The sequence below is a fragment of the Phragmites australis genome, chromosome 8 (genome assembly GCF_958298935.1).
Source record: "Phragmites australis chromosome 8, lpPhrAust1.1, whole genome shotgun sequence".
Lineage (NCBI taxonomy): Eukaryota > Viridiplantae > Streptophyta > Magnoliopsida > Poales > Poaceae > Phragmites > Phragmites australis.
This window is the reverse complement of record NC_084928.1, coordinates 36,599,105-36,738,244: the sequence shown is the minus strand read 5'-3', so window position 1 is coordinate 36,738,244 and position 139,140 is coordinate 36,599,105. Positions and strand designations below refer to the sequence as shown.

General features: G+C 44.1%; 15 protein-coding genes and 1 long non-coding RNA gene across 26 annotated transcripts; 4 read left to right on the top strand and 12 right to left on the bottom strand.

Moving 5' to 3' along the window:
• Positions 1-1,438: 1,438 nt before the first annotated feature.
• Positions 1,439-3,704, bottom strand: LOC133926032 (protein SHORT INTERNODES 1-like). 2 transcript variants are annotated; one of them, XM_062371767.1, is made up of 3 exons: positions 3,233-3,704; positions 2,193-2,924; positions 1,439-2,096 (listed from the first exon to the last, which is right to left on the bottom strand). In XM_062371767.1, the coding sequence occupies exons 2-3, from the start codon at positions 2,833-2,835 to the stop codon at positions 1,723-1,725; spliced, it is 1,017 nt and encodes a 338-aa protein (XP_062227751.1). In that variant the 5' UTR covers positions 2,836-2,924; positions 3,233-3,704; the 3' UTR covers positions 1,439-1,722. The 2 variants fall into 2 exon arrangements, with proteins under 2 accessions (XP_062227751.1, XP_062227750.1); XM_062371766.1 differs by having other exon boundaries at positions 3,282-3,704.
• Positions 3,705-24,087: 20,383 nt separating this feature from the next.
• LOC133926031 (uncharacterized) lies at positions 24,088-28,519 on the bottom strand. Of its 2 annotated transcripts, none has more exons than XR_009911049.1 (5): positions 27,986-28,519; positions 26,835-27,120; positions 25,684-25,731; positions 25,198-25,348; positions 24,088-25,006 (listed from the first exon to the last, which is right to left on the bottom strand). It is a non-coding gene; the product is annotated as an uncharacterized LOC133926031 (long non-coding RNA). The 2 variants fall into 2 exon arrangements; XR_009911048.1 differs by having other exon boundaries at positions 24,088-24,977.
• Positions 28,520-29,121: 602 nt separating this feature from the next.
• LOC133926030 (protein MIZU-KUSSEI 1-like) lies at positions 29,122-29,626 on the bottom strand. Its single transcript, XM_062371764.1, has one exon. It carries the CDS (start codon positions 29,420-29,422, stop codon positions 29,180-29,182), a length of 243 nt encoding a protein of 80 aa, XP_062227748.1. The 5' UTR covers positions 29,423-29,626; the 3' UTR covers positions 29,122-29,179.
• A 10,449-nt stretch (positions 29,627-40,075) lies between these two features.
• Positions 40,076-45,459, top strand: LOC133927378 (uncharacterized). The gene is made up of 12 exons (XM_062373825.1): positions 40,076-40,414; positions 40,511-40,629; positions 40,713-40,819; positions 40,913-41,000; positions 41,503-42,526; positions 42,643-42,697; positions 42,771-42,852; positions 42,935-43,015; positions 43,114-43,218; positions 43,301-43,350; positions 44,072-44,234; positions 45,162-45,459. The coding sequence occupies exons 1-12, from the start codon at positions 40,216-40,218 to the stop codon at positions 45,222-45,224; spliced, it is 2,136 nt and encodes a 711-aa protein (XP_062229809.1). The 5' UTR covers positions 40,076-40,215; the 3' UTR covers positions 45,225-45,459.
• Positions 45,460-45,811: 352 nt separating this feature from the next.
• Positions 45,812-50,878, bottom strand: LOC133927379 (lysophospholipid acyltransferase LPEAT2-like). Of its 2 annotated transcripts, XM_062373828.1 has the most exons (14): positions 50,287-50,426; positions 49,897-50,171; positions 49,095-49,275; positions 48,961-49,020; positions 48,416-48,579; positions 48,251-48,314; positions 48,063-48,131; positions 47,880-47,975; positions 47,659-47,703; positions 47,245-47,315; positions 46,773-46,839; positions 46,648-46,698; positions 46,354-46,512; positions 45,812-46,281 (listed from the first exon to the last, which is right to left on the bottom strand). In XM_062373828.1, the coding sequence occupies exons 2-14, from the start codon at positions 50,169-50,171 to the stop codon at positions 46,135-46,137; spliced, it is 1,449 nt and encodes a 482-aa protein (XP_062229812.1). In that variant the 5' UTR covers positions 50,287-50,426; the 3' UTR covers positions 45,812-46,134. The 2 variants fall into 2 exon arrangements, with proteins under 2 accessions (XP_062229812.1, XP_062229810.1); XM_062373826.1 differs by lacking the exon at positions 49,897-50,171 and having other exon boundaries at positions 50,287-50,878.
• Positions 50,879-54,830: 3,952 nt separating this feature from the next.
• On the bottom strand, positions 54,831-55,952 carry LOC133927377 (uncharacterized). Its single transcript, XM_062373824.1, has one exon. The coding sequence runs from the start codon at positions 55,912-55,914 to the stop codon at positions 55,156-55,158; it is 759 nt and encodes a 252-aa protein (XP_062229808.1). The 5' UTR covers positions 55,915-55,952; the 3' UTR covers positions 54,831-55,155.
• Positions 55,953-57,972: 2,020 nt separating this feature from the next.
• On the bottom strand, positions 57,973-59,616 carry LOC133926029 (non-specific lipid transfer protein GPI-anchored 9-like). 4 transcript variants are annotated; one of them, XM_062371760.1, is made up of 3 exons: positions 59,106-59,616; positions 58,596-58,661; positions 57,973-58,349 (listed from the first exon to the last, which is right to left on the bottom strand). In XM_062371760.1, the coding sequence occupies exons 1-3, from the start codon at positions 59,482-59,484 to the stop codon at positions 58,243-58,245; spliced, it is 552 nt and encodes a 183-aa protein (XP_062227744.1). In that variant the 5' UTR covers positions 59,485-59,616; the 3' UTR covers positions 57,973-58,242. The 4 variants fall into 4 exon arrangements, with proteins under 4 accessions (XP_062227744.1, XP_062227746.1, XP_062227745.1 ...); XM_062371762.1 differs by having other exon boundaries at positions 57,973-58,334; XM_062371761.1 differs by having other exon boundaries at positions 58,596-58,658.
• Positions 59,617-65,043: 5,427 nt separating this feature from the next.
• LOC133926028 (21 kDa protein-like) lies at positions 65,044-65,951 on the top strand. Its single transcript, XM_062371759.1, has one exon. It carries the CDS (start codon positions 65,149-65,151, stop codon positions 65,731-65,733), a length of 585 nt encoding a protein of 194 aa, XP_062227743.1. The 5' UTR covers positions 65,044-65,148; the 3' UTR covers positions 65,734-65,951.
• A 5,436-nt stretch (positions 65,952-71,387) lies between these two features.
• On the top strand, positions 71,388-84,333 carry LOC133927376 (protein KTI12 homolog). Of its 2 annotated transcripts, none has more exons than XM_062373822.1 (10): positions 71,388-71,615; positions 76,275-76,443; positions 76,560-76,663; positions 77,278-77,334; positions 78,077-78,162; positions 78,408-78,493; positions 83,201-83,316; positions 83,554-83,604; positions 83,699-83,787; positions 84,072-84,333. In XM_062373822.1, the coding sequence occupies exons 2-10, from the start codon at positions 76,290-76,292 to the stop codon at positions 84,232-84,234; spliced, it is 906 nt and encodes a 301-aa protein (XP_062229806.1). In that variant the 5' UTR covers positions 71,388-71,615; positions 76,275-76,289; the 3' UTR covers positions 84,235-84,333. The 2 variants fall into 2 exon arrangements, with proteins under 2 accessions (XP_062229806.1, XP_062229807.1); XM_062373823.1 differs by having other exon boundaries at positions 71,389-71,615; positions 76,317-76,443.
• Positions 84,334-85,763: 1,430 nt separating this feature from the next.
• LOC133926027 (cyclin-A2-1-like) lies at positions 85,764-90,392 on the top strand. Its single transcript, XM_062371758.1, has 12 exons — positions 85,764-86,103; positions 87,102-87,413; positions 87,526-87,826; positions 88,150-88,256; positions 88,450-88,542; positions 88,686-88,819; positions 88,993-89,068; positions 89,162-89,238; positions 89,337-89,370; positions 89,461-89,610; positions 89,698-89,832; positions 89,991-90,392. The coding sequence occupies exons 2-12, from the start codon at positions 87,108-87,110 to the stop codon at positions 90,045-90,047; spliced, it is 1,470 nt and encodes a 489-aa protein (XP_062227742.1). The 5' UTR covers positions 85,764-86,103; positions 87,102-87,107; the 3' UTR covers positions 90,048-90,392.
• Positions 90,393-91,361: 969 nt separating this feature from the next.
• LOC133926026 (F-box/kelch-repeat protein SKIP25-like) lies at positions 91,362-92,890 on the bottom strand. The gene has a single exon (XM_062371756.1). The coding sequence runs from the start codon at positions 92,826-92,828 to the stop codon at positions 91,605-91,607; it is 1,224 nt and encodes a 407-aa protein (XP_062227740.1). The 5' UTR covers positions 92,829-92,890; the 3' UTR covers positions 91,362-91,604.
• Positions 92,891-99,952: 7,062 nt separating this feature from the next.
• LOC133927804 (uncharacterized) lies at positions 99,953-101,921 on the bottom strand. Its single transcript, XM_062374194.1, has 3 exons — positions 100,660-101,921; positions 100,080-100,517; positions 99,953-99,983 (listed from the first exon to the last, which is right to left on the bottom strand). The coding sequence occupies exons 1-3, from the start codon at positions 101,919-101,921 to the stop codon at positions 99,953-99,955; spliced, it is 1,731 nt and encodes a 576-aa protein (XP_062230178.1).
• A 709-nt stretch (positions 101,922-102,630) lies between these two features.
• Positions 102,631-103,434, bottom strand: LOC133927803 (uncharacterized). The gene has a single exon (XM_062374193.1). The coding sequence runs from the start codon at positions 103,432-103,434 to the stop codon at positions 102,631-102,633; it is 804 nt and encodes a 267-aa protein (XP_062230177.1).
• Positions 103,435-103,737: 303 nt separating this feature from the next.
• Positions 103,738-108,251, bottom strand: LOC133927375 (uncharacterized). 3 transcript variants are annotated; one of them, XM_062373820.1, is made up of 9 exons: positions 108,058-108,251; positions 107,187-107,256; positions 106,838-107,113; positions 106,608-106,748; positions 106,461-106,541; positions 104,850-105,542; positions 104,692-104,763; positions 104,546-104,614; positions 103,738-104,469 (listed from the first exon to the last, which is right to left on the bottom strand). In XM_062373820.1, exons 2-9 carry the CDS (start codon positions 107,251-107,253, stop codon positions 103,739-103,741), a joined length of 2,130 nt encoding a protein of 709 aa, XP_062229804.1. In that variant the 5' UTR covers positions 107,254-107,256; positions 108,058-108,251; the 3' UTR covers position 103,738. The 3 variants fall into 3 exon arrangements, with proteins under 3 accessions (XP_062229804.1, XP_062229803.1, XP_062229805.1); XM_062373819.1 differs by having other exon boundaries at positions 107,187-107,253; XM_062373821.1 differs by lacking the exon at positions 106,461-106,541 and having other exon boundaries at positions 107,187-107,253.
• An 11,234-nt stretch (positions 108,252-119,485) lies between these two features.
• On the bottom strand, positions 119,486-122,048 carry LOC133927374 (uncharacterized). The gene is made up of 5 exons (XM_062373817.1): positions 121,658-122,048; positions 121,288-121,460; positions 120,950-121,190; positions 120,071-120,207; positions 119,486-119,953 (listed from the first exon to the last, which is right to left on the bottom strand). Exons 1-5 carry the CDS (start codon positions 121,914-121,916, stop codon positions 119,726-119,728), a joined length of 1,038 nt encoding a protein of 345 aa, XP_062229801.1. The 5' UTR covers positions 121,917-122,048; the 3' UTR covers positions 119,486-119,725.
• A 1,579-nt stretch (positions 122,049-123,627) lies between these two features.
• Positions 123,628-127,029, bottom strand: LOC133927373 (uncharacterized). 2 transcript variants are annotated; one of them, XM_062373815.1, is made up of 7 exons: positions 126,829-127,029; positions 126,477-126,798; positions 126,191-126,379; positions 125,909-126,061; positions 125,480-125,626; positions 125,227-125,360; positions 123,628-123,993 (listed from the first exon to the last, which is right to left on the bottom strand). In XM_062373815.1, the coding sequence occupies exons 2-6, from the start codon at positions 126,730-126,732 to the stop codon at positions 125,236-125,238; spliced, it is 870 nt and encodes a 289-aa protein (XP_062229799.1). In that variant the 5' UTR covers positions 126,733-126,798; positions 126,829-127,029; the 3' UTR covers positions 123,628-123,993; positions 125,227-125,235. The 2 variants fall into 2 exon arrangements, with proteins under 2 accessions (XP_062229799.1, XP_062229800.1); XM_062373816.1 differs by having other exon boundaries at positions 125,480-125,617.
• Between the last annotated feature and the right edge of the window lie 12,111 nt (positions 127,030-139,140).

Sequence of the window (139,140 nt, the reverse complement as noted above, 5' to 3'; positions counted from 1 at the left end):
ACATAACTGCATTGCGAATTTGCAGTCCTGGTCTGCAAGCTACATCCCATATATATGTATAAGCTCAATGGTTTTCTTGAAAATAGAAGAAAATAGGTGTAGCGTGGAGAGGAAAAGAAACAAAGTAGAGATGAGGCGCTACAGCTAGCAGATGTACACAGTACACACTGTACCACTCTACGTGTAGGTCGGCCGATCGAGCTATCAAATTTACAGAGTAGTGAAGCTAAGACAAGGGATCGATCATACCAACTGTACATACACTTCTTTTTCTCAAAATTATGGATGGACACATATGTATGAACAATAATGCACAACTAATCCATATTGATTAGTAACTGAAACGGAGAAATGATCAGGTGAAGAAAAGATAGCTAGCATTAACCAGCAATGTTGGCTTTGAACTCAGAGAGTAATTCTTAGGCTTAATTAGATAAACCCTACAGTTGTTAAGAAAAAATCGCGTACATTGTTTTTATATGACAAATCATGTACATTGTTGGCATTCTTCCATCATTCCATGTGACTGGTATTGGTTGGTATATGGTGGATTTCTCCTTTTCTTGTTAAAGAATTGCAACATTCATCTACGTCACTTCACCATAAGAATATTGAAAATAGTACCCCTAGGAAAAGAGGAACAGTTGTGTGACAAGGTCACTATATGTACTCTAGACTCTAGAGAGAGAGAAAGGGAGGAGAGAGAGAAGAGAAGGCGAGAGAGGGCCAAGATGGCACAAGGCAGCATTGTCGAGATGAACTAATCCAAAAGCTACATCAATCCCTGCAAAATGCATAGAAATATGGCTGTACTTTCCCTTGTTCTAGATAAAGCAAGCGCAAACTGATTGCTCGTCCATCCCAAGGCACAACAGCTAGCTGCTTAAAAAGAACCAGACTAGAAGAACAAAACATTCATGCATCAATAGAGCCCAAAACATGCAACAATCATATAAAATGCACCAAGAAACGCCCAACTTTACACAGGCCAAAGCACAGAAGCTTCCCCATGCATGGATACAAAAGAAAATTTATGCAAGCAAGGCACATTGCGATCTGAGTAGTACATAGTACGAGCTACTTATATAATATATTAGTCCATCCAGTATAAAATAATTATTGTTCTAGGTTAGGTGTAGTAAATTGTTTTCAACTTTGTTTATAAATTATTTTTTATATATTAAATTTAGATATTTAAAAATGACACTAGTAGGTTTATCTTAAAAATATTTTTACAATAGTATATTTGTATTGTGTTTTATTAATATTATAAAATAGGAGTTAAAATTATAATTTAGAAATTATGTCGATGTTTAAAATAATACTTATTTTAGACTGAAGAGAGTAATCAACTTAGATAGAACTTCTAGCACTAACTAATCACATGATGCGTGTCAAATGGAGTAAACAATTGAGAAAATTCGACTCCCGTCATTTGCGGAAGCTACACTTAAATTCTTCTCTTTGCATTGCATTAAGGTGGCTAATTAATCAACAAGTAGGTAACAATGCAACATTATGCTCGATCGATCGCGCATTAGTGTTCATCGATCGATCAATGGCTCGAATGAGTAGTAATAATTTAAATCTCTTCTCTTCTTCTTGTCTTGATTTTGTTTGCTGATCATGACGACGACTTAGCTCATGCTCATCATCTTTGGAAGTAAATGAAACCATGAAGGAATTAAGCTAGGATAGGAATTGAAGCAGCTAGCTAGCTAGCTAAGTTCTAGGGTTATGAGGGAAGAACTGGGTGCCTGCGGCGAAGGCGCCGATCGGCGTCGGGTAGGGGTCCATCAGCACCGCCGCGGACGTCGCCGCCGTGGCCGCCGCCTCGCTGCTCCCGGCCGGCGACGACCCTTCCCTCCCCTGCGTCAGCTGGTGGTACTCTGTCGAGGACGGCGGCAGTTGGCCCACCGCCGCGTCGTCTGCCGGGCCGTGGTCACGCAGGATCCCCTTGAACGTGTGCCCGCCGATGCTCACCGCCGTCTGGTACGCGAGCTCCGCGTCCTGCTCGTCCACCGCCCCGATCCGCACGCACCGGAACACAGCCTCCACGCTCAGCTCCGGTGGAAACCTCCCGCCGCTGCCGTCCCCTACAACCTCATCATCGTCATTTGGTAAGATAATTAACGCGTCATGCCATGCCAGTAGTGTAACGGGGTGCGTAGAACAAGTAAGGAGTGACGTACCTGAGGAAGTTGTGGTGGCGACCATGGCGGAGGTGGCCGACGGCAAGCGACCGAGGGAGCGGGCGAGCTCGCGCGGCCGCTTGCTGGCGGCCGCAACCGCAGCGGTGGCGCTGGCGCTGTTGTTGGCCGCGCCGCGGAAGAGCGCGGCGAGCTGCTGCTGGCGGTCGCGACGCTTGGCGGCGGGCACCCAGGTGCTCTTGATGTGGGTGGGGCAGTTGAACCCGCGGCTGCGGCAGCAGGTGCGGCACCGCATGTGTGAGCAGTCCTTCTTGGCGTTGTTGCCGCAGTCCTGGCAGCTCGTCCCCGCCCTGCCGCCCCCGGCACCGCCGCCGCCCGCGCCGCCTATCCCGCCACCTCCGTCATGCGGCGAGAACCCCAGCACGACGCCCGTGGCCACGCCGGAGGTGAAGAACTGCGACGTGTGCGGCGCGGCCGCTGCAGCCTGCTGGTGCGGGTGCCACAGCTGGAACCCTATCCCCCCGCCCCCGCCGCCGCTGCCCGCCGTGTCGGCAGCGGCGGCGGCGGCGGCGGCCCCGCGCGCGTACAGGAACAGGCTGTCGGCGCCGATCGGGTGATCACCGCCGCGGTCGCCGCCTCTCCCCCCTCCTCCTCCTCCGCCGCCTCTCAGAGAGAACCCAGCCATGCGAGGCAGCAACCACCACCCATCAAGATGAGCGAGTGCAACTACACAAAGAAGCCTTCTCAGCTCCCCTTCCTCTCTCCTAGCACCTACTGCAAAAAACAAGAAGAGATCTTGGGAGTAAGAAAAAGCTACAGAAACAGAAGCTGCAGAGGCAATAGCAACAGAACAAGGAAGAAAGCATGGGGTTGTGTGACATGTAGGTTAGATGAGCTGCATACATAGATTCACATAGCTCGCTAGTGGATGGATAGATCATAGATCTGTAGTGAGAAGCACATATAGAGAGAGAGAGAGAGAGAGAGATTTGTGTAAGCGTACATAGGCAGAGAGGATAGGCATATGCATGTTCTAGCCTTCTAGGAGGAGATAGTGAGAGAAACCTGTGTGCCTAACTTACCACTAGCTCCTCATCACTCATCAGAACTACCACTACCAGTACTGCTCACCTTGCCTTTGCTGAAAATAGGAAGTTCGCCTCTAATCCTCCTCTTCTTGGTTAATTCCTTTCCTCTCCTGGCCTCTCGGGTCTAAGGCTCTCTTTCTCTCACTAGAAGTAGTATCTGGAGGAGGAGGTTAGCTGAGTAGTGGTAGAGAACACAAGCAAGCAAGCAAGCGGCTGCTTTTTGAGGTGGCGAGGTGAAGTGTGAGGCTATATAAAGAAGAGGGAGAAGAAGAGAAGGGAGAAGAGAGATGTGAGAGAGGAGTGGGTGCAGGAGAGGAATTCGAGGACGCCTGCAAACGCCGCCATGGAGGCAGTTCGGACCTCGATTTGTATTTATTGCTCACACACCTCACCTCTCTCTCTCCCTTATCTCTGTCTCTTCGCTTCCTCGCGTGCTCCTTCTCTCTCCACCCAACCAGACGAAAGAGGACGGAATGCAAGGGAGGAGAGAACTGGAGAGAGAGAGGGAGAGAGAATATTTTCTTTTCTTTTCTTTTGGAGAATTTGTTTTGCTTTGCTTTTGCTGCCCTTTTGCATTTTGTACCATGCCTTGTTGCATTATTACCGGAGCTGTCCCTGCTTTGTCAATAACAGCATGACTACGGGGACAAATTCTATAGGTCCTTTAGATCAAAGATCTTAGGAGATTCTGATTTAGTTACATATTCTTTGATCTAATAGTTAGATTAAAGAAGAGAGAGGACATGTATCATCACAGGAAAGAAGATCTTTCGTAGAATCCGATCTTATAGAATTTGTTTTCGCATAACTACATAGCGACAGAGGATAGGGAGGAATTTTTACCGACAGGAGAAAGAATACCTTTGCAGTGTGGTCGTCGTCTTCCCCCAACTCTCATGCACTACACTTGGTAGTTGGTAGAATAATTTGTGAGTGTATTATTCTATTATTTGATGTCGATATTCAATAGATAAATATATACTGGCATGCATGCATGGTAATTGTTCTAGAAATTATTAGAATATTTTGATTAATTAAATGAAGATAAAATGGTCATTCTATGATTGTGAATTTCAGAGCATGTATATACTTTTTTCTTTGGAAAAATATAATTGTAAATCATATGGTATTTGCTATCCGAAGTACAAGGACAACACTATATATTATGGGTAGCTCCACCTAGCTACGTATGGTCAAAAGTAACGTGTACTATACATGCATGGAGCCTGCTAGCTGAACAATCGGTGCATAAACTTAAAGATTGCTTAATAGAAGAGCATTAAGTATATTGAATGTGTTAGTCAGAAACAATAGTTTTACTAAGTGCATAATGCAGGCACCAGAGAAACTAATGTAGATGCAAAAAAGTGTTAAGAAAATATTGTTCCTATTTTTTCTGAGAGAGTTTTATCTTTTCAGTATATACTAATACTGACATGAATTGTTAATTTTGGAGGTGCAAAAACTGTAGCTTTCATAATGATAGTTATGAGTACCATCAAATTTTATGATATTCAGCATATTCCTTAATATCTGCTAGCTGTGTGCACAAAATCTTTTGGGACAAACATTGCATGCATGCTATAGTAGGAGTACATTGCAGACAAGAAGTGTTACACGCACTCTCAAAAACTGTTGGGAATTTTCTTAGTACGTCAACATTTCGGCCTGTGCCATCACAAAAAAAAAATTAAAGCTGATTTTGCAGGTGAGCAGTGAAAAAAAGAAAGGTAAAAAAATCGGAACGGGGCGGCCAGGAGCAGCTACTCGCGCTAGTGCCCGTAGCCGAGCGAGTTTAAAACCCCGAGGGGAGCGCGTAGCGTGGGACCATCCCGACCGTCTAGGCGCCAGCGGACGGCGCATGCGTCGCCACGTGGCGGGAATCTAGGACTTGTGTCGGGGTTCCCTTTTCCGGCCGTGAAAGACGCTGCTGCCCGATGGGGCCCGCCATCCCTCTTCAACCACGTCCTCGAACGCCATGGGGGGGAGGGAGGGAGTGCCCGTATTAAAATTTCGCCGAAATATTTCGCGGATTTTGGGAAATTCGGAGATGAATAAAATATTGAATTTTAGAATTTATATCACCAATATGTGGGATCTACGAAGTAGAAGACGAAAAATGATCAAAATTTCAAGTAAAATTTCACAATTTTCAGTTTTTTCGTTGATAAACGAAAAAATTGTAAAATAAAATTAAAATCTGTGGTGAGCGCATGCTACAGTAGGATGAGGAGGAAGCAACGGTTCAGTAGCAGCCGCAGAGTGTGAATAGTTAAACTAGTGACCAGTGAGAGAAGAAGCTTCATGGATCGCTTGTGGCCATGGCGTTTTAAATTGGTGTCTTGTTGTCACCATATGCTCCTGGCTTTCTGCAGCTCTGCTGCTCCATGCCATTGACAGCACTCGGTCTAGAACCTGTCAGTGCCTCATGATCTCTCTTGCCTTAAAAAGGTTGCTGATCATCATGTAAAGCACACTCAAGGGACCTGGAATGCAGGGATCCTCTGCACCAGGAAGAGGAAGAACAACTCTATGGTTACTTGGGACGTTCCTGTAAGTTTTGTTTGGTCTAAAACGTAGCACTTTCCAGTTTGCTAGTATATATTTTGGACAAAGGGATGATAAAAAAAAAACACAAGAGAGCCGAAGCAATTGTGTTAACACAACAGATGTAAGGGATTATTTGAGTGCCTAGTAAGTGTTGCCTTGGTTTAAAGACTAAATCAGGCATTCCTTTTTGCCTTGAGACGAACACGTATGAGAGAGTTGTGTATCATTTTAAAATACGGATCTGCCATAGTTAGATGATCAAAATATGAGAGGCATGTACAATATGAGGCCCCAAATTAAATTGATAGAAAGAAACAGAGATAAAGAAAAAGAGCCAGCTCTGTAATTGAAATGAACAAACTAAAGTACGAACCTTGAACTACACATTCTACCGTTGTTTAGCATGGAAGTAGTAGTAGTCATTGAGGCTGACAGCTGAGGCTACTATATATACTTTCTTGAAACTTGAAATTGAGGTTGACAACTATATTATTTCTTAATGTGCTCATAATATATTTACATGATGTGACAAGACAATAAACTATATAATGCAAAATTGGCGAGCTCGATTTTGACTAAGATTTTCTCATAAAAATATATTATTTATAGTTCCAAAATCTATGTAGTGTGAAATTATTTTAAATTATAAATCTAGCTATATTTTTTATATATTAGATATTTTTATAATTTAATTAAATATTAGTTAAAGTATATAAAAATTTACCTTTTCCAAACAAAGTATGTTTACTATTTTTAAATGGAAATACATAGCAAAAGTAGCTAGGAGAAACATGCATGGCTCCACTCCGGTTGTTCCAGCTGCTGCATGCACTTCTCCTACCACTCTGATCCTACATGTATATATCCATGCACGACCATTCAATTCGTAGCCACTTTTGTTGGTTAACCTAGCTTAAGTCTTTGGTCTCTACCTAGTGGGTCCCTATCATCTGTTGCTCCATGTACGTAGACAGTGTGTGTCTCATGATGCACCATGGATAGTGATAACCAACTCAAATCGGTTCCTTTCAATAGAGCTAGCTCTTGTACGTACTAAACTGGAGGCCAACAGCCAGAGGACAACTGAGTGTGTGTAATTGTGTATGAAGATTGCTGGTTTGATCGATCGAATCAAGTGTCCATCTCAACTGATCGATATTTGGATTGTCACAATTCTAGTGTGTCCTTTCGATCTGATGCCAATAAGAGGTAGACCAACCAATCGGTTGTAGGTTATATGGATGATCTATGTTTTGATCAAAATAAATAAAGAAAGAACGTTCGCGTATAGAGGGTGCTAGTGGCGACAAGGTATCCCATGGATGGGAGTTGATTCAAACAGTAGCAAAGTAAAAAAAAAATCTAAATAACATAGCAGCATGTACCAAAAGATCGATCCCACCACTACTATAAAATCATACTTATATACCGACTCATTACTATCGATTTCTAATATACCAGTAGTGATATAACATCACTGCCGGTTCGTAAGCCGTGTAGAAAAAAACAATCATCGTGACTTATGAACCAGCAATGATAAGAGGCACGATCGATGGATTGAGCCGGCAGTGATATCCTGCTCTCTTATCACTATCAGCTTAATCCACCAACCGGTAGTGATAGCATAGCATCACTGTCGGTTGGTTAAATGAGTCAGCAGTGATGCCCCCCATCTCCACCTTCTCCAAGCTCGAACTAACAGTCAGTTCGATCAGAACTTTCTCTTCTCTTTACAAACTCTCACATGACAACGCTCACTTCATTCCTTCTCCCCTTTTGATTCTCCCACCACACAAGCTCATTTTTTATCAAGAAGAAGGTCTAGATGAGCTCTCTCTAGCTACCCAAACAAAATCTCTTCTTTCCTCTCCATTTGCTCATTTGTCTTTTCTTTATTTTTTGGGTAAGTGAATCCTGAATTTTTTCCCAAACAGCAAGCAAGCTTCAATGAGCCTCTTGAGCTCAAGTAAGTTGAAATCCTCAAGTTAAATCCTATATGTAGCATTTTAACTCAAAATGTTACCTTACAAACCAAAGTTGATCTTATCCCTTATTTTGATTTTTAATGAATTAGAAAATTTTGCCATGGTATTTAGGTATGTAGCAAGATCCAATTGTATTTTTAATATTTTATTTCATTAGCAAGCTTCAATATAGAAACTTTATGTATGAGTCTATTTATTTTTCATATTCCCTTAATGAGTCATAGATAAGAGGTTGAATAATAAAGAAAAATTTTAGGGATGGTACCAACAAATACTTATCAGAAGCGAATGCGAAAGTATGCAAAAGACAGCTCCTCCAACCCAAGCCAATTGACGGTAGGAGATGACGATGTAATTTATTTATTGGTAATCGTAAAATCTTCTAAATGTTATGAATTTGAATTTACAAGCCATTTTATTAGGTGCAACTCAATAAATTTTAATTAAAAATTACCTGAAATGAATGGATGAGATTAGTGAATTCCAATTACTCCACAAAGGACTAAATAAAACAACAGCCAGCCTCCATTCTCTCCAGGTCCCATTTGCTCTCGTATTCAACACTGCAGCGGTTTATCTGAACCAGGCCAGAACGGAATACCAATGCATGGATTCTCTTCCGGCCATTGAGTGAATTAATCATCACCCCATTTGTCTCCTTCAGCCGGGCTCAAAAGAAATGAATCATATCATTGCGCTGCAGGTACATATGGGCCCAATTAGCTTGACATGAAATTATTTGGGTGAATTATATCCACATGTATAACAAGTAATTGTGGTGTGGTATATTTCTTTAGTGGAGTTATCCCTTATTATACATAACCTCACTGAAATAATACTTCCAATCGCAACTACTTCACGTTTTGCACAAGATCTGTTCAAACTTTTGAAACATTGATTATCAATTACGTGGGCGAAAGTCGATTACGTAGATATTTATTTAAAGTGGGGATATATGTTCATCAACTATACGTATCAAAGAGCAGACACTAGATTTATACAAGTTTGAACCTCCCTTCGGATAATAGCCCATATCATGTACTGTTTTTATTAATCTCAGGATAAGACAATTACAATATGGGTGTATCTAAATCTACTCCTATAAATCTTAGCGAGTTATCTCGTGTTGTAGATCATAAAGCTCTTGCAAAATAAATCTGATCTTGACTTGAATCTGTTGTGAATCTCAATGGGTTGTTTCTATTTTCTATCTTACCTCTACTTCCTTCCTTTCTCTCGTACCCCCTCCCTTCCTTATATAGTCAGGTCGAGGAGGTGTAACATACCCAGAGTCTAGAGAGTAACCTTCCTGAATTGTGCTATCTAAAGGATTCTTTCCTAATATGGGAATATTTTATATATGGAACACGATGAATTGCCTAGAATCTGCACATGCCTTATTTTACCTCATGGTAGTTATTAAACCTACCATACAAGGTAATGGATACGTGTACGATAATACTCTATCTTTATGATATACCATATTTCTAGCAACAATAAAGGGGACTAAGTGATAAGAACATGCTTCCAAGCAATGTGGTAAGGCTTTATGCTCTTTAAGATTGGTATCATTTATTATTTGTCACTTATTTTGATTATGTTATCATCAATCACGAAAAAGGGAGAGATTGTAGCGAAAATAGCCCTATTAGTCCATGATTGTGATTTTGGTGATTAATGACAATATAATCATTGGGACTAACATATTTGTCAATAATATATGTTAGTATGTCTCATGTATGCAATACATCAAGAAGTCACCGCAGCCGGGATAAAGTTTGGTTGAATTGGAGATGCTTCAAAAAGATTTGCCTCATCGGATAGTCCGATACAGAGAAGTTTCTACTCACCGGAGCATTATGTTCAGAGGATGTTAGCCTCATCGGATAGTCTGGTGCTTAGCAAGGTGTAACACCGGAGCTTTATTTATAGAGAAGAGCAGAACTGAAGAAGCTACCGGATAGTTCGGTGTTGATGAAGACAGTGCTCAGGATAGAAGAAATTGAATTCACCGGAAAGTCCGGTGATCAGTGGAAGATATACACCAGAGAAATTCTTGCAGAGAGGGTTACAAGTGTTGAATATCGGAGAACAACGTATCGGAAGGTCCGGTGATGGATAGTGAGTGCATCAGAAGCTTCACTAAAGCATTTCTTGCAGAGGCAATTCCAAGTGTCGAAGAAAAAAAATGACCTCACCGGATGGTACGGTGATAGATGTTGTGTACATCGGAGGTTTACACTGGAACAATTTACATAGAGAGGCTGCAGAGACTCGGATAGCTCAAATGTATTCACCGTATAGATCAGTGATAGAGATGATGTATACATCGAAGTGTCCGGTGTTTAGGATGACTTTGAGTGGAATCGAACGGCTAGTTTCTGAAGATGTACTCACTGGATGATCCGGTGTTATTACTATTATTCTCACCGGATCATCCGATGTTAACGACTTTTCTGAGCCATTGGGTTAACAACTAGTGCGCGAGTTTGAGGCTATAAATACCCCTTCACTCAGTCATTTGATGGTGTGGCATGCTGCTAGAGTCCAAAGAAGACTATACACACTTGAGAAGATATTCAAGCCACTAAAGTGCTTAAAGTGATCATCCAAGGCAATTAAGCACAAGATTAGTGAGTAATTAGTACTTATAGGCCTATAGTGAGTTGTAGTTAGGTGATGTAGCTTGAAGAAGGGATCAATGAGTGATCTTAGCTTGTACCAAGTGGTACATCGGCGTCTTGGAGTCTTTGTGACTCACTGGCAACTTGAGCCAGAGTTGCTCAAGCTTGTTGACCATTCGACTTGGTGTGGAGCAGTGACAAGACACGTGTAAAGGGACGCAAAGACCTTTTCCTTGGTGGTTCAAGCTCCGAAGTGATCACGATGGCAAGTCACCAGAAGAGAGACTTGTGGTGAGGTCTTGCCTTGGTGGCTTAGTGGCTCATCCGGCTTGAGGCTTTAGTAGCTCAAGAGTCTTGATCGGGTGCCGTCCAGGAACATATCTTTGGTGGAGCTCCAATATGGACCGGGTGCCGTCCAGTAATAGAATCCATTCCGATCTTCTCCCACTTCCAGGAGCGAATAGGCAAAGGTTGGAGTGTACCGACTAGCATGAAATGTTCGACTTTCACCCTTCAGCAGATATCACACTCAGTAACATATCGAGTGATTTCTCACTTCATGCGAGTCCACCGAAATCTAGGCTTGAGGTCTTGGTACATCTTATTACTTCCCGGATGAATGGATAGCAAAGAGTCATGAGCTTCATCCAGAATTTTTTTCCTCAATGCGTCGACTCTCGGAACCACTAGCTGGTTCCCAAACCACAAGACACCTTGATTGCCCTCAGAGAAACAGACAGCCTTGCCTTCTTTCATTTTATCTTGGATTCAGGCAATGCCCTTATCACCTTTCTGAGCTGCCTTTATTTCATCCAAGAGGGTGGACTTGAGCTCCAAATTTGCAGGAAATCCCTCCGGAACCATCTTGAGTCCAAGCCGTCAGAAATCATCACAAAGTGTGGTGACCCTGGGCTGGAGCTAAAGGCAATTGCATCTAGCCTTTCGACTCAAAGCATCGGCAACCACATTTTCCTTGCCGGGATGATACTGTACTTCCAGCTCATAATCCTTGATCAACTCGAGTCATCTTTGCTGTCTCATGTTCAGATCGGCTTGAGTGAAGATGTATTTGGACTTTTGTGATACGTATAGATACGGCACAAATTGCCCAACAAATAATGGCGTTAAATCTTTAAAGCGTGCACCACTGTCGTAAGTTCTAAGTCATGAGTTGGGTAGTTCTCTTGATGGCTCTTCAACTAACGTGAGGCATAAGCCACAACTCTGCCCTCTTGCATAAGGACACATCTGAGGCCTATGCTGGAGGCATCATAATAAAAGTCGAATCATTTGTTCACTTTAGGCTGAGAGAGAACAGGAGCGATCGTGAGCCATTTCTTCAAGGTTTGGAAAGCTGACTCACGAGCACTTAACCACTCAAACACACTCCCTTGCTTCAACAGCTCAGTCATGGACTTGGCAATCTTGGAGAAGTTCTCAATGAACCGGCGGTAATAGCCTACAAGTCCGAGAAAACTCTGGATGTCGGTGACATTCTTGGGCTGCACCAAACTGAGCACATCCTACAGTTTGCTTAGGTCAACGGTGACACCGTTCTCTAACAAGACATGACCCAGAAAAGCGACCTCCTTGAGTCAGAACTCACACTTGCTTAACTTGGCATAGAGTTGTGATCTCAAAGTCGGCCAAGTACAACACAGAGGTGCTCTGCATGTTCTTCCTTAGTCTTGGAGTATATAGGAATGTCGTCGATTAAAACCACGATAAACTTATAAAGTTCCTCCATAAACATAGTGTTAATCAAATACATGAAGAATGTCAGCGCATTCGTCAAGCCAAAGGACATGACAGTGAACTCATAAAGCCCGTAAAGAGTAGAGAAAGCTGTCCTTGCAATATCCTTTGGTCGGACCTTGATTTGATGATAGCCTAGTCTCAAGTCAACCTTCGAGAGAACCCAGGCACCGATCAACTGATCAAGCAGAATATCAATCTTGGGAAGCGGATACTTATTCTTGATCATGGCCTCATTCAGCGGAAGGTAATCAACACACATCCACAGAGTACCATCCCTTTTCTTCACAAAGAGTGCCGGGCATCCCCAAGGTGAGGAGCTCGGACGAATGAAACCCTTTGAAAGCAACTCTTGAATTTGTTTCTTCAACTCGGCTAACTCATTTTGCGGCATCTTATAAGACTTCTTCAAAATTAGGGTCGTTCCAGGAAAAAGATCAATTGCGAATTCTACCGGTCGGTTGAGCGGCATTCCTGGCAACTCTCCTAGGAAGACATCAGAAAATTCACACACCACTAGGACATTCATGAGGTCTGTGGTGATGGTGACCTTCAGAGCATAAAGGCATGGATTGACACCCTTAAGCTTTAAATGAATTCGGGTGCCGGACGGATCATTAAGGGTGATGGTCCACTGAGCATAATTCATGATTGTCTTATTCTTGGTGAGCTAATTCATTCCTAAAATAACATCCATCCCCTTAGAGTGCATTACCAACAAATTTGCACTAAAGAGTATCTCGTTGATAATAACCGACGCCTTGGTCACACACTGATTAATAAGAATCTTGGCTCCATATGCATCTATGAGATAGGGTCTAGGGGTGGCACTAACTTTTAGCCCATGTCGCTGAGTATAACTCGTAGCTATGAATGAGTGAGAAGCCCCAAAATCAAATAGAACCACTGCAGTAATGACGACGGAATTAAAACTCATAAGTAACATACCCATCAATACATTGTCACCCTCGTTAGTCTCCTTGGCGGTGGTGTGGCGCACTCGACAACGCTTGGGGACGTGTGTAGCCTAGGAAGCTTGTGGAGTAGACTGAGCAGGCGGTGTCCTTTGAGCGGTCACCACAGCTCCTAGCTTCGGGTATGGGCCATCTGGAGCATAATGCCCAACATGAACGCAGTTGTAACATGGGCCGTCGAGACCACCTGTCACACTCCCCTGCGAACTGGTAGGTCGTGGAGGCTATCCTTGTGGGGTAGAGAAGGACGGGCGCTGCACTATCCACATCGACCGAGAAGCAGTCGAGGCCAACACGCGAGATGGTGGATGATGACTCTCTGTGCAGGCGCGTTGAGAGCTCCTGCCCTTGGACGGCGATGGAACCCTTTTGCGCTTCTTCTCCTCCTTGTGGCTCTTTAGCTTGAACACCACCATGAGAGAGGTGCTCACAAGTTTGTTGAAGTCGGTGAATTCATGCACCGATAGTCGATCCTACATCTTGGAGTTGAGACCATTGACAAAGTGGTATTGCTTTCGTTGATCGGTGTTGACCTCATTCGAAGCATACTATGCAAGGTGGTTGAACACCTGCACATACTCCATCACCGATCTGCCTCCTTGCTTGAGGTCCATAAACTCTCGCCTCTTGATCTCCATAAGACCCTTAGAAATATGAAAGTCACGGAATGCCTAGCAGAACTCCACCCAAGACACCCAGTGATTGGCAGGGTGCGTGGCCAGAAAGTTGGACCACCACACGCCCGCCGCACCTTGGAGTTGATGGGCGGTGAAGAGCGTCTTCTCGTGGTCTTCGCATCTAAGGAGAGCGAGTTTCTGCTCAATGGTCCGGAGCCAATGGTCGGCATCCAGAGTGTTTCACGGGTTTGAAACACGACGCTTTGTATTTCAAATTGATCTATATGTTGCGGGCGTGCCAGTATACTCAAAGTATACGAAAAGAAATAAAGACAATTGTAATAGAAACATGTAACTTTATTCAATCATCATTTGAAATCATAAAGTACAGTTCCATATGATTACAATGTCACACACAAGTACAAACACACGTGCTACTGACTATCTTCTGGCGACTATGTCTTCTGGTTCCCGGGGCCTCATGAGGCCGCCGCTTAATTTCGTCTGGCTTCCAGCCGGACTACCTCCGATTAAGCTACTTTGCTGCTGATCGTCGTCAAGTCATCTCCGAGTCTGCAAGGCTGTAGTCACATACATCACAGACTAAGCAAAGTAAGCGTCAGAAATCATAACAGTAAAAGAAACGGGACAAACAGTCTAGCATGAGCTTTATGGACTATCTATATATCCCGGATCATCATCGGCCATAGAGGCCTCAGAGCCTCATCATCAGCCGCAACCTCAGATACTAAAAAGAGAATAGAGGGAGAGAGAATCCAGAAGCCTAGTAGTCCACTAGCTTCAACCGAACGGGAGATAGGCGAACTGCACAGCGTCTAAATTCCTATCTACAACCCCTACCCTTAATCCCACAGTGACAGAGCCACACAAACAAATACCACAAGTGCGAAGGGTGATAACAAGCCACATAGCCCCACAGGTAACAGCCACACAAGGTAGCAGTGACAGCCACAAGGGCAAAATCAGCCACACAGGGCAAAAAAGGACCATGAAGGCAACAAAGAGGATCTCATAGCATGCCACCAAGGCAAAAGAACACCAGATCACCAAGGTATTATATGCATCGAGCAACTGATCAGAAACTGATCAACAAGAGGGCTCATAGCAACAGAGCCACAGTAGTATCATATAAGCCACTAATCGTAGATGAGAGGCCACAATAGAAAGACTGATAATAGACTATTGTTGCAAACAACTCCTGCTCAATTACTCAACGAATAACATAACCTGAGATAGGCAAGCCATGAAGTATTCATCCAGTAAAAGGATGATGCCATTACACCATCAGAGGAGAATCAACATGTATGTGCTAAGAAAACAGATCTTTTAGCTAATTTAATCCTCCCCAGCACCATGACCATTTCTAACACCTAGTACTGAGCAACAGAGGACTGAGCATAAACTGATCAACACATAGGCCACTGTCTCACCATCAAACCATAACAGCAAACAGACACCAAAAGAAATGGCCCTACTCAGGGGAGCGGCTGGGCCTGAATACAAGCCGCAGTGGTAGGAACACCTTAACGACAACACATAGATGACCGATATAGCGGATAGATCAACAATGCAAAGGCACATGTGCACAACGGCACTTGAACACCCGGCTGGCGACCATTGCTAACTGGCAGCACTTCGACACCAAACCGGCTATCACATGAGCAGCAACCAGAAAAAGAGGCAAAAAAAATACATATGACCTATCAAACTTATGACAGCATGCCGGCCATGGTGCAAAGCGCCGGCCGGACTCCATCAAACCAAGCAACACAGCTAGCCATAACATCTCCATAGCCATGGCATCAAAAGATGGGCTCCTCACAAAACAAGCACACAGCCCAGCCTCACCTCCATCTCCACCAAGCTTAACATGACGCCCAACATCACCACAGAATAAGCAAAATAGCCACGTATACGGCAACAAGCCAGTCGGGCAAAAATCACAAGAATAAGCACTTGGGCCTCTCATCCATGGACGCGGCGACATGGCCGACCAAGCAAACCACAAAACAGCACCATTAGCCACGGATGCGGCGCAAAGCCGGCCAGGCTCAACCAGTACGACACAGAGGGCAGTGAACACCTTGACGGCATCACTGATCCATAACGGCAAAACCTGGCCGGGGATTAGTACCCACGCGGCCACAGCACACGGCCAAAACGAAATCAACATGCTCGCGCGGCACGGAGGTATGCACGGCTGCAAAACCATCACATAACAAAAGAAGATCTGGCCAGAATAAACCACGGCACGGCACACCACCCTACGGCCATGGCACACGACCGACAACCACCTGTATAGCACGAGCGCGTCTTGAAAGCTGATCGGCGCGCACGACAAGAAGTCGGTGACCACTTGCTCGGCACAGACGCAAGCACGAAGCCCAGTCGGCCAACCTGTATGTGCTCGGCACGATCCGAGGGGATGATCGGCGTTCACCTGCTCAACACAGATGCGAGCACGAAGCCCAGTCGACCACCAACACACGCACGACACGGCCCGAGGGCACGGCGGGTGACCACCTGTATGCACGCATGGAGGGGAAGGGGGAAGATATCACTGTCAAGACCCACCAGCACGGGCAACGAGAGCCATGGCGCTCAGGTGAACAGGATGGTGATGGCAAAGCAGTGGCTAGAAGCGGTGATCTCCCTCTCTCTCTCTCTCTCTCTCTCTCTCTCTCTCTCTCTCTCTCTCTCTCTCTCTCTCTCTCTCTCTCTAGCCCTCCTTCTCACAGATCCCCCTCACCCTCCTTCTCCACGGGCACCCCGGCCGGCTATATAGTGGCGGCTAAGGGGCTCCCCACGCGAAGAATCCGGATCGGGAAGTTGGGGGGAGGATAAGGTTGGGAGAGGATAAACACGAGGAGGAGTGGCCCGGGCGCGGCGGAGCCGAGGCGTGTGCGCTCTGGTGTGAGGGCCCGGGGACAGAGAGAGAGGAGAGGGGAGAGGAGAGAGAAGAGGGAAGATGCGAGGGAGGCGACGGGGAAGGAGAATAGAGGCGCCCGGGGCCCCCATGACGCGGCCGAAGAGATAAGGCACCGAGGTTGGGTCGGATCGGCTGGTTGGGCTGCGTGGACGGAGAGGGGAGAAGGGAACGGGCCGGCTGAGCTCCCCTTTTCTCTTTTTGTTCTTCTTTCTTTTCTTCTTTTTATCATATATGTTACGCACGAGAGACACGACAAGCGTCGTCTGAGCCTGACAGTTCTGCTCAATTTGCATGAGCACATCTGTCATACTTAGCGGTGGAGGCGTCAGAGGGTTATTCTCATTGGAACCCTCGGGAAGGTCACCTAAGTTTTGGCGGGTTCTCATCTGTTTCAACGATAAGACAGAGAGGGAAAATTCAAATTCTGACATAGCATAAAAGCATTCGCCGGATAACATGTGCTTAGACCTGTAATACCGTGTATATGGAAATATGCAAGCACATGAGCAACAGGAAAAATAAATGCATGCTTGACTCCTGTCTACCGTTTCTTTTCGGGGGCATCTCGCCATAACAAACATCACCCTTCGTGCGAGAAAGAATAAGAGGCGCGAACGGTATGGGTTGCACAAGCAACAATTCATATGTTGTTGCCAATGTATTCATTTCCATATCATCGCCTTATGGGACACCTCATGTAAACGCCACATGAGTAGACGACCATATCTACCATCGTATGGTGGATGTTCATACATTATTGCTAACGTATTCACTTTTTGTACCATCATCGTACGGCACACACTGGGCCCCTGCCTCGCACCGGTTGAGCCCCCGATATTAACCGCCATTGGGAGATGTTCCTTACCTCCTCTGTCGATGCAACATAAATCATAAATGCATCAAAATGTGGAAACAACACTTAAGCACCGCTCATATCAACGTATTACACTTAGGGGCATAATATAGCATTTTCATACATATTGGCAAGAAGAGGCACATGTAAACTTTAGTGAGTTGCTTAGTGAAGTTAACACACTTACTAAACAATATCTCCTTCGTTAAGGTCTTCCTCGCCATGTTTGTTCCAACATGTATAATTCTCTTTAAATTCACGCATGACCAAATGTGCATGGACATTATCTAGTTTTGGCAACTTCTTATCATTACTGCAATCGCGATATGGACACTACATTGCTATTTTACCATGATCTTTCATATCCCCAACGCAGCACTCATGAAATGCTTCACCCAACTCAGGTACTCCAGACAAATCCGAGTCTCAAGGTACATCCAACTTCTATCTGCCATCTACATCATTAAAACATTCATTCTTCATTAATAATTACCTTAATTGTGTGATTAAGCATACGATTAAAAATTCCAAATAACTACACTAGATATGTGGTATCTCATGGTAGATCGAGCAAACCGAGTATCAAATCTAACATCAATACAAATCACTTGTACTAAGATTTTGGATAAAGATGCAAAATGGTCGATTACAACTCAAAGCACAAAAAATCTACCAAATAGGGGTTAGAGGATGAGGAAAGGGGGAGATGCAAACCTTCAAAGACCTAGCAACAATTCAAATTTCAAATCAACAAGATATTGGAGAGTCTCTAGTGGAGCCAAAGATAATCGCCAGAAGTTGGTGCCAAAGGTCACGCTCTGTAACTGCTGGACTCGCAGTAGCTGGCCAGCTCTAATAACAGAGTTGAGTCATCAGTGACAGGTGATGTTACGACTCGTCACTTATGACTTATCATCAGTGACGTGTGATGTTACGATCCATCACTTATGACTTGTCATCAATGACAGGTCGTAACATCACCCGTCACTTATGACTGGCTGAGGGAGACTCGTCACTAATTATGACCCGTCAGTGATGTCTGGCCTAGGGAGACCCATCACTAATGTGTTATATATTAGTGACGAGTCGTAACTACAACTCATCACTAATGTCATAAGTAACGGGTAACTTTATAACTCGTCATTGATAACGTATCATCAGTGACGAGTCATGGTCTGGTCTCAACCCGATGCTACATAAGTAACGGGTCATAGAAGAACATGTCACTAAATCATATCTTCTTTGTCTGTTTTTCACGTAGTGACGGACGCCTCGATGTCGACATGTATGTTGTCTACTATTGAAAGAAAATCCTGCCTTGATGAGACACACAAAGAGCAAATCTGGTGTTTGATCCCTAGTGGGTAGAGGGTACAACCACCTCCACTAACCATCCAAGCCAAGGCTTGGTTCTCAAAAGAACCATATTTCTTAATTAACTACTCAAAATACATATGATTAACCATGATTTAATCTCTATTTAGATTAACTATACCATGTCATTTTTCGTACAAAGTATAATTTTTTTGTTTGCAGACGCGAGAACCATATATGATCACGCAGTAGAATTATACTTATATTTTGTGCATCAGAAAACCATGAAATTTGCAATTAAGTGAACCCCTATAGTTAATCATTCAATAGTAAAACCATGAAATTACAAAGATCCGTGCCATTGACCCTTGTAATTTGGATCATCACATAATGTTTTTTTAGTTAACTTCATAAAAAGATATATTCAGTCAAATTCGTAAATCTTACCTTTTTGGGTTATTCATTCAATCTAGTAACGGCGTGTGATTTTCTAAATCCATGCATTTGACCGTTAAGTATAGCTGCACTTGAAGTACCTTTAATTTTTAGATTCTCTTTGTATTGGGTCTAAGAATAATTCAGTTTTCCACAAGAGCGCCAATTAAAGGCCCCTGTGATAAGAAACATGCCTAACTTTTTCCTTTAGTGCACATATGAACAGTGTGCTCTACATGCAACAAACAGGCACCGTGGGTCATTCAGCCAAGGCTAAAGGAGACGAGAATATTTGTGTCCACTTATATACGTGTTCACTTCATGCGATTGTAATTGCAAATGTAGTGTATATTTTCCTCCTGATTATCTGATGAGATATTTCACGTGTGATATTGAACTTTTACCCACGCATGCAGCTAGTTGGCCACTTCAGTTTGGCATACCTGTCTAATTCCCTCTTCTTCTCAAAAGTAGTATATATTGTTCTCCATTCAAGCGTGCATATTCAAATATACTAATTTCATGCTCTTTTGGGTACATTTTTTTAAGGAAATTAAAACACATAAATTGCCCCGTAACGCGAGCAACTTCAGTATATATATTGTTGCTCCGAAAGAAGAGGAACAACTCCAATACGTGCCGATCGAGAGCGGTATGAAAGCAGCTCCACACAAGAGTGGGGGGGAAACTTGCACATATAGAAGATCCCTACCTCTGAAGAAAGAAAGTATTGATGAGCCGAATTCTCTCTCTCTTTTATTTTGTTTATTCGTTTGGCGCTGTTGGGTACAGAAGGGATTAAAAGGGCCCCTAGCAAAAAATTGACATTGACAGTGATGTGGGTGAGGCCCCAATAATCGAGTAGCCTGGTTGCTGCCTTGCTGGCCTTTGCTCTCGAGCCCTGTGCAATACACGAGTTGACTCTTCTTTTACTGCCTTTCACTCGCTTCAGTCCCTTTCTGTCCCCATCCACAACACCTCATGAATGTGCGTCGTATACATATGTATGTATGTATGTATATCAGTGTATGTGCAAAGACATGGCAATGCATTGCATACATGCACCCCAGGGAGGAGAGAGAGAGAAAGGAAAAGAGGAAAGCCAGCAGAGATAGAGAGAGAGAGAGAGAATGCCATAATGCCCAAATCCCTATGCTTAACTAACTCATTCCCTTCGGAGTTTGGGGTTCGTCGCTTGAGGAGCAGCCTGCAGAGGTGTTGCATGCCTAGAGAGGTGTGCCATTAGGTTTTTGGATGACACGCTCCGGCCGGCCGGCCGGCCTCCTGTGGCCGGATTGGATGCTGCAGGTTCCAAAAATCGACGGCAATTCCTGTTCTTGACCAAATAAATATACTAGGGACAATATACTAGTAGGTGTGAAGTGTTACAACCAAATACACCAAAATGTATAGTTAAAAAAGTACACCAAAATGGAAGTAGCTACTCCTTCTGATTGCAAATATAGGTCGTTTTAAATTTGTGCACAAGGATTAAGAAAGTAGATCAAATGACCTTGTTGCTTTTCATTTATTCTGCATTAGAAAAGATAACTCATTTATTTGTGAGAGTAGTAGCATTTATTAAACAAGGATAAGACGGAAAAAAGAGAAGAAAAAAAGTGCATAGAAGTTCGAGAATGACTTATATTTAAAGAATAGTTGAGTAGGCTAAAACGACCTACATTTGCAAACAGAGGGAGTAGAAGTTAAGCTGCTCACTGATCTGTGGTGTGTAAAAATTAAGCTTCTAATTTTCGCTAATTGTAACTAACTCGAAAAGGTGCTCTCTCTGAAGCCTGAGCTCAAAGGATGGGCACGACATGATGATTTGTATTACGACCTACTAACATATCCCATCACGTGCGATTGTGCGAATGAAGCTGACAACACTTGTGCCAGTGAATCTCTACATCTGCGAAAGAGAATAATACTACTGACAAATTATTGTAAGATGATCAGAGAAGAAGGAAACAAAACAAAACAAAATATCCATTGTTTGTATGATATTTTGACATGCTTAATCCACCATCATGCAGGCTGGAAATCTAAACAAAATCCCAAGTCAGGTGATGGCCCCAACCCGTGTGTTCTAGCAGCTTCTTGAGGGTTTGCACGAAGATTTTAACTAGTTATAGAAGTTTATCAACTCCTGGTAATTGGTAAGATAATTTTTAATGTTTCGCACTAAGACAAAAAGTTTAATTTCCCAGCTGCGACGTATTAGCCTCTTTTAATTTATTAGAGTTTTCTAGCAGAGATTTGAACTTTTTTTAAAAATTTCACAAATGTTCTAGTAGGACTAATTTCAAATTTAACATGATTCAAATTATCAACAAAAGTGCCTACATGTGTGTTCACTACATATTTCCATTCAAATTATATTAACTCATGGCCACCCCGAGGACCATAAATTTATATCTATACTTCTATATAATTCACTGGTTGTGTTTGATTTGGGTGATCTTCACCGTTCACCCGAGTTGATCAAACGATCACCGTGTAAAATTGTATCTCTTTTCTCCTTCTAAATATACATTTAGTCTCTCATGATTTGTCTTTCATACCTAGACTTCCAATATTTTTCTTCCATATATTCTAAAAATATATTCAATCTTCTATTATTCATCTTTCATATTTTTTCAGATTAGTATATATTACATTGATTCTACATGTCTAATGCATGTGCAGTTACGTAGTGAGAAAGAAAGAGATGTGAAAAGAAGAGAGAGAAGGAAAGGAAAGGGCCGTGGCTTTTGTTGGAGCGCTCGGTCGGTCGCGTGTCCAAGTGAGCGTAGTATGTTGGCATGTTGCCTCGTACTGGTTGCACTATAGCCTAACAGTATCCTCTTTTTTCTTGTTTTCCCAGGCCGGCCAGCTGCTGCAGCATGCAGCGGCGAGAGGCCGACGGAGCCGATACAGTAGCAGGTAGCAGCTGAGCTGGACGCAAACTCCCCGGCCGTTCGTTCCCACGAGCGAGCAAATGGATACATGCAATGGGGATGCCCCTTGTCGTCGCAGCAGCTTTGACAAGAAAGCTCAATAGAAGGCCGAGTTGATGGCCGCTGGGCCAACCGTCACATGCTTGCATTGCGTTGCATTCATGTTGCTGCCCCGCTCCCTCCATCTCCAGTCTCTCGGCGATCACCTCTGCCCTCTCCCTTCACCTCTCAGCTCACACACGTACTGCATCTGCATGAGCACCTCCCTAGCTAGTTCCCTCGCCTACTTTTACCTGTATTTTCATTTTATTTTTCTCTGGCTACGAGCGCATACGCCAAATATAATGCTCAAACAGAATGGAAGAAAACAAATTTCGTCGTCGTAGTTAAGTGCTCTTCCGGCAAGGAATTATCGATCGCAGAATATGTACTACCTAGAAAATAGATTTTGTTTTGTACGAGATCGATCGAAGGTGTGTCTGGTACACCAAACCCTCTAATAAGAGTAGGTTTTTCTCATGTACTTGCGAGCTGCATGTACCATCAACATCGTCCAATGTGCCTCAAGATTGCTGCAAACTTCCCAAATTCAAACAAAACAACCTGGGCATGGCCATTTAATTGTTCATTGTAATGTACTTCTTCGATTCTAAAAGTAAGTATTTCATAAGAGTAGGATAAAACATGTGCACCTATTGTATGTACATATGATAACCCATTTAGTTCGATTTGCATCTAAGTATAAACTAGTGGTGAGTGGAGACAGTGTTTCCAAACAGGGGCGGGAAAAAAGAAATAAAGGAAAAAAAACCTTCTTTGTCCAGTTGGGTATCGGCTCCATTGATTCCATTTGTAGCAAGCTTGCCTCCACTGGGCGTCTGGGCCAGCAGAAGAACAGGGTAGCCTCCAGAGCTTCTTGTGATCACTGAAAGATATGCTGCAAAAACTTATAAAGTATTTGGTGGCCGTAGGTTGCAGTGCAGCAGCATCCGCCCCCCTACTAATCTACTACTCCTATTCTACAAAGCAATATATATATATATATATATATATATATAAAAGAAATTGTGGGTGTGTCGTCACCCTTTAATGAAGCATTAGCAGCAGCAGCACATGTCTCAAGATCACTAGCTAGGCAGAATCTTAATAAGCCCCAGGCTATCATCTCCTCTGAGTAGTAGTACAGGCCACTAGAGACACAAACACCTGCTGTGCTGGAGTAAAAAGGGTCATTAGGGTCCCTTTCCAAATGGTGGTCATGTGACGTTTAGTAGTGCTTAGAATATGCCCTAATTGCATGCCTCCCTCTCCTTGATGCTCCAGAGGAAAGCATCACCTTAATTGTCATCATTTTGTCCCTCCTTTTTCTTTCTTTCTTGCTTCTGAGTATAAGTACTCGTACCTGCGATTTCAATTTTTTTTTACATTTTTTTTTGTTTACCTGTAAAAAGACTGAAATTTGTGAAATTCCGGTCATTTTTTGTCCTATACTCTATGTTCCATTAGATATTTCATTTCCCTTCAAAATTTGCAAAATTTTACCAAATTTTGGTAAAATTTTAATCCCTAACTCTTACTAATCACCAATGTAGATGGATGAACTCCATGTATACATTTATATAAAAAAAACTCGACCACAGGAAGATGTCCTCTAGCTTTGCTTTGTAAAGAGGAGTACCAAACACTTTAAGAATATATTAAACCCTTTAGAGAAGTACTCACACGACCTACGAGAGTCTTAGATAGGCGGCCTCTAAACTGGAAACTCTACCAACCGAGCAATGGATTAGTTCTCCATGTATATGTATTCGATAGGAGAGATTTCTTCATTTGTTTATGTGGTGAATATCATAAGCTTCAGTATATAGTACATGAAGATGTTTATGCCCTGTGTGAGACATGTAGCTGCAGCACAAGCATATCCACACAGCTGGAGTCCTCTTCAGTCTCTAACCAAAGATACTGTTGCGAGTCATTTAGGCCAAATCATCAGTACTGGCAGAAGCGGAATGACACTACTGTTGCACCAAGCTAACCAACTCTGCATCAGAACTGGACAGCAGGTACGCAGCATAATCAGGGTGATCCAGGATCCAGCAAAAGCTAAGCGAGTACTGCATTGCTGCAGCGGCAGCAGTTGAGAGAGAGAGGCTTGGAAGCGTCGTCCTCTCTGGCGGAGTACACAGCTCCTGATGAACAGCGCGACGCATCCCATGCAAGCATGTGCCGTGTTCGCCCCCGGCTGCACCGATCGGGCCATCCATGTCTCAACTCCGCAAGCACCGAGTCAATCAACAGCTGTGCACGCATGAATCAATGCGTGATGTAACTCCAGGGGGGCAAGTTCATGCACACGTGCACACGGCGAGGGACGCCCCCTGTCGCCGTGCGTGTCCTTCCTCCATTCGCCACACTGGAATCCTCTGACTTCGCTCCACCATGAGCCTTTGGATCTTATATAGATAGATATGATTCGATGTTACAGCATTTTTTGAACAGCATAACTGTTACAGTATTTGACTCTATAGTAACTTTGCTACCGTGCTCAGTACCATTCTACTGCCCATCGTCTCAGGAATTAGAGTTCACCTCTTACTTCACCGAGGTGAAATAAGAGGATTTGGATCCCCATTCCCCTGGTTTGAACTTCGAATCATACAGTTACAGCTCCTGAATTATTTCATGGAGGCAGTCCCTCCGTTCCCAATTATTTGCACTGTATCGGAGACTGAGTCGTTTTCATCTGCAAGTGAGATGCATCCAGTGAGAAAACTGCAGATAATGAGATGTATTAGCAGCAGAAAGGTTTGGGGGGTAGAAACAGAACATGGGTATGGCTACATCCATCTGAGTTAACCATGAGGGAACTTGGTGATCAGCTCATATGTACCAGCTCACTTACTGTTTTTTCTTATTGGAAACAAGGGTCACTTACTGTATTTTTTTTCGAAAGAACACTTAACTGTGTCCATCTTGTCAAACAACTCTGACGTACAGAGTTCGAACCGCAGAATGTAGCCGTTAAATCTATCCAAACTATCCCGTTGTATACTTGTATGATGTTCGGTTCTTTCTAAGAAAGGAAACCAGGGTAGCCATCCCTTCTCTCTGAAACTACAACCAGCGAGCATGAGCGAGAGTACTGTGAAACGGGACAAAATTCATAAGGAAATGGCCAGCTAAAGGTTGATAAAGGATAAGATTCTCAAAACATTATGCAAACTGAAAGTAGTACCACGTAGTAACACACGGAGAATAGCGTCTAGCAAGTCCGGGTTGTTTGGATCTTATTGCAAAATGCACATAGCAATAAGAGACAAGATTTATGGTGCAACACAACACACTGCAACATATTTGCAACAAGGATGATGGCTTATGACACAATCGATGATTAATATTTACCATATGCTTTATTGGGCTCTTAAGGTGGAACACGACACACGGCATACCTGATGGAAATACTGCAGCACAAGAACAGACTGGTTTTGCATTAGTTCCTGGAAGTAAAAATAGGGTGTTGATCAGTTAAAATCAATATATGAGTAGTTCATGAAGGAAATTTACTGACAGTGTAAAACAGACCGTGGAATACTGTTTGTGCCTCTAACCAACCAGTGTAGAATGTTCTAAACAATTGTTTTTATGAAGGTCAATGGAAGTGCCAAATCACAAAATACACACGGCATTTATTAGTCTCACTGTCTCAGATTGAGCAATGAGACATGCTCAAACATTACGATAGCGCACTCAAGTGCAACTTGAAAAGAACATGAACAGATTCATGGCTTCATGCAACTAGGTTTATGTTTTTCTCCGTGGAATAAATCCAAGAACATGTTCCCAGCCCATCAGAAACCTACTTCCAAAAGATTGACAATATTAGCCTCTAGTAAAGTTATAGCTTTTCCCAGGGAATCCACCAAATATACCAGCACACCAAATACTGACAAAGAGATGGTAAGAAAGCTAGACAAACTCCTGAAAGAGGTTGCGATTAGACATATCAGTGACAATAAAACCAAGAGATAGCGCTTTCACTTTCTTGGCAGTTTCGGATGTTGATTTGCCCATTGATTACAAGTTGAACTGCTATAACGTTTGAGGGCAAGGTAAACCAAACTTTTGGGGTTCATAACAGTACCTAGATTTGCCCTACCAAACTTTAGGTGCATCTTCACCAAATCATGGATCCAGCCATTTCTCTTTTTTTAGAATACAGATCCAGCCACTTATCATTGAGGCCTGCCATATATTATCTCAAACTTTCAGTTTTGATTACGTTGATGCATCTTATCCATATTCTTCAGGCAAATTCTTTTCAAGACATGATCCATAATTTGAACCTTCATTTTCTGGGGAAGTTGTGGTCGACACAGTTTACCTAGCTTGTTAAATTGAGAAGATTAAACTAGGAAAACAAACAAAAAGGGGAATGGTTTGTGTGGTACACCGACACTGGGTACACTTATGCAACACGTACTTCCAACAGATATGCTATCAAGTATTAGTGACAAATGTATAAGACGTTGACAGGAAAACAATCAATGATTAACAACCTAGGATGCGAATAAATTAGTATCATCTAAAGAGGTCACCAAACCTAATAGTTCTGGCTGAAAATCTTGAATATCTGATCAATCTGCAGATTATTTGGGCCTATCTTGATCTCAAAGCACACCTTTCATTTACAAGTGAGCATACTTCTGACCAGGAGTTAGTTTGTAGTGCTCGAAGCTGAACATGAATATCTTACAAGTTGGCGCATATACTTCTCCTTGGTGGTTACCATATGAAAAATCTCTATACGGTTAGAGAATCATATGGACAGATGCAATCCTTGATGGTAATACATAATCTTTCGTATCTCCATGTATTTCAACAAAAGTCTGCAAGAGAAAAGCTGAATATCAGACAACGTAAATATCATGGCTACTTGAAATCCCAAACTGAAGCATAAACCCCTTTTGGGGGGAAATAAACAGAAATATAACCTAAGTGATTCAAATTTGCTACAGTTCATGGCTGCATGCATAACATGGCAACCGTATCATCAATATTTCCCACACGAAAGAGCACAAATTAATTAAAACTGAAGATAGACTTATCATAACAGGAACATTGGCATATTCAACTAGCAGCTAGTTACTAGAAACCAAGATTCCCAACAAGAAAATGGCACATTAACTAATAATCATTGTAATTATAATGTATCAATCATTGCAAATGTTCAAATAGACTCCTCACTCAGTCCTCACCATGGGCTAATCTATCATCTGATCACTTGTCAGACATCAGTTAAAAGCAAAATTTAGTAATTTCTGAACTACAACACGATTGAACAAAGACATGACATCGTTGCTCTATTCTCTACCATTGATTCACAGCATAGCGCACGACAACACAAGGCATTGCAGAAGCCTACTCAGACCAGTACCTCCAATATTACCACGCGGTGTGGCACCACATCAACATGCATACTTGAAATATCAAACAGATTTTTTTTTCGAAAGGACGGCACGAAAGATGCCGATGTTATTATAGAAGAAGAGAGTTGCCCGAATATGAGGAAAACTGGGCCCAAAAACCTTAACAATTATCCAGTTGAAACGGAGCCAACCGGTATGAACGCCAACAAAAAGCAAACAACACTACACTTTGGAAAACACAACACACGCGGAGTCCGCCAACGGGTCATCGTTGCCAAACTTGTCGCACGTTGCGACCAAACAGCTCTGACTTCTTAAAACATACCTCAGCCACTGTCTTGATGCCTTGTGTCCCCGTCCACGGCCACCACGTGTCATCATTACCAAGCTCGTCGGACGCCCCAACGCAGGAGCTCCGACTCCACCATAGCCCATCCGTGGACAAACCAACGTAGCACCAAAAGGGCAGAGGCCTCACCGACAACTTACCCCTTGTAGAGACCCGGAGTGTTCACAATTGTTGCCGAAGAAAGGTCCCGCCACGACTAAGACATCAGCCACCAGAACTCAGTGTGGGATCTTCCAAAACGACGCCTCTAGGGAGTAAACGACGCCACAAGCGTCGTTGTCGCCCGTCCAGGCACGACCAAGTTCACCTGAAAAATCCCACGGCGAAGAAGGGAGGGAGCACCTTCGACAAACGCCTTCAAGGAGGAAGCGATGCCCGAGGGTGTCGCCATTGTCGGCCTAGGCCCAATGCCGAGCAAGGCTTTCGTCCGAGGCACCCAATGCCACAGCCAGCACGAGCACGCGTCACCCCAAAGCCGCCCACGCCATGAGACTCCCCTATTGGAGAGAATGAAGAAATCCGACGAGGGGAGGAGCCGCCATGACATGAGGGGACCGAGGGCAACCGCGACGCGCTCGCCGCACCACACCACACAGCCACCACCACCGAGGCCGCCCCAACGCATCACGCACGTGTCGTCCTCACGGCCACCACCCGCCACCAGACTCCCCACGGGCCAGCTCCAGCGGGAAGAGACAGATCATAACAAAGGGAGGAGCTCGAGCGGCTTCGGGAGGCCGTGACGGGGCAAGCGCCATGAGGCCGGGGAAAAACCCCGCGACGAGCACCAGCGCCACGGCCAACGCACGGGCCCTGCAAAGCCACAGGGACGCCATGCCACGCCGGCGCAACCCCGCAACCCAACCTGACACGACGTCGCACAGATGCGACGATGAAGCCCGACCCGGCTAAGACCACGGCCAACACCAGCTGAAGACGAGCACCGCAGCAGCAGGCGCGTCGGCCAGGCCACAGGACACGCGCGGCCTCTTGCCACGCCACACCCCCCACGACCGTCACGGCGAACACACGACGCAACCACCCCGCGCCACACCGCACCGCCATGCGGTAGCAGCGCCGCAAGCCCACCACACCGCACCGCACCACGCCACGCCTCGCCTCGCGCACGTACGTGAGCTCACCGTCGAGCCCCGCTGGCACGCCGTCCTCCTACATGGGCGCCGCCGGCAACACGTCGGGGCCCATGGACACGCCGCACAGTAGACACAGCACGTGGCGCTCGTTGTTGGATGCCTCCTTCCAGCGGATGGCATAGCCGGCCTTGCAGCCATTGCAGTAGATGGCCCAGACGTACTCCTCCACGAGCCGACGGCGCGCGCTGCGGGTGTCGCTCTCGAGCGCCAGCTTGACGACCCCGAACGAGATCACCCTGTGCAGCGCGCTCGCCAGCATGGGAAGCTCGATGAGGAACAACGGCGGCGCCGGCCATGGTCAGGCCGCAATGAGCGCAATGCCGAGGTGTCGAAGAGAGGAGAGGCGGCGCGCCGCAGCCGACGCGACGGCGACGACCTCGACGCGCCACAGCGCCGAACCGCAGCACCCGGCCGGAGACCTCCTTGATCTACTTCGGTGACGTACTCCACGCGTGGATCTACTGGCCAGATCAACAGCCGCTCCGTCGAGAAAAAGAAAGTGGGGGGGGGGGGGGGAGGAGGGGGAGAAGGGGGGAGGGGGAGAAGGGGGAGGTTAAGGGAGGGAGGGGAGGCCGCCGCCACCGCCGTCAGCGGCGGCGGCCGGCGAGGATCTTTTCTGGCGGAGTGGTTTGGCAGCGGTGTTTCGCCCCTCGCGTCACCCAGCAAGGAGGCGCCGAGGGGGTTCAAATTTTTTCCCAAATATCAAACAGAATTATAAAATGACTTACTGAAATTATATACAGATACGAAATGATATTCAAAATCTGCGTATTTACTCATCAACAAACTCGAGAATCAGGGACAGGTTCATGGCTGCATACATAACATTAATAGTGACAACTATAACATCTTTACTTATTTGCAATATGAGCATACCGTCCATATTGTCCATAGAAGCAAGCGCAAGTTAAGAACTTAACATTGAGGCTAGAATTATCCTATCAGCAAAATTTCCATATTCATCTAGCCAACAAGTTGCATATGCCCATAGACTAATAGTACAATATTAATCACAATGTGCCCTTCCTTAATTCATTTGGCTAACATAATGTGAGTGTCGAGTAGACTCATCATCATCACCATGGACTAATCCATCATCTGATCACTTGTCAGACTTCACTGAATGACAAAATTCGCTAATTTCTGCAACGGGACACGGCTGAACAAACACAAGGTATTGCTGCTCTATTCTCTAATCATCAGTTCACAGCACAGCCCACATCGATACAACACGTCGCGAGAGCATATCCAGACCAATGCCACCAATATAACTACGCGATACCGCATTAGCAAGCAGGGCGAGGCAGGAGCTGGCTGCCTGAGAGCACGTACCTCGGCTGCTGCTGCGGCGGCGGCGGCGGCGGCCGGGACGCCTTCCCCTCCTCGACGGAGACCCATTGGGGCTCCCGGGTGAATCCGGAATGCAAGGCGCGCGCCGCCGCCGGTCGGGAGCCCGTGCGGCCGCGCCGGTGTGGAGATGGGGACGAGGTTGGCAAATTGCAGTAAGGCAATCCCAATCGCCGTGTATTGGAGTTGCGGGCGGGTGGGAGTGAGGATGACGGCGAGGTGCAAACCAACTGGAGCGGTACCCAAAAAATGGCTTTTTTTCGGCACGTAGTGCTCCTCGACTAGGAAGTCATTGTGGACCCTATCTTCGATTTCCTATAAGGAATTCTAAACTCTGACGCTAAATTCTAAACCTTTCTTGATTATGATATCACTTATATCAATAAAATATGGAACCATTCAAATCAATGATAGTGAGAAATAGTGGTAAATAAGTGAAACCACTTCTTAGACGGTGGGAAAAAAATCAATCACCACAGGTAGAGATATAGTAAAAAAAAGTAACTCCATAATAGGATGTGTACATAAAGATTATCACGTTCGTTCATTTCTTTTATCTAATATAATTCATACGTTAATTCTCTTGTATATCTTATAACTTTTTTAATAATTCTTTCAATACAAATCTCAATATAAATAAAATTCTTGTAATCTATATATACTCAAGAACTAGTAAAAAAATTTCCCTCCGGACACAGCCAGACAACCTGCAACACACTGCGCTCCTGATGCACAAAGTTCAACGCCCACACCGCGCACATACTTTTCAAAATTTGAATTCTTGTGCCTTTTTCTCTCTCTCGACTGCATATGTACTTAAAAAAGTCATCAAATCATATCATCACACATAATTTTGATTTGCTTGATTTTGTTCAAATGACACATGTACCATTTAGGTACTCTTCCTGTACACCTCTGTAATTAAAAAGGGTGTGTTTTAAAGGACAGTAAGAGTATTGCTAACTTTTTCTAGAAAAAGATAATTAATCTATTTTATAAGAGAAATCGGATCTAAAAACTACACAACCGTAAGATTAATTAAAGGGACAACTAATAGAAAACCCTTGTATGACAGATAAATTCCGTCAGAGTAACAGCTCATAAGGGCACACTATGTCACTTAGATACTACAATTGACCAATTACGCTATAAAATAACGTTGTCAAATATGATTGCAGCTACGACTTCCTACAACGATCCATAATAACGGCCTCAACTATCAACTCCACCGCGAGGAGGCAGGGGTAGCTATGTACTATATCATCGTTGCCGAGCTTCGTCCCTCTTCCCCCCGTGATGCAACAGCTTCGACTTCGCAATAGCACAGCTAGCCCCAAGCACCAAAGTGTTGACCAAAAGCAACACAAAATGAGACAAACATACACGACCAAAGGAAAAAATTAAGAGCTCTAAAAAGTCTGGAGAGGTCGAAGCCCCCTCTAAAGATCCAGGACCACTCACAATCCACCATCAGCAATAACTCAGGGGTATCTCCTCTGCGATGCCTCCAAGAAGGATATGACATCCACGCCACCGCAGTTTAGACAACCAAAACTAGTTTTTCATATAAAAAAACCCAACAAAAGAGGTGAAGGCATCGTAACAACGCCTCTAACAAAGTTAAGGGCACTAATGATATCACAGTTATCAATGTCGGCAGGAAACCGAGCACAAATATCATTCTAAAATGTATCAATACAAATCAACATCTCAACATTAAAAAATATATTTAAACTTAGTGTATATGTAATTTGGATCGTTATTCATAAAAAATCATGGTGTACGCAACCAGCCATCGAACATTCTCGTGAAAAGTGTTCGTACTAGAGGAGTACTCTGTTTCCGAGATGGGCTGGGCCGTAGTCGCGATTATTCTGGGATGGGCTATAATATTTGGGATCAGTTTTAAAAATGGGCTAAGCCGTGATCACCGGATCGCAAAGATAAGCATGCATCTCTCTCTCTCTCTCTCTCAGAAAGAAGAAAAAAGATTCATACATATCTCTCTCTGAAAGCTTAAACTTACTCTGAAAAAAAGAAAGTTTAAACCTGTAACTTAGCTTTCTGTAATGGTAGTGTGAGCCGATTATGTTTGGCAAGTTGTTGAGACGTTGATTACTCCTTCAATTCAAAATAAGTGCCATTTTAAATTACGTATAGTCAATCATTTAAACTTTGACTATAAATTATTTTTTATATATTGAATTTAGATATTGAAAATGATACATGTAGATTTATCTTTAAAAGTATTTTTATAATAATATATATTTTACTATATTTTATCAATTTGTTATAAAAAAATATTAGTTAAAATTGTATTTTAGAAATCGTATCATCGTCTAAATGATACTTATTTTAAATTGGAGGAAGTATTAGTTAAAACTGTACTCCTATTTCAGAAACCGTGTCGTCGTCAAAAAGTATTAGTTGAAGCAGGCTATTTGCGTCGGTCGGTCGCGTGGTTAGGTGTGCATGATGCTCGCATCAACATAGCAGGCACGTGCTTGCCAAACTGGCAGTGGTGGTCAACACCCCTTTGCATTCTCCGGTGGTGGTCAACTCTTGCAACGCGGCGTCCGTTCAGAAAAAAAACTTGCAACGCGGCCATTCGTTATCCGTTCCAAAGAAGAGGCTCAGATCGCTAATAATTTTCAACTATTGGAAAACATGGAAGAAGCCTCACACCAGAATCTTCAACTCCACGAGCATACGTCACTCTGCATTACTAGCAGCGCCAAGAATGAAGCTTCTCTTATCATCATTTTCGGAGCGTGGCACTTAGATGTCTTTATTTATTTATTTATATATATATATATATATATATATATATCATTCGGTGAAAATATATTTTTATTTTCTTGCTTTTTATGAGATTTTTTTATTTTGTTCTTTGTTAGATTAATTTTTTCTTTTTAACATAACAGATAATTTTTCTATGGATGTAGTTCATTGGGAAGATGGACAAACATAAAACGTTAGACGACCCAAGATGAACGGAAACGTACGTGCTTGCCAAACTACATAAAGTCTCCGACGACTTCTCCAGTTCACAACTGTGAAAGAAGGAAGAGGTTCATCCCCTGTTAAGATCATTTTTAATCATATTTTTTTATTATGTTTACTTTCTAATTTTCTTTTCTGTTCTTATTTTCTTTATTTTTAATAATTTATCTTTAAGAGAATCGTGAAGAGAAAGAAGAGAATCTCATTCTGAAGAGAATAATCTTATGAATCTTTTTATAATAAAAATTATAAAAAAACTGTTAAACATTAAAGAAAAAAAATCTTCATGACGAAATTTTCGCGCCCCCCAACAGTGAATCCCTTACATAGTCTAAGAGTCGAGCGTGTGTCAAACAAGAAAACGATGTGACATGCGTGTTGTAGTTCGATCGCTACGAAGAAGCCGAGCACGCATGCATGCTCCCATATGGCAAGTCACTGTCATTTCAACACTTCTTTTCAGATGATCTTTTCGATCGGCTATTCCTACGCATGTTTGGCCTGCTTCTTTTTTTCACCAACGTTTTACAGTATCTTTTCTGACATCTATCGATACTGTAGTGCACTTCGGTTTATATGACCACTTGCATGCTGCAGCGACTTCTTTGTCAAAGAGCTTTTGTAACTCACAGGGGTTGAACTAATGATGCTTAGTCCGGTTTATTGGGTTGACTAAAAAAATAAATTAGAGATTCACCTTACCTAATTAAGTTAATAAAAAATAAATTAATTAGTGATCTAGAACTACCTATTAGACACCCACATCGCTAATTGTACGTCATCGTTAGTGCAAATATTAACTAGACGCTAGATGAATTTATCGTAAATATATCACGTGACCTTTGGCTGTTGAGCTTTGAAAGGACGATACCCATGGTAACCAAATGCAACTTTGAGCCAAAAAAAACACGCAAGCAATATCGTAGTGTTAGGTTTTGTTTCGTTTAATTCATCTCTATAAGAAAACGTAGGCAAGTAAACCTTGCTATGACTCCAACCATCAACCAACAATATAGCTATATCATTTTCTTAAAAAAACACTTCCTAAATATCAAGTGTATAAAAATAAGAACATTGTCTCGGACGACGATGAACGGCGGCGGCCGGCAAGGGTTAGGGAAGAGGTTTGATTTTTTTAAGGGGGGAGGGGGCTTCCTTTGTCATCAGGCTTAGAAGAGCTTCTAGAAGAGGGAAGCCGACTCGGAGAGGTAGGCATGCACGGGGCGGAGCGGCGAGGTGGTAGATGGACGGCGGGCCGATGTCGGGATGGAGGAACTCCAAAATGGAGAGGTTAGTGTGGTAGGGTGGAGAGCGTGGATCTAGCATGTGGGGACGTCGCTCGAGACAACTAGAGGCGAGCGGGAGGCGAGGGAGTGAGGTAAGGCTTTGGCTCTGTGAGGAAACTGTCGCGCGAGAGAGAATGTGAGCTGGGAGATGGAAGACGGTGCGGTTGATATTGGATTCTCATATGATGGTCTACGACAGTCAACTGAGGTGAAATTTCAATCGCATGTAATATAGCAACTACAATATACCTGAAGTAGTTAAGTGTTAGTTGTCTGAAAAGGAAAAGGAAATTATACTTGAAGTAGTTAAGTTTGTTGGTTGCAAATTGCAGCCACGTTCTAAGTAAACTAGATGGATCGGCGTGCTACGTTGCGTCAACTTATGGTCTGCATAAAAAAATAATTGTTGAAGCTAAGGTAGAAGTGCATATTGAAATGTAATATTTCTAAAATTGTGCTACTTTAGTATTTGATCATAACAAGAGAGATACATGCAACATAGTCTTCTATTTAGATGTAACTGGTGTCAATAATTACCTTCAATGCGCATACAGTAATGCATATATAAACTTGACAGAGTACAATATAGAATACAGAAATGAGAGACAGTATAGAGAATAGTTAGAAACATCATACTACGTTCGGCCTTCTGTAATTGATGTTCAGACAAAGTAACTGAACCGCATCTATGTTTAATTAGGTTATCTGATCGTCAAGCTTTCAAAACCGGAGGGAGTACATATTTTGCAAAGCAAAATTTTCTACGTTGCGCTCATTTAAACATCAGCGTCACATTTATTTTTCCTTTCAACAAAAAATTGCAGGTCATTGCAAAACAACGTCAATAGCAAAATATGGATTTGTTATGCTCTAAGCAAAGATGGATTTGTACCTTGAGCCTATTAAAGCACATTTGCTTGATGGATTTATACCAAAATCATGAAGTATATGGCATCGGCAAGACTTTTCCTGATGTGAGGTAAAAAGATTATTTTACCGACTCTGACTAATTTGAATAGAATTATGAAGGAATCTGGAAACAAAAAGAGAGGATTAGAGAAGGATTTCCATTTCGCAATAGGGCATTATGACAATAGATCTAAAATTATGTAGTTAATCAAATTCTTGTCCCGTACAAAATGTGTTCCAATATATTAATGCATGAATTTACGAAACCCACTTTGCGCAAACAAAGGTGTATGTCGGTGACACAGGAACCAGGGGTCCCCGAGTCCCGAGACCAGAACAGCAGAGTGCCACGTGGCGCCTCCCACGGGGGTTATCTCCCCGAGGTACGAGAAGACCAAGTCCCGGGAGAGAGTGTTCTCGGCCATAAACAGTGATCCCCGAGTACTCGAGTTCCCCGATAACCCAAGAAGACCAAGTACCGGGAAAAGAGTGCTCGGGGCTGCGAGCAGTGGCCCCCGAGTACCCTGAGGACCCAAGGGGAGTCAGTTCCGGGAGAGAGTGCTTGGGGCTATGAACAGTGACCCCCGAGCACTCGGTTCCCCGAGGACCCGAACAGTTAGTTCCGGGAGGGAGTACTCGGGGCTATGAACAGTGGCCCCCGAGCACTCGGTTCCCCGAGGACCCGAATAGTCAGTTCCGGGAGAGAGTGCTCGGGGCCGTGAACAGTAGCCCCCCGAGCACTCAGTTCCCCGAGGACCAAGAAAGGGTATATCCGGGAGAGAGTGCTCGGGGCTGTGAACAGTGGCCTCCGAGCACTCGGTTCCCCAAGGGCCTGAGAAGTCCTTCGCCGGTGGCCTCCACAGAGGCCCAGCAGTGAGGTGTCAGCTGGTGAGAGGCCCGATGCTGCATTTAAAAGGGCGCGTGGCCTGTCATTTCCAACTGCCCCCCACGCTTGCTGCCAGTCCCTGCCACGGCCTGGCAGGGATGCGTGGGGACATTTAATGCACGGGTCCCATCGCATGTCATCTGGCACGCCTCGGGATAGCGTCGTAGAGCTCGAGGCGCCCCGCCTGCCACCCTGCTGTGTCAGACTTGCTCTGACCCGGCGGGCACGCCGGGCTGCGCCGGGCTGCTCGGTGGCTGCCCGGTGGACCCTCCCCGCGGCGCCCGTTGAAAAATGGCATGATGACGAACAAGACCGGACAGGGGCACATTTTTAACCCTCCCCGTCACCTCGCGCAGCAGCCCATGATGGTTGCTTTCCATTTATTGCGCCTTGGAACTCGCACCATCCTTTCTGGGCATGTTATCGCCCCGGCTGGTATTTAAGCTGGGCGGGCTCCCCGGAGAAAGACAAGCAAGACGGAGTCAGGTTCAGACAACGAAGGTTCAGTTCGGTTCAAGTCTCGAAGCTGGACGAACACCGAAGAACAAGGAGTACGAAGCTCTAGACTTAGACAAATATTCTTGTACATAACAGATCCTCAGGGAAATATTCTCAGAGCATTTATAGCATACACACAGGAGTGGGGTGTTACGCTCAGTGCGGCCCGAACCTGTCTAAAAATCCCCTGAGCATTTACTACTTACTGCATCCGATCATTTCATTCCACCTGCATCCTATTTACTCCCATTTATTTCACCTGCAAAGTGGATTCAAAATCATCCCCCGACCGAATCTCAAAAGAGGTCCCTCCGGATCCCCGCTTGAGAAGTTCACCCTCCGACAGTGTAGCTTAGGAAAATGATGCTGGAGAAAATGGCATTGTCTGAATGTCAAAAAGCATTCAAGGTGATGTAACGGTGTGAAGTTGTTAGTATAAATAGCAAATGTGTCTGGTAAAATACATATAAGTAATTAATACCTATCATTATGACCATGAGACTTTAATGTTTGATCAGAGCAAATGAGATAATGTCTAGGCAATATGTATACGGTAATATTGTATGAAATTAAGTAGATGAGTTATTTTCCATCTTTGTTATAGAGTGAAGTAAAAGTGAGTAAGTACGTGTAGAAGTAGTATGTGTATTTTATAGAGATAACCGGTATAGGTTATAGTGCAATTTGAGAGCAGGACACGGTAAAAAAAATTAGGGACTAAGTATATTATATAGAGACAACGATGTCAATATGTAATTAATAATATTATTCAATAAGCAAATATTGATAGCAAGCTGTACATATAGTTAAAGCTAAGAGATTAAATTCTAGAAAAACATTAGGCATATCAAAAGTTAAGGATACATGAGCTCTCATATATGGTTCACTTTAATATTTTCTTACATATATTGTTCTTTGTTATTGTCCTAGCTGTTCTATCGTCATTTTCAATGAAAATCTTTATTCCACTCGGTGATGTCACTCTTGAAATGGCCACATATAACTGTCCATGTAAGAAAACATGCCCTTTTAGATTAGATATGTTAAGCATACCTTAAATAAAGCTATAGTCTGCTTAAAAAAATCTTAAGGAAAAAATATGGCATTGAAACTTTAGCATCTCATACAAAATAGATCAAAGAATTGCTGGACATACATCTAACCAACTCCATTTTTGGTACAAATATAATTAAAGCGAAGACAAAAGCCACTATATATTTAACATTTGTAATTTTTTAGACCGCAATTGATTTGATGCACCTAAATTTTTGCATCATCCCATAAGCTAACATAGGTATCTTTAGTGCTCGTCACCACCATGAAAAATATCACACAGTGATAGTGACCCAAATACAAGCTTGATGCTTAATGGTTCTCTCCAAATTATGTTAGGTTTTCCTACAATTTCAGGGAAAGAGAGCAGCATACCAAAGCTAGGTTGTGCTATGCTGTGCCTGTCGTCGTGGTTGTTGCTGGCGGTGATATCCTCCTGGGAGCAACGAGCAAGGTAAGCGCCTATATGAGATGACTCCAAAATAGTAGAATTCTTTTCTCGGATAAATCACTTGAACTATCAAAGCTACACAATACAGACATAATTGGGCATGTTCGACACAACCATTAACCAAGCTGATCCACTCATATTGCATCACAACTATTTCAATCCTCACTAATTCATTTGCTTTTCATAACCATAACCAACCATGTTCTTCATATATATACATATATGCTTTTCCTTAGAATATCTTTTGATATGTAGTTAGCACAATGTAATCACAGTGAAATCAACAAATGAGGGGTCAAATCACATAGATCGTAAGAACAACTAATTAATCGTCATTGATTTGTTTATTCTTGTGCTCGTAAAGAGAGCTATTAGAAAGGAGAAAAAGAAAAATCACCTTTTTTGTGCGCTGGCCAGTAGATCCCCGGTAGGTGCACAAAGATTGAAGCAGGGAAGTTCGGCGGTGGCGACGCGATGGAAGCGATCGCAGAGGTGGTGTCGGAGTGAAGGTGGGCAAGGTGCTGCTTGGCAGAGGCAGAGGCGTCGGGAGCGGTGGCGTCTAAGGGGGTGGTGGTGGCGTTGGGCTGCGGGAGGAAGAGGAGGGAGGAGAGGGGGAGGGCCCGAGGACGGAACGATGGCTCCAGCGGTGGGGAAGGCCCGTTTGGCGGGGTGGGCAGGGGAGAACAGGGAGGTGAACACTCGCCTCGAGCTACAGTGCGTCGATGTCCCCAGTGGTCTGTAGATTCTTCTTTGTGCGCGGGCCAATAAATCTTTGGCAGCGGCACGGAGATCGAGGCAGGGTAGGTCGGCGGCGATGATGAGATGGAAGCGGACGCTGAGTTGGGGGTCGGAGGTAGTGTCAGAGTGGAGGTGGGCGAGCTGTGGCTTGGCAGAGGCGAAGGCGTCAGGGGTGGTGGCGTCGAGGGGGGTAGCGGTGGCGTTAAGGTGAGGATTAAAGCTTGCGGTGGCCGGGCGGTAGCAGCATCGTGTGAGGTGAGCTGGGGAGGGTACGAACAAAAAGATCGAAGTTGGGCAGTAGGGCTGTAGGGGGGCAACACGGGCTGGTACACGGTGAAGGGCGAGTCGGATGTCACGAGAGGAGTCTGGAAGGGCGATATGTGCAGTGGAAAGTGACCCACTTATCAGCGATTATGAATAGTAGCTACATAAATTTGATGTACTTAGAGCTCCGCAATTCTTAGCGCGTTAATATATGTTATAGACTATGGAAGAACACCACTGCTCAAAATTTCTGTTACCGGTGGTCATGCCAAACTAGAGCCACTAATAGGAAAACTCCAAGACACCATACCGCCTCGAGCCCCCTCGACTATATACACTAAAGAGTAGAGCCCCAATTAATTACATCAAAGCTAAGGTACCAAATTGACAAAAAATAACCATACTAATGGAGTAATGGATGACTAATCTGCAATCTACTATAGTTTACTTTTTACTAATACACCCTCACGTCACCTTCTCCCTCCCACTCCGCCCCCACTCCACCCACTGCCTCGTATTCTATTCTGCTCCTCCCGCGACGGCGACTCCCCCGGCGGGGCCCTAGGGTTAGGGTGCAGGCGAGTCGCCCCCTCCGCCGGCGATCGTGGGCGAGATCCATGTCGTCCGACCCGTTGCCCCAGCTCCCGTCACCGGTGGCGCCGCCCGGCGCGGCGGGGGTGGATCCCCAACCCCGGTCCGTGCCGAACGCCGAGCCGCCCGAGGTGATGCACCGGACGAGGGCCGTCGATTTCCTCGGCCGCCGCACGCCTATCGTCTACCAGAACGACAACGGCCCCTGCCCGCTCCTCGCCATCTGTGAGCTCCCGTTCGATCCGAACCCTCGCGAGTTCACCCGGGCGTCTGCGTTGTGGTTGCCTGCAATTTTCATTTCACCCGGGTGCGTCTGTGCAGGTAACGTGCTGCTGCTGAAGAATGTGATCAGCCTGAACCCGGACGCCAGCGAGGTGTCGCAGCAGAAGCTGCTCTCGCTAGTCGCCGAGCGCCTCATCGATTCCAACAGCACCGTGCAGGTTCGATTCTAACTCTCACGAAATTAAGGTGTTGGTTGTGGCATCGATCAATGCGTGAATGGTTTTGGTGATGCAATTCATAGGGCAAGGACGAGGAGTACGCTCGTAACCGAGAGCAGAACGTCGCTGATGCGATCGACCTTCTGCCGCTCCTCACGACGGGCATCGACGTGAATGTGATGTTCAGGAAGTGCGTCAGGGTTTTCAGTTTGTTGAACTGGTTTGTGCTTGGGTCTGTGGTATTTTGTTTGTTCTGATGTTGACTGGTGTGTGGACGTCGCAGGATAGATGACTTTGAGTTCACCCGAGAACGTGCCATATTTGATCTTCTGGATATCCCACTGTACCATGGATGGATAGTGGATCCTCAGGTGTGCTATCTTACCACTTGCAAAATACTAGAACTCTGCTCTCTTGTGATATTGCTAATTTGCACCGGATTTGCGTATGCCATTTTATTCCTAACTTTGCACTCACTACAGCACTCTAGTCTATGGTCTAAACCATCTGGTGTAGTTATGAGCTGTTTCTGTTGAGATTAAATTTTCAACTGACATGATTGATTATGTGACATACGCAGAAGTCTATATTTACATGCTTAATATATTTCATAGGCTTGGTAGATCTACAGTTTATGTGTTGATCAAAACGTGTTAATCTAGGATTTATTGTCTTATGCAAAGCGATTTGTTAATCTAGGATGTGTACCCAACAATCTCTGACTGCCTATGTCTATGTAGTGTTGATGCACTTCTTGTTCAACATTAATATTCGTTTAAACATGTAAAATATATTGAATAGATGCTAAAATACTCTATTAGTTGCGATTGCAAGCCATTTACTTGCCTATGCTGGTTCATATTGTTGTTTTAGGATACTGAAACTGCTACTGCTATTGGATCAAAGTCCTACAACGCTCTTGCTTCTGGGCTTGCTGAATTTAAGTCGGGTAAACCGACAGAAGAGAGTGGACATGTGGAGGAAGAAACTGTTGATTTTGCTGCTGCAACAACTGCAGCATTAGGGGTTCCTTCACCCATTGTTTCTCAGGGGAGATCATTTGATGAACATACACTCTACCCAGTTGAACAGCAAACAAGGCGAGGCGACCTTGAGGAAGAAGATGAACTAATGAGGGTCCTCAATCTGTCCAAAGCTGAAACTGTAGATGCTATTGATGGATCTGTTTCCTTTGACGCTTTGAATAGTCATTCATCCTCCAACATGGAGGAAACACCACATAGTGAGAGCTTCCGATCAGAGGCACCTGAGATGGTGGAAGCAACAAATAAAGAGGACATCGGTAACCATGCTATGAGCGATGATGGTTCTATGTTACAGGACACAAATGGTGTTGCTAATGGCAGTGAAGCTGCGCTCGAAGAATCTCAAAAGGTTTTGATGTCTAAAGAACCACAGGACAATAGAAAAAAGAATATGTTACCAGAGGATGTTAATATACCTGTTCAATCTTCAGAACCTACTCCTGCTTGTTCGCCTCATGAATCTTTTGCTCCCAGTGACCAACCTGCTGCTCCTACTCTCGGTGAAGCTAATAAAGAAACATGCAATGAACTTGTTGATGTGCAAATTTATGGCCAGTCTACCGATACTGAGGTCACTTGTGACTCATCAGTTGCAGTTTCTGAAGCTGCTCCAAGTCATGCTACAACCGAGCTGGACGGGAAAAGTGATCCTGTAGATAGTTCTGAGCCTCTCTCTTCAAGCATCCAGGAAAGTGAACCAATATACCAAGGAGAAGAGCACATACTTGGCACCATAAATATGGCATATGAAAATCAAGAGCCAGTTTATGAGGGTGAGGTGGTTCTTGCTGAGCAGGCTGAGACTGGGAAAAGTAGTCATTGCTTGGAAGGCAGGGTTGCAGAACATCAATGTGAGAATTTCATATTTATAGTTATTGACTATGCAAACATGTGTAAATCTCTTTGTGATCATGAATGCTTTTATTCACTAGATTTGGCTTCACACTCTAAATTGATTTATTTGCAGGGGAGCTGATTGATAATTTTCTGCAGAACACTGCTAACCAGCTAACTGTCTATGGGTATATCTCTATTCTATAGGTTTATGAATACATATTTTTCTGATTATCACATGGTCAAATTTCAATACCGCAGTCTCTTCTGTTTACAAGAGGGACTTAACGAGAGAGAGCTTTGTGTCTTCTTCCGTAATAACCACTTCAACACTATGTTCAAGGTATGCTAGTTTTATTAAGTAATATATCTGACTACTTAAATGAGCTCACTTTTTTTTTATTTCTTGTGTATATTTACTGCAGTATAATGGAAGTCTATATCTCCTAGCAACTGATCAGGGTTTTATAAGCCAAACTGATTTGGTATGGCAAAAGTTGGATGAGGTGCGTTTAACTCTTTCTATCATTGTTTTATTCTTGCTTGAAGTGAAAGTCCTTACTGTTTTCTTCTTCTTTTGGTATTCTCAATTGGCAACTATTAGGTGAATGGTGATGGGGTATTTCTGACTAGCAACTTTACGCCATTCAAGGCTGAAACTCCGAGAAATGATTCATGGAATGAACATCAGGCTATGACAAGTACTGCTGTATGTATAACATCGATGAACTGCTGTATGTGTTCATTGGGTTCAATAATGCTAACTAGTTTAACTTGTAATCTGTCCACAGGACTATCTTGCTCAATTAGATAACTCCACTTTACCACATTCATCCAAAAAGTACGTCCTTCCTACCTGTCTTTTCTTACAGTGGTTTTTAGTTTCGATCTATGCAGCCATGTGAAAATACTTAGTCTGCATCTGTTGAGCTATAGTGCGATGCCAGTTTAAGCCATAGTCTCTTTTTTTGCTCTATTGTTCTTTGCTGTCTTTTTCTAGTCCTTTGGCTCGTTTCTACTTGTTTTAACTCTAGATTAGGGTTTACTGCACATTATTCAGCTGTAAACCAAGTGTCCTGACTTTCTTCAATCATTAGTTCCGCCTAGTTGATGAATTCACTTGGAATCTTGGGATTTATGTTGAAATATTAGTTGAACATACACTTGAATGACCAATATCTAGTATGGTTTATAGAGATCGTGGATCTGCTCAATGTGTTGTATCATCATAAGATGCAGACTGGACATGTTCATTACTTACTATCTCTGAGCATCAGTTTAATTAACTACTTTCGTATGTTTTTGGCTGATGCATAATCAGTATGATATGAAATGTGTTAAAGGGAAGCCCATTTAACAAGTTTGCATGCCATTAGTTTGTTTGACGAAATGTGCATGACACAAGAAGAGGATTGCTCAATGCACAGCTGCACAAGTTGAATACTGAAATAAATATACACACCAGCTATTCTTGTTTATGTTATATTACTGTTTCACTTATATTTGCACATGTATTACCCAAGTTCTAACCCGTCCATTTGGGTTTCCACCTATGCTGGCAGCTCTGACCTAGAGCTAGCTATAGCACTTCAACAGCAGGAGTTTGAGCGGCAACCTCAGAGATATCAGTCTCCACCACCACAGCAGCAGCAGCAGCAACAGCAACCTCAGACGCAGCAACCACCGCATCAATCCGGCCGAGCAGGAGTTGATGTTGGTCCAAGGGTATGTTTCCTTTATTTTGGAAGCATCTTGCAATTATAATAGCAAATGTTTACTTATGCCGCCATCAAATACCTCATTTCTCATTATCACGTAACACTTTGTCAATTTTGCATTTGGGATGGTCCTTTTAGTTTGGATCCAAATACGACTGCAACCTGTTGTCTTGAAATCACTATGTTTGCTCTGCTTCTGAATCCTAAACTAGCTACTGTATTAAAGTCAGTACTTCATTTCGGGGAGGTCTTTTTAAGGTTCACTTGTGAACCAGACTAATGCCACAAAATCACATGTTCTCCCCCGGTGCACTGCACACACATGAACGAAACAATTATTTTGTAAGCTTGTCTGTGGGCCCTAAACAAGTAAATGGTGATGATGTGATGTGGCGAGAGCATACAAAGAGGATAATTGCATGGTTAGCTAGTTACTCCCTCATTTCTCTTTTAGATGTCGACACAGAATAATGTAGCAGTTAATTCTTCCACCCATGACACGTTTCCCCTTTTAATTGCTCCCATATTCAACTAATGGCACCCAATCCACCAATTCACCACACTCATTCAATCCAAATTCCACTTTCCAATAACCTTTAATATGGGCTCTTATGGAAGACACCACCTAGAGAACCTAAAACAACACCTAATTGCGAACAATATCAAGTTTCTAAAATGTCATCTATTTGAGAATGGAGGGAATATAATATACAAGCGAAATTTGTGGCATGTTCCAAGCATCTTGTTAAACTGAAGGTGCCTGTTTCCGTGATGTGATTACTTCTTGATCATGTTTTTTGAACTCGGTTCCACTGCCGCATATGATTTCTCTTGTTCCTTTCGATGTACCTTTCGCCGCTTATTTTATGACGACTGCTGCATTCTATGTTGCTACTTGTCTGATGGCTCTGAACATTGGTGTAATCCTGTGCAGAGGTCCAACGCCCCACCTCCTCCAAGAAGTGAATCGAAGAAAGATAAGTGCATTGTGATGTAAAAAATACCTGCAACGCAAGGAGAAAAAAGAAAAAGGGATAAGACACATATACTGTAAAGAATTGGTTTCTTTTGCCGAGGCAGTGTCTGTTTTTAGCCACCTTGAGCCGTTCCCTATTTGAGCTCTTTCGTTTTCTTTGTTTTTCTCTGGTGCGTGTAAATAACCTCAATGAATAAAGCGTAGAACAGATGCTGTCAAAATGATAGCCCGGTGCAATGTGATTCGATTCATCGCCTATCGTACCCTGTTTAGTGATCATGCATCATCCAACAGTTATCTATTTGTTAGAGCTCTTAGAGTAGTTTTTCGGTTGAAATTATGTTAAACAGCCGTTTTTTATTTTTAGTTTTCTAAATGAAATTCGAGAAAGAGATTCTCTACCATAAACTATAAGCTGTGAAAAAAAAAACAGTTTCCTCCTATTTATTTATCACATAAAATCACTTTTTTATATATTTTATTTTAAAAAAACATTTTTAATCATTGAATCTCTTCCTTAAAAAATCACTCATCATAAAAGAATTTGAATCAGAAAAAACTCTAACAAATAGGCCTTAACTCATCCCTCCATCTGAAAAAGAGAAGAATCAACTCAAGGTTACACAATGCCATTTCTGTCCAAAAATGTTCGTTACAGGAGAACAGGTTACAAATGCTTTCTATGTGCACTCAATTCGATCGACGTTGTACTACCATACGCAGATTCCAGCGCGTATCTCACAGCAGCTTTCCGTAATAATAATTTCAACGAAGAAACGGAACAAAAATGTCGCAGTATACTGGTTAGCAACTCGCTGCAACCCATAAGCTGGCTTCAAAATGGACGGTGGAGTGGTGGGGGTCCCCAGGGATAAACGGAGGGATCCCCTGCATGCAGCTCCAGCCTTTTACACGGCACTGCATCAGGCACTCATACTATTTCGATGTATACTTCCCCGTTGATGCGGCCGGCGAAGAGCGCTATCATGAACGGGAACCTCGCCAGGCACGCGATGAAGTCGTCCCTGCTGATCTTATCGTCATCATCGACGTCGAACGTCTTGAACAGCTTCAGCATCTGCAAGAAGACGCAGGGTCAGAGAGCTTTGACACCGGGTGGCAATAGCGTTACGGAGCAGCGGCAGCTTACCCCGTCATCAGAAGGGAGCAGCATGCTTAACCGCAGGACATCTGCTAGCTGCGCCCTGGAGATGTCGGATGTTTCGGGATCCCTGCACTTCTCAAAGGCACTCTCGCAGGCGCCCTGGAACAAAGGCTGCTTTCTCAGGTGCGCACACCCAACCAAGAACTGCGCACATGATCCCCGCCGAGAACAGTTAGCGCAAATGAAATATATAATACCGGTGCATTACAAAGTTACCGGTGCCATATGTAATGACTGCAAGGCAGCAGAAAATGGGATTGATCGCGTTCAAGTCAATACCTGACGGAACGTAATGGATTCCTTGTTGTCAAAATCGAAGTAGTGAAATATCTGAAAGAGGAGAAGAAAAATTCAGCGAAGTTCAGTAGAACTTGGAAGCAATTACAGGTGAACATTGTCAATACCTTTTTGCACAGAGGACTGCAATCTAGACCAAAATGAACCCAAAAATCTTGTGCGTTCACACGTCCACTGCCAGGGTCCAACTAGTGTTATTTATCATGAATTTATCGATTCATAAAACTATGCAGACATGTTTGTTTGTAATTAAAAAAAAGTTGAAAAAATGCTGCATTCTTTTGGACATTCTTGAACCCAATTGTGTAAACAGCCACAGATAAGGGCCTATTTGGCAGAGCTCTAGCTCGAGGAAGAGCTGGTTATCTCTAGCTTCAGAAATTCTTGGAGCTAGAGCTGCGGGCAGATTGAGAAATTTTTTGTTTAACCGTCTTATTCTTATTTTAGACTAAAAACAAATATTTAAATCACTTTATTTTATCCTATAAACTCCAGATCTTGCATGGATCTCGGAGCTAGAGCTCTGCCAAACAGGGTCTAAAACATGATGGTTCTGCATTGAAGGATGAGGAGACTTACTTGCTATCTGGATTCATAGCCAGAAAGTATTCCAAGAGTTCCATTGTTTCTGCTGTGCTTACACCATAAATCTGAAAGCCGTAATGAAATCAGATATAACATTGCTGGAAGAAGTATGCATCATGCTTTTACACAAGGGCCAAAGCACAAGGCAATGCTGCATGGAATGCAGAATGCTTCATTTCATGATTATTTAATACAAAAGGCATTGCATACCACATACACATACATTTATACTGAATTAGTGAATCATGTTGGAAATAATTATGCATTAATCTATTTAGTACCATACATTTTCCACTAATAATTAAATATGCTAGTTTTCATTTTTTATTGTTTTGAAAGATTTTACATCAACTACTGCATTGACATACCGCATACACAAGTGAGCAGTACAATTTAGGAAAAACTTACATCTTTTACCCAAGCCATTTCTACCATGTAATTTGAGCAATTCACCTGCAAATAGAAAGTCGGCTTATTAGAGATGATTCCTACTCGATGGATGACATATCCATTTCCAGTTAACTGCAAGTATATGGAATTTTGAAGGCTTCCAGTTGGCAGATGATCTAGCAAACAAAGGTCAGAAGCTCAGAACAAGTGTGCAGGAATTCAGAGTGTAGCCTTTTTACCTTTCCAGCTTCCGCTGCTCGTGCAATAATCATTGAATCGCCATATGAATAAGAAGTCGGCAAAACATTAAGGGCGCGTGCCATAGCATAGCTGGTCTGCAACATTTAGTAATATTACTACCGCACTGCTAGAGAATACACAGGATGTTGAATGGGCAAATTATTTGAGTTGAACATATTTACATTCTCTGCAAAATGAAGAGCATTCTCTTGCTTGATCTCAGGAGGGTAGACAACAGGGAGGTACTCTACCTGTACATTACATTATTCATACAATGAGCTAATTGTGTAAGGGGTAAGTGCCAAAAAGATATAACAGGTGAGAGTTCAGACATTTGCTTGGCAAAACTCAGCAAGCCATGCTTGCATACCTCCATGAAATTGTGAAACTGGGTGAACATCTTGAACATGAGCTTTCCTAATGATATATTTCCCCTGAAACACAAAACAAGCATATAACAAAACAATGTTGGGGGCCGAGGCAACAAAAACATGTGTTTCGAAAAGAAGGATGCATTTCTGCAGAGAAAGCTCACCATGACTGGTCACAATGCACATGTGGATAACGGACAACAACAGGTTGAACAGGGTAGCCAGGTATGAATGCGCCATGTTGGAATGAAATCAGGAATCTCCCATTTGTTGTGGTGCCTTCAGGAAATAACAGGAGCCGTGGGAAGCTATTGCAAGCTGCCTTTCTCTGAAAACACATCCTAGAGAGTATGTACCATATGAACAAATAACTAATAGACAATCATGTTATTTCTATTATATTTTAGGATGGTATTAACTTTTAGAATCAATTATGTTATCCACCAGAATGACATTACAGTTACACGAATCAGTAAACAGGCAACTGCAAGCACTACTAACATGTTCTTGTTCTTTTCTCCTTTTTATTGTTTCGATATCATAAGTAAGTTAATGTAAACTAATGATGATTCAACATTTTACAAGTTATAGAAAAGGAACGGGATAACTTACATGTGACAACATACAACATATCTAACACCAATCAAGAAATTTAAACATGTCAATTAAAAGCACGAGAAACTATGGGGATGAGACGAACAGTTCTTACCTTTATTTCATTTACAGCAGCCTTCCTTGAAGCTGGTGAGAATCTATCGACATATATAACCTGGAAAAAGGTACATGTCTTACAAGAAATTTGCAAATTGAGATGCTATTAGAGGAAAATGAAAATACGCTTACCTGCATCGATCGAATAATTGTTCCAACAAATGGTATGGCATCATGAGACTCTGACGAAACAATGGTTGGGAACAACTCGTAGAAGAAAAATATGGGGTCTATGTACGATATGTGATTGGAAACAACTATAGGTGCGAGTTCTCTGGCAGCAGGCCTTCCTTTCCTTTTGATCCAATGGTATCTGACACAAAAAAAACAAGTGGCCCACAACGATTAGACAGTATACCCAAGCATTGCAAGAAGAGAAACTATGATAAACAGTTCGCATTCAAAGTCAAATACCGCTCAGATCAGATCATCAGCATAAGCAAGCGGCCAAAAGAGTTGTTCCAAAGAACTTCTAGTGCCCGGAAGAAAATTATGGTTAAAAATAAATACATGTAACAAAAGAAGATAGTGAGTATTGTTCCTAACTCTTAAACAAATGCTTGCTATTCTTGTGAAGTTTTATTTTGTAAGCCAATACCCAAACCGCAGCATGTGACAGTTGGATTTTCATTCTATTGTGAGCCAGACTCTTCTGATAATGATGGTACTTATGTGATTTAAGACCAGTCATCACCTATCCTTGGTGATTCTCCCCCTTCTTAAATCATTGCAAAGGACCACTAGACCAATTCCCATTTGCCAGTGTAATATGGTACACCCCACAATCCGATTCAGGAGTAGGTCAGTTTCCGAACTTCCAGCGTGCACATGCACAGCATATCAGTTTGAACAATCTATCGCATTTATTCATCTGCAGTCCCAGAGGTAAGCCAACAGAATGCATCGTACAAGCAGTCAACCGGCGGTTTCTAACCCATTGGTGCTACCCTCACTCATCCCTTCCTGTCGGTCTCCTCCCAGACGCAATTGGTGCAGCACGCAATAAACGGCATCTCGCCCACGGACCTTCACCTTCCATACAGGCACAGCGTCGTCCCACCAACCAAACCATTGCCACGCCCAACAGGACCACCAGCACGTGTTGCAAATCAGCAGCCCCCCAAATCCAGCGAACCAGCCCGCACCTCGCAATCGCGTTATCCACCCACAGATTTCGAGTGGGTCATCTCGCCACCCACATCTAATCATCTAGATTTAAAATCAGGCAACCAGAAATTAATCGATCGGGGGCTCAGATCAGATCAGATCAGTAGCCGAAATCGAGTATGTAATTGCGTTCGCTGATCTAGCACGAGTCGCTCACCCGAAGGAGAAGAGGATGCAGCGGGCGGAGATCCGCGTGATCCACATGAGCCGGCGCCGCCACTCCGGCATGGGCCCATTGCCCTCCCGCGGCCGCTCATGCACGTCGGCCCACCCGCGCAGCGCCACCCACGTGGCCGCGTACCCGACCGCGATGGCCAGCCCGAACAGCACCAGCCGCACCGCCGCGACAGGCGCGCACAGCAGCAGTTTCGCCCACCCGTACGCGCTGCCGCCCCACGCCGGAGTCCCGTTCCGGAACGGGTCGGCGGGGGACGGTCCCCGAACCCGCGGGGACTGATCCTCCGAGAGGAACGCGAACGGGTCGCCGTCGCACACGGAGACGGCGTCGTGGTCGTGGTGGTGACTGGCGTGCCCGTTGACGGCGCGGGTGGGCGCGATGGAGTCCGAGAGGAGGGGCGTGGAGAGGGAGGCGGGGCTAGGGCTAGGGTTTCGAGAGGCCATGGATGTCGTCGGGGTGGCCGGAGACGGCGGCGGAAGCGGAAGGCGGAGCAGCGAAGCGAGCAATGGTGGAGAGGGGAGTTATGGCTTTTATCAAAGCGAAGCCAATAGCCAATAACGGGGAAGGAAGGAGACGCTCTCTTTTTTTTGTGGTCGTAGTTTCGCTTTTGCGTACTACCCCTCATAATTCAAAGATATTTTATTACAACTTTTAAACTTTTTATTCAACTCCAAACTCTGCTATGAAATATCGCCAGTCCAAAACCTCCTCCAAATAGGCCTTTCACATTCATGCTACCTGATATACTTTCGGTCTGTTGCTTAGTTATCAACTACTCAAATGAATTGCCAGCAATATCCATACAGAACAGCTTTGAGTCCAAGGTCTAATTATCTTAGTTTGTGTATATAGTTAGTGAAATAAAGCATTTTTAAGTTGAACTACATTTGGTATTTAAGAAAAATTAGCACCGAAATATACTAAATTACTGTAGCATATTACTCCATCCTCATAAATATTTATCATTTTGTATAAGACACAACCTCCAATACAAAGCTTTGATCACTGTTTTTATTAAAATATATTTATAAAATAAATTAAATTTATAATATTATAAAAGTAAATTTTTTAAAATAAATCTACACATGTGATTTTTAATATTTTTAAACTAAATATTTTAAAAACTATTATTAATTAAAATTTAAAAATTTGACTAAATATTTTTTAAAATAATATGTATTTATAACCTGAGCGAATAGGTTATTTCTTAACGCCAAAGCAGCAAGGCCAGCCTACTCACATTCTGTAATTCACCGAAATTCCAAGGGGGCAGACAGGCAAAGCGCGAAAGGTGCCAGCCAACACAACACATCGCCGGTCCAGGCGGAGTGCTGTATGAACGCGGGGCTCCCTCCACCGACCGACCGCGCGGCGGGCCCCACCCACTCACTGACAAGGATCCCCACTCCTCGCAACCCCACCTGGCTCCAACGGGTAAGGAGAGGGCAGGCGTAAGAAATTATTAAGAAAAGGACCGCGCGGGCTCTCGCGGCCGCTCGTTGCGGCGGGGGCGGCAGGTGGTGGGGGTGGGTGCGCGCGCCCGTCACCGGAGAAGACTCTCTTTCCTAGCACCATACGTCTTCCTCTCCTATTCTCTTCAACATCCCATCGGAAACAAGTGGCCTGGTCGTGCCCAACGAGCTCTTCAGGGCTTCAGCTTTTTTTAGCTTGTCGGCTGAATCAATCGAAATAATAATCTGCTAATTATATATCATTAGTGTATGAACTTAAGATTAGCGTATGACATTTTAATCTGTGCGTGTCACTATGTAAAGAAGTTTTGGGCAGCAGACGTGGAATTTCTGCTATATATATATAGTACGGAGCATGTCAATAAACGTTACAGAAAGTACATGCAGACCAAACGTTACTTTCGTTTGATTATCACCTCTCACCTTATCACGTCGGTTACTCCTTCTTCCTCGCACATTTGATTAGACATGAGACCTATTTGGTATAGCTTTACTATAAAGAATTATTAAAGCAAAGTATATGTGATTTAACAATTCTTAGAGTTAGAGTCGTGGTTATATTGAGATGTTTGAGTGCTTTATCTTATTTGTGTTTTGGATTAAAAATATAAAGGTTTAAACAATTTTATTTAAATATATAAACTCTAGATCATGCAATAATACATGTGAAGTTGGCCACATATGTTTAAGTGATTCGTGATTTGGGATTTGAATAAAGAAAGGTTATAATAAATTGTATCTGCTTTTAGATCCCATCACAGTCCCATTTGCCATGTGAATGGGCAGATCTCGCGTCGTCGCCCACTTGAACTCCATCTGATAAAAAGTGCTTAGTTTCCGATAATAATTTTAAATTTTGCATGTGGGGGGAGTCGATCTACAACGCACATAACATGAACGCCGGCATGGGATATTTTAGTCGATCGGTATCCTGTATCCTGTTAGATGGCAGATGTCATCCTTCAGAAAAGAAAAGAAAATGGCTCAATCAGTGTGCAACTGGCTTGCCCCTAGGCCCTAGCTATTAAAATTTTTATAAGAAAATGTCTAAACGTGTTATACAACTGTTCCAATCTTCAGTCGTTTGGATCCAGAGGCTACCTTGTATATATGTAGGCATTCCAGTCCGCCCTGCCTAGTCAGAGCGCGTTGTGTGGTTGTGACAGCCGCGCGTACAGCATGTGCTCCTGCGTCTACCATCCACGTGACGCATCGGCTGCGCCCGTGCCTCTGCTCCTGCACCTGCCAAGTGTCGCCCTTTTCCCACGCGCCAGGACCTTGATTCTCCACCGGCTGCATCAGCTACCTAAAGATACTGATAATTGTTGAACAAATTATTAAAACTACTGATAATTACTGATAACTACTAATACCACTGATACAAATTACTGACTAATTTTACAATTACTTAAAACTATTGAATGATGAACTAACGACGACTGTTGCTACTACTGAATAACACTATTGAACAATAACTACTGATAACTACTAACATCACTAGCACAAACTACTGAGCAATTTTACTATAACTAAAAACTATTAACAACTATTAGCACTACTAAACAAAAATTACTGACACTACTGAACAAACTACTTATAAATACTACACTACTGAATAAACTACTTGTAAATACTGACAACTACTAGTATTATTGACACGAACTACTGAACAAATATACTATGATATAAAATTATTGACATAAACTACTAATAAGTTTACTATAGCTTGAAACTACTAAATACTAAACCTACTAATGACTATTAACACTTCTGAATAATTTTTTTATAACTTAAAACAACTAGATAACTACTAATATAACACCTGAACAAAGTTATTAACAACTACTAAAACATCCAAATCAGAGTAAATTATAAATTTTCACACTTGTGCTTGAAAGCATCTAATGCATAACAAAATTACTACTAAAACATCCAAATCAGAGTAAATTATAAATTTTCACACTTGTGCTTGAAAGCATCTAATGCATAACAAAATTACTGAAAAACCTAAATTATAATAAATTATCACAGTGGTTAACTATCGAAAAACTACTCAGATGTAGTACCCGTACGAGGTGGGTTTTTCCAATGCTATAGTACCATTAAGGTGTGCGTTGGGCTTGTGCTACAGTACCATCAAGGAGTGGATTGTTTTATGCTACATCAACGATGTGTGTGGGTTAGGCCAGATGCTACAGTATCATAGGGAGAGTGGGCTAGATTGTTTTACTGGTTGGTTAGGTTAGATCAGGTTAGATGTTAGATTTATGGTGTAGAATACTATTATAGATCATAGATGTAGTATAACGTGTGTGTATATATATACATGGCAAGTCTATTCTGTATCTAGACGTAGAATAGACTTATGTTGCACCACTATGATCGATCGGGCCAGCTGAGCCTTCCGTAAGTAAAAGAAAGAAAGAGCAAATCCGTTGATGTCACGTACGCATCAAACTCCACCCAATAGAGCATATAATGGAGATTCTTTTTGTTGATTTAAATCGTTAAAATGCAATATCTCTATAATCATATAGCCGATTTTCGATCTGTTTAAAATATATTGTTGACAAAAATACGCTTAACAAGACCCACCAAGACTATATTTTGATGAAGTTTTAGGATCGTTATATAGTTATAATATGACACCATTTTTTTAACTGACATATATTGTGAATCGCATATATACTGCTTTTAAATTGTAACTGGGGATAGACGTAAAGGCGAACAAATTACGATTATATGATAAAAATCACATAATTACGACTATAAAAGATACCAAATTACAAACATATATATTTGTAGTAACTAAATTATTTTATAAATCATAACTATACTGCTTTTAAGATCTTAGTCAGAGGATGATATAATAGTAAACTACAATACATCTAATCACATAGTAGAGATACAGTGTATATACATATGTGTGCGTATGTCAGGGATATGCAACGGATAACAGTATTGATATGCAACGAATAACAGAATTTGCGTCAGCGGCGAGCGGCGCCGGTTTCGGACGTTGCAGGACAACACAGCGCTAGGCCGGCAGGCACAGCTCAAGAGTCGAGACCAAAGCTCGATCAAGAAAGGTCATGCAACCGCGGAAGGGGAACGAACAACACGATTAAACTGTAAGGAACCCCCCGATTGCTTCAGACCAGGACGTTCGAATTATTCCACAAGCAGGACCCAGATCGATGTTTTGAGAGACATTGGGATTCCACAATTCATATCGGTGCAGAGAAGCACACGTCAAACAATCTGAAGCAGAGGAACTTGCAGACAAAATGACCATGAAATGAGCCCCAATTTGTTCGCCCATGCACTTCCTAGTTCGTACCGCCGATTCCGGCAGGGAATGCTAGTATCCTCCCTCCTAGCGCGCGGGAGCGCCGGCAGCGGCCGCGACCTCCTTGTGCTCACTGTCGCCGTCGTCCTTCACCCATTCCCAGTAGTGCCGCTTCACGGTGATGGCCCCGCCGCACCCCTCGTCCTCGCCGGTCTCTTCCGTCTCGAACTCCCCGTCCTCGGGCACGCCGTCCACCACCTCGGCGTCCACCGCGTGCAGCACGTACCTGGCGGGGAGCCCCGGGTAGGACGCGGACTCCCGCTCCTCCACGCGCGCCTCCGCGGCCCCCAGGATCCGGACGCGGGCACTCTCGCCGAGCTCCTCATCCACAGCGCGCGCCGCGGCGGCCTCGGGGGACTCGCCGGGCCGCATCTTCTCCGAGAGCGGCCGCGGGCCGCGGGACCGGATCCTGCCGTCGGAGAGGAGTTGGCGGGTCTCCACGAGGCGCGCGCCGCAGCGGTTGCGGATGCGGACGGTGGCGACGTGGACGTCGCGGACGACCCGCGGCGGCGGGGTGGCGGGGAGGTGGAGCGCGCAGTCGCCGTGGGAGAGCTCGAGGAAGAGGTTGAGGAGGGTCTTGGTCCCCGGCGCGGCGCCCCAGGAGGCGAGCGCCTGGGGAGGCAGGCGCGGGCGGAGGAACGCCGCGAGGGAGTCCAGCGTCGGGAACGCGAGCGGCGGACGCGGCGGCGACGGCGGCCGCATCGGCGCGGGGCCTGGGTGGGGGAGGGGATCGGTGGGTTGCGTCGCCTGCGCTGCTGCTGGTGGCGGGGATTCTTTCTCCATCATGCTGCTGGAACTGGGGTGGAATTCGCTGGGGATGGGGCCACACTAACCCGGACTAGTATGTGGTAAACGTGTTACGGGCCGGCCCAATAAGCAGACACCGAAGCCCAATGCGAGTCCAACGGAGCTTTCTTATTTTTATAAATTAATTTAAAAAATTGCAAAATTATATATCTACTTTGAAAAAAAAATGCAAATCTATACCCCTGTTGCAAAATTATTTTATTTCTCCCTTCAAACATTATATGTTATTTCCTTGGCGAAACATTAAGATTCAACGACTGACCAAATCAGCAAACAGTTAGATGACGATGAAACCACTAGATGTATCGAAATGTATAATCTTTCTCGCATATTATGTTTACCTGTCAATACTCAGAGCATGGTATGCATAAAAAATAATCAGAGCATGGACTGGAAATGCTCTCCTAATGAGAAATGTGCTTAGCCTATGCATTATCTCTGCCGTATATATGTGCCTTATATCTGCTCAAAGGTTGACTGAAGATGCAATTTTGCTGCTACATTGTTAGGGTCAAGCGGGGCCGAGGAGCCGTTGGTTCTAGGATAGATGAGCCTAGTTCATACCTTGCTGCTCGGTCATATGCGCTAGACGATCCAGCAAGTCCAATTGTACGAGCGAAAGAAGAACTGGGACGCCGAGTGCAGAGTCCATAGAAGCCACCATTTCAGAGATCTAAATCCTCAGATGAGGAGCCATCCACCCCTTATCATGGCCAGAGAGAAGAAAAAGAAGAAGAAAAAGACAGAAATAGAGATAGAAAGAAGAAGGAGAAGCATAGATCAAAGCGTCACCACCACCATCATAAAAGCCAAACTAGGCACTGATGACTGCTTAATGAACAAAAGAATGTTTACAGAAATGATTCTCCCTTTCGGTTAACCAATGCTCTGTTCCTCAGATTGACCGGAACATGTGGTATACCAAATAACCAAAAGAATGTATAGAGAGATGGAGGAAAATGACTTGGTTTCTTTTCTGTTCAACACGCAAGTCGCTTTCAAAATCAAGGAAGACATCGACCAATGAAGCAGAGCTTTCGGTGAACCTTTTGGCGAAGTTCAACATGAAGGCCAAGATCTCACCACATAAGAAGCTGGTTGTGGTTTCTTTTCTGTTCATCTTGTTGGCAGGCTCTTGTTTATTTTGTTGCTGCTCCTTGACGGCAATAGTCGGACTACAGTGGCATGGCCACTATTGTCATGTGACGTTGTAGTCCCATCAACTTTTGCTTTCCTCCTCCTAATATAAAACTAGCAAATCTCCTACCAATTTTTTAAAAAAGAATGACTTAATACAACACTAAGCTTCTTTGTTTAGAAAGCAAAAGGCACCTATTGACGCACAACACACTTACGCCGCGAGGTTGCAAGTACACATGTGTACACCTACAACACATGGCAAAGAAACTTCACGGAGTGCAGGATGCGCTTTCTTAATTGGGGCTTAGATCATCTTCAGTAGATATTCTAAAAAATTATTCTTTATAAGATTATTATGATATTTTCTAACACTATTATAGTACTCGTTATTTTTTCATCTCATCAACTACTCTACTCCTTACCTTCCATTACTTTATATCTCTCTTCGAACCTACGATCATCTTTTGTAAACAGTGATATGGACATAAGATAATCCTCAAATATGAAGTACTCTTTTCTATCTCCACAATACTGTAGCAATCGAAAAAGACTCGGTTGGAGCTCTTTTCTCTCTATGCAACACTGTTGCAGTCGAAACAAACTCCACTGGGGTCGGATACCGACTCCGCTGGAGTTGGCCTTATGCAGAGCCTCCAACTAATATATATTTAGATTATTGAATACTCTCTCTTATTATAAATATTTATCGTTTTGACTAAGATTTGATCATACTTTGACCGTCAATAGCTCTTAAAATATTTTGTTTGGAATATAAAAATAACACTTATAGATTTGTCATGAAAAATAATTTTATAACATTACATTTTTATTAGATATTATAATATTTTTTAATAAAAAAATAATGATCAAAATTACTCGTCGAAGATCGTGAAAAATAAAAAAAAGTATTTATGACCAGAGGGAGTTTTTTTTCTCTCTCAAGCATGTTTTCATTGAGTCACCCCTGCTAAACATGTTTGTTATTTTGCATAGAACAACATTGGTATCACAGGATATGCAGTACGAAATAATAACTATGTGATAGGTACATTATTTGGATAGCACAAAATTGCAACTCTGAATCAACCAAAGAATCCTGCCGATACCATGCTAGATACTCATCATATAATAAGCCGAGGCAAATGCGAAGCAGTTCGGTACGCCCAACTACGCCATGATCGTCCACCAGATGAAACTGAAACCTACCAAGGCCGATGCCACGGTCAAGCTCAGGCGGTGCGCCGCGCCTCCTTCGCTAGCTGTTGGTTTGGTCACTACAGCAGCAGCACAAAATGCTCAATTACAAGTAAGGAATCACCAAAATTCAGTCATGTTTGGAGTATCCTTCTATTTTTTTCTGAAAGAGAGTTTTGGAGTAACAATTCGTACAGTGGAGAACTGAGATTTACTGGTAATGCTATTTGAATCGTGCGATGAATCTCTCTCAGTTAATCTATAGCCGATCACGAGTGGTGATAAGAGAAGCACGCAGAGCAGTGAAGTGACAGGGACAGCAATACCTGTAGAAGCAGAGCTGCCAGTGGAAGCTGAAGATGCAGCAGTACTACCGGCAGTGGCTGCACCTGCTACAAGAAATGAAATCGCCGTCGTTCAGCACACCATTATGTAAACTCAGTTGAGCCTGATCAGAAGATCAGTGGCAGAGATCTAGCGAATTCACACGGTAAATTATGATTTTCCTACCAAAAGACCAACAAGATCCAAAGCAATTCTTGCACTGAAATCTCTGCATATTGAGTTATTGCATAACTAGACAAGATTCTGCGTGATTTATGTTTTCTGCAGCGCATTGCCTGTTAGAGAGATCCAAAACAGGGCAATTAAAGAGCTAGCTTATAGGTTCACTACGACAAAGTTTCGAGTAAGGAATAGTTGATCTGATGCTGATCCAGCCACTGTTAGTGTTAAACAAAGCACTAATTTCGTTGGACGTACGTGTGTGCTGCACTAGAAACGGACAAGCACAGCAATCAATGTGGTCGATCGGCAGATGAGATGAGCGAGCTTACCTGCACCGGTGCCGGTGCCGGTGCCGGTGGCGGCGTACTTAGCGCAGGCGGACGCGTCGGTGGTGACGCCGCATCGCTTGGCGAGGCGCATCCCTTGCTCGGGCGCCACGCCGAACGCCTGCAGCGCGGCCTTGTTGTCGAGGATGGCGCACATGCACGCCGTCTCGTTGGCCGCCGCCTCTTTGAGCGGCCCGCAGCAGGACGCCGGGGGAGTGGACGTGGAGTTGAGGTAGCCCCCGCACGGCACCAGCTTCGCCGCACACGACGGCACCGCCGTGCCGTCGGTCCCCTGAGCGGCGGAGGAAGGCGCGGCCACGGAGGCGACGGCGACGGCGACGGCCAGCGCCGTGGCGGCCACCTGCAGCAGAAGGCTCCGCATCGTGCGAGTTGGCTCAGTGTGAGCGAGTGATCGATGCTGCGGGTGCGCGCGATGCGTAGTTATGGAGGTGACGCCGTGACACGGTGGGGCGGTGTGTCCTCGGCCGTGGTTGGTGGCGTGCCAGCCGGGATGTCCGGTGGTTGGCGGCACGTACGAAAGGGCTGAATCTTGGCGCTGTGCAGCTGCATGGCTGACGCGCGCGGTCGATCGGCAATTTTTAAATTAGACGTAGATAGCTAAAATAATTGTTCAATAAACAAATTTGTATAGCATTCAGTAGACAATAGTCGGTACTGCGTAGACAGTTACAAATCAGCATACTTATCAATCAAATCAAATTTGTTCAGTAAACTAACAACAGCACCAATTAGGTAGTTACGAAAGAAATTAAGATGGTATAATCGTGTGAACCATGCTAATTTTGTGAATCTGCAGTAGTTTCAATTTGTGAACCATGCAACATTATGCACTACTTTAATTTACACACTATGCGCCTCTAAGTCTAAGTACTAAGCCTATGCTAAAACAGTCTATTAGAAAGAAATTTAATATTCTATCGTTGTATTTTATTGTCTCTATAGAATAAAGGCCAAAGCTCTCAAAGCTTTGACCTTGTTATATAGAGTCCGATGTGCATCGCCCCGCTTGCATCACGCTCACACTGGTGCCACCTAGCCCCTCTGGCATCGTGAAGGTCCTCACGTCGCCACCGCCATGCTCGAACTCCATCTCAGCTTTGGGCTCTCACGACTCGGACTTAGGTCATAGGAGACAACGTTTAGGCCAAGCCACAAGTTAGGACTCACGATACGTGTTTAGGCCAAGTCAGGAGACGCGTGCGGATTTGCACTGGGCCGTTGGGCGTTAGGCTTGGAGCTTATACGGTTGGCCGATTGGGAGTTAGGCTATTGGGAGTTGAGATTTGCTACCGGAGAAAATGACATATGGTTAATTTTTTACATAAAAATTTGGGTGTACATATGTACACCCATGACCCTTAGTGGGCCCACCCATGTTGGCAAGTAATAACTTGGCAAGGCTTCACCTTGGTGCACGTTATGACATGATGATACTCAGATCTTCGCCTCCTCTATCGATGGCTCGTCCAACATACCATCATGTGAGATGGGGTTCGGCCCGATATTCTCAACGTAGGATCATTGAAGGTACATGGCCAATTATAGTTGTTCATCTGTTGCTATTGTAGGGACTTGCGTCTCTTTAATCTGTCGAAGATATAATATAAAACTCGCCAAATTCATAGACATTCACCCACTGCCATTGTAGGGACTTGCGCCACTATAAATCAGTTGAATCACACACTTGAAGATAACTATCAAACCCTCAATTTCTAGCGAAAAAGTAAGCACAATCTTAATTGGAATGTCCTAGTCCCCTCTATATTAGTTGCACTTAATCATAGAAAGAACAAACATAAGACCCTTATCGTGACAATAATTTATAGCTAAAATATGTTCATAATGTCCGGTATCTAGCTTATATAGACTCATAAGACATCTAAAATAGGAAACAAACTCATTACACAAATCGTACTCGAAGAACAAAGACTAAACTTTCTGCTGTTGGTGTGTCTTTGATAATTCGGTGTGAACAGAAGGAAATAGAAGCATGGACCATGTCTATCACATGGGTCTTCAAGTTAGCTTTCCAACGAGGACTCGTATATCAAAAATGGACTTCTTATATGGAAGATATGGACTTCTTAATCCGGGTTTGTCTAGCTGCGACAAGTGAATCCGAATTAACTTCTTCAATCTCCATGTCCGGGAGGACTTAGAATCCATGAAGAACTTAAGAAAGAAAATCTTTTAAACCTATAGCAAGTCGTGGTATAGTTGGAAATAATCTAGAAGTGCCTCGCAAAATACAGAGACTCTCTATGATCGGTCATGTTATCGAGTCACCTTTATAACCCGTGCATCTTCTATTGCAAATTCATATCTCTTATTAGGAAACTCTAAATCTCGTTTGTTTGATCTGTTGGAAAAAATATTTAATATCCTTCCTAAATATCAATATTGTTTGCCTTGAAATCCTGTGTACAAGTGCGCATAATTTCACGAACTTGATGGGCAGAAATATAGTAACTGCTGATTGAAAACAATGTTAGCTCCTCACTTGGGCTGATCGATCTGACCCGATCGGGAAGCTTGTTGGATGCGGTGGACCGCGCGTTGATCTCCAGCGGGAAGCTTGTTGGCCTGTTGGGTACGCATGGCGACAGCAAAGCCGTGACCTCATGCTAGACCGAACTATCGAATTAAGCACACTGCGATGCTGTAATTTGCTCTTCGCTTTCCCTCAATCTGATATAGTATTACCGGGTTTTTTTAGAGGATTTACCAGTTTCAAATTGACTTGCTATTCTACTTTTGGGTATCAGATCGGGCTTCATTGGGCCTTGGGTTAGGATCAGACTGTCAAATGCCCGATTGTCAAATGTATGGAGTCGGACCCGGTCCTGTTGTGGGACCCACGTGCAGTTGTGCTTTTCGGAAGAAAAACTCCCAATGTATAGAACCCGGCGGGCTTTGGAGGTGGGACCCATGTATTAATTAGAAAAATCAAAAAAGATCTGTGAGATCCCCATCTATACTATATACTTTAGATCTAACGGCTCGCACGTGTGTATACGTGATAGAAGACACGTGTCACACAAAGGCAAGGGTTTATTTGTGAGACCCAATCTTACATAATTTGCTTTCCAGTCTAAACGCTTAGGATCAGGTTTAGAGCACATTAGAGATGCCTCTAGGATCCTTGTCCCGGGTTCTCACATCGATGCAGTCCTGGCAGGGCTGGAGCCCTCGGATCTAGAATAGTAGAGAAACACAACTTCATAATGTTTTGTGCACGAATAACATATTTTAATTGACATTCTCTCCTATCTAATACTTATCATCTATTGATTCTTTTACCTATCTAATTATTTTATATACACTTTCATCCCAAATCTCAACATAAATAAATGATCCTAATCAATCATGCATCTGCCTGTGCTTGTGTAAATTTCCCATCCATCTAGAATGGCACCATCTATAGTGCGTGATCACCTCAGTGTCCAGCAAAAGGTCAAATCTGTCCCTTCCACATAGGAATCCAATGAAGCATCAGTGCATGATCACCTCGGAGCCTACATTTCGTCTGGACAGTTTCTGGCGTTGCATTCGTCCGTATGTCGCATGCGCTGAATTCTGATCATCGACGTCTCATCTCCATACCAGGACCATTCATGGTTGATGCATGGCTTGAGCAGCGCGCATCAGCATATGCTATTGCAGATACATATCGTTGCCGCACATCAGCGTGGCATAGATCCATCCACAGGCATCTGTTGATACACTCTAGTTCAATTTAATCAACTAATTAGATAATCAACTCCTTAATTTGTCTAGTTAGACAATCAACTGCTGAACTGGAGTGAATCAATGGATCATCCATGTTTCTAGAAAAATTATCTAATTATTTGACTAAGTTAAACTAAAATGGACCAATAGATCATACACAGGGGTGAAGCCAGCTGAGAACAACGCCAGGATCTTTACCATTATAGGCCGAGATCTTTATCGTAACAGCACAGTGCAGAACAATAATTTCTCATTAATTCTGTAAAAAAATCGTCCGGATCAGCTGACCCGACAAAATAGTATGGTTCTGCCCTGATCATGCATGCCCATCCCTAAGAAACCAAACCCAGTGTCGTTATCTACTTTCTCAGACTGCTGCTACGCATGCTTATCCATTCGGTTGTTTTCAGTTAATGCACGCACTAGCTAGCCTATCTTCGAAAGCGCGCGGTTTGCTGCTTGGATGCCTGTTTTTTTTTTCTTTTTCTTTCAGCAATCGACAGTTCGTGAGTGTAGGATTGCCGAATCACTCAGCTCTTAAATCTGACACGTCGTGAGTTGGGTGTCCTGCTACTCAAATTCAGTTCTCCAGCCATAGATTGGTCGATCGTTAAGATCGGTCTGATGCTTGTGGGTACCCAAATTTGGCAATAAGAAGCACTTGAGTATGTTTTATTTAGGCAGCAATACATGTAATGCAGCTGCTGAACTGAAGCCAACCGGTAGCTAGTACCGTGTAGTGGAGTGATACCATAACATGTCTGCGATCTGCTAGCGACGGCACAAGTTTCTGCAGGCAACGAAAGCATCCGATGGAAGTGAAGTGATTGGCTGCCTCCGATATCCGGCAAACTCTGAAACTCTCAAATACTTGGCTGCTTGCATTGCTGGCTGCTGTGCTAGCCAAGAGGGAGCGGGCATGGCGATGGACTCCTCATTGTTGGCGGCCATTCAGTGTTGCTGCATAAGTCTTCTCCTGCAGACTGTGATCCTCCTTCGACTTTGTTGCCGTTTTTTCTCTCGACAGGTCAAGAAATTAAATTCATCAGAGTTTCTAACACTGTATGAAGTATTTGACTAATGCATACACAATTGATATACTAACCAGTTCGCCCTAAAAGGGAAGAATTCGAGATAAAAGAGCGTTGAAATTCATCATTTGGGTCATAAGGTGTGGCCGGCCAAACTCAGAATGGTAGGGCTAGGGTGTATTGTATGTGGACCGAACATTAGGCCATATCCAACAATCGATGCAAGATTCAAGGTACTGTTCAAATCCACATGAACTGCAATTGTTTGCAAAGATTTTCCAAAGTTTCCTTTTCCTTGACATAGTACTAGTACCTAGTACTGCATTTTATGCCACTCCTTTTTCTTCCAGCCAGCCTACCTTTTCAGTTTTCACACCATCTTCATGAAAGAACTAACCACTAACCACTTGACTATTTTCCATCCACTGATCCAACACTAGAAGTTTACAACACACAAGTCCTAAAATTTTTTTTTTTTACTGCAGCATGAAGAGACCAGAGATGATGATTGGGCTAATTTTACCCTGCACAAGAGATGAGCTTTGCAAAGCAGGGGTGCAGGCCGACAGGTAAACACTGATCCCCTCATGGCCCATCACGTGACCACACATTCACACCTATCTTTATGGAGAATATATATTTTCCGCACCTCCAAGATAATACTTTCATTTTTATTTGTCTTTTTAAGATCGGGGCGATCAAACTTTATAATATTTGACCACTAATATGCTTAAAGTTGTCAAGATTGAGTATGTGAAAATTATATCATTAGATTTATCTTTACAAATGCTTTGGTAAAAATATAAATTTATTATTGTATATTGATATGAAGGTATAAAAGTTTATAGCCAAAGTTACATTTGGAAGACTGTGAAAAATCAATAAAAACAAATAAAAAAAGAAGGGGGGGGGGGTAGTTTTTGTGAGCAAATGTTCCAGGGCAAACCTTAGCGGTTGGCATATTTAATTCTCACCAAAGAACAGGACCATTCTAGAAATATCTCCACTCATGCCAAGTTGCCAATGTCTTTGTCCATGCAAGGTCCAAGCTCAAAAGAAAAGATAAGGGAGGGAAGAATATAATATCTCCAAAATTCAGTTAAAAAACAATATCTCCAAAATTTACAGAATTTTTCTCATCTCCCTATATAAAGACACACAGCTTGGTGACTAGAAAAGCCAATCATTCAAGTGACCAGCCAAGAGCCAACACACACCACTGTGAGCCTCTGCTCTGCTCTGCACTCCACACAAGCTCAGCAATAATGCCTCGCCCCTGTGCTCCTCGCCTCCTCCTCGCCGCCGTGCTCCTGGCCCTCGCGGCCACTGCCGCCGCGTCGCCGGCGAACAGCGCCGCCGCGGCCACCGACTTCATCCGTAAGTCGTGCCGCGCGACGCAGTACCCGTCGGTGTGCGTGCAGAGCCTGTCCTCGTACGGCGGGTCGCCGCCGCCGCGGAGCCCGCGGGAGCTGGCGCGCGCGGCGCTGGCCGTGAGCGCGGACCGCGCGCGCGCGGCGTCGGCGTACGTGGGGCGGCTGTCCGGCGCGCGCGCGGGCCCCGTGCGCGACTGCCTGGAGAACATGGCGGACAGCGTGGGCCACCTCCGCGACGCGGCGGAGGAGATGGGGGGCAGCATGGGCCGCGCGGGTTCGCCGGGGTTCAAGTGGCACCTGAGCAACGTGCAGACCTGGTGCAGCGCGGCGCTCACCGACGAGAACACCTGCCTCGACGGGCTCTCCCGCGGCGTCGACCCCGCCACGCGCGCCGCCATCCGCGGCAAGGTCGTCCAGGTCGCCCAGGTCACCAGCAACGCGCTCGCGCTCGTCAATCGGGTCGGGCCAGGGTACTAGCCGACGAATCAAGCCCAAGCCCAAGCCCAGTGATTCCCTAGGAACGTACATATTGTAATGGTGTTACATGTCTGTTCTCTTCACCTGTTTTTTTTTTCTTTCTTTATCTAACTCTTCACCTGTTGATGTGCTGTTCGATGTGTTCTTGCTATATATGCTTGTAAGATGCAGTTTTTTTGGCTTTTAAAACTGATAATGTTGAGTATTTGCCGATCCAAGGTCAGGTGGCGAGAAGTAGAGCAATCTCTCCGGTCATAAATAAGTGTGTGTCATATTTAACATTGAGGCGGTCTTGAAAACGAAGCTTCCGTTGCTTAATTTCAATTCATTGAAAAATGACATTTATTTGTTACTACTAGAGTAAGTAATCTGATTGATTGAACTTGAACAGTGAACAGCTAGTGTTCTTGCTTAATTTCTATGTTGCAAACAGTCTGTAGCTACCTTAGCATGGTTGCAACACGTTTACCGCGAGAGCCTGTGCGCTACGCAAGTGATTAGGAAGAATAGGCAACGCAAATGCATGGTGATGAACACCGACGTGTTCCATGCCCTATGTATGATCATGGGGTGTGGACGCATAGCAGTGGCCAAAGCTAGTGGAGGAGCTCTACATGGAAATCTGAGTGGTGAAGCACGTGGTGGTCACCATCATTCCAAAAATGACAACGTTGCTAATTAAGCTAAAGATTAGTTCACATCAGCCTTAAAACAAAACAGAAAATCATCTATTATAAAAACAGAAAAACTGAAGATTATAATATTTCTATTACAAAATAGAAAAATATTTATATTGATATATATATATATATATACACACACTATTGTGCACCTATGATGTATAGGATATTCTTTATCTAGGACCTAACATCCAACCCAATCTAGCTCACTTCCCTCCTGTCATTTACTATAGTATATGGACCAACCCACTTGTCACCGGGTTACTATAGTAAGTAGTCAACCCACTCCTCACTGTTTACTGTAGCAGCTAAGCCAGTCGAGCCAATCGCGCGCTTGAGCCCACCCAACCGTGCCCCGCCATGTGGCCGCACACCAAGCGAGCCCTCGCATGCCACATGGTCGCACACCAGCCAAGCCCACATGCACCACGTGGTCACCTAGCTTGCTCGCCCCACGCACACGCGCCCGCCACGTGCAACTCGTTTTGTGTCGCCCTACTCAATACTTGTCTAGCAGCTATTATACAATAATTCTTTAGTAGCTATCCAATAATTGATATCCGGTAATTCTTTAGTAATTTTTCTATGGATTGGATGCTTTCAAGTATTAGTGCGAAAATTTACTATGAGTCGGATGCTTTAGTAGTGTCAGTAGTGTGAGAATTTACTATGACTTTGATTCTTTAATAATTTTGCTATGTGTTAGATGCTTTGGATGTTTTCAAGTACACCTTGGATGCTTTAGTAGTAATTATTAGTGTAAAAATTTACTATGATTTGGATTCTTTAATAGAAATTTACTATGATTTGAATGCTTCAGTAGTTTTATTCAGTAGCTATTTAGTAGTTTTAAGTTATAAAAAAATTATTTATAAGTCATAGTATTTAGTAGTTGTCAGTAGTTTTATTCACTAGTGTCAATAGTTGTTTAATAGTTTCAAGTCACTGTAAAATTGTTTAGGAGTTTGTGTTAGTAGTTGTTAGTTGGTCATGAGCGTTTTGTTATGCAGCTGATTACAATTAAAATCGAGGGGAGCATTTGGACAGAGACGTCGTGCACTTATTGAAGGGCCCGAGTTGCCAACTGAATTGTACACGACCGATCTGTCACTCTTAGGTGGCCATGTGGTTTTGGACTCACTTGGGCAGTGTCAATGAAATGCTAGTGGCTGGTTAATAACTTTACTGCACTGCAATGGACAACTCGATCAGTACAAATCTGTTCCTTCGGCCGACATGGCCTCTTGGCTCTCTCCCTCTCATTTTCTTTTTTATCTTACCAAAGGACTTGTATGACTCCTAGCATAAAGTTTCCGATGAAGGTGGATGGGTTGGGTTAGACACTGCTAATTAGTTCGCGCGCAAGGAACGGTCTGCGCGAACCACCTTTACAACCCCTACATTTCTTTTTTCGGAAAATTTTCCTTCCCCCGTTTTATTTTTTTGAAAGGTTTCTAAAAAACATTTCTGTTAAAACAAATAGCTCAAAACTTCTTGAGAAAAAAGATTATGAGGAAAAGTTTTTAGAAAAAAATAGTAAAAAAAGTTTGTATTGAGTTACTAGTGAGCTCTGTATGCCGCCTCGCTCGGTTGCACAAACCTGTTTCCTTCTGCCGACATAGCCTCTTGGCTCTCTCCCTCTCATTTTCTTTTTATCTTACCAAAGGATTTGTGTGACTCCTAACATGAAGTTTCGGATGGAGGTGGACGCTATGAGAAGGGACGTGGGTAGCGGTTGTTAGCCTATTTTGGATACGTTAGAGATTAACGGGATAGATTAGAGATCTATTGGTCGTAAGTTATTAATTACGATCGGGTCAATCGAATTAAGGGTTGGATATTTTTTTTTGAGATTTTTTAGAATATTTTTGTTTTTTTACCTCCAAAGCTGTGTCTTCATAATCTAGGAGTCAGGTTATTCGATGTCTCATAACACTAGATCTTTGGTAAAACTGAGTTTAATGCCTGTTTGTTTCATGTTGCTTCTGCCTTCTGCTTTTATCAGAAGTCCATAAGCCAGAAGCATAAATAAATAGGTTTGCTGAAAAGTGGTTTCTGGAGAAGTCAGAAGTCTGCTTCTAAAGAAATGAATTAGAAGCTGAGAAACTAACTGATATTAGTTTTTCTGAGAAGTAGTGTGCTGAGAAGCTAAAAATTATTGTAAAATCCAACAGCTAAAATCGAAAAGCAGATTTTTAAAAAAATCAAAAGCACATATAATCATAGAAAAAAAAAACAGAAACCCAAACAAACAAACGCTAAATTCACAGCTAGAGAGATGTCTCTAATATTAGCCCCTTGTCCCTGAGTGCTTGGTTGGGACACTCGTGGGGCAAAAGTTATGTAAAACAGTGGAATGTACAGGAGGAATTTTTCAGACTTACGAAATGCCTAAAATTACGGGCTCGAGAGGAATTAGTGTCCAAGCCGTAGAAAAATAAAAACATGTAGTTCTGGGGATAACGAGCGCAGCCATGGTCGACCCAAAACGCCAAGAAGTCAAGTTAATACGAACTGGCTCGGGAGGAGTTCGTCCTTTGGTTGCCCCACAACGAATAGGAACCATTTTTCAGTTAGCAAACATGCGATTCCTAGTCTCAAGTAGAAAGTTCATTGGTCATTTCAACCATTAAATTGATTCCCCGCCTACGAAATTGATTTATGTGCCACGAAATTGAGCAGCCCATGCATGATCGGTAGAGACGTGGATTGAGGACTCGACGGTTAGGTTCTGGCTTCTTACAAAACGGTTCGGTTCTAATTTCTTTCTGAGAGTACTTCTCTATTGAATTAGAATTATTTTGTGCAGTTGTTTAGCTAGTTATATATATTTTGGTTTCTGAGAGAATGACATTTGTAAATGAGAAAAATGTGATTTAGAAACAAGGGAAATCATCTTTTTACTAAAATACCATTTGATAGAAATTCCATTCATTTTGGTTAGAATTCAAAACATTTCTCACTGATAAACGCAACCTAAGGCCAACTCTAGCAGGAGCATTAGTGACTGCTACAGTAGTTGATGCATGATTTGCATACCCTCGAACGAGCTCCTAGACCGTTTCCCACTGCTACAGTAGCCATACAGCGATGAGGAAAGAGGGGTTGGATAGTTCAAATTTAGGGTACTGTAGCATTGCTAATTGGTTCTGTAATATTTATAGAGGATGATTGTGAGTTTAAAGAAAGGAGGAGAGTAATTAAAAGTAGAAAATATGGTAGTTGCTGAAGATAAAAAAATAAAAAGTACTATAATAATATTAAGAGATGCTATAATAATATTATAAAGGATAAAATTTTAAAATATATGCTAATGATAGCCTTAAGCCAGGAAACCACAAGCATCCCGTTTGGAGATCCACTTGCTAGTTCTGAAGTTACTCGGCCCAGCCATGGGCCTTAGAAGATACTCCAGCGACCCAACAAGGCAGTCCAGCGGCCTAATTTGCCGTCCTTATTGTCTTGGCCCAAACAGCTTTGGGTCTTATCGTCCGATTACTCGTTTATCTATGTAATAAAGTTGGATACATTCTATACTAATTGAATTCCGATGCGTTACAACGGAGCTGAAAATTTACATATAATAATATTATTAATTTAAGATCGTTAACATCGTTAACCAAAAAATTGGCTCAATGAGACTTGTAAGTTGATCCTACTTTCCAGTGTAACATTGGTCATAACCAAAACGGAAAACAAAAGGAAAAAAAAAACTTTTAATCCACGAATCAGGTCCTGCTGCGTTGGTTCCGTGCTCTTGCTTTTTAGGTCCTCCAAACCATGATCAGATTCTTAAACAAAATGGAGACAGCACCGTTCGACGAGTTATTCAGAAACTTTGACAAGAACTATCTTGGTCATACTAACTTCACAGCAACATTGACGTTGGGTTCTCTATAGACCCCTTGAACGCTTTCAGAAATTCCGCACCAATTGCACCCGCACAGGGTTCAATGAAAAGAAAAGTTAATTTCTCGTCCACTCCAAAGTTCAAAGAAGAAGTTAATTTCTCGTCCACTCCAAAGTACAAGGAGACATCGCAGAGGGTGATTCAAACTTACAAAGTAGTGCACAAACAAAACAAATACCATCTAAATTTCTATGTTCTAACTTATAAGCCCTATTTACAGGACTGAATGTTACTCATCAGCTAGCAGTGCCATATTCAAGATTATGTATGATTTCTGTGTTCAAATGCTAGCCCCCGTACCAAAATGGGGTACCAGGTTCGCACAAATAAAAAAAATGCTTTTCAGAACAACAGAAAAGTGCTATAAATGCATAATGCTACTGTTACTTTTCTGAACAACATGAGCAAGAGAGCAGCATATATGCGAAATTGTGATGCAAACCTTTGAGAACTCATTACCAGGACCAATGATCAGTATTGCTGACTGAGAAAGATTTATGATGGCACATAAATGTTTAATTCCCAAGGGACCTCCCAAGTTTGATACGGTGAAGGTGCCGCGCCCTCGTATATCCTAGCACTTTTCTGTTGTTCTGAAATGCGTATTTTTTATTTATTTATGCGAACCTGGTACCCCATTTTGGTACGAAGACTAGTATTTTTAAATTATTTTTTAAATAGTAGAGATAGAGATTCAAAACCTTTTTAATAGAGTTTTTTATAATTTAAATTCTCTGCGGAGAGTGATTATCTGTGTGAAGTGATTCTATAATTGAAAGTAATTCTCTATAATAAAAAGGAAGTGATTCTGTGCGGAAAGTGAATCAGAGAAAATTATTTTTTTTCAGCTGCTCAGCTTCTAATTCATTTTAGAGAATCACTCTCACAAATTTCACTCAATAAACTAAAAACTAAAAATTACTGTTTTTAACCGAGATTCTCTAATTTTAACCGGGAAGATATTCTTGGAACTCGGACAAACAGATCCTTACAACTACGGACAAGACTTACCTCTGACATGTGGTCCAGTTCGGCAGTCAAGAAAGACTCCCAATCCCTAATTTGTCTCCACACCGCCACCCCCAGGCCCCCACCCGCCTAGCGCCCACCTCAGGTCCTCCGTACTCAGCTCAGATCGCCGCCGCCTGGGCGCCGCACCAGCACCTCCTCCGCCTGCCACCTGCTAGCCTCCGCCGGTTAGCCTTAAATCCGCACCGCCGGGCGCCACGCCAACAGCCTAGCACCTCTGTTTTTCTGTTGGGATTTTTTCCCCTCGGGCTCCGATCGAGGAGGTAATCTCTCCGTTCTTCTCGTTGGTGCCTCCTCTTTCCTGGTGCGTCGATTTGGGGCAGATTTGGTTGGGACAGTGCGGGGAGCAGTAGAATCTGGTGGCGCCAGGTCGCAGTTTAAGTTCAAGGTTTGAGAGGGGAAAGGACGGTTCGAGGTTCCGGTCGTTTGGTTCGATTCCTTCGCGTGCATGGTTGATTTTTGTTTGTTTTACGGTTTGATCTGAAGGAACTGACCCGATTGACTGACAATTTTGTGGGTTGCTGGGGTTTTATTGTGCGGATTTGGGTTTTAGGAAACTTTTTGCCCCCTTTCATGGTGGTCTCTGATGTTTATATTTGTTAACCGCCAACTGGGAGGTAGTTGTGTAGTACTGTGGTTAGAACGCTTTGTGCAGATTTGATCTGTATGGTTCAAATGGCTTGAGAGTGTGGTGTTTGCAGAGTTGACGTTGATGTGGAGAAGAAAAGGGAGGTTAAGAGAATGGGTCACACTTATCCCGTCTTCATACTAGCAGGCGGCCTCCAACCCTAGCGCCGCCGCCACTCCCCCACCGCTCCTCCCGCCTCGCCGCCGCCCGAGTGCGCCGCCAGAAGCCTGCGCGGCCACAAGGACGGCGGCAGCGGGGCTTTCCCTTCTGGGCCATCGGGTGTCAACGCGGGGCCGGCTGGGTGGTGGCAATGGTGGGGTCGACGGCCCCGGCGTGGGGTCAACGGGGCGGATTTGGGCTGAGGTGGCTGTCTCGGTCGGTGGCCTCCACGTGGGTGGCGTTGGAGGTCGGTGCAGCGATCCTTGGCGGCAGCGTTCAGGTCCACGCGCGAAGGGGTGGGTGGCGACGGCGATTTGGCGTGGTGGCTAGTGGAGATGGCGTCGGGGGTGGCCTTTGGTGTGCCGGGGGAGCTGGGGAGGAGCAGATCCGGCGGGTTCGGGCGTCGGCGGCGTGTATCCGTGGTTGGGGCGCGGCGGCTCCGTCGGTGGCTGCTCGGGGTGCGGCCTCGATGGCTGCTTGGTGCCTGCTGGGTGGCTACCCGGGATACTGTGGTGGCCTTGCTGTGGGGTCGTGGCCATGCAGGGGCGGTGTGGCGGAAGCAGCCATGTGCGAGTGATGGCCTTCGCGCAGCGGCTGTGAACATCATGAGAGTAGTGGTGCTCCTGGAGGCCACGGACGGTAGTCGGCGTTTAGTCCAGCACTATGGCGGCTAACTTGGCGGCATAGGCCGTGGTCGCCCAGGTTAGCGCGGACACCATGGCTAGCGTGCAAGATGGCGCACGACGTCATGTGGCGGCGTGTTTGGTGCAAGATAGCTCGAGGTGATGGCAGCGTGGCGGCGGTGGAGTTTGTGGTTGGAGTTCGCCAGGGAGTTGGGTTGCTGTTGCTGGTGGCATCCAGGCGGCTATGCGTGTTGTGCGACCATGAGTTTTTGGGGGCGGCACGACGGAAGGTGGATGTGCACGGGTGCAGGGCGGTGTCGCGCATCCCCGATGGCGAAGCAAACCGGATCCGCGGCGTGGTGTCCGGCGGCGGGTGTGGGGTGGCGCCCATGCGCTGTGTTCGAGGTGACGAGGGTTTGAGACGGTCTCGGAGGTGACCAGATCTGGTGCAGTGCTTCGGTTGGTGAGTCCACGGTGTTGCAGCGGCACTACGGCGATGGGTCCCGCACATCGGTGACTTTCTCGGTGCGGTGTGGTGTGGTCTGCTTCATGTTGGCTTCTGACGACTCTTGGTCGTGACCAGGGTTTCGACGACTGTGTGTGCTAGTTAAGGGTTGTTGGTGCAGATGGCAGCATGGTGGCGCGGCGGCGGCTAGCCCTGCATGGTGGCAGCTAGTTCGGTGCTCGCCAGTCTGGTGGCGTGGTGGGTGGGTGTTGTCGCGGTGGTTCGTCTCTGTTGGCGGCGCGTGTTGTGGTCCTATGTCCAACTGGCTGAGTAGGTAGTTGCTACAATTGATTGTTGCTTGGTTGTTGCGTTTGCTGTTTTTTCTTTTCCTGATTATAGCATTCCGAGGCTGTCGGAGGGTGAACTCCTGTCGCAGGGATCCCGAGAGACCCTTTTTTAGAGATTCGGTCGGGGGATGATCCTGGATAATCTTGTCTGGGAAATAAGTGAGAACGGAAATAAATGCAGTGGCTGGTGGAAGATGATCGCCCTAATGCGAGAAAGATGGGTGCCCCGGGGTTTAGACAGGTTCGGGCCGCGCGGAGGCGTAACACTCTACTCCTGTGTGAGTGCTATATCTATCCTTGAAGGGAATTCTTCAAGGATGTATCTGGTTACAAGAGAGAGCCACTTATAGAGAGCTTGAGGCTCTCGTGTTCTAGCTTGGCTTGAGCTGGTTCGAGCGTCTGCGTCCTCTTTCTTTTTTCCCTTTCTTTTACGTGTTCTCCATCCTTTCCTTTTATAGGCGCGCCGACCTCGACATATCCTGAATGGGAAAGAGGGGATGCGAGTGCCAAGGTGCCACGGAGAAGGGCGTCATCATTCCGTTTTGGCGAAGTGACAGGGGCGGTGGAAAAATGCGGCGCGCATCCGACCACCCGCCACTGTGGATGCCCTGCGGCGCCATTAAGGGGGCCCACCGGGCAGCCTCAGAGGTGCCCGGTGCGCCCACCCTGTCTTGTTCTTCTGCCAGGGCAGGGTGGCAGGCGGAGCGCTTCGATCCTGGCAACGTTATCCCGAGGCATCCAAATGAAACGGGACGGGACCCGTGCATTTAATGGACCCACGCCCCCCTGCCCGTGCATGACAGGGTCTGACACTGGGGCGTGGGCAGCTGAGAATGTCAGGATGTCAGGCCGCGCGTGCCTATTAAATGCGGCATTGGGCCCTTGACTGGCTGACACCCCGACGATGGGACCCTTCGAGTCGTCGGACGATCTTGCGTGAACCTTCGGGGAACCGAGTCCTCGGGGGCTGCCACGTGCAGCCCCGAGCACTTTCTCCCGAGTACTTGGGTGAGATCTTCGGGGAATGGAGTCCTCGGGGGCTGCCACGTGCAGCCCCGAGCACTCTCTCCCGAGCACTTGGCTGAGACCTTCGGGGAACCGAGTCCTCGGGGGCTGCCACGTGCAGCCCCGAGCACTCTCTCCCGAGCACTTGGCTGAGACCTTCGGGGAATCGAGTCCTCGGGGGCTGCCACGTGCAGCCCCGAGCACTCTCTCCCGAGCACTTGGATGAGCACTTCCTTCCCGGTATTTGGACTCTGCGGATCATCGGGGAACCGGGGTGCTCGGGAACCTAGAGGCTACGGCCCCGGGCACCTTCCCCCGGGACTTAGTTTCTTCTTCTCCTACAGGGTGGACCCCGCGGGATGGTGACATGTGGCGGACGGTCGGTCCGGTCTTGGGACTCAGGGACCCCTGGTTCCTAATACACCGACAGAGGCTATACTCTTGTATTTTTCCTACTTTATCAATAGAAACGAGCACTGTCCGGTTCCGTAAGTTAAAAAAAAGGAGGTTTGTAGTGTTGGTGGGTACATGTGTATGCCCAGGGGCGAAGGGTATGTTCTTGGTTCTTCACCTGTCGTTGTTAACGGGCGAGAAAAATCTGGCAAGTATGGGCATGGGGGAGTTCTACCCGTGCTCACCGCGCCCAATTGCCATCCATAGTCGCAACGCTGTCGGATTCTGGACTCGCCACGGACCAGTCCGGCGAGATGGCAAGCTTGAACCTGTCCGCGAACCCGGCCCGCAAGTGGGATGTGGCACGGGGTCACCTGTGCTGGGGTAGGCGCGTCGTGGGGCTCGAGGGTCTCAGTTGTTCCACGCTAGCCAGAGCAGCAAGTGGAGATCGGCTAATAGCAAGAACAGATGAGCAGCTCCCCTGTCTCATCCCATGGCAGCTCTATGATGGGTCGATGAGCAGGAAGCTCCCTGGGAGCTCGTCCAGCGCTTCCAGTACTAGCGCCAGGAGAATGCAAGTACTCCCCTGCAGCACTTGCATTCTCCTGGCTGTGAGAGAGCAGCACCTAGCAGCGCCCAGGGTCCTGCTGCTCTTTCCTCCTGGGCGTTAGAAACATCTCGAGGGGGAGTACAACGCCCGGGGCCCTGCTGCAGGGGAGTGCCCTGGGAAGTTGATGTAGCCAAGCACAGAGGCTGGAGAGCACCTAGTGTACCTGTATTGTTTTATTCTTGGCACTGTTCAGTTGCATTACTTGTGTAGAAAGGTAAACTGAGTGCCCGGAGCTTTGCAGTATGGAGCACCCAGTGATGTGGAGTGTCCAGTGATGCGGTGAGGAGGCCCATTCTACTTTTTCCTGCGACCTTCTGAACGAGGAGAGACTAGGAGGGGTGCCCAGAGCGTTTGGCTTTAGATATTCTGGGCACTCAGGTAGCTAGGGGGATGCCTTAGTTGTTTTTTCCCCTTAAAATGAGAGCTCAATCTAGTACCTAATAGCAGTATTAAATAAATGCAACCTTTGTTTTCTATTTTCATTCACTGTGTCTTTGCTTCCACCCCAAGTTAAAATAGTAGTATCAGATCAAAATTGAGTACCCTGAAAAAATCCTAGTTTATGAAGTGTCTAGTCAACCTCCAGAACTGACCTTTTTGAGGTAGACAGCCTTCACAGAAAACATTTCCAAAAGATTCGGATGCATTGCCATGTGGAGGGAATGAAGGGTTGGAACCATTTAATCAATGTGTTTCTTCTCCATCTCCTAAGGTTTCTGTATCTTCCATGGCACTTGTCGTGATGTGTGGACAGCCATGCAGTGGCAAGTCAGCGGCTGCTGCTTGCCTCACCGCTGCACTCCGCTCCTCCTCAGGCGATCTTACCGTCCGCATCATCGACGAGTCTTCGCTCCATCTCGGGCGCAATGATAGCTACAAAGGTATTGTGGTTACCTGTCTTAATTATGCACTTTTCTCTATGTTACTGTTCATTTTAATTTAGAACATGTGATGAGATTGTTTCTTTCTACTCATACTCTGTTTGTTCCCTTCTTAGATATGGTTGTGGAGAAAAACTTAAGAGGAGTTCTTAGATCAGAAGTTGATAGGTCTGTGTCACGAGACAGCATAATTATCGTCGATTCTTTGAACAATATTAAGGTGAGGGAAGTACAGTGTCTATAATTCTATTTCTGCAAACTTGCAACAATTAATTCATTCTCAATTAATAATAGAAGTGTTCATCATCTTTATCTATGTTATAGTTTTACTTGGTATCAGAATGTGATCATTATCACAATTTTGTTCCATAAATAGTACAGCTTCCTACACGATATCAAGATGTGTTAGCAGAAACTAGATATTTGTCTACTATCATTGTAGTATATCTCAATCCAACGTAACCATGTAAGAATGTGATGAACCCCCTTTTCTGGTGGGTGCTATGGCTTCAATCTCAAGCGTTAGCAAACAGGTCTTGAGAACTCTCATGAATATACATCCATTCAGCTATGAGTGTCGTGTGAATCAGTGATGTGACAATCTAGTTGTAAATGTGTTCTGCTCTCTAGACTCACTTCTGTTGCTGTTGCTACATCCGGAATATGCTGCATAGATTCTCATGCAAATTGTAATATGAAATAGATTCTGCAATTTGTGTTGCACTACTTTTACATGTGAATTGCCTTTAAATGCAGTCGGGTATTGCAATATTGCTATAGACTGGGTGCCTTATCTAAGGTATAGTGAATTGACTTTTACCTGATTATATGCAGGGGTACCGGTATGAATTGTGGTGTCTTGCACGTGCATCCGGGATAAGATATTGTGTGGTAACCACTTGCTATCTTGTTTGTTTATTGTTTCTCTACTTCATTATTGAATAACGGTTTTACTAAGATTAGCATACCGTAATACAAACAAGCTTGATGTGCATATGACATTATGTCTTCTAAAATTATGCATTTGGTTAATAACACAAGTCAGATATGATGCCTATATTGAAATAATCATATAACATAAATGGCACATCTAATGGGTGCTAAAATTTGTAGAGCGCCGGAGGTAATGCATGACAATGTTGGTTTGGTCAAGACTCAGGACTGATCAATTAGATTATCTGTTGAGAAATGAAGTATGCAACATAGAATATTTAGGAAATAGGACAGGCATGTGGATGCGTCACTGACGTTGGTCAAAGAGGCCACGTGGATTGGCCTGCTCTTCTTTGGCTAATGGGACAAAGGGAATTGGATATGTGTTGAATAATGAATACCTCTTTCTGATGAAGGCTAGAATCATCAGGGTAGATATTTCAGTTTTGCCCACGTCTCCTCTTCCCCTGTGTTAGCATATATTTGTTGTTCCTTTTCAGACTGGCCTTGAAATTTAGCAGAGCTCTTAATGTTAGACAAATATGACATTGGAACTCACGACTATGTTCCCTACATGACCTTTTTGGAAAAGAACACTTTTAAAAAAGAATGGGAATTTTAGTATGCTTTCACATTATTTAGTATAGCGAATCATACACTAGAAATTGATTTCCTTCATACTTCCTCTTTTATGTTTCAGCTCTTTTGTGATACAGAAGTGGACCATTGTAGGGATTGGAACAGCAAGCGCCAGGAGAAAGGAGAACCCTCATACGATTACAATATGTAAGTCAACTTTATACGTTGACCTTTTTGCCCAAAAAAAAAATTTGTTTGAGTTGAAACTGCTAATATGCTATATTGTTGGCATTCTTGTTTCGAATCGCAAAGTATTTCGTTAGGTTGAAATTTTATGTTCTTGTACTTGGTTCCTGAGGAGAATAACACAACTAAGGATCCCGGTCTATCATCTGCTATGTGTACAGTCTGGTACAATTGTCTTCTCATAGACTTTTCCTCTATCGTGGCAGATTTGAAGATCTGGTAAGGAGGTTTGAGAAGCCGGATAGGCGTAATCGCTGGGATTCCCCTCTTTTTGAATTGTTTCCATCTACAGGTACATGAACAACTTTGATTTTGTTTCCCTAATTATTTAACTTTCATTATATATATTAGAGATGGCTAAATGGGTCTGTTGGGTTGGCCTGGCATGGGCCCATCTAGGCCTGGCCCGATCGACCCGTCTACTGTAATGGGTCATGTCGTGCCGGCCCGTGTGCCACCCCTCGGCCCACGGCACGGCCCGTCAGCCACCGTATCGGGCCGGCCCGAGCACGATTGCGGCATGGCGGGGCTCGGCGGGCACGGTGGAGGCACGACGCATAGGCATCCCAGCCGCCCGTGCGGGCTGACGGGCACGGTGGAGGCACGATGCATGGGCAGCCCATCAGCATGGCTGGCCACGGTTGGCCCGGCAGCACTTTGAAATAGAAAAAAAATAAAAAAAATAATAGCTACAAAATTCCAAAAAATAAAAAATATAGAAAATAAATAAAAATGAGTTTTATTGATTGGTTGCCTTGTTAAAAACCTTTCTACTAGAAGGAAAAAAGAGTACAACCTATGGCCATACTTCGAAAATTACATGGTTTCATTAGAATTTTGCTTGCAATATTTAATAGGCGTGTCGAGCGGGTCGTGCCTTGTCGTGGCGTGCCCGAGCGGGCGAGCTGGGCCGCTTTCGTGCCTAGCCTGGCTGAGGCATGCTGGGTTGGGCCGTGCTCGTGTCGGTCCGCTGTGCCACGCTCTTGGCCCAGACACGGCCCGTGGCCTCATGCCATGCTGTGCCTGGGCCGTGCCTACAGTCCTGGGTCTCGGGTCGACCCTGCAGGCACGACCAATTTGGACTTCTTTAATATATATGATGCCAAATCTATTATACATGCGCAAGCAATCCCTTGCTATCTACAATTGATCTCTATAGAACTGTCCTTTAGCTTTACCACATCATCTCAAATTTACATTTGCTTGATCGCCTCGCTTTTACATATTAGCCAAGGAATTGTTTGCTTCCTTGATTACTATTCTTTTGTTCATTATTGCCCTATTTTCATCATGCCATTTGACTAAAGTTGTTTTTTGGCATCATAAGTCCAACAGCAACACGAGGGATACCAACTATTAGTACTTTAGTGTTTATCATAGATATTTTGTGTCTAGAAATGTCGTACTAAATGATTTGCTTTTTTAATAATTTTGAAATCAACTGGTTAAACCTCAGTATCTATTATTGGCTATCGTTGAGGTGCGTAAAATAGATGTTCATGCACTCAAGCGCAGAGGTCGCCTTGGCTGATCTCGAGATAGCGGCCAAGGTTGTTATGTGCCCCATCACAGACGCTCTCTCTCCCCATGGCCTTTCGCCTTCAGAGCGACACCCCAGGAGCGGATTCCCGAAGATGTCCTGAAAGCTTGTAGAACTACGAAGCCTCGAAACTTACTAAAAGAAACATTCGGGGAATCAGAATCTATCCAGAACTTAAAGAATACTAACTGGAACACAAGGAAGAAGGGTGGTGATAAAAACGGGTATCCATCGACCATCATATATAAAGAAGATCAAACCTCCTAAAAGCCCTAAGCTATCAACAAATGTATTCATGGTTGGTGATATCGAGATGCCACCCTATAAAATAGGTAATGACGAAGGTTTTCAATCCTTTGCTCTACTAATTGAGCTATCCTGACCTCACAATCTGTCTCGCTCGATGCATCATTTTATGATGTGTAGCAGAGATGCGTATGTTGCGTCATATGATGGATTTGTGGCTATACAAGTAAGGATCATATCCGAAATAATGATATACGTGATGGGTAGGGGTAGCGCCAATTGAAGAAAAGCTTGTCCAACATTGGTCGAGGTGATATTGACATATCCAATGGAGGCCTACAGAGTCATATGTGTATAGCGGGATACTGAGGCATGTTGATAATGTGAAGAGGAGCAGGGGTCGACCAAACCTACATGGGAGGAGTCTATAAAGATAGACTTGAAGGAATAGAATATCCCCAAAGAACTATCCATGAATAGAAGCGCGTGGAAGTTAGCAATCCATGTGCCAGAACCTTAACTTATACATCAGTCTCCTTGTACTGTTATTACTTTTATTTTTTACTGTTACTAGTATTTTTATTATCATTATTGTTTTCTCATTATCTTTTAGTTGGATCTTGTGACTTTAATCTCTAGCCTACCCCAACTTGCTTGGGACAAAGGCTTTGTTGTTGTGTTGTTAAAAGAACTCAACTAAAAGCCCAACCGTCAAAAGGCTGCTACAATGTTCAAAATTCTCAACTTAACACGGCCCTCTGACTTCCAGCTATGTGTTGTGTGCGGCTCCCTCAAAGTGAATGAAGGGAAGCTCTTTGAGCTTTCTCTGCCAGCGGCTTATGTAGTGGCCGCCATTCTTACATGATCCGAATGATCCCCATGTGCGGTAGTTCAGTCTCCAACAAGTGAGGCCCAATATCCCCTGGTGTCCTTTTCCTTCTAAACTAGCTGCTCTCACTTGACTCTTGTAGTGAGCAAGCAAACTGGTTGAGGAATTGATGATGTTTCCAATACCGACAGGAAGGTGCACTAGCTTCTTGAGTGATTGGTTTGTTCGATTGGTGTTTGCTTCCATTTCATATTTTTTATTGATTCAGTTGGACGAATGATTAATCTATAGGAGTAGGATGGAGAGTGATCTGCCTGCTAGTATTCAATTTTGATATGGGATCTATGGGTGAAGACAGTAGACGCAATAAAAAGGTTAATGGGAACCAAATTCACCTGAGAAGCATTTCACTGTGACGTTCTTTTTCATGGAAGGCGTACTTTTGTATGTGCTGCCATTTTATTAAATTATTTGTGACAGAATATTTTGGACTAAAGGAAATCCAATCTCAACATACCCAATTAAGGCAATTGTATCAAAATCTCATATCCCAAGCCCACCTTGTATCCCATCTCTAGAAATCCCAATCGAAGCCATTATCCGAATGCCACCTCATGAATCAACACCACCCAGGCACCCAGCAGATTGGAATTTTATGTGTTGTGGCTTTCAAAACTCTTTGGCTTCATTTGATATTGAGGTGGATTATGATAATTTCGTTCAGCAGAACCTTTTTAGAATTTTTGGTGTTTGGTTAACAATTTTCTCTGAACTATGTTACAAAATGAGATAGTGTTGCATCTAGAGCAACAGAATATATGATACTACTACTTCCGTTCTCAAATAGATGTCGTTTTAGGAATTTGATTTTGTTCTCAAATAGATGTCGATTTAGGAACTTGATTTTGTTCTCAAATAGATGTCGTTTTAGAGGTGTTTGATGTATGAGCTGGAAATATTTTGTTACGGTATAGATTACATGTTAGGCTATATTTGTAATGAATTTAGAGGTGTTTGATGTTAGGCTATATTTGTAATGAATTTAGAGGTGTTTTTAAGGTGGTGTTTTACTAGAGTGTCCATATTTTGGGCTATTGTAAAGTGGATTTTCAATTCAATGAGGTGGCGTTTGGATGGAGTTTAGGAAAGGGAAAAGAAAATAAGTTGGGATAAAAATAGCTAGGTCTGGGATAGGTACATAGCATCTAAACATAATCCCTTGTTTGGTATGCGATGGGTTTAGAATAGAAAAGTTTAGTTGGTATGACCAAAATACCCCTCGAAGATAAAGAGGTAGCTAATAAGAAGCAGCATAACAAAGGGTATATTGGTAATTTCAGTACTCTCCATCTAGATTCCCAGCCATAACCCACCCTTTGTCCTAGGTATGAAAAGGTGGGAAAAGAAGCCCCTAAATCCCAAACCCAAACCACTGTTCTTTCCCTAACCCTATATCCAAACAATGGAAAACTCTCATCCTATCTCCTATCTCCTATTTCCCATTCCCACCTCCCATTTCCAATAATCCAAACACCACATGAGTGCAGTGGATTGGTGGTTTGGCTTATGTGCCATCGATTGAATGTGGGAGAAATTGAGAGGGGTAAACATGTTATGTATGAAATAATTTATTGCAACTTTGTTCTGTATGGCTAAAACGATATTTAAAAGAGAACGGAGGTAGTACTATCTAATTTTTTTTTATCCTTGTGAGAAAACAGGGAAGTATCAAGAATGAAAAAGATTGAAATTTTAATCTGGTTTGCCAAACAGAACATTAGGCTTTTCATAAGTGATTTTTTACATCAGCTTTAAAATAAACGAAGCATAGGAAAATACAAAACTGCAAACTGGCCTACATCTTCCAAGTTTCATAATCATCATTGTAAATACTCACGTGGCGTTTGGATATGGGCATATCGAGGTTGGGAATGGGAAATGAGTGATGGGATAGATATAATCCAATGTTTGGATTTGTGGATTGGGAAATGAACTTGGTTCAGGAATGGGTTTTGGGTAGCCTATTTCCCACCGTTTCAAACCCAAGGCAGGAGGTGGGTTATGGTCAGGAAAGGTAGGAAAAGATGGTGAAATCACAAAACTGCCCCTGTTCGTCCATATGATCTTTCCATAACTTAGCTTTGGTAGGGATATTTTTGTCATTTAATTGTATATATCCCAAACCTAAATTCAGTGCATGACAAACAACGGATTGGGTTGAAATCTCCAATCCCTATCCTTTACCCAGCTCTTCTTATCCGACCTCATTTCCTTTTCCCTAACCCAATCTCTATCCAAACGCCACCTCACACTCTACTTTCCTTACGTTGTAGTTAGCTCATCATTCTATTTGGTTAATCCATTTTCTCTACTGTTTTTAATAGATGAAATAGTGGAATCCTCTTCTGTTATAGCTGAGGCTGTGTCATATTTGACAAAGAAAGTGGATTCAAAAACAAGAGATGTAAAAGTTCTACAACCTACAATAGCCACTCAGACTGTAAGTATAAGCTATTGTTGAAACAATGAAGTTGAAATACATCACGGATTTACTCTTACTGTATTAACTTCTAAATTCACCCAATAGTGATTACTTTCCCATATTACCTTCGTTCTGTATGAGAAGGCAGTTTTAAATGGATGTATACTGTTTATTTTATTCCTTGATTTTACCAGTGCAGTACCGTTCCATTTATGGTAGTTCCTCTAGTATTCTAGTTCTGACTTGATATTTCAGGTAAGAACAACAGAGGCTAATTCCCTCTATGAGATGGACAAAGCAACACAGGTATGAGATGGCAGTGGTTTTGGTTGGATATATGTTCTTCGGATATATGGGGTCCTTTTAACCAACAAGCCTTGATACGACTTGCACATTGCAGGAGGTGGTCAATGCAATTGTTGAAGCGCAATCTTGCGGTCTTGGGCTTGCCATGAATAAGATTTCTCTTGGGCCTAACATGCCAACTATATCCTTTGCTGATTGAAACAATATTGTTGGTACATTTATTTCGAGAACCTAAATAAATATGATCTTAGCAAGTTGTGCATCTATAGATTCTTTTATATAACTTTGCTTTCCAGTACCCACATAATGTTAATCTAAAGTTGGCTTTACATATTATGTCACGAAGTATCCATATGTATGTAAACATGAAGGGTTGGCCTCTTCTGCCTTTTTTACATGATCATAAACTGAAAGAAAATTCAGCCATGGTAGCATCGTAATGTGACAACCTTAACTGATTGTTACATTAATCTTGAAAGATCGGTTGGCCTGCCTGAGCTCCGAAGCCTGCGACGCACTTTCATCAAGCTGGCAGGGCAGTACAGCTTGAGTGGACCGCCGCCGCCAACAGACGCTGATAGCGCAAAAAGGATGTTTGTCGACTATTTAAACCGTGAAGTCGGTACATGATAGTTCTCATCTCTGTGATGTGTAAACCTTGTGTGTCATGTACTTAACATGGAGACAAATATTTAAGAAGGCAGCGTAGCATGTGTTGTGACCTGTAAATCTTGTTCCTTGTTTTACTCTGCATTAGGGTAAATGCGCACTGTCCGATCAAAAACGAAGAAACCCCGATCAAAAACGAAGAAACCGTCGCTACATCAGACCGTATCACTGTTGATACAGTACTTGCTACAGCAATCATGATTAATTAATGCAGGCAACTGTAGCTGTTGATTTATTACACTGTTTATATAGTGATTCTCTGCATTAATCGCAATTAAGGCAGAGGATCCGGGTGCCATGCTGAGGCGCTGAAGCTAGCTCCAGCAGCATCGCTATTCAATCGGTAAAATACTGTGCTGACAGAAATTGCCGATCGGGAGCCCACATTGTCACTCCAGTAGCGGCCGTATTTGATGCTACAGTGATGAGGGCGAGTCACTGTAGCACTAGGAGAACAGTAAAATAGCCGATGGAAATAGAGATCCGTATGCCTGTGGATCCGGAGAGAGGAGGAGAGTAATATAAGGTAGGAAATAAAGTAGCTGTTAGAGATGAAAAAAATAGAGGATACTGTAATAGTGTTAGGTGATGTAGTAATAGTATTTTAGGAGATGAATTTTTAGAGTATCTCCTGGAGATGGTTTGAGTCGGATGTCTGCATCGACAGTTGGTCCTTGCGTTGGAAAGCAAAGCATGGGATGCAAACACCAGGAACCCTTCAACAAACAAGCCATTCGTTTTTTTTTGTCATCGGTGACCTCCGAGTAGCATCCTATTTGCCACTATATTCTACATGTATAGACTCAGTGTGGCTGGTATATTAATTGCCACTTTCTGAGGATGGCAACTGAGTAATTATCCCTTAACAAACAGTTGACATTGGTGATGGTTGTGAGCGTCTAGTTTAAGATCTCGCGTCGTGTGTGTTCTCTTGGCATTACAATGAGCCCATCGGGTCCGCGCGGGTGTTTGCATGTGGTTCACTTGCAGTGGGCGAGTGGCTAGATTGGGAGAATAATTTCGTTCCGCAGATCTCTTTAGCGACGTGATCTTCTAGCTATGTGTAGTTGCAGATCTAGATATGTGTGAGTGCAAGTAGGTATGTGTGTTAGATAAGAGGTTTGTGCACGTATAAACAGATACTAATAGAGGAACCCCAAGAACCTAACAGAGAAGAGACGTAAAAAAAAACATCAAGAACCCTTTCAACACAAAGAAAATTTTATAAAACTCGATCTTTTGAAATACCTGTTCTTCTCACGTGACACGTATCCCTTGCTCTCTCTTTTACACACGTTTGGCACCGTTGTATCGAAGAAAGGTACGACATGAATCAAGATCTCACATATATCTTTCACGCGAAGTCTTATAAAATTCCTTCCCTCCAACAAACCGTTGACGTTGGCGATCGTACCGGCCTTACAATCAGCCCATCGGCCCGATCTGCCCGGCTATTGGGCCACGAGGGCGCCACTTGTCATCAACAACTGGGTAGGAGTAGGTCAGAAGAACAGGAGGCAGTTCGAAATTTGAAACCCAATCCGTCATCCGTTTTCCCTCTCCTCTCCGCTCTCTCTCATCCAAAAAGGGCAAAGAAAAGGACGCTCCTCGCCTCCTCCCTACTCTACTCACACACACTCCACAGTCCCCACTCCCCACCCCCACCCTCTAAGGAGAAGAGCGAAGCACGCGGCGCCGGGAGGAGGGAAGGAGCCCTCGCCGCCGCCGCCGCCGCCGACCCCCGCAGCGCGCAGATCGCGGCCGGATCTACGGCGCCGGGGGTCCCCGGATCGACGGCTCCGCCGCGGCCTCCCGCGCTGCACGCGAGCGGTGAGCCTGCTCTCGCCGCTCCCCCGTTCCGGATTCTTGGGGTTCTTGGTGTCGATGGTGCGGGGGGTTTTCCCCTCGTTTGGCTCCAAGAACCTCGGGAGTTAGGGTTTCTTGGAGGGGGATTCGTGGGACTTGTGACGGGACCAAGAAACCACCTTGCCTGCCCCCTAGAATCGACGAGAATCTGTTCTTTCTGCGATTAGAGGTTGTTTTAGATGGGACTGTTTGATTTTGGACGAGTTGTGCTTGTGATGGAACCAAGATATCGTTTGGCGTGCGAAACGAATTGCCGACGCATTCCCGTTGCTGCGTTAGAGATTAGAGGAGGTTTTATTGCGCCATTCTTTGGTCTGACCATGCTGCATTCTCGATCTAGAAATTATAATGTATTGCAAAGTTATTGTTGCTCCCGTTTGTACATATATCATAATGCAAATGCAGCATGAATCGATATGTTCCTTCAAAGATCCACATAGTAAAAAAGAAATGTGAGGGCGGTTAGGCAGAATGTGAAGTTAAAAGAGCACCGTAATTTCTTCTCCCTATGCCACCTGCATTTAGGAAAAAAAAATCTCTTTGACATAAGAGGGAAAATAACAGACCTGTTCCTGGTTATGATTATAATACAAATTATCTGCAAGCACTTACTTTTATGACTACAAGGATTTGTGGGATTTTCTCGTTCTTGTATGTAAAATGTTGTAACATGAACCAGTAATTTCCTGTGACAGTTTGCCCTGTGATAGTTTGCTCCGCTGGCTTAACACATTGGATAATTTAACAATACCTCTGTTGAGTATAAATGTATAACTATTTTTTCATGAGCTTGTCGTAGAATATTGTTTTATATATTACCTTGCTCCTTCACTTGTTTATTTTCAAAATTTCACGTGATGCCTAAATGCGTAGTACTTGTCACTTGTTCAGTTCGTCTCTGTTTCTTTCTTGATTGCTCAGTATATGAAGACACAGAGTAATTTTCATTTTAACATATTCAGGTTTGGATGGCTGCACGAAACCAAAACCCTGTGCTTATTGCTTGCGAAGCACCCACTGGTCGAATCACGCGAGCTCAAGCTGCAGCGAATCGTCGAAGGTTTGGGGTAGTTCATTCTGTACCGCTGCCAGCAAAAACTGAACAAAAACAGGCTGCAAGAGGGAAGACTAAAAGGGTAACTTCAGATGAAAACACTAGTGCAAGTGCTGCAATTTCAGGTCCCCAGCCTAAAAGGCGCACGGTACTCAAGGATGTGACCAATATAAGCCGTGCTAGCACCAACAAAAAAGGCACCGCGGCAACTAAATTGCAGGTACTGAGATGTTTCACACTTTACTGCATTATACTATGATGAGGTCTTGATGCCAACTTTTCCCCAATTGTTGTCAATGTAGTAGAATTACAAGTTAATTCCTTTTTTCCAGGGGAGGCCCCCACAAAGGGTTGGACGAATCGTAAGCAAAAACAAGCAGTATGCAAAGAAGGTTCCTAAGATACTCCCACCAGCAGTTAATGGTACTTCATGTGTCAATGATTCTAACGTTGCTGAAGAAACACAGTATGCAAACCTTTTGGCACCAAGAGAGGAGCCCAATGTTTTGCTTGAAAATGGGGGATCTCTGTCATTACGGAATATTGAACGAAACAGGGACAGTGCTTGTCACGAGGCATTCTTTGAGGAAAGAAACGTGAGGGATAGACCTGAACCTTGTCTGTCAAAGACTGGTTAGTTTCATATGTTTTCAGCATTGTAAATGGGACCTTAAAGATATGTTAGCATTCATAACCACAGTTGAGTCGGCAAAATGCCCAGGGCTTTTCTTAGTTTGCCATGTTACACGATGCAGTTGGTACTTGGTACATTTGCTTTCATTTTAGTATAGTCTTGATGATCTTTCTGCAGCTAGAACTCTGAAACAACAAAACCATGGACGCAAATGTTTTTCATACTTTAGTGATTTGACTTCTGAGATACTTGTAGATAGTCTAACTCTTTGCATGTTCTGGTTAGTGGGCTTAGTTGCTAAAGATTCTGTATTTTGTTCCAGGGGACTCTCCTGCTTTGAACATTGTGGATATTGACAAATGTAATGACAATCCTCAAATGTGCACGTCCTATGTTGCAGAGATATACTCAAATCTAATGGCTTCAGAGGTAGGCTAATGCATTTTGGTGAAGAGAAATGCTTCTTAGTTCTACCGTTTTGGCTGCCTTCTATTTCTTCTATATTTCACACAACTTATTAAACTTGGAAGAATACAGTTTTGGATCTCTGTGCTATGTTGTTGGCACATTGTGCTTGTTTGAAAGTGTACATGCTCCATCTTACACTTATGTCATTCCACAGCTTATGAGAAGACCCAGTGCAAATTACATGGAGACTTTGCAACGGGACATCACAAAGGGCATGCGGGCGATACTCATCGATTGGATTGTTGAGGTTGTTATATAGATTGCTCTTGATGCTTACACATGGATTGTTCAACTATGTTTTTAAGTCTCAGATCATTCACCTTTAGCATCTCACGACACATACTTCAAACATCTCAGCTTGTCATGTTCTATATATTGTCTTTATTGCAGGTTTCTGAGGAATACAAGCTTGTGCCGGACACACTGTACCTCACTGTATATCTTATCGACCGATTTCTTTCTCGGAATTACATTGAAAGACAGAGACTTCAGCTTCTGGGAATAACTAGCATGCTTGTTGCCTCGTAAGTTTTAGGCTGTAGTCATTTTATTCTTTAATGTTGAAAAGCTTAAAAATAGATGGGAAAATGTACCATAGTAAGGTCTGCCTAGCAGCAGCTGAAGCAGTTTGCCCTGTGGCTAACGTATCAAATTAATGCAAATGAATAGCTCTGTGCCTTAAGTCTTATTTTTGCAGGAAATATGAGGAGATATGTGCTCCTCGTGTTGATGAGTTCTGTTTCATAACGGACAACACATATACAAAGTCTGAGGTACTTGCTTCGTGTGAAGCCAAGAGAATTTTTAATAACATATGCAGAAAGAATCATTAGTTTTCTTGAGCTGATAACCTCCTGATCCAGTAGGTGCTGAAAATGGAGTGCCAAGTGCTTAATGACCTGGGATTTCGTCTTTCTGTTCCAACAACAAAAACATTTCTGAGGTTACCTTTGGCCAAATGCGCATAGTATTTCTTTTCAAATAGGAAATCACTGTGCCATAGCTAACTTGTCTTTCCTGTTTTTCTGTAATTTTTTCCAGGAGATTCCTTAGAGCGGCGCAGGCTTCTCGAAAAGTAAGATTGGCATCCAATCTAACGAGCATTAATTCTCGTTCTACTTGTATATTTTTTAACTTGGCACTAAGTTGTGAAGTATACTTGCAGGCTCCTTCTTTAACTTTGGGATTTCTGGCTAACTATCTCGCGGAGTTGACTTTGATCGATTATGGTTTCTTGAAATTTCTTCCTTCAGTTGTGGCAGCATCAGCGGTCTTTCTTGCAAGATGGACACTTGACCCATCTGACCTCCCCTGGGTTCGTATGAAAAACAGTTGGTACATACAGCAGTACATACCTAAAAAACCTTTGTGTTATCTCTAATCTATGGTTATCCTTATGCAGAATTATACCCTTGAGCACTATACCTCTTACAAAAGCTCCGATATTCAGACATGTGTCTGCGCTTTACGGGAACTGCAGCATAACACCAGTAATTGCCCTCTTAATGCTATCCGTGAAAAGTACAGGCAAGAAAAGGTATGCAATCGCAGCTTGCTGCTTGAATTCCTACTACACTGCTCAAGTGAAGTCTTCAGTTTCACTCGGTAGTGGCAAGTAACGAGCAAGTAAAAACTGAAGTTTCACTTAGATATCGTAGATTTCCTTTCTGACCGTATGCTGGTGTTACGTTGCAGTTTGAGTGCGTAGGAAACCTGACTTCACCGGAGCTGCTCCAGTCGCTCTTCAGTTGACATGCCAATAACATCAGTTACCTGCTGATCAGCAACCGTTAGCAGCAGTCGTAGCTGAGACTGCGTTAACATTATGTAGCATCCTGTCTTCCCCTTCCCCTTCCCCTTCCCCTTGTTTGATTGAATGTTGACTCGAGCTGTTGTTGTTTCCCGACCTTTTTCAAGTCGTGCAGTAAGAGGGATGGCTCGCATATTCTTTGACATAAAGTTTACCCGATTGTAAACACACTGTGTAGGCTTGCCTTGAGTTGATAACCCTAAGACCTCCAACCTGTATAACAAACAACTGAATGCTGTTGGTCGTGACAAAAATTCAATTATTATTGGCTTTGAAATGGAAAGTAGTTTACTGCTTGTGACTGCTATTTTCAACGTGGAATGCTCTTTGGACAAGGCACTTGATTCTCCGAGGATGTCTGTTTAATGTTGCATATGTAACCGGCTACGTGCACATAGCATTATTCTTGTTGCACTATTTTTTATAACTTTTTTTTTGTAAAGGTGGTGTGTAAATCCTACTGGTTCTGCTTGTCATACAGGTTTGTGCCTTCCGTTGAGTGCCTTGGATGCTGGTAGTGTAGATTGATCTGGAATTGGCGTGTGCCTTGGATTCGTCCTTGGCCGGTTGCATTGGCCCGCGCGGTGCAGTCGACAGGCGCATGCTTTTGGAGCTCAGCACTATCTATGGCAGCGACGAGACCAAGCAGCGGGGAGACGATGATGTGGTGAAGTGAAAGGAGAGGAGGCGCGGACGATCGGTGTCCGTGAGGAGGATGGCGCCCACCGCAACCACACGGGCTTTTTCGCCGTGCCTGCCGTATCGGCCTGTCCGCACATGGAACGGAGACACCTCGCCAAGAACCGATTCCATTCAACTCACGCATACACCTTTCGCCGGTGCAGCCCAGTCTAGAGTCCAGACTTCCATGAGTCGGTACGGTGGACCTGGTGTCGTCGGTCACGGAGGAGAAGATGACCGGCCTGGCCTGAGGCTGCCATGGCTAACCGGGGAAGGAGGGATCGAGGAGGGGGAACCTTCAAGACAGCGCGGTGTGTGGCCGGCCCATGGGCGCCGCCGATGTCCGGTGCGCAGCGTGGATGAGACGCGAACCAAATCTATGGCCGAGACGCGATCCATCTGTACACGACACGATCCCGCATGAAATCTGATCGTGCGTCGACCTACGCCGAGCTCACCGGCCGTCGACAAAAGAACCGGCCGTGACGTCACAATCAAGCATCATTCCTGCTGGCCGCTGTGGGATCTACTTTCGCATGCATTTGGTTTGGTTTCCCACGACAAGTAACCACCCCGGCCCAGAAAGGTCCGCAACTTTGGCGTTTTGATTGAAACTTGCTCAAATCTCTTCATTATTTGTGCTAATTAAGTATCTCACAGAAATTTAAACACGCGAGAATCAAACTCGGCGAGAACGAAAAAAAAATCTCAGAAAAGAGTCGGATTACGAAGGCAAACTAACAGCTTTAATTTGCACGTGTACCGAATCCATATGCATGCTTCGAGACGAGACGTGGCGGGAATCTGCTTGGCTGCTGCTACTCCGTGTGTGCCATCCTAGGCAGCACTTGCAGGGCCACCACCCGCTTCCCGACCGGCGCCGCCACCTCCCACATGCGCGGCGCCGCCGATCCTCTCCGCGGTTTCGTTGTCACGTCTACGACGATCACCTTCTCGCCGCCCTCGGCTACTACGCACACCCTGCCGCCGCCGGCTGCCATCTCGGCCGCGCCCTTGAGCCGCTCTGAATCCGCAACCGTTCTCCACCGGTCGCTGGCCCAGTCGTACGCGATCAGCGCTCCGCGCTCCTCGTCCACCACGAAGATCGTTTCGCCGCTGCTGTCGGAGGAGGACGCCGCCGCGGGGCCCTTCCACCCGGCGAGCATGCCGGGCGGCATGTCCTCCCACCGGCGGGCGCGCAGGTCGAACACGGCGCCTTCCTTGGCGCCGCGGCTGCGGAGGCTGACCATGCACACCTTCCCGCCGGAGCAGACGGCCTCCGAGGCGTCTCGGCTGAACCGCCCGTCCCGCAGCGGCGGGAGCGGCTCCCACGTCGCGGACGGCGCCGAGGGGTCCCACACCGCGCCGGAGCGAGCGTCGACCGCGTCGTACCCGGCGCCCACGCCTCCCGCGAGGAACACGCGCCCGCGCACCGCCCCCGCCGCGCACCACCTGCGCGGCGCGAAAGGGAAACGAGGGCCGAGCTGCCACCGCGGCGTGGGCGCGGCCGGGTCGAACACGACGGGGCGGGACAGCGCCGGGCTGAGCGACTGCGTGGAGCCCGCGACGACGACGAGGCGCCCCGCGGCGGCCACGGACTGGAGCGGCAGCCGGCGGGAGAGGAACGATGGGTGCCAGAGCTTGGGCGGCGGCGACGGCATCGGCGGCGGGGGCAGCTCGTCCCAGCGCCCTGCCACGGTGTCGTAGGCCGAGAAGGAGACGCCATCGCCGTCGGCATCATCGAGGACCGCGTAGAGCGAGGGGAACGGTGGGAAGGACGGCGAGTAGAGGAGGCGGCGCCAGGGGCGGCAGACGGCGTGCATGAGCCGCGGCGGGAGCGGCGACAGGCAGAGCTGGGCCAGGTGGTCCGGCAACCCAGGGAGCAGGGGCTGCTGCTGGGACTGAGCCGCGGCAGCGACGTCGACGTCGTCGTCCATGGGCGCCGCCACCGCCGCCGCCGTGCGGTGGCGCTTGTTGGGCGCTGCTGCCACGGCGGCGGCGGGATGCCAGTAGGGGCGGTTGGCCGCGGCGGGTGCAGCCATGGGGTGCAGAGGGTAAGCGGTACTAGTAGGCAAGAAGACGGGTGCCTTGCTCCCGCTAGCACGTCGAGTGTTCCACTATATTATATGGCGGGCAGGCGTATGCATGTGGTGGGCGATGTGATACAATTAATCTGGAAAGGTGCAGCAGTGCAGGGGAGGACGACGGAGGAGGAGCTTCTCCTCTGCTTCTCCGCAGTCCAATGCCAGCAATGCAGGAGTGAGACTTTGACGTGCCATTTCATAGCCATGGGTGAACATTTTCTAAAAATAGCCTTGGGTGAAGTCCACACGGTCGCTACCATGCACATTGCACAGGCCCATGCTGTCGATCATGCTGCCAACCTGGGCACGAATACCACAGTACAAGGCAGTACAGTGCATACATAATGCATCAGGATTATTAGTTGTACATGTCAACACTGAAGTTTTTCCCCCCATTTTGAAATGAGTTTATCTGGGGTTAAAGTTGCGGACACAACACAAGTTTTCAGAACAAACGGTTAGTGAAGCATGCTTATGTTCACTATCCACCTACGCCGGCCCCATTAGTACATTTGTGAGGTGACCCCATACAAGGAGTCACTAATGAGACATTGAGGACATACTCATTCCAGATATGAAGATCTCCCGTATCATAGTCACTAATCATGTTCAATACAAAATGAGTATAGATGGAGAGGACGTATCCTGAGATTTCATTAAGAGAATGTCACCTCTCAAATTCGGATCGGCTCAATGAGATTATACTCGATTGACCGTTAGTACCGTGAGAGACTTGGCCGATCATGTTCAATACAAGCTTCATTTGCTTGTAAAGAACGGCTTTGATCAATGATCATGAGGGCGATAACATATAAATAATTTCAAGCGTCGCTTTGAAAATAGTTGCATAGTATGAGAAAGGATTGGAACTTTACCTGGTCAGTAAAGCTCAATGAGTGCTGGACATCTGACAAAGTCTGATACTCTTGTGGCCCATAGAATCGATTAAGCGATATTCACTTAAGGTAAACCTTAAATGAACTGGCATCATACATCTTAGGTTCATGATCCTTAACCCCAAATAGATCGTGCAAGGTGCTTTAGACCGCTTCCCTAAGCTTGAGGGAATTTTTTAACTTGAGTTGGGAAAAAATACAATAAATATTATTTTTCCTATTTTCTAAATATTTATTATGTTTAGAAATTATTTCTACAATTTTAATTAGCTTTAAAGAATTTTTCTCAAATTAAAGAAATTATCGATGTATTTTAAAAGTGTTAAATTTCAAAACAGGAAAATAAAAACTAAGAAAAGAAAAAAGAAAAAGACTAGAGTATTTTTAAAAGGAGTAGGTTTGGATTTCGACCTGATAGTTTGGTCCATAGCCCAATACGACAAAGGCCCAACAGTTGGTCTGTCGGGACCAACCCGAGTTGGTTTATAGGGCCCAACTCGGAGAGTTTTTTATCAATATATTTTTTATTCTTAAAATTTGTAAATATGTATGTTTGTTTTGAAAATATGCAGATCTATATGCATGTCGCGTTTTGGATGGGCGTCCAACTAGCAACAAGGACACGTGGCATGAGGTGAGCCTGGTTGGACAACTTTTTAAAGGGAGACCGATAGTAATGATTGGATACCATATGTACATGTCACCCGTTAGATGGGCAACAAATGTATAGATCTGTAAATTTTTAGAACAGACGCAAATATTGCTATTTCAAAAAATAAAAAATATATAAATAAAAATTCCCAACTCGGTTGGCACTCGGGATTGAGCTAGCATGTTAAAGGCCTGGCCAACCCGGCCTTTTACCCTATCGCCATTAAGTAGCTTTGATCCGATCTGACCTAGTCGGTCATCTCCGCCTCATCTCTCTCTTGCGTGACTCAATCCCCTTCCCCTCTTTGTCTTTGTCCACCTCGACAGTGTCGGTTACACCACTCTAGCCTTCTCGCTGACTTCGTTGTCATCTGGTTCTCACCGTCGTGCCCTTTGGTGATCCTCCACCGAGTGTGTACTTAGAGTGCCCCTTCCTCTGTCTTTGGCCAACCCACGGCTAGCTAGGGTTAAACGACGGTGGTGCTCTGGATGAGCTCCACCACCGTTTGCTCTACCTTCTCTACATTTATGGCTTTTCCCTCTATACTATATTTTATGGTTCCATTTCTAGAGAGTCGAGCTCATCACTATTGATAGTGCGAAGAAAAAAACACAGATAAAATAGGATATTACCGGCATCACATGAACATAACGGTTAGCACATAATAGATAGCTATCCATAAAAAAAATACTGCTAAAAGTGTATCTATACAATTTGCATGATTTGATTAAAAAAGGGCGGTAAAGCTTTATTGCAGTTAGCTTTAGATATCCACTATGCAAACTTGCACCCAAAAATGCTGTAGTACCACTCCCTTTTATTTGATGGTACATGGATAGCATGTGTGCCATCGTGAAGGATAAAACGGGTTCACTTTATGATATAGAGTAACATATATAAACAGCACATCGGTTAAGTTGGTCACCATCCACTAAAAAAGGTGCACGCAAATGTTGCAAAACGAAGCTAGCTAGTAGAAAGCTCCACCTTATAAAGACAAGCTGAAATAATACCTTTTTTCGGAACTGAAGAGGCTGTACAGTCGGATCCGATTGCATCCACTTTATGATGCAAGTAGGCGTTATCCTCTAGCCGAAATTCAACGCTCAACAAAATCTTCATGAGAGATTCACAATCTTGCTTTCGAAAAACGTAGCAACGCAAGGTATCGATGATAGCACTGGATATGTTGTGGTCTCTGGTAAAAAGTGGTAAATCGTGAATGGTAATTTTGACTACAACCAAGCCCCAGCTGATCATCACTACATAAGCTCTAATGGATTGGACACATTCACACAAGTTGGGCTTTGCCTATTCTTCAGTACTATAATATTTTGGAATTCGGATATACACACGCTTCCTTTTTCTACATCAGCTCTATAATTTTTTTAGGACTACATCAGCTTTATATTAGCATTTCCTTACTACGTACAGCTTTACACAAAGGCAGAAAGCGAAGGCACGCATACCAGAACAACAAGAAGAACAGTGACCTTTTCACCCGTCGAGTCGAGAGAGCGGATGATTGTTGTAATGCCTATATTGCTAGAGCGGTTAGCATCTTTCCCTCTCGGTCTCTCACGATCAACATAACAGATGCAAATGTAAGGATATGCTCTTTTTCTTATTATTTATATATAATAGATTTGTATATCTCTCCACTCCTTCGTATATATTCTCTTTTATATAAAATACTTTTTATACTTTGATGGTCTTATATATTCGAATACTATATGTACATACTATTTATCATATAAAATACTTTTTATATATTATAAGATACATATGTAGAATTACATATTTCTGAGAGTAACAAATATGTTATATATATATATATATATATATATATATATATATATATATATAATAAGTCGGTATAAAGCCACCTAACTCGACTTGCAAGTGAAGTCGAGCCGAACCTTCTAGAATCGGCTTTACAACAATGACGAGGTATGCGAAGCGAAAAGTAGTGGTCCAACGCACGCACCAACGGGCGGAGTCATCAAAGTGTAAAGGCGCCATGCACTTGCATCACATATCCGTGCTAGCAGGTGAGGCAACAGCTTGCTGAACCCAACACACCCATTTATGGAACAAGAGGATCATATATCTATCAACCTTTTCGCTGCTGGTAGCCTGATTTTTTTTTTTTTTTTACAGCAAGATCTTTGTTTACCCATCATGGTACAGGCACTAGGAGCCCTAGGCTTGTTTAATTTGTTTGCTTATTGTCATTTATTTTGTGTCCTCTTGCAACTTTTTTTTTGTAGGCCGGTTTTTTAAACTTCGTGCCGAGGTAGCGTTTGTTTTCAGTCGTTTGTACGTAGTTTTGGAACAAGTTGAACACATCACTTTTATCTGAACCTGAAACTTGCTTGCTACTCGTCGTATATAGGCCGGAAGAGGAGGAGGAGCGCCGCCGGGACAGGACATGAATGCACTGAATGGCAGGCACGAGATATGGAAACCCAGATCGGCTCGGCTGGAGTGATCAAGTGCATCAGCATGGGCAGGACAAGGGCTCCACTCCTCTTGACCATCCCAACGGATTTTCTTCATGGACGAAAATAGTTTTGCGAAGGAATTTTTATTTCTTCAGTACTACAACAATTTCTTTTTATGATTTCCGTCACAAAAAGATTTCTAATGTTATTCCCTACATGATGTGATTATCCCTCCTTTTTTTTCACGATTTCCTTCGATGAGAAGCTGTTGTAGATGAGATAAAATAAAGAGAACTAGAAAAAGAATGAAATGAAGAAAATATAGATATAGATATTCTTACCGCTTTGTAATCAATAGAATTCACTTAGTAGCCCCACTATAGATGAGAGAGAAATAAGAAAAGAAGAAAGAGGAACTAGAAGTGTGTGTGAGAGGTGGATGAATCTTTCTATCTGCCTCATCTGCATCTGCCACTGTCAGCATAGGCAGGGCAAGGGCGACCTTTTTCCCCCTACTCCAGCAAGCTAGCCTTCGGTGCATTGTTGTCTTACCCGCACATGCAGCCGAGCCGGAAAAAAAGGTGTCGTTCGGCCACAGCCACAACCTTCCGTCGATCAATTATTTATTGCCGTAGAAAATTTGAAGCGTTCCCGTCGATCCATTACTCAGCCACTCGTCACTCTGCGCTCCGGATACTCTCTCTCTCTCTCTCTCTCTCTCTCTCTCTCTCTCTCTTTGGGAAGATCGATCCATCTCAAGGTACTAGCTAGTTGGCATGCCATAATCTAAATCCGTTTCCACAGGACGGAAACGAAATCGTGGTCGAGCCTGGCTCGTGCAGGGATTTTGCATGGCTCGAGCCTGGCCATCCGTTTCCACTAGCGAGCCTAGCCCGACGAAAACGAAATCGAAATCCGTTTCTACACGACCTGGCTCGTGCAGGGATTTTGCATGGCTCGAGCCTGGCTCGCACGTGCGCCCACGCAACCAAACAACCTTTGGCTGCACCTGTAGAGCCAGGCAAGCCCGTGCCTAGCCAACCAAACAGGCTAATTAATTAAGGAAGTGGCCGATTCATCCACCAAAAAGGTCGCTTTTGGCCTTTACGAGCCGTGACCGGACCAGCCTCGAGATAATAATAGTCCAGCCATCTTTTTCGGATAGGGATGAGCATAGATATCCGTAGATTCACTCTAGTTCAATCTAAATAATTAATTAGATGATGTTTTCAACTTATATTTTCTAGTTTGTTGATTATATTAGATTATAGTGGATCAATAGTTCAGGACATGTTGGCCACCACTCCACCGTCCCCATCCGCCCTCTGCATTGAAGAAAAGAACCCTTACTATCCATCGCAGAGCGTGATGCCATAGCTGTTAATTGGTGCTGTACTTTTCTATACTAGTAGCATGTATGCATGGTGCTCCTTCAAGAAATATATTGTACAAATGCATCAGACAACAAGATTGTATTGACCCTTTTCTAAGAGGAAGAGGAAGAATCCATTAAGGTTTGGGCCGGGGGACCATAACGAATCTTATCAGAACGAATCGGGGTGAAGCTAAACACAGGGAGTTCCATCCCCAGTACATGCCCAAAATACAGATGCTCCACGTCAACAACTAAGGATCTGTTTATTTTTTATTATGATTCTAATAATTCTGATTTTGATTCTCACAATTTAGAATCTAAACAGTATAATTTAAAATAAACAACACCAAATTATTAAAATCTTTCCTATCTCTTCCCTCCCTTATAGACTCACTCTCCACACTCTTCTCACAAGCGCCCCAAGCATATCCACCATCTCCTCCGCACCCCACCCTCCTCTCATCATCTACTCGCGAGGGACTGGCACAGGGGATGGCACCGGTGGTGGGACCGACGCAGAGAGCTGGTGCTAGAGTTGCGCGCCCCGGCTCGACGACGAAGGTGAGGAGGAGGAAGTCTGCGATGTTGGTGGTAGTGAACGTGACGTCAGAGTCGAAGGCGTGGAACACCAGGTTGCTAGCTAGGTAGGACATCGTCGGCACGTAATGGCGGGCGTACATTAGGACGAGAGGCGGAGGCGACGACCATCCTACCCGTCGACCAGACGATGACGGCGGGGACTTCTTGCGCAGTGAAGTGGAGGAGGTAGAGGCCGGCGGGGGAGCAATAGTCCGGAAAGCCGTTTCCTGAGGGGGAGCATAGGAGGCCGTGTGAGATAAAGAAACAATCTGTTATTTTGTAATGATACTAGTTGAATGCCCGTGCGTTGCAACGGGTGTCAAAAATTTAGATATGACAACATGAGCATGAAGGTAGAACTATAGTACAAGATCCATAATCAGAAAGGATGTGGCAATAATGTTCTAAAGAGATGGTTCCAATAGGTGCATGATATAGGAATAAACCTTCAAATCATAACATTGTATGTGATGCTGCATGATAGAAAGTACAACAAACGATAAAAACTATATTAGCACTCAAACTATATTAGCACTCAATCATGGGTACATAAATTACGATCGAATTAATTTTTTTTTCATCTTATGCTTGGGAGGATGCCCTTTTGCAAAGACCATGCAGCTACATTAATTAAATACCCTGACCAAGAACAAGGTGATTTTTTTTTCTTTGCAGTTACGACATGTAATTAAAGCATCGTGGTTCCTAATTTTAGACTGCCAGTGGAATCCTATCTAGGTGGAGACGGCAATATAGCAGTAGTGTGTGGTATTGGAATTATAATTCTGTCAACAGATCTCTATTGCCATTGCCAGACAAAATCTGTAGAGATGCAACTTGTTTATGCGATCTCTCAAATCATAGATGTTATCAATGTCAAATTGTTGTTGCAATCTCTCAAATCACGCTCAAAGTCAAGCCTCTAATCAAGATTGATCTAATCGGACGCGCAACCATCGAAGATCTTATTGCAATAGCTGAACAGTGATCACTAAATATCAAGCATTTCAGCAAGCAATGAATTTAGCTATCAGTGTCGGATCGGAAAAATTATTCTATTGAATACTAACAGCATCAAAGCAGGATTAAAAAAAAAACATTTGTATAACAATCTTCAGATAGCTAAACAAACCCTATTATGTGTGATAAACATGCAAGGGAGGAGACCTGCACAAATGAAAATAAGTAAAATTAGATGGATAGAATTCAAAAAAAGCAAATCATGATTATGTAGAGTATAAATGACAAATATGCCACAAATACCTCGTATATGCCGTAAGGACCTCTCTGTAAACGATGTTCATCGTGTACGTACCACTTTGCTTTGAGCACTTCTTTTTTTTGTCATTAGACGGGACGGCGAGGACCCTGATGTTCGCTCTGGCGGTGGCTCTAGATAGCGCGACGTATAACTGACCGTGAGAGAACACCGACTCGGGCAGGTAAATGCCGACATTGGGGATGGTCTGCCCCTGTGCCTTGTTGACTGTCATGGCGAAGCTGAGCCTGATAGGAAACTGCTTCCTCTTGAACTGGAATGGGAACATCTCATCATCAGAGGGACATAGGGGGATCCGAGGCAGAAAAACCCTCTTTCCAGCATGTTGCCCCAGCACAATCTCTGCATCGATGGCATTTCTCTGGAACCCCCGGACCACCAACCTCGTCCCATTGCAAAGTCCGTTCGCGGGGTCAATGTTCCTAAGTAATATGATAGGGCAGTTCATCTTTAGCTTCAGAACATGTGGAGGCAGCCCGTTAGGTGTCAGCGAGTTAAGAAACTCAGGGGGGGGGGGGATAGTAGTTATGGGGATCGTCTTCTGCACGATCAAAGCTATGGTACACAACCTCGTCACCTCGGAAGCGACCGATCATCTTCATATTAATATTATCCACACAATCGTTCCGTGTGGACAAGATAGCTCTCGAGGTGATGTAGTTTGGATCCGACATATTATCATCCAGCATTGAAAAAACGTTATCTATAAGTTTATCCAGGTCAGTGTCCTCCCCTGTATACGACACGCATATCTCATCAGGAAGACGCACGTCTCCATCACCATTGGCCTCCTCGGTGCCACCACCGATGCGCAGTAGGTATTCCGCAAACCACGGGTCGCTCTGTGCCCTCATGTTGCGTACCAGCTTTAGCTGACGCATGCAATCCCAAAGGTACGACCTACGCAGCGACGCATCGATTATCTGATCCATTGACCCCTTTCGGACAACAGGGAGGACCTGCCTGAAATCTCCACCGAACACAACCGTCTTCCCACCGAACGGCAGTTCTGGTCGGCTCATTATATCACGCATGCTGTTGTCCAAAGCCTCCACCGCCTGTCTCTTTGTCATGGAAGCCTCGTCCCAAATAATGAGACAAGCCGTCCGCAGAAGCTTGGCAATCCCACTATGTTTTGTGAAGCTAGCACCATCGTCAATACTCAGCGATATCTTGAAGCGCGAGTGCGCAGTTCTTCCTCCAGGCATTATGGAAGCTACAACACCGGACGTAGCTGTTGCCACAGCAATCTTATTCTGCCCACGTATTGTTGCGAGCAACGCCTTACACAGAAAAGTCTTCCCGGTGCCTCCAGATCCATCCACAAAGAACACGCCGCCCTCGTCGCTATCAACAGCAGATAGAATCTCATCGTAGGCGGCCCTCTGCTCGGTGTTGAGGGAGTCTGACAGAGTTGCGTCCTCACCGTTGAGCTCGATGGTGGACTCCTCGAAGATCTCCCTGGGCACACCGTTGGTCGTGTCATGTGACTCATCGATCTCGGGAAGAGGGAATGACCTTATGTCCTTCCCCATTGATTGTAGCATATTCCTGATATCTATCAAAACCATCTGTTCTACAGCGACTGTGCATGAGTTATTGCAGCAATAGTCCTCCGACATTGGCTCCAGGTGCTTGTGCCAGAGTCCTCGCATGTCGCTGGGCTCACAGAATACCAGTATTGTTGCAAAGAGCCTTCGGAGTGATGGTGGCATCTGGAACAACTCGGCTTCCGTAAGGCACTCGTCCAGTGTGTTGTCTGCTTCGATCAGGCCCCTTCTCTCTGCAGCTTCACGAAAGGTCGGTAGGATCTCGCCGTCAACCATCCTTAGGTCATCGTAGGAGGTGGCACCAGACACGTGGTTTAGGAGAACCCGGAGATAGTAGCGTTCCCCCTCCGTTGGATGAGCTGACACGATTCTACCAACCTGTCCACCAGTTTCTCGAACCCTTCTTTGCTAGAATTTTTTTTCTTGCCTTTCTGCCAAGTATACCACTCGGAGAAATCCCGGTACAAGATACCCCGAGCATGCTCATGTAATCTGTTCGCCTCAAAGTACTCTGTCAGCATTGACTTCTCAGCACCTTCACGGTTTACCACTTGCCGGATATCTTGGCCCTCTTGAAACGAAACCATGTGCATGTTTGGGAGATGAAGTTGCAGCTGCATCACAGGTGGCGAGTTCTTGCTCAATTCAAAACCGTATATCCTCCACAAGGCTTCCGGAGGGGTCACCCACCTCGCGTCTCTATACTGCCTGATCTCATCGATGTTGTCGTTGATGTCTGCCTTGTCAGCCTCGGTCACAGTCACAGAGGCCCGATCGTGGCCCTTGTATATGTACTTGAATAAGTATTTAACGGCCTTTATGCTCGAGCACGCCTCAACATTAATGTGGCAGTTGAACAGCCGTAGAAGGTAAGGGTTGTAAGGGACGACCCACCTGTTATCCAGCAGGTGTTTTCGAACCATCGCACAGCGGCCATCTTCACGTCTCCGATACACCGGGTAGGAGTCCTTGCCTTGTAAGGTAGTCACGTTGAAAGGACGCGGATAATGATTCTTGCATGATGGATGGTCCTTTGTGCACGGCAATCGCGGTTTAGCACACCGCAAGGGCCATGCATCATATGCTTTACAACCATCTTGTACAGCTCTGGATACTTATGCTTCTCCGGGAGCTCGGCTGAGATGAGACAATCATACTGCTCGGGACATGTGAGCTTGTACCGCCCCAGCATGATGAGCAGGAAGTGGGCGTGCGGTAGGCCCCTCTTCTGGAACTCCACCACATAGACATATGCCTTCACCTTGCCAAGAATGTCCTTTTCAAGCAACTGTTTTTTTAGTTCCTCTAGCTTCGCCCTGAAAACACGCACAACGAGATCCGGACGATCCTGGGGTATCTGGCCAGGATAGAGTTCACGCGTGATCTCATCCCAGTTTGGGTTGCATGTCATTGTGAGGAAGACGTTCGGCTTCCCGTACTTCCGCACTAAAGCCATAGCATCCATGTACCGACGCCTCTTGTCTCGAGGTCCTCCAATAAATGACGTAGCCAGCATAGTCCGATTTCCAATAGCGTCTGCTCTTCTCTCACCGGCATGCAAGCTGTCCACCAAGCCTTGGTACAGGTCCGCCCTTAACTCCTTCTGATGAGCCCATATGTAGTCCAGTCGTGAACTCTCGATCTTGATGTATGTGTTGACCGTGAATTGCTGAAAAAGACGCTTGCCAAACAACATTGAGTTGAATATCCCTGGCCGAATCTGGAATTTGTAGCAGTAGTAATCACGCACGGACACGCATAGCCTGCCACCAGAATCTGAACAGAGCATATGATGTTAGAAGCTAGTGTTGTACATAAGAGAGTACAGTGCCAAGAATTGACCGTGCAAACACCATCTGTTGAGAACACTAACCTGGGTCTTCATCATTATTACCACGAGCTTTACGAGCCGCTCGAGCCGCGTTCACCTCATCGATGGACACACCAACCTTTGGGATGTCGGTATGCTAGCCGAGTTCGCCTCTAGGGAAGAAGAGAGGGTATGACAGTGCATCGTAGCATCCATGATACGACCTAATGCCATATACTTCCCTGTTCTTCCCTTGCAGGATAACGCTATTCTCAAACTGCCTTCAGCGTTCGCTCCCCTCGACCCAAACAATGGCCACCTCTGAAGTGGCCGGCACGTTATAAGTTCTCTGGTCCAACCTATGGTCAAGGTTCAGTGTCACACGATAGTCATCAAGGTCCTGAACCTGTCCCATACTCCGGAGTTGTTCAGAGTACGAGTTGCCACGCAGTATGCCAACCAGCTTTCTGATGACATCCTTGTCTTGCTGGTACTGCTCTTCGCGGCAGCGGCGATACCGAAGCTCTAGACTGGGATCATCATCGTAGAAGTAAAGCTCCAGGTGCTTGGGTTCCGAACCATCTCTACCGAACGACCGTATGTTATGGTACATTTGGCCGTGGGCACGAAACGTGTAGATACCATGTTTTCTCATATCAGTGGTCTCACTGTCAAGATGACAGTAAAGTGACGTGAATGAGAAATGACCATTGAAAAACCTAATGTTGTCACGAAAGTGCCTAGCGTCAGCATCTGCACTCGACCAAAGCCTCATGAGCTCGGGTGGTGTATCTGTGGTGGATAATTTAATTTTTCCATTACGGCAGCAGAACCCCTTTGTCTCATGCTCAAACTTCTTTGCATTGCAATATTGGCAGTTTTCAACAGGCTTTAGCATGTGCGTGGCTGGGGGTATATTGCTGTACACGTGGTCGTACGTATCAGGTACGCTAGAGATAGAGGCAGAGTCGTCGTCAGCTTGATCGAATTTGACATCCTCGTTGATATCCCTGTCTGAAGATATTTTTAGCATCATAGTTAGATAAGGCTATACAAGATATGGACACAAGATGAAAAATATCAAAAGTACCTTGACCACCGAACATGTAGCCCTCCTCATCTTCGGAGTCCTCCTCGAATATGACGCCATCATCATCACCTGTCACGGTAATATAAATTTTTATGAGGGTCTGAATTTCATTTGAAATATAAAATGAATACAGTCAAGGAAACTACCATCGTCGTTAACTGGTGGCCGTGTTGGAGGCGTGGCGACGTTGTTAGTATCAGGGGTTGCAGGGGTATCTTCTGTCAATACAACACGAGTACTGTACTTAAGGATCTATATTTTGTATTGGAATTTGGTGAAAGCTAAATGCAAGTACGAACATTACCGTTGTTAATGAGGATTGATTGTGTTGGAGGTTCTGAACCATTGATGTCTTCTGCACATACAGTTGGACTTTCTTGTGTCAAGTCAGACCGTTTCTTTGTTGGCGTTTTTGCAAAGTGCTCGTTACGACGGGCTAACAATGCTTGCCTTTCTCGAGGTGTTACGCGTTGTATACGTGATCTTTGACTGGCAGCCATATTGGGAATCTCCACGTCCGGCATCTGATCACAAGCTGACTGGATGTAAATAGGGGTACCTGTGACCGCAGGAGTCGACCAATCACGTGTGACTGTGGATCCATGTGGACCGGATGCATCCACAGTGAGTGGCACAACCTCAGGGACATACATTGGGTTCTGCATGGCAATGGAATCTTGGCTTAGAGTGTTGCGGCACAAATCTTTCAATGCTTTTTCGCGATCTCTCTTTGCTTGCTTGTCTTCGGGCGTCACATTTGCATAATGCACCCTCTGATGCATGCGCATTATTTCAATTTTTTCTGGGGTGTTGCGACGTAATGCGTATCTAGCCTTATCACGATCACGTCTTGCTTGTCTTTGCTCTGGTGTCATATTTGCATAACGTGCCCTATACCTTGCACGGCTTGCTTCGATTTGCTCTGTTGTTAGTTCTTGTCTGTGAGCAATTTCACAAGTACGCCGTGATTGCCTCGCATTAGAAGCACTCTTATTTCCTGGGATGAAATCACATGCCATTATAATAAATAGCTGAGCGCCCGTGCATTAATTGAATTCGAAAGTATGCATGATGTAGAACTTAGGTCAAGTGTATTTAAAGAAATATTTTTAATATATATATATAAAGAGATGTCTACGTAAGACGGCAAGGACAACAAGGGTCCAGCCTATAGAAGTATAACAGTCCACGCCAACAGAGGAACGAACAAGAAATAATAGCAGGACATTCAAGGTTTATACAGGATAACTCAAGGGACCATGTACGAACTTTAAGTATGCATGATGTAGAACTTAGGTCAAATGTATTTAAAGAAATATTTTTAATACATATATATATATATGTATATATATGTATATATATATATGTATATATATGTATATGTATATATGTATATGTATATATATATATATATCTATGTATATATGTATGTATATATATATATGTGTGTATATGTATATATATCTATGTATATCTATGTATATATGTATATATATATGTATATATATGTATATGTATATATATATATGTATGTATATGTATATATATATATATGTATATATATGTATATGTATATATATATATATGTATGTATATGTATATATAGAGATGTCTACGTAGGCCGGCAAGGCCAACAAGGGTCCAGCCTATAGAAGTATAACAGTCCACGCCAACAAAGGAACAAACAAGAAATAATAGCAGGACATTCAAGGTTTATACAGGATAACTCAAGGGATCATGTACGAATATTTTAAGTAGTGGAGATGTAAGAACCTAGATGTTGGCATGTGTCAAAACAAGTAAGAATATGAGTATTTGTTGAGCGTGTGTTTCAAAGTTCTATCATTACAAGGCCCTACTTTTATATTTTGAATGTGAATATGCAAATATAGAAGCAGATAACCGTTCAATGTACCTAGAGACCCACTTGGAGTCAGAGTCAATTCCATTATATTGTCTAGGCCATGAATATCACCAGATGGTATAGGAAAGTCACCTGCACCATGTTCAACAAAACTTTAGACAACTTTACATGACTTCGCATTGAAATTTAAATACAAACCTGCATGAGCTAGGGATTCCCAATAACTACTCTCGCCAGGAGGCATATTTTCCTTGTTGCATGCGGTGGGTTGCTCAAAAAACGTTGACTTTGTCGTACCACTTATCGGCGTACATGACTCCGTAACAACATTGGGGATGCCTACAAACATAATGAACCAAAATTTGATGCACTAATTTGTTAAATCAAGTAGATATTATGCTTGCAAGTAATTTGTATGGGCACAACACCTCTTGCATTTGGAGTGCATCCTAGTTCGGGAAGCGCGGATTGCCCTGATCCCATTTGATCGTTCTGAAAAGTCACTGATTGATGCTTATCGACATCTACAAATGCGGCTTCAGCTTTCTTTCGCCGATATGCTTCACGACGCTTCTTTAGTATTTCATCTTTTTTCAGCACATACCGGTCCCTATCTCTTTGCCTCTTACGTTCTCTTGCATCTACGAGTGGTGGTTGTGTATCGGATGTCGTAGATCCACCAACATTGCTATTGTTGTCACCAGCTAAAAAGGTACAACATGTAGTTAGTTATGGAGTATGAGACGGGATTTTTTCAAAGTAGCTGATCAACATTACCTGTGTTTGGGGTGTTGGTTAGGTCCTTGAATGGCGAACGACCACCGCCTCGTTTCGAAGACGCCATCTGCTATGAAGACAACAAAGGACCAATATTCCATTACAAGGTATGTATACTGCCAAGTGGAAAAGGGGAAACCATTGAACACCTAAGATGCTAAAATAAACAAAAGAGAGCATCGACAGGAGATGCCTGTGATTTATTTGTGTTTGCTGCTAATTTCTAAACCATGGTAAAAATTGTATGCTTATTTTCCTTATAAACTTGTAGCTCTGTTTATAGCTAGTAGCATCAAAGCTGTATTTAGAAACCAGTAGAGACGCATTCAACTCATGCTACAAATAGACTTATAGTAACTCATGTTAATCACATACACAAAACAGTAATGATGGTAGAAAGTATGATTTTTGCCCTAAATAAGATAGTTTAGACTGATATAGAAAAAAATAAATCAAATCTGCAGATCTGACAGCAGGTACATGTTTTCTATGTTTACATGAATCAAGTAAATCACACTACTAATTACCTATACTTGCCATCATTCATCAAGAACATCATAATAATAGGAATGTGAAAACTGAAACGGCCGTCTGTGAAATGTCATCAGAACAATAATCTTGCTATTGGTGTCTAAGTCATATGTCCTGATGGTTTCAAATACATGCAGAACCGGCAAATTAAGAAAAAAAAATCACACAATTATAGAAAATTTCTAAATAACTAAATCAATCATCCAAGTGACTGGCGAATTTCAAAAGAGTTTATATTTCAGCAATAAATCAACAAAAAAGAAGATAGCAAAACAGACCAATTGCCCAAACAATTTAAGTAAATCCGAACTGTCACTTAGTCACAATTATAGAAAATTACCTTTTCTGGTATGATGCTCGATATCCCCTTTTTTCTAAAATTGAAACATCTTACTATTGTCTGGTCTGTATTATGTCAGAAAATAAGGAATCAGCAGCAGCAGACAGATTGAACGCATGAGCATATTCTGAATTTTCGATGCTCAAATCAAAAGAAATATGTAACACTGTCTTTATAAGTTCTCTGGCCTTCCAATTGCTACCAGACAACAAGCATATGGAAGTTTGGAGAAAACGCCAACTTCACAGACACTCGCAACTGAATACCTAAAAGGGCTTACATACCAAAAGTTTGCAGATTAAGGAATGAAAAACACTTTCTTTCTGGAGCATCAGAGGTGAAAAATCACCCACATTTCTATATAGACTCAAAAGAGAACAACAATGTATCTGTTCTTTCTTCTTGAAAACCCAAAAGAGAACAAAGCATGTGGAAACAAATGAACTAAAGAGTTTGTATATTAGCCATCCAACTATCCGGATACCCAGGCATTGTAATACCACTAATATTGTCGAAATAGTGATTCTACAAACTAACCTTCTCCACAGTGTGTAGTGGCAAAAACATTTATCAAACAGGAAGCAAACCTAGCCTCTAACTCAAAACTCAACATACGGAGTGTTCAGCAAATATATTCGTATAACCAACAAACAATGGGCTACCTTAAATCAGGGATACGACTCTAACTACTTTTATGTCTTTTTTCCCTAGAATTCGTCGCATCTACAAGAACTTCTGGATTACAGTAAATCAGTGCCACCTAGCCTCCATCGTGATAATAGTATTTCCACCTTGTGCATCCAAGAACAGGATCCAGTTTACTTGCCTAAGGTACTTTCTCTCCTTAGTTGAACCATGCCAACAGAATTTGTGTAATCAAATAAGACATTAAAGCTCAGCTATCGGACAGTTATAAGAAAAACTGGAGACTGTAAAGAGATTTCTTATTTTTGGATGTCGAGTTAAAGATGCATAATTGGGACACTTTAATAATGATAATCTCAGGTTAACCTCTTCCATAGTTCGTAGACACTCCATATTTTTTTCTTAGAACTACAAAGTATGTTTTGTCTCATTTCGCAGGGATACCCAACTTACCAGAGGTGCATCCCGAGAAGAAAAAAAATTCAATCCAAAGAGAAAAAGGAAACTGTGCTAAAAATAAAGGTTTCTTACAGGTCATACAAAGTAGATCACCATCTCCATAACAATCAGAAAGTTACCTCTTTGTTAGTCCTTGCTAAGACATCCCCTTCTCCTTCCACACTTCCAATATTTCAGAAGGAATCTAAAAAGGCAGAAGGGAAACATTGAGGCATAAACGAAACGAAACACCAGATCAGGCAAATAGACATACAAACACCAGATGAACCTTCTGTCTAACAAGCTCGATGTGCATCAATGCTCAGTTATGCAAATGTAGCTATGAGAGAAAATGGCTATCCGGGTTCTGTTCATCTATATAGGAATATAATGAAAATGGTGGAATACACACAATTAATGAATAGAATCTCGAAACCAATCACTACCACAACCAGGCCACTAAAGTTAAAGAACCAGGTTACACAAATTTGGCAAATGGCAAATCCAGACTGAACTCACTATAATGCGGTGTACAAAACCATAATCATCGCACATTTCATGAAAATATTGTAGCTTACATCAGAATCACTTCCGTTTCGGGTGTTAAGAAAAAAAAATCACACAAGATGGGCAAAAATTTCTATCATGAATGAATTATCAAGTATCTGTAAGCAGTACTACCACTACGAGATCACACATCCTAACAATTCATGATTAGATTGCCTAATTAGATTTCCAGCTTGATTCCAGAACAAACCGAACGGCAACGAAAAACTAAATTGCTGCCGAGAGAGAGATAGACCTGAATTCCTCTATGATCGCTGGTCACCAGAGGAGAGCTGGGATGAACAGATCGGATCAGAGGAGATGGTTTTCCTCGGGAGTGTCGGAAGCCTGGACGGATCGCCACTCCGCGCCCGTACAGAAGAGGCGGCGTGATTTGCTTCCATGAAAGAACGCAAAGGGATCTATGTTGGTGCGAGGCTTCGAGACGAACCGACCGCCGGGCAGGGGAGCCGAGAGGAACTTGACCACCGAGAGGGGAAAGGGAAGGAAGAAGGCGAGAGGCTTCGGATGCACGTCGGCAAGGGATCTCCGGGCGCGCAGTGGCGCCAGAATGGTGATGAGGATCACCGGGAGGCGGAGACCTGGCGGTAGAGGGGATCACAGCAGGAGGCCGTTGTGAGGCCGTCGGCTGCAGGCAGAGGATTCACTGAGCGGGGCGCCTCTGCCGGCTTACCCTCCCCGATCGCAGGCCGCCGGCGGCAGGCAGAGGAGCCGTCTGCGCACGTGAGGGTGATCGAGCGAAATAAAAGGAAGGGGGCGTTAATTTGTTGCGGAAAAGAAAAGGATAGGGAAAGAAGGCACGGCGGTAAAAAGGGACAGACGGAAAAACTTGAGAGCGGAAGAAAACATTGAGGTGGGAGGAAGGATTCTTACGTTTTTTTTTAAGTAGGATAGGAAGAGAAGAGATGGCGGTTAAATATGTGTCACAATCTGTTTGAAGTAGCTTTTTTCTAATTATAGATTATGGTATAATCTGATCTTAGATTGTGAATTGTGGACTATAAAATTATCATGCTTATTTTAAATTAAGATTTTAAAAGCTAGAATGCACCATCAAAACAAAAAACAAACAGGCCTAACGCACCAAGCACACGCATCATTATATATAAATGTGCATCCTGTTCCAACCTTACATTAGAGTCCTTCACCAAGGACTACTACAGGGATTCTAATTATTCAAATAACCATTGTTGAATTTTTTTGAACGAAAAAACCATTAATTTTTTTAAAAACCATTATCCTGAAACTTTTCGGCTCATTTGGACCTTTTCGGTTTAATTATCAACACGTGCATTTCAGCTAGCTGGAACTTAGCCAAGCGCTTCTACTGGAAGATGAGAGATTAACGACTTAAACCTAGATTCAGCTTATTTTGAATAGTTTCCATGAAATTCTCGCGTTCTAAATATGCCCTGAATAATATTTGGCTGAGGTTTTATCTTCTAGTAGCTCGAGGAACGTCTTAGACAACATATATGTAGATCTATGTCAACCAAACTCTAGCAATATCTCAGAATGAGTTATTATAGGCAGAGTTTAAATTTTATCATAGACGGTTATATGTTTGATCTCTGCAAAAGTGTTAGTGATATCGATCTTGTTACAGATGGTCTCAGCTCCGCCTATAATAAAGTTACACACAGATGAATTTTCTAGAATACCATATGTACGTAGTAAGAATCATAGACGGGTTTTTATTGAAACTCATCTGTGAGTATCTAGAATCTCATACTGTATTTGTTTAAACCTGTCTGTGTTAATTATCATAGACGTAGTTTTTTAAAAAAAAATATTTATATGAAACTTTCACTCTTATAAGCAATTTTGTTTCCTAGCTGTCCTTATGAGATGACATACATACTTCATGATTTACAAATTAAACAACACATTAACATATTGATACATTGTTCAGAATATCAACCACACATTATTCAGAACTCAAAACATAAGCATTCATATATCACAAGGGTTAAAAATATCACATAGATGCACATCACACATTGTTCAGAACACGTAAATCTAGCTAGCTAAACACAATCAATAGCTATACATTATTGACGACGCTGTCTTCTAAAAGAACGAGATCCTAGACATCATAGCGATATCGTCTTCTAGAAGAACAAAATGTGATTGACGTCATTGGTCGATCGACGTTGTCGGGGACACAGGAACCGGGGGTCCCCGAGTCCCGAGACCAGAATAGCAGAGTGCCATGTGGCGCCCTCCCTCACGGGTTATCTCTCAGAGGTACGAGAAGACCAAGTTCCGGAAGAGGGTGCTCGGGGCCACGAACAGTGGTCCCCGAGTACTCGAGTTCCCCGATGACCCGAGAAGATCAAGTACCGGAAAGAGAGTACTCGGGGTTGCGAACAGCAGCCCCTATGCACCCAAGTTCCCCGATGATAAGAAAAGACAAGTTCTGGGAGAAAGTGCTCGGGGCCACGAACAGGGGCCCCCAAGCACTCGGTTCCCAGAGTAACAAGAAAGGGCATATTCGGGAGAGAGTGCTCGGGGCTGCGAACAGTGGCCCCCGAGCACTCGGCTCCCCGAGGGCCTGAGAAGTCATTCGCCGGTGGCCCCCACAAGGGTCCAGCGGTGAGGTGTCAACTCGTGAGAGGCCCGATGCCGCATTTAAGAGGGCGCGTGGCCTGTCACTTCCAACTGCTCCCCTCACGCTTGCTGTCAGTCCCTGCCACGGCCTGGCAGGGAGGCGTGGGGACATTTAATGCACGGGTCCCATTGCGCGTCATCCAGCGCGCCTCGGGATAACGTCGCAGAGCTCGAGGCGTCCTGCCTGCCGCCCTGCTGTGTCAGACCTGCTCTGACCGGGTGGGCACGCCGGGCTGCTCCCCGCAGCGCCCGTTGAAAAACGGCATGATGACGAACAAGAACGGATGGGGGCGTGTTTTCAACCCTCCCCATCACCTCGCGCAACAGCCCATGATGGTTGCTTTTCATTTATGGCGTCTTGGAACTCGCGCCATCCTTTCTAGGCACGCTACCGCCCCGGGGGGTATATAAGCTGGGCGGGCTCCTCGGAGAAAGACGAGGTCCAGTTCAGTACAAGTTGAGTTCAGGACCGGTTCGGGATCAGCTGAAGATAAGTCTCGAAGAACAAGGAGCACGAAGCTCTAGACTAGACAAATATTCTTGTAACCCAGCAGATACTCAGAGAGACATTCTCAGAACATTTATAGCATACATACAGGAGTAGGGTGTTACGATTAGTGCGACCCGAACCTGTCTAAAAATCCCCTGAGCATTTACTCGTTTCTGCATCCGATCGTTCCATTCCACCTGCATCCCATTTACTCCCATTTATTTCACCTATGAAGCGGATTCAGAATCATCCCCCCATCCGAATCTCAAAGGGGGTCCCTCCGGATCCCCGTTTGAGAATTTTACCCTCCGACAGCTGGCGCGCCAGGTAGGGGGGTTGCATCCCTGAATTCGTTTTGTTTTCCTGCAGAAAAGATGGTAGGTGGACATCACCTCCAATGCACCGGCTCCAGCTCCAGTGAAGAAATAGAGCCCATTGCCCAGGAGGCCCCAATATCTGCTGCTCCTCAACAACAGCAGCCACGGTCCGCCCGTACAGCGCTCCCCTCTCATGGGAACAATGGCGCTGGGCCTAGCAGGGCCGCTACCGCCGTCGCAGGCGGGCCGCCTAACCCTCAGCAAGTGGCAGAAACTCCTGCCGCGAGATCCGCGTCTAGACAGCGCCGGGCGCTGTTACGGCGCAGGCTTGCCTTCGGTGACGCCAGTCCTGGGAGCGCGTTGCTTGCTGCGCAAGCACTCCTCAGGAACCCGCTTGTCCAGACGGCGAGGGAAACCCCAGAAGGCCACTGGCTCCAGGAGGTGGCCGCTCTGGTGGGCACGGCTCACCGGCAAGTGCTTGCCAAAAGCTCCCGTGTCACCTCCCACAACGATGCAACCAAGACCGAACCATCCTCAGGTGGCGACCAAACTGGCCGGGGGGCCTCCAAGTGGAGTGCCGCCCCCCTAGCCACAACCGGGGCTCAGGACCTCCGCTTACACCTCAATGAGCGGAGGGCCGTCGAAGATGCGCGAGTCACCCTTGAGCGCCAACGGGAGTCCCGGCACGAGGTCGAGGCAGAGGACCAGGCCTCCTCTATGCCGGCCTATGACCGCCGGGGTTCCCCGGCTCGCCGGTGTTCACCGCCCAAGGGCGCTGCCCGCACTGCAGGGTACGGCACAGGCTGCCGCGCCTTCACCAGCGAGCTCCGTCGGGTCAACTGGCCCACAAAGTTCAGGCCAGAACTGACGGAGAAGTACGACGGGTCCATCGACCCCGTCGAGTTCCTCCAGATCTAGCTCTGTATCGACTATCACATGCATAAGCCAGAACCATACTACATCGCTGTTAAAGCACCAGCTATGGTTAAGCAAGAAATGCGCATTCAAACATATCTTGCAATTGACAAAAATATTTCTATTGTGACAAACAGCAATGAAGAAATTTCCATTTGAAAGAACATAATGGAGAACGCTATTCACAGCAAACACAGAGTCCACAGAGGGGGCATTCATAGCAACGAAGAACACTAAGTCCACCCGACCGAAGTCGACGCCAAGCATCCACACGGTGAAAGCAGTCATAGGGACAACCCCATCCTGCCACTACCTAATTGCTGTGAGCTGAGCCATTGCAGATCTATAACAGAAATAAGGCATTATCCTCAGTTACACAGATTGAAGTAAAACCTAACTAAACTGCAATAGAAACCCTATGATACTCACCTCAATGCAGTGAAAGGGATTCGGTCCCTAGATCTCGCTTCTCCAATATGGAAAAATCCGTAGTAGCTATATGTGTGGAAGATATGAACACTAGAATAGCGAGCGAGGAAGATGAACACTCATCGTCGCTTTATATTGAGGAGGCAAACGAGTTGTGTGTGGGAAGCCCCTAGGGAGACGAGCATGCTATGTGTGTGAGAAGCTAAAAGAGTCAGGGGAGATGAGTAGTTAAGTTCGAAACAGTTTGTGAGTCTTTAAATACATACGGGTTCATAAAATCCATCAGTGTCTATCATACAGACACACGGATCTTACAAAAAATTATACATGACAATATCATAGACTGATTTTTCTAAATACCATTTATGTATGTATGATAGAAACAGACTGATTTATAAAAACTATATGTGAGTTTAGGTATATTCAAATGACGTCTTGTTACAGACACATCTGACTTAGCAACTATCTAAGGATATTTTAACAATGACGAGTTTAAAAAATTATTAGTATCGTACCGTCTGCTTTCATTGATTCTATGATAATATATGTATATCAACAGCTAGCTAGCTTAACCAATGCTCCATGCCAATACAAGTATGCATCTAGCTAGCTACAACCTCGGTATGAGCTGTTACGAAAACGATCTCTCGTACATGTCACATAAGTCAAAGATCTCGCTCCAACGCTCCATTTCGGTCTTGGGTAGTGCTACGGTATCTTGTACTTTATTCTTTTCCTCTTAATGAAAAAACATGCTCCGACGTGCTTCGAAAAAAAAGCCTGAAAGAGAAGTTGTTGCTGAACTCCACCAGCTGCCGGCCGGCCGGCCTGGCCATTGTATATGCATTCCAGTCGGCCACCAAATACTAGCAGTAAACTACGGCCTGATGCATGAACCAATGTTCCACACATAAAATATGCAATATAATACACACAATAGTCGAAGTTTCTCGTTCGCGAACAAAGGCAACCTTTTTGCGCCCCCTCGAGTTGGTCAGCACCTGTCTACCATGCGTCACACGATCCAGTAGTCAGTAGTACTGGAGCGGTACTAACATAAGATAACAATGCAACACTCTAGGGCCTAGGGTGTATAAAGGATTATTTTTATTTTTATTTTTCTAATTTAGCATAAATATACACCTGGTTCAAAAAATTATAAAAATATGTCTCTGTCGCTCGGTCAATGGGCAAGAGTTCAATAGGCAAGATATAAATCTCATCCCTTCAGCGGACGAGATTTATAAAAATCCCTCTGAGAGAGAGGATGATCAATATCATCGTCCAACCAGAGGAATATTTGTAAAAGGAATAAGTCTATTTTACTCTTCTGAATTATACTAGTGGTCCGGATAGTCTCCTAAACTTTAAAACCGTTCATTTAATCCCTCGAAATTTCAATACCGGATCACATAACCCCCTAAACCGTTTTCAACGGTAGTTTTTGCCACCATAGCTACCACATCACCAAATTTTTGCCATTGTGGCTGCCATGTCAGTTTCTTCTTCTTCTAGCCATCCCTTCATCTCTCTCCTTCCCACACCACACCCCTCCGCTGGCCGCCGCCATGGCCACCGTCAACGGTGTTCCGGTCATCTCTCTCTCTCTCTCTCTCTCTCTCTCTCTCTCTCTCTCTCTCTCTCTCTCTCCGTCATTCCCCACCCAAGCTCCAATGCCGCCGTCGTGAAATCCACCGCAATCGAGCCCTCTCCGCCGCAGCCGAGCCGCGGGAAGCTCGAAGGAACTTCTCCTTCGCCTCCTCCCTCGATTCCCCAGTCGAGCCCATCACTCAACTCCCGAAATCCACCTCGCTGCGTCGTCTTCCTCACCTCTGACCATCGCCTCCGTGCCTCACCGACACCACGCCACGCTACCACCCCTCCAAGCTGATGAGCACCACAGTCGAGCCTGTCGTCCTCCTCCCCCGCTCCATCGAGCTCCACCGACGCCCCCGACCTCTCCCCGTGCACTCCCCCTCTCTCCGCGGTACTCCGCCGTCTCCGGCCGCCGCTAGCCGCCGTTTGAGCCACCACCGCGCTTCGCCGAGGGTACCATTAGCTCTGTCGTGCTCCGCTCGCCCAAGGTCGTTGCCTCCTCAGAGCCAAGCACCGCCGGAGCGTCCTGTCGTAGAGCTCTCTGACTCCACCGTATTTCTCCATCTCCGACCGCCACTACCGGCCGTTTGGAGTATCGCCACCTGCTGCTTCGGCTTCACCATCTTCTCCTCGTTCCCAGCAGACCCTTCCTCACCATCGAGTCACGCCAGAGCATCGTCGCCGCCGGAGCCCGAAGAACTGTAGCCGTCAAATCCCTTACGCCAGCTGACCCTGGCCTCCTCTCGTCGTCGTGCGCACGCCTATAGGTTCACCATGACCCCTCTCTCTGTTTCCACGCTCGCCGAAGCCACCACGCAACCACCGACCATCGGATGACCGCGTGAAAGAATGGATGGAGAGAGAGGAGCAGAGAGAGATGAGCAAAGAAAGGAGTAGAGAAAGAGGAGCCGTCGAGAGAGGAGCAGAGAGAGATGAGAAGAGAGAGGAGCCGATGAGAGAGCAGCAGAGAGAGATGAGAAGAGAGAGGAGCCGACGAGAGAGAGAGAGGTGACGCGGCATCCATGTCAGTAAAACCGGGTACCAAAATAGCTCAATGGGGGTAAAGTGATCCGGTATTCAAAGTTAAGGGGGTTAAATGGACGATTTTAAAGTTTAGTGGGTTATCCGGACCAACGAGTTTGGGAGAGTAAAATAGATGTTTTTCTTTGTAAAAATCTCTCTCTCAGTGGGTGATCCAAGGGAGTCGTGCTCCTGGTGGGTCCAGCAAATGGATCGCCCGATGAGAGGATAAGATTTAGAATAATCTCCCTCTCAGAGTGCTGGAAAAGGGATGGGACGATAACCGCCGTGTAGTCCAAGCATAAAGCTTCTAAGTATAACGTGTTTATATCGTGCCGTTAGAATTCAATTCTACGTTTAACTTATTTTTACAGGAAATAATGTGAATAGTATAGTCTTTATGTAGCAGTCAGGTGGCTGTGCACAGACATGTGGATTACCATATTATTTCTCGTTTGTTCAATGAGCAATTTTTAAAACTCGCCTACTGAAGGGGTGTGATTTATATTTCGCCGGCTGAATGGGTGATATGGCCTATTTTTACAATTATTTGGAACAGGTGCATATTTCTGCTAAATTAGAAAAAAAAACTTGTATAAAGTAAGTAGTACTGTAGATGCATAGCGGATAGAATTGTATAGTTTCCCAGCCCAGGACCATGATGAGCAAGACCGCCTCGGCTCTCCGTCGCTCCATGCCCAACCAGGCCCATGCGAGTGACCCATCATACTCCTTCCTCTCTCGGTCACAAGTGCACAGCACAGCCGGAGCGGGGGCAAAAAACACTTTTCTGCGCTCCAAGCCACCACTAAACATTCTACGAACAATTGCCGACATGGGGATTACAGTTCCACAACATCCTGCAAAATTTTAAACTCAGATTCATTCGGCAGAGGGAGAAGTAAAAAAAAGGGAAATGTTCAAATCATTAGCATACGATCCAAACATACCGCCAAAAAAACCAGAAACATTTCTGGAGATGGATACTACAGTGAAGCATCATCCTGAAAAGTTTCAAGATTGAACAAATTCTGCAGAGGGAGAAACAAAAAAGACGACGAAGAGAAATGTTGATGTCATCACTTGCGGCAGGGGAAGACATGCGCGATCCATGCGGAGCAATGGAGTCGAGGGGAATTGGATGTTGGGAGGACGAAGATCATGAGCAAGGAGAGAAGAGCACGGTGCGCTCAGTGGTGTGCTGGGCTAAACAGGCGTCGGGTAGGCTGCTGGCTCGGACGGGAAGCCGCGGCGTGCATCAGAGTGCGCGAGCGGCGACGGCGGCAGGGGGTGCATAGTTGCGGCCTCGTCGGCGCAGGCAGGCACGCGTTTTGAAACGAGCAGCTGGCGCGCGCGCAAAGGCAGGACACCGGGAACGGGCAGTCACGCGGTATCATCCCTGACGCGGCGGCGACGTGCGACGGACGACGTATGCCTACGGGCGCATGCAGGGCGGAGCAGGTCGGGCCCATGCGGTGCCGAGGTGAGCATGAGAGATATATACGCGCGGCGGCGCTGCTGCCGACGCGGCGACCGGCGTCAGAGTGCAGGGGCCGCAGGGCGATGGTACGGTGCAGATCTAACTTCAAAGTCGCTTCTGTCGCTGTGCCAATGCTCCATACAAGACCACAACATTCTGCTACATTCCTGGATGGGAAGACAACATCGCACGGGAAACGAGAGGTGCGAGGACGCCGACGGGAGGCAACGCTGGACGGACAGGCGCCCCCATGGCCGACACAGCCCGGCCAGCGCCGGAGCCGAGCGCGCTGAGACGACTGCTTCATTCAGAATGTTCACGCCGCTGTCTCGCGTTGTCCGACTGCTTCCCCTTGGATTAATGCCGTCGATTGATATGGTTCCTCTCGATGAGATGATCACTTTGTTAGATTTCTTTGCACCAAAACTTGTTTGCACGGCGGCTGGAAACTTGGTGTGGTGCTTAGCTTATCACAGCTGATTTGGGTGCTTTTGCATCATCAACAGTCTTTGTCAATGTTCAGGCCTTGTATCCCCCTGAATTCCTATCGCAATTTAGTCGAGAGGCATGCATACTGACTATTGCAATTTAGTCGAGAGGCCTATTGGCAATGTGGAGCCATTTTTAGAGCTTTCTGGTGACACCATTCATTAGAAGGGACACTAATGTTGCTGAAAAGATTAGTATATAATCAACAATGACAAATACGAGCTTTTCACGGTTGCATACTAAATGGCACTTGTTACGATCTCATAGAGGAGCTAGCTACATTCCTGATGGATCATGGATACACCGCCTGAAAGAAAACCTCGCCCGGAAAATGGTAGCTTCATGAACATGCAGGAATAGAGCGGAACGGAAGATTGCAAGGAGCCGTCTGGATATCTCATTCAGTCATGGAGACAGGCCTCAGCGCAAGAGTAAACCAAAAAGGAACCATTACTATTGCTAATTTAGCCCACTTGAATACACAACTGTTTGTACATGACATCAGCCTCGCGTCATTACAACCCAGTCTGGGTTTCTTACGGATTACAATTCCAAATGAAACTGTTGACGACAAGCCACAAGGACAGAAACCAGGCGAAAAAAACAACAGGTCCACTCGCTGCTGGTCGAGTGGTTGGCTCCAAGGCCAGAAGATAACATTGCGCAAGGTTATTAATCTGGCAGGGCAGTCCCTCTTTCCAGGTTGTTCTTAATTTCAAGCGTGTACTTGCCAAAGGCCCGCTCAATCTTCTTGTTGAAGTGCTCGTTCCGGTCGTTGATAGAGTCAATGTCCTTGTCTTCGTGGAACTTACGCCTCCTGCTGAATGATTTACGCTTCTCTTCCCGCTCCTTGAGCTCCTTGACCATTTTGTCAATGTTTTCTTCTGGGACCTTAGACATCTGCACAAGGCAGAACACCAAACAGTCAATTAAGGACTCCTTTCCACAAGGACCTTAAACAAGATCACAAAGGATTTGTTGATCTGATGTGATGGCACAATGGCAGATTGGCAGCACCTTCCCGTATTGGAGACTTGAGGCGTCACGGTAGAATTCAGGATCAGCTTCCTTTGCTTTATTGTATGCCTCCATGTCAATATCTATATTCTTGGTCCTCTTTTTGTATGCATCATACAAGGTCTTTTGATTGAAAACTGCAACCATATGCACATCTCTCAAATGCAGGAAAAAGATTCGAATAAAGAAAGGTGCATTTTGACTTCCAAGATTCTGACACACTACTGTATATGACTAGCGCAAATGGTAAACTGGAACAATCCTTAATCTTACCTTCTGACTGGAAAAGCATAGAAGAAATTGAGATGGCAACAGTTGTATAGTTTAACAGTCTTATTGCTAGTATTGAATATTATGTAACAAGTAAGTGTTCACATTGTAGAAGGATAACAGGAACATGATAGCAAGCCTTTGCTGATCTTATATAGCACAAAGATATAGTTCCAACAAACTTACTTTTCTGGTTCAATGCACATATGCAGGATGAACTGAAATAGCTATTTACCAAACTTTTCCATGAAGTACAATACTACCATTAATATCTTTATGTTCCTCATAATTCATTTTCTAGCTGCTCAAACTATAAAAGAAATACCATTTATAAGAATTTCCAAAGAAAAAGGAGCAACGCTACAATGCATAATCTGATGTTAACACAAGTCCAACAATTACATCACAACCTAGATCCTATTGTGAAAAGGGGCAGCAACTCATCAGAGATTAAACAACACACAAGAGAGCGGTTGTCCAATAAACATACAGTGGTATATTGTCAGTTTCTACATGTCAGAGCAATATACCAGTCTATTTGCTCCTGAGATAACACCCTTCTCTAGCAATCAAATGACCATGGATGTTAAAGTGAAGAGATGAGCTCACCATCCCACCCATATGGAGCGGGTTCCTTCTCCCATTTCTTGTATTTCACTTCTGCTGTCTCCTGTGTATCAAGCATGTAAGCCTTTGACATATCAAGCCCATTCGAGTCAAGCAGCTTCCCGATCTTCTTCTTCCTGTCCTCCAGCCACTTCTGCTTAGATACACCTCGGCTCTCACCGCGAGGCTCCATCCTCTTCTTCTCGGCAACCATCGCCTGCTGGTTCGCCTTCCTTGCTTCGTTCTTTGGAGCATCAAACATCAAGGAGAAGAATTGAGTACACTGAATAGGACAATAATCAAGTAGGTAAAAGACACACGGAATTAGCGATTCAACATACCATCTTAAGCCGTAGCTCGAACAGCTTCTTCTGCTTTTCTGTCATCTGCGGGTAACCATCGTCCGCACTGGCATCCTCCTGCTTCCCAGCCTCATTATCATCAGCTTCCTCCGCCGCGGCATCAGATTTGCCAGCACCTATAGCAAGCGGTTCCTGCTCACCACGCTCCGACTCTAACAACAAGTCAATCAAGCAGACGATAATTAGCCAATAACTCTGGCACAAGATAACCTATAAAAAAACCTTCACGACGAATTGAATTAACCTAAGAAAAATTAACCATTGAAAAATAATTTGGGCTCCTCCGTTTCGGGGAAAAAAATTAATTTGGGCTCAATTGAAACTACAAGCAGAAAGGGATCGCCCGTACCCGATTTGGCGTCGGCGATGCGCTTGAAGCAGTACTCGGAGCAGTCGTGGTATGGGTTGGAGGCGTTGATGCAGTCGGGGTGGACGGTGCGCTCCTCGGGCGGGCGCCTCCACGAGTCGGGCACCTCGTCGTCGAGGCGCTGCCTGGCCTCGGCGATCTTGCGGTGGCAGTAGTCAGAGCACTCGTGGAACGGATTCGACGAGTTGATGCACTCCGGCAGCGACTTCCCCTCCGGCGGCGCCGAGTCCTCCTTCCCCATCGACGAGCCCGCGTGCGCCTCCGGATGCCGGGATCGGGGATTGGACGGAACCCTAGGTTAGGTTCGCTTCCGTCGGAGACTTGGCTCGCTCGGGGTGGGGATCGGATCGATTGCGGAAGGGGAGAGGACGCGGTGTTGGATTGGGCCTCTTCTCTTCCCTTCGGATTTCGCAGGAGTGCGTGGGCCTTTCGCCTGCGGCTTGCGTTGCACGCAGTTGGTGGCCCATACGCTGACTAGTCTACTAGGCCCATTTCCTTAAAAAAACCTCACTCGGCCCATTTGACTAAAAAAATGGGTATATACGCTTCGTCTGGCAGCGACAAACGTTTCAGATTCTAACCAGAATTAATGAGTCACTGCCAAATTGTGCTTTTGGTAAGTTATTTAAATTCAAAATGGTAGAAACGTTTATTGTTTTTACGCTACGAAAGAGAAAAAGACATAACGTGGGTTCTTCTATTTCTGAATCACTTTTTTCTCATTTATAATTATCATCGTCTCTCGAGAATTAGAATCTATTCAACTATCCAAAAGATTGTATTAAGTGATTCTGATTCAATAGAAAAATGTTTTCAGAAAAAAAAAACTAGAATCGAAATGTTTTGGAGAGCATCCGAAAGACCGAAACCGTGCTAAACAACCCCTTAGTTGCCTGGTTTTTGTCTAGCTGCCTTGAGAAATGAGAAGCGCCTTTGCCGAGAAGCGATACACACATCTTCCATTCTCCGTTCAAGTACAACGGGCACATAGAAAAAACGCGGCAAAAAGAAGAGTCAGCAGGGTGCACGGAGTTGACAGAGACGAAACTTCTGGAAAGCAAAGAAAAAAAAAAGCATACACATACACCAACCAGAAGTCCAGTCCAGAGCAGAGGTGAGCACGCCCCGTGCGACTCGTCTTTCGTCCTCACGTACGTGCGAGCCATGAAGAAAAAGCGACGCAACCGCCGGCCAGGACGACGCGACGCGAGCAACCACCACCCGTACATACCTGCTTCGTGCGTCCTCTCCCTCGTGGTAATTGCCCGTGATACAATAAAAATATAAATTTAAAATATAAAGATGTAAATACGGTACGAGAGTATCGCTAAATGAATATATCATAAGTGATACTATTGTTGTAGTTTGATTCTAAATAAGATCAAAAAAGAAAGATATTATCTATTATTTTTTCTCTTAATTTAGTTATTTATTTTTATTAATAAAATCGATTTTATATCTATAGTCGGTAACAAGACGAAGGGACTGGAGGATAAAGATGAATGATAAAATTAGATAAATTATTCGAATTTTAAAGATTTTTATTAGATAGAAGCGGAGTAAGGGAAAATATATCGCGGGAATTAACTGTGTTTTTATATAACAGAGATGTAAGCCTGAAACATAATTCAGAATTCCAGGTTCCAGCATTTTCTCATCTGCATAACTGTGTCAGCAGTAGCAAATGACTTGCAGTTTTCTTCTCCTAGTCTAATGCTGACCTGCAACTGCATAACGTCCCAGATTCTGAAACAGACCTCCGTCCTTACTGCCAAAGCAAAAGCTTTCCTTTCCTTTCCATTCCAACCAGAAAGAGCAGCCCATACTTGTCAAAGACTGATGTCATAATGAGCCACAATTCTTGTTCATCGATGACAAAATGGAGGGGAAATAAGTAGCCACAAATCTTGGTTTACAAGCACGACTTGCTAACAAACATCGTCAGCCGGCGATTAATGAACCTCCTCTTTTTCGCGATTAATAAAGATGAAGAAAGACAATGGTGGGAAAACTTGTTTGGTGGTCGGATATATCTTACAAAAGAAGAACAAATAAGATGCCTTCTATTTGTACAACCTTCAGAAAACACATTACATGGGGCCTATATATGTGGGTGTGACTATAATAGGGTGTAAATGACAAAAAAAAAAAAATGGGATGCACACAGGAGTACCCTGCAAAGATTAAGACAGCTGCAGCCACACTACAAAATCGAGCCGAGAGAAGAGCAGCCTCTACTGCAATTGAAAGTCTATTGTCGCTGGAATTACTTATTTTTCACCATCATCGATCATCTGGAGAAACCTTATCTCGCCAGCCTATCAGCACAAAAGGAGATACTGTCAACACCTTACCAAAGAAAGAAAACTAATTTGTACAATAGAAGTATATAAAGAAAGGAAGTCATGAGATACTTATGTTTAGTTTCTTTTTCAGATGTTTTTGTATACCGCAATGCATAGTTTTTTCATGAAAAGAAAGCCAATGCAATCTGCAATGCATTGGATTGACAAACAACGTTTTCAAAGATTGACCTAAGAAAAATCATTATAAATCGAATGTAGATGAAAAGGCATGCAGCCATTACCTAAATTTTACTACCAAGCTATATTCAATGTATGAGCATCATGTCACTGCCAAAATCCTATAGGACTGGTGAGGGTTCACATAAAAATGAAAGAAAATTCCCTAATATGTGGAGGAAAGGAAGAGAGGAGCAAATAATCAAACAGGACAATCGCACAAACAAAAATTAAAGAGATGTATGGTCTATTGCACATTGTGAAAACTTCAAAGTAATTCAACAATCAGCATAAAGTATTATGCAATAGGGAACTGTTTCTTGTTAGATATAATAAGTCTACTAGTTAACCCATTGTACGAGGCGGCAGTGACTGGCAAGCCTAAATTGTGATCTGTGGTCATAGGTAGCGTGACAACACAATTTCTTAGAGATCAAAGTGTTTGAGAAGGAAATCTGGACAAGATATATAAAAAGGTCTTTCAAGAAGGGTATATCTTTCACGGGTTCATTTGTCGACACTATGTTAACCATTACTCTTTTCTTTGGAGGTGGCATGTTAGCCATTACTCAATAAGCACTAGATGGATGTGCATAAGGAAAACATTAATCATAGAATATAAGGGTGCATTACATAATTCTACTCTACTCCAAAGAAAACAGTGAATAATGAGTTATAGAAGCTTCAGAGTTTTGGGGGAAGCATGAAAGCGCTCCCCTTTCTGTGTTAGCAACGTTAACTTAACAATTGACTGAAAGATAACAAGTTGTTCTTAAATGAATAATGGATTCCATCAATAGGAATTCGGTTAGTTGACATGTTACAACTACCAAATTTTAACCAACCATGGTCTTGAATTAAGGCTGAACTCGGTCAAAAGGACTTAGCAAGTTGAAACTTAGAACTACCTAATTTTGGCTTGATGCACATCAAAATGGAACAATATCTTTGTTAAGTTCTCTTTGATTGACATGAATGAAAAATGACTCTTCACAACTAATACCAGTGAAATTAGTGAGTGCATATTACCTTCCTCATCTACCTATCACCCTTTCTCTTACAGTATTCACCACAAGTGTGGTAGGGGTTGGATGCGTTAACGCAATCAGGATTGATTTCTCCTCTTTGCTCTTCTTTCGAAACAGCATTGCCTTTTTTCTTGTCTGAAAATAAACAGAATAATAGCAAAGCATAAATATAGACACATCACCAAACCTTAAAGTCAATGCTTTGTATCCATGTGTACACCACTTGTAGGTTCAGGACGACCAGAAGAACACACCTGACTTGGTTGCACTTGTCTGCGCTGTTTCATTCAAATGATCAAAGCAATACTGGGCGCACAAATGGAATGGATTGGACGCGTTTGGGCACCTTGGATCCACCTTCCAATTTGGAATCATTGTAACATCCTTTCCCCCTGCAATGACTACCAATTTGGTTACAGCAATGCCAATTTAAAAGTGCCATAATGAAACCCTCAACTAAACATCTTTACATACAATGCATGCAAATGCAGACATAATTCCTTCTACAATGGATGGCAACACATAAAATCGCTAATAGTTCATGCGTTTATCAGACGAGAACCACCAGTTGTCAAACAGTTGTCAGGAGGATAATATCACAATTCACTACACCATTGCAATGCCATGAACTAATTGCATGAAATCCACATCAACCGAGTAAGCCCATCAGTATGCAATACTACCTTTCCTGTGCGGGGACTTCATTTCGGTCCCCTTCTGCTGCTCCACCTGCTGCATCTTGGCGGCACAATACTCACCACATTCATGGAACGGATTGGCGGCATTCGGACACTTTGGATCCACCTTCCTCCTGCCCCCCGATGTCACGCTTCCCTCTGCCGCAACCAACAGCCAAAGAAACAAAATCAGTTGTTACTGCAATGGACCAATTAGCTGCTCCTCCAGCTGCCCAAGACGCCAGCCAGTTGGAGGCAGGCTAACATTACAGGTGATGAAGCAAGAACCTCCGGAGGACGACGAGGAGCGGCGGGAGTGGCGGGAGAAGAGGGATATGGGCGACTTGCCGCCCTCCGACGACCGGCCAACCTCAGCCATCTTGGTGAGGCAGTGGTCGGTGCAGACGTGGAACGGGTTGGGCGCGTTGGGGCACCGGGGGTCCACCTTTTTGCCGTCGCCATCGGAACCTTCGCGCACTGCGACGCTCACAAAGATGGAAATTTTCTTCAGGGAAACGCGCAAAGATCGAATTTTGCTTGCCGAATTGCACAGAGAGAAATAGGAGAAGCTCACAGAAAACGTAGAAGGGGAGGCTCCCGGAGCCGCCGCCCTTGTCACGGCGGCGCGGCCTGGAGTGCAGCTCGCCAGGGACGCTGTGCGCGGTCCCGTTCAGGGCCGCGTGGCCCGGCGGCGGTGGAGACAGCTTGGCCACGCCTCTGGGGACGGGGACGGGGCAGTACTCGGCGCAGCGGTGGAAAGGGTTGGCGGCGTTGGGGCAGTCCGGGTTGACACCCTGACACTGCCCCCCTCCTCCGACCACCTCTTCCATCGCCGGCGGCTGGGCGCTCCTCCTCCTCCCGCCTACCTCCTCAGAGTCAGCAATCCTCTCGCCTACCTCCTCAGAGTCAGCAATCCTCTCGCCTACCTCCTCCGAGTCAGCGGCAGCAACCTACAGAGCCAGAGGTGACTCGCAACTCGCAAGAATTCGCGGAGACTCGATGAGAAGATGGGGCGCAACACGTGGGAGAAGGATCGGTGGCGGGTCGGGTGGTGGAGAAGTGGAGACGGCAATTGGAGTAACCAGGAGAAGGATAATGGAAGGGGCGACGAAGGGAAGGGGTCCAAGTCGTAGCGGCGATTAGTGGCACCAGGGGCGGGTCCAATTTGATGGGTGGATCGATGGTCCGCGTCCATTTCCAACGCTTTGCTTTTCGACTTTGCGTTTGTTTACTAATCCCTCTGTCATAAATAATTATCATTTTAATTAAAATTTGATTAAAATTTTAAAATTTTAACCACCAATAACTTTCAGAATATTTAGTTTGCAAATATAAAAATTATATATGTATTTTTTTTTAAAAATAATAATAATATAATATTTTTATTAGATACTATAACTATATTCTAGTATAAATCAATAGTCAAAGTGGCACATCAAAGATAAAAAATTAAAAATATAAATATTTATAATCGGAGAAAGTAATAAAATAATGCAAGAACATGATATTCTGTTGCCTGCGGTCTGGTCTGGTCAAGTAGAGCTATTAGCAGCTACACATTTTTTTCTCTCTTCCTTTCGTTCTCTTTTTATATTAAGTAAAATATATTGACGGTCCTCAAACCTGTTATGTCATGTTATTTATCTCTATAAACTTTAAAATTATATTTTTAAGTCCTTAATGTTGTCAAACTGTATTAATCAGGTCCATACCGGTTCAACATGGCAAAGGCGGCTAACGTGGCATACCACGTGGTGTGCTGCGTGGCAAAGCCAGAACAGAAAAAATTTAAAAAATCATACAAAATCAAAAAAATAGGAAAAGTAAAATAAAGTTAAAAATCAGGAAAAATAAAAAAACATTTTTTAATCAGAAATAATAGGAAAAATAGAAAAAATTAAAAAATTAGGAAAAATAATTATGATAAATTAGAAAATGAGTTTTATTTATTAAAATAATTTAGAATAATCTATTTTAATCCTTTTAGTGTTTCTTTAATTCCTAAAAAATATTTTTAATTCCTAAAAACTCTTAGAAAATTCGTAGAGATACTCTAGTGTATGTTTGTCTGATGTGTTTTAGCTCATAATTCACAAAAAATCCTAGAGATATTCCTTTTTGATAATTATTTTATGCAACGGGATAAAATTATGTTTTTAGCAACATAGACTAGAGAATTGTTGGGAATTTTCTGGATTTTCTAAGAATTTTAGGAACTAAAAATGATTTTTAGGAATTAAAGAAATACTAAAAGGATTAAACATATTATTCCTAATTATTTTACTAAAGAAAACTCATTTTCTAATTTATCATAATTATTTTTCCTATTTATTTTCTAAATTTTCTAATTTTTTATTATTACTGATTTTTTAAAAAATATATGTTTTCTATTTTTCTGATTTTATTTTATTTTTCCTTTTTTTTTACCCCTTTGCCATGCATGCACCACGTGGCATGTCATGTTAGCCGTCTTTGCCACGCTGAGCCAGTATGGACCTGATTGACATGTTTTGACAACATTAATAGCATAAAAATGTAATTTTAGAGTTTGTGGACCTAAATGGCATGACTTAACAAGTTTAAAGACCGCTAGTGCATTTCCTTTTTGTCAAACAAGATTTTTAGGCTCAGACATAGAGGCTTGGACTTTCCAAATTTGGACTCCAGTCTTCCAACTTTAAGATTCAGGAATAGGGTTAGAAAAACACTTACATTTCAAATTTTGCACTTTTAAACTCTTTGTTTGAATAAGAGCTTCCAAGTGAAAGCGCAAAGGCTCAAAGCTCGATATTGAGCTAAGGTTTTGCAGCACCATCCTAGGTGCATGTCCCTTTCTTTATGAGTCAACACTCGGCAATATACAATCAATCACATAGGGGGACTAGGAGGTAACATTGTAGACGTCTGAAGCACCTTGCCAATCGCAACTTTGTTGCCTACATGTCGAATTGGATGGAGAAGCTAAGGGGGCTAGATTGACATCCTTTGCAGTGAAGTGGTAACGGCAGAGGATGAACAACCTCTGTAGGAGGACCACTACACTGCCGCACGATAAAAAACAATGCAAAACGAGAGCATAGTGTATCGGTGTATTGTTGAAACAACAACGACGATTGATTAATGCAGGACACTGTAGCAATAACCCCATTTCACTGCTGAAACAGTAATTCTCTGCATTAATCTCTCATTAATGTAGATGATTCAAAGGGGGCTTGTTCCTTTCTCTTCTCCCATGTCTTACAAGGGAGGATTCATCATGGTTGTCTACAACAGAGGGTAGCCAAAAGCGAAACATGTAGTTAGGAACCGGCTCCTCTAACGTAGAGAAGGAAAGGCACCAGTGAACAATGACACAAATAGTATTATGTGCTTTGGTGAACAATAATTTGTAGTAAATCACTGTTCACCAGATAATCAGTGGTCAGGCTTCGCAGTATTTGCTTCTGCATACTCCATGTGGTCGCATAATATTTTTTTGTTTTTTTACTTTTTTAAAAAACTAATTCTAAAAATGGACTGGATCTAAAGCTATTTTAGTTTTGACCTTGGGTCCACGCCAAAGCCAAAGAAGCAAGATTTGACTAGGTTTGCGCTATGTGCATCAGCACGGACATTGGCGACCCCATGGAGATGATGTAGTGAATAGCTAACCTCTATGTCTGCACTAGTCCCATTGGCATGGGTCCTATAAACCTAAAAGGTCATCGAGGTTGCGCGTGGGCCTTAGTCATCCACATGGAGACGTTGCTTCTCTGTTTGAAAGAGAGAGAAATAGCAACAACATCCACCGCCCCTTGTTGTCATTAATCCACATTTATAGGTCGTTTTGACTGTGATTTGGCTTGAGGATTGTCTAGAGAAGATAATCTCCTCAATTTCCCCTAATTTTCGGTGGATTAATGGTTATTCATTACTTTTTTTGGTAAACTCTAGAAGAATGCGGTGTATGCAGCTCATATTTTGGGATTGAGGTTGACAATGATGTGTAATGTAAAGTAGAATACATGTTTTTTCTCGACTAATGACTATACACTTACACGATAATCCTTAGACATGTAGTAAACCCAGACAGCTGTGTCAGGATGTAGCAATTGAGTGACCTTGATAAGCTTACCATAGTCACAAATAAGGACGAGAAGAGCGGAAGGGGTGCATCCTTGCAAGACACATTAGGTGATCAGGATACATTTCTTTAAGATGGTGTGCCCACTTTTACTGACACCACCTCTCTCCCAAGTCTGCCATGCCTATAAACAAATCCAATTACATGTAGTCCATATATTAAAAAACCAATGCATAGACAAAAAAAAATCCAACCATCCAACCTTACTATGCACAAAATTGAACACAGGCAACATTGTGTAAATGAATCTCTAGTAAATTAAACTCTGATTTACATTTGTTCATAACCCACCCTAAATATCTCAATTTTTTCTAACACAGTCTATTCATGCATAGCACACAACACCAAACAATAACTAATGAACCATACTTTCATAACCCTAAATAAATTCTACTAAAATATAAAAACCTTGCTACACTACATCGAGTAGTCCTAACATATCACATCCATACCATCTACATCCCTAAAACTATGTAAAAAAATTTTGAGACCTAAGGTCACCACTAATATCTAGGGTTTCCACTAAAATGCACCAAAACCACCAAAATATTACAGTCAAATTTAGGGGAGATGAGAGAGGAGATCTCACCTCACGAATCCCGCACAAAAATAAATGACAGGGAATTGAATATTTTAGGGAGATTAGGAAGGAGGAGAGAGAGGGCTCAGATGCCTCTCTCTGGTCCTTCTCTCAAGAGGGAGGTGGGAGTGGGAGCATGACCCACGCGCAAAACAGTAGGAGGTTTTAGGGCTCCAAGGTCCATGCCAAGGCTCCACGACCAGTGCTAGTGCAATCGGCGTGGACTCTCTGTTTCATGTCGATGATAGGCCACCACCTCGCCACATCAGCTCCACGCATACACCACATTCAGCACCATTGGCCCTGGCATGGACATGGTCAAACACTGCACCGTCTGCCTTGGTGCAGGACTGATAGTTTTGCCTCCAATTCATTTCCATAATTATGTTTTAAAAAAAGGTAAAAATAAAGGGACATTCTATATTTCAAACAAATATAAACTCACAAAATGACAATTGAGAAACAACAACATTTATATTACAATCAAACAGCCAACCTTTGTTTCAGTCAGTTTTCGTTTGATCTCTATAATGGGCTTGCAACTTATACCCGCTTCTCTGTCTTAGGCCCTGTTCATTTTTGCTTTGGATTATCATAATCTGGATTCTGTGGATAAACTCATTCGTATCAGATTGTGGATTATAGAATTTTGTAGTACAACTGGTTTGTGAATTATGAGAATGAGCTTTTAGAATATAATTATTTGCTTTTGCTTTTAGGGCTAGAGTTCATAATCAAAATAAAAAACAAGCAGGCCCCAGTCAACTAACAGACTTGCTAGATGTACCCATTCTTTTTGTTTTAGTAAGCAAATGGGTCTACTCTTGAACCCGTTAGTGCAAAAGGTGAAATAGCAGGAATTGAATCATCAAGGTGGTTCGATGTAATGTAAACTTCCTTTTTTACATTACATTAATATTTGCACAAATGATTTCCTTCTAATGTAATGCATGGTATTCTTCAGTGAATATGATCATTCTCTCGACATACACTGATCTTCGATTTAGTTTATGAAAGCATCATAGGCTTTTTACAAATATATATATATATATATATATATATATATATATATTGATTTATTGAAAATGAAGAAAGTGTTATGCCTAAAAAGTGATAATCGTAATTAGAAAAGGAGAAGCGAGAAGCATCAAAATAATAATTGCATATAAATTTAGTAGCGATTGCATTTTCTAAAAGTTGCAATTAGCAAGAGAATGTGAAAATTCATTGGGCTAAAGAAACAAACTACAAATTACAACTAGTTGTATGGTTAAACAAATACAAATTGGGCCAATCAAACCCTTACAAATAACAAGATAACATTTTACCTTGTGTACTAACAAGATCGATCAATTATTTCTGCAAGTAATAACATTACTGGAAATAATTAATATGAGTGAAAATGCAACCAGTTAATTAGCAAATAATAACATTACAGGAAACAAGATCAATTATTACATAATTTTGCTTTTTATATTATATTGAATATTGTGCACAGAATTTGGTTATAAGATGTATGAAACTTTGTAATATTATAGATACATTTACAATTTTGACTAAATTTGATGTCTCTCACATTTGAAGTAGCTTATAGGAAACAGGAAAGTTCAAGGGTTATTGTTGCCTCACATTTGGTGTTGTTGTAGCTTATTCAGGGTGCAAATAAATCATAAGAGAATCTCAAAGATAAAGAGGTAATCAGTTGTGATTGAAAATGAAATTCAAATTGCAAATTTATGATAGTTAAAATTGCAATAAACTTGTAATGTAGAGAAATTATGGTTACTTATGGTTATCAAAATGTGAAGAGGTAATTTATTTCATTTAGTTTACATTCAGTTAATACTAATTGCATTTATTGCCAATTGTAATTTAGCTATGTATGAAATGCAAATTATGTAATATCTGTTTTTAATTTATACACAAGGATCAGGGACAAGTGCAGCTCAATTCATTTTTCAAGGTGATGATCAAGAAGCTGATGACATGAGTGTCAGAAGTAATTTCGAATTTAAAAAGTAATTATTTGCACAATAGTAAAAAATATGTAACATTTCATAATGATTATAATAGATACTAGCCTCATGGAACAAATCATAAGTAATGCACAATTTAGGAAGCCAAAATTTGGGGTGCAAAATTTAAATAACTATAAAAAAATTAATAAATAAATCAATAAACTTACAGATGAATGCTCCAATGATGGGAGTTTCATGTAGCTGCTAAAAAAACCAATTGCTACGAGATAACATAATTTTTTGATATGCTGCAAGATAAAATATACTAAAAGTATTTAATTACCCGGGGACAAATAACTTAGTATCTGAATTTTACCTTTGAATCTGAACATGATTCTAACAACAAGCAGAACCGATAAGCAAAATGAATTCCAAGTTGATGAACTACAAGACAGAAACATGGAATTTGAGGGAGCATACTCAAGTGGTTATGAAGGGTATAATGAATGAGGTATCAGAAGCAGCAAGTACAGAAAGGTATGAAATAAACAATGAAAGCTTAGAGGACCATGATGACAGGCAAATGAACAACGAAGGGATAAAAGAAAATCAGAAGAAGAAACATATGAAGAGAAAGCAATATTGCTGGAAAGTAGGCACGAATTTGACTCACTCGTTGTTCTTGGCAGCTGGTGCATCTGGAAGGAGTGAAATCGACGAGTCTTTAACCAAACGGCGACCTTGCCAGGTGCCTTACGCAGGTAGATCATGGACGAGGACCATTGTTGGGCGCGCATCGGCAACAGACGTATGTTGGAGCTCCTACGGTCTTAGTCTCGTTTTCGGTTGACGGTGCGTTTTGCTTTATGTAATTGCTAAGTGTTTCCATCGGCCACGTCATATAGCTTGTCCACAGCTCTACTGTACCTTATACTTATTCTCGTTTCAGCTTTTCTTTTAATGAAATAACGTGCTAAGGTGTGTTCTCGAAAAAAATATTGATGGAAAGTGGAAACAACGAGACAAAAGCACATGTTCCATGATGACTACCCTTTGTTTGTGTGTCTAGATAAATTTTCTGCCGTCTGAAGTCAGGGGAGCACAAGACAACAATTACTTGGATCAAATCACAACTCATTTTGCTGCCGTTTGAAACCAAGGGCAGCACAAGACAACAATTACTTGGATCAAATCACAACTCATTTGATTCATCGTATCCATAGTGAGAACAAGAGAGAGGCATAAAAGAAAATTGAGAGCTCGGCGAACAAACCATTCAGAAGAAAATTGAGGGGAGGTGTGAAACATCAGAGGTGCACGCGACAATTAGTCCATTGTTGAAATTGCCGACGTAAGAGCTCTGCCACCGAAATTGCCGACGCAAGAGCTCTACCATCGAAATTGCCGCTGCGAGAGCTCACTGCCGAAGCTAGAAAAAATCTATGCACCGGTGCTGTAAACGCCTCCTCCTCCTCCTCCAAAACTACCTAGATGGCCATCATATGTCCCTCAATGTGGATTTCAATGCGGTGAATCTCGTCCAAATAAAAACTTATCCTACATGCTTATTACTTGACATATATAATTAGCGTTAAATGGATCTTATCCAGCACTTTAAGATCTACGTTGGAGTAAGATGACAATCATTCATGCAATATTGCAATAGGAGATATATGTAAGTGCATATAATTTTTTTCTGAAACTGTAGCTCCCTCTCTCTCTCTCCATGGAAAGAGGATGTGGCTTCGAGGGGAAAAAAACAAGTGCACTTCCAGAGCTCGGCAACACTACAACCAGCACGGATCACAGAGCAAGATCAACGACAGTTGCATCGACTATACAGAACTGAAATTACAGTCGCCTGCGTAATAGGAAAAGTGAAAAAAAGGCAAAAAAAAAAATACTCGCCCAGTCGCACCGGGCACCGGTAATTTGTTGCGGTTTTCTTCTCCTGCCGCCGAGCAGAGCCAGCTCGTCAAGCACAAGAAATGGAAGGGTTATGGAGTCCGGGGGAGGATTGCTTGCTTGTAGTCCGTACATGGCAATATGTCATGTCGCGTTAGTTAGTGTAACCACTAACCAACGAAGCTAAAGTTAGCAATAAGTTAAAGCTGAATTAGTGCCTCCTTTGGAATGGAGGATTGTCATATGATTTTTTTAGGATTCTCCTAAGGAATTTTTTCCTATAGTCCATTTTGGAACGTAGGAAAAGAAAGAAAAGCGAATTTAGTCCATTTTTTAGTATTGTTTTGTTTTGTAGGAAAAGAAAGAAAAGCGATTTTAGTATTGTTTTGTACTACGAATTTACCAGTTTATTTTGACTTGATTTTTTAGCAATAGTAGTATATACCTCGTTCCTCTCTGATGCAGCTTGTATTGTTTTCTCAGGGTAAGTGATGTTGTGCAAAAGTTCGACTTAAGATGAATGAGGTCCATCAACTTAGTTTGTCCGAGCGACAAGGTCATCGCCCGCATTTAGAAGGGCTTGTTGATGGTGAAGGATATGTGCATTAGCTAGAGTATGTTTGTGAATCAGACAGCCAGTGCTATAATGAGATGCAATGTAACTTGTTTCTTTGAATGGAAAATGGTTAGTTAGTTCAAATTGAAAATGGTGTGCAAGTCTCAGATTCATGTGCTTTTCCTGCAGTGCTACCTCCTTTCTGCGTTCCGGGGTTTTCAATTCCCATAGAATTGGAGAAGCATAGCACCTCAAATTCTACGTTTTTCTTATTCTTGCGTTTTTCTCATCATGTGTTCCAATGGAAACCTAAGAACGAACAGCTAGCCGATTGGCAACTTTGCACTGTTGGTAATATGCGCAAAAATCTAATTCCAAATTTTATAGAAAGGCATATTTCACGATCTATAACATTTGAACATACTTCTAACCCTAGCAGCAATCAACAGTACCAAAAATCCATCAGTTTTCATCAAGAACTCACAGTCGGTTTGATGAAGGGATGAAGTTGACGATGTGTCGATTTGCTACCGTGCAGATCGAAGATGAAGCAGTGCAGAGCGGTCGCGCAGGTGCGCTGCCCAGAAACCTTATTGCCGTCCCTCGTGCGGGCTTCACGACGGCAGAGGTTCGGAGATACCGCTCACCCTCCAACCTTGTGCACGGCAAGGAGAAGGGCCGATGAGATCCGGCAGCACAGCACATAGGACAGTGATCTGGATGGGTGGAGAAGAAAATGTGGAGCAGAGAGATTTGTCCCCAAAAGCCTGGACGTCTCCAGGATTTATAGGGAAATGGCTGCCCTCTTGGAGCCGTTTTCTCTCATAAAATTTTCACAATTGCAGCCTCCATAACTGATCAATAACCCTCAGAGTTAAGGCATTGATCGCGATTAAAACAGCTGATTATGGCATTGATCACAATTAAAAAAGGAGAGCAGCAAAAGGGCTCGCAATTTTGTGCTGCCACGCCACGCCACGGCCGCGCGTCGCAAGTCACAAGTCACGCGGATATTCACACGAAAAATACGCGAATATGCACGCGCGCGTGTGTGTGAATATAGCAAAGTATACTCTCTCTTTCTCATTTTCTCTATTTCAAAGAGACCAGAGAACTCAAGTATTTAAGTTGGTCTACATCCCCTTGCCTGGCAATACAGGACTAAACCTTCTTGCTTTGCATTCTCATGAATGGGCTTTAAATGGGCCGCATTCCAACAATCCCCCACCAATGCCAAAGCGAGAAAAAGAAGGAAAAAAAGATCATTGTATTATAGTGCTGTTAATATACCAGTCTTTTAGTATAAGTCCCGTACAGGTTGAACTTACACCTAGAATATCAAGATTCAACTTTCCACAACTGATGAATGGACTATGCATTGAATTCACAGTTTTGTGTGGGCAGATATCACTTGAAATCGCAACTGATACTAGGCTGCTAAAACAACCTCGCCTAAACAGAGCATTTATGGTCTGCTCCCATATCTTCTCATGTGCTTTCTAAGAGAATGCCCTGTTCTCATGAACTGCGACCAAACAATTAGGCTCAAGTAGGTGTTTTCCTTCAAAATATCCTGCAGGCTAATATCTTCTGCAACGAAAAACATTAAGGCTTTACGCCAACCTTCCATGCAGTCAAGAGTACTTTTATTTTGAACATGTGTAATGTACTCTTTGGTTACATCATCAATTTGTTTTTCCTATTACCTAATTCACGGGATCTCCGCTCAGAAGTATAGTGTCGGTGTATCAGGAACCGGGGGTCCCCGAATAGCGAGGCCAGGCCAGCCATCCGCCACATGGCGCCATCCCGCGAGGTCCCTCTTGTGGGATGGGAAAAGCTCAAGTCCCAGGAGAAGGTGCTCGGGGCCACAGTTAATGATCCCCGAGCACCCCAGTTCCCCGATGATCCACGGAATCCGAGTACCGGGAAGAAAGTGCTCGGGGAGGTGCCCGGTCACCCCCGAGCACCCTAGTCCCCCGACGATCAGAATAGCTAAGTTCCGGGAGAGAGTGCTCGGGGCTGCGTGCGGCAGCTCCCGAGCGCTCGGTTCCCCGAAGATCCGTACAAGAGTGCTCGGGAGAAAGTGCTCGGAGCTACACATGGCAGCCCCCGAGCACTCGGTTCCCCGAAGGTTCGTGCAGGAGTGCTCGGAAGAGAGTGCTCGGGGATGTGAACAGTACCCCGAGCACTCGGTACCCCGACAACCCAGAAAGGCCCCCGATGGGCCTACCGATGAGGTGTCAACCCGCCAGAGGTCCGAGACCTCATTTAATGAGCGTGCGTGGCCTGACACCTCCAACTGCTCCCGCCGCGCTCAGCGTCAGTTCCTGCCACGTTTTGGCAGAGAGGCGTGGGGTCATTAATTGCACATGTCCCGTCCTGTGCCATCCGGCTTGTCTCGGGATAACGTCGTGAGGATCAAGGCGTTCCGTCTGCCGCACTGCTGTGGCAGGGGAACAAGACAGGGCGAGCACGCCGGGTTGCTCTGCGGCTGCCCGGTGGGCCCTCTCCACGGCGCCCGTTGCTAGGGGCATTTATGGTGACAGGCGACCGGGCGTGCGACGCATTTTCCACCCCCGGTCACTTCACTCAGAAGAAATGATGAAGCCCTTTCCATTTATGGCGTCTCGGAACTCGAGCCCCCTCCTTTCCGTTCGGGGCATGTCGTGGCCGGCGAGTACTTAAAATAACCGGCAACGCAGAAGAGAGGAAAAAGAGACCAACCACAGCGAGAATCGAGCCATCCTGAAGAACAAGACGAACCAACAAGAGACAGACCAACCACAGCGAGGAGCCATCCTGAAGAATAACGAACCAAACAAGAGACAGATCAACAACGATGAGAGACCAAGAGTAGACACGAAAAACACAGCGCGAGAGAGACACTGTGAGCAAGGTTGAGCACAGTTCCAGCCGAAGAACAAGGAGCCTCAAGCTCTTAGTTAGGCCAACATCCTTGTAACCAGCAACATCCTTGAGGGACTTCCTCAGGACAGTTATAGCATCCATACAGGAGTAGGGTATTACGCCCCCGTGCGGCAAACCTGTCTAAATTCTGGTGCATTTACTTCTTCTTGCACTAGGTCATCACCCCCACCACCGGCCGTTGCATTCATTCCCATTTATTTCTCCGACGAACTTATTCAGGATCATCCCCCTGGCCGAATCTCTAAAAAGGGGTCTCTCGGGATCCCTGCGACATGAGTTAATCCTCCGATAGATAGGTTACCATTGTGATGCACTAACTTAAATGGGCCTCATTCCCATGTCCTTGGACATCACTGAAATCGCATTTCGTGGTAATCCCTTTGTAAAAGGGTCTGCCAGATTTTTCTCAGTACGCACGTAGCTCACAGCTATTACTCCGGAGTTTCTCATTTTCCTGACAGATTTAAGTCTACGCTTCACATGTTTAGAGGACTTAGTATTATCCTTAGTACTCATAACCTTGGCTAGCACAGTTTGGTTATCGCAGTACATAAGGATTGGTGGTATTGGTTTCTCAACCAATGGTAAGTCCAATAGAAGCTCTCTTAGCCATTCAGCTTGAACAGTGGCTGTCTCTAGTGCAACAAGTTCTGCTTCCATGGTTGACCTCGTCAAAATGGTCTGTTTACAAGACCTCCATGAAACTGCACCACCTCCAAGTGTGAATACATAGCCACTGGTGGCTTTGATCTCATCTGCATCTGAGATCCAATTGGAATCACTATATCCTTCTAACACAGATGGATATCCTGTGTAGTGAATCCCAAATGCTGTTGTGCCTCTCAAAAAGCGCAACACTCACTCAAGTGCCTTCCAATGATCATCTCCTGGATTTGACGAGAACCGACTTAATTTTCTCACAGTAAAGGAAATGTCAGGTCTCGTTGCACCAGCCAAATACATAAGGGATCCAATTATTTGTGAATATCTCAATTGATCTATTCCTTGTCCTTCGTTCTTTCGAAGTTTCACACTCGTATCATAAGGAGTCAGAGAAACTTTACAGTCTTCAAAGCCAAATCGGCTAAGAATCTTCTCCGCATAGTGGGATTGATTTAAAGTGATCCCATCTTCACTCTTGATCAATTTAATATTCAAAATAACATCTGCCGGACCCAAATCTTT

Excerpts from the sequence above, each read along its gene's own strand:
- LOC133926027 (XM_062371758.1), top strand. The coding sequence starts at position 87,108 with ATGGCTGCACGAAACCAAAACCCTGTGCTTATTGCTTGCGAAGCACCC. Across the intron at positions 89,371-89,460 it reads CGGCGCAGGCTTCTCGAAAA|GCTCCTTCTTTAACTTTGGG; the intron begins GTAAGATTGGCA and ends GTATACTTGCAG. Across the intron at positions 89,611-89,697 it reads ACCCATCTGACCTCCCCTGG|AATTATACCCTTGAGCACTA; the intron begins GTTCGTATGAAA and ends ATCCTTATGCAG.
- LOC133926030 (XM_062371764.1), bottom strand. The coding sequence starts at position 29,422 with ATGCTGGCGAGCGCGCTGCACAGGGTGATCTCGTTCGGGGTCGTCAAG.
- LOC133927375 (XM_062373820.1), bottom strand. The coding sequence starts at position 107,253 with ATGGCGTCTTCGAAACGAGGCGGTGGTCGTTCGCCATTCAAGGACCTA. Across the intron at positions 106,749-106,837 it reads ATGCACTCCAAATGCAAGAG|GCATCCCCAATGTTGTTACG; the intron begins GTGTTGTGCCCA and ends TTATGTTTGTAG. Across the intron at positions 104,764-104,849 it reads ATCAATCCTCATTAACAACG|AAGATACCCCTGCAACCCCT; the intron begins GTAATGTTCGTA and ends TTGTATTGACAG.
- LOC133926026 (XM_062371756.1), bottom strand. The coding sequence starts at position 92,828 with ATGGCTGCACCCGCCGCGGCCAACCGCCCCTACTGGCATCCCGCCGCC.
- LOC133927804 (XM_062374194.1), bottom strand. The coding sequence starts at position 101,921 with ATGGTTGACGGCGAGATCCTACCGACCTTTCGTGAAGCTGCAGAGAGA. Across the intron at positions 100,518-100,659 it reads TTCCGAGGTGACGAGGTTGT|GAACATTGACCCCGCGAACG; the intron begins GTACCATAGCTT and ends CATATTACTTAG. Across the intron at positions 99,984-100,079 it reads GTCCTTACGGCATATACGAG|GTCTCCTCCCTTGCATGTTT; the intron begins GTATTTGTGGCA and ends TCATTTGTGCAG.
- LOC133927373 (XM_062373815.1), bottom strand. The coding sequence starts at position 126,732 with ATGGAAGAGGTGGTCGGAGGAGGGGGGCAGTGTCAGGGTGTCAACCCG. Across the intron at positions 125,627-125,908 it reads GAAGTCCCCGCACAGGAAAG|TCATTGCAGGGGGAAAGGAT; the intron begins GTAGTATTGCAT and ends CCAAATTGGTAG. Across the intron at positions 125,361-125,479 it reads GACAAGTGCAACCAAGTCAG|ACAAGAAAAAAGGCAATGCT; the intron begins GTGTGTTCTTCT and ends GTTTATTTTCAG.
- LOC133926029 (XM_062371760.1), bottom strand. The coding sequence starts at position 59,484 with ATGCGGAGCCTTCTGCTGCAGGTGGCCGCCACGGCGCTGGCCGTCGCC. Across the intron at positions 58,662-59,105 it reads CGGCACCGGCACCGGTGCAG|CAGGTGCAGCCACTGCCGGT; the intron begins GTAAGCTCGCTC and ends CATTTCTTGTAG. Across the intron at positions 58,350-58,595 it reads TGGCAGCTCTGCTTCTACAG|TGACCAAACCAACAGCTAGC; the intron begins GTATTGCTGTCC and ends CTGCTGCTGTAG.
- LOC133927374 (XM_062373817.1), bottom strand. The coding sequence starts at position 121,916 with ATGGGGAAGGAGGACTCGGCGCCGCCGGAGGGGAAGTCGCTGCCGGAG. Across the intron at positions 121,461-121,657 it reads CATCGCCGACGCCAAATCGG|AGTCGGAGCGTGGTGAGCAG; the intron begins GTACGGGCGATC and ends ACTTGTTGTTAG. Across the intron at positions 121,191-121,287 it reads TCGAGCTACGGCTTAAGATG|AACGAAGCAAGGAAGGCGAA; the intron begins GTATGTTGAATC and ends GATGCTCCAAAG.
- LOC133927379 (XM_062373826.1), bottom strand. The coding sequence starts at position 50,750 with ATGGCCTCTCGAAACCCTAGCCCTAGCCCCGCCTCCCTCTCCACGCCC. Across the intron at positions 49,276-50,286 it reads TGCATCCTCTTCTCCTTCGG|ATACCATTGGATCAAAAGGA; the intron begins GTGAGCGACTCG and ends TTTTTGTGTCAG. Across the intron at positions 48,580-48,960 it reads CTGCTGTAAATGAAATAAAG|AGAAAGGCAGCTTGCAATAG; the intron begins GTAAGAACTGTT and ends ATGTGTTTTCAG.
- LOC133927378 (XM_062373825.1), top strand. The coding sequence starts at position 40,216 with ATGTCGTCCGACCCGTTGCCCCAGCTCCCGTCACCGGTGGCGCCGCCC. Across the intron at positions 40,415-40,510 it reads CTGCCCGCTCCTCGCCATCT|GTAACGTGCTGCTGCTGAAG; the intron begins GTGAGCTCCCGT and ends GCGTCTGTGCAG. Across the intron at positions 40,630-40,712 it reads ATTCCAACAGCACCGTGCAG|GGCAAGGACGAGGAGTACGC; the intron begins GTTCGATTCTAA and ends TGCAATTCATAG.
- LOC133927803 (XM_062374193.1), bottom strand. The coding sequence starts at position 103,434 with ATGCTCTGTTCAGATTCTGGTGGCAGGCTATGCGTGTCCGTGCGTGAT.
- LOC133927376 (XM_062373822.1), top strand. The coding sequence starts at position 76,290 with ATGGCACTTGTCGTGATGTGTGGACAGCCATGCAGTGGCAAGTCAGCG. Across the intron at positions 76,664-77,277 it reads ATTCTTTGAACAATATTAAG|GGGTACCGGTATGAATTGTG; the intron begins GTGAGGGAAGTA and ends GATTATATGCAG. Across the intron at positions 83,605-83,698 it reads AGATGGACAAAGCAACACAG|GAGGTGGTCAATGCAATTGT; the intron begins GTATGAGATGGC and ends TGCACATTGCAG.
- LOC133926032 (XM_062371767.1), bottom strand. The coding sequence starts at position 2,835 with ATGGCTGGGTTCTCTCTGAGAGGCGGCGGAGGAGGAGGAGGGGGGAGA. Across the intron at positions 2,097-2,192 it reads CGCCACCACAACTTCCTCAG|GGGACGGCAGCGGCGGGAGG; the intron begins GTACGTCACTCC and ends ATGAGGTTGTAG.
- LOC133926028 (XM_062371759.1), top strand. The coding sequence starts at position 65,149 with ATGCCTCGCCCCTGTGCTCCTCGCCTCCTCCTCGCCGCCGTGCTCCTG.
- LOC133927377 (XM_062373824.1), bottom strand. The coding sequence starts at position 55,914 with ATGATGGAGAAAGAATCCCCGCCACCAGCAGCAGCGCAGGCGACGCAA.